A 112431-nucleotide genomic window follows, 5' to 3' on the forward strand; every position below is an offset into this window, starting at 1 on the left:
GATTGCTTGAGCCCAGGAGTTTGAGACCAGCCTGGGCAACATAACAAGACGCAGTCTCTGCAAAAAATTGAAAAATTAGGTGGGTGTGGTGGCACATGCCTGTAGTCTCAGCTACTCAGGAGGCTCGGATGGGAGGATCACTTGAGCCTCAGGATCACTGAATGAAGGATGCAGTGAGCTATGATGGTGCCACTGCACTTCAGCCTGGATGATACAGCAAGATCTTGGCTCTAAAGATAAAAATAATTAATTAATTAATTAATTAAAAGCTTCCCAATGTTTGTGACATGCAAAATAGGGCCCATTCAAGGTTTCGCTGTGTCCTCCCCATATAGATGCCAGGGAGAAGGAGTAGGACCATTTGACCTTCCAGTCCACTGATTCTCAACCGTATCATTAAGGAAAATTTTAAAAATAGAGGTGCCCAGTCCAGGAAAATACTTATTTTTGTGAAATTTCAAGACACACTGCATGTTCCATTATCTAAGGTTTTTAATAGGGACTAGTAATATCGACACTCTAATAAAAAAATGAGTAGTCTTAAAATACCCCATTTTTATTTTGGGATGCATTTGAATTTTATTTGATTACGGGTATTGTATTCTGGGAATTCACACAGTACTTCAAACCAATAAAAGAACTATACTGTATAATAAATACGTGACTGAAATACTACATACTGAAATTTTACAAGCATTAATATTTTCTTTTTAAAAAAAGGAACCAGAACACTCCAAGCACTGTAAAAGCTCAATTGCTACACATTAGAATTCCATAAAATAATTGAATTAAGTCATTCTTTAGTTCCAGTTAAATGGAATCCTAGAGAGGCAGGAAAATATTACTGCATTATTTATTTATTTATTTTATTTTTTTTTTTTTTTTGAGACGGAGTCTCGCTGTGTCACCCAGGCTGGAGTGCAGTGGCGCGATCTCAGCTCGCTGCAAGCTCCGCCTCCCGGGTTTACGCCATTCTCCTGCCTCAGCCTTCTAGTAGCTGGGACTACAGGCGCCCGCCACCACGCCCGGCTAGTTTTTTTTTTTTTTTATTTTTAGTAGAGACGGGGTTTCACCATGTTAGCCAGGATGGTCTCGATCTCCTGACCTCGTGATCCACCCGCCTCGGCCTCCCAAAGTGCTGGGATTACAGGCTTGAGCCACCGCGCCCGGCCAATATTACTGCATTATTTAAAGAAGACTTCAGACGAATTTGGAAACAGCAAATTTCTCTTTTGCTTTATTTCTTCAAGAATTACCATTAAAGTCGGGCGTGGTGGCTCACGCCTGTAATCCCAGCACTTTGGGAGGCCGAGGTGGGTGGATCACTGAGGTCAGGGGTTCGAGACCAGCCTGACCAACATGGTGAAACCCCATCTCTACTAAAAATACAAAAATTAGCTGGGCGTGGTGGCGGGTGCCTGTAATCCCAGCTGCTCAGCAGGCTGAGGCAAGAGAATTGCTTGAACCCGGGAGGCGGAGTTTGCAGTGAGCTGAGATCGGGCCACTGCACTCCAGCCTGGGCAAAAGAGCAAGACTCCATCTAAAAAAAAAAAAAAAAAAAAAAGCTTTGAAAATAACTTAAAACACAACTTTTGGATAGAGTACCATCCTCATTCCCACCTTGAAGGTTATGTTTGCAATCCATTCAGGACAAGTATATCTCTTCAGTCTCCTACAAAAAAGAATTTCTTCCAATGACAAAATGGTACTTTCTTGCATTTTTTTTTTTTTTTTTTTTTTTTTTTTGAGACGGAGTCTCGCTCTGTCACCCAGGCTGGAGTGCAATGGCGTGATCTCAGCTCATACCTCCGCCTCCCAGGTTCAAGCGATTCTCCTGCCTCAGCCTCCAGAGTAGTTGGGATTATAGGCATGCGCCACCATACCCGGCTAATTTTTGTATTTTTAGTAGAGACAAGAGTTTCGCCATACTTGTCCGACTGGTCTCAAACTCCTGACCTCAGATGATCCGCCAGCCTTGGCCTCCCAAAGTGCTAGGATTACAGGCATGATCCACCACAACTGGCCCGTAATTTTTTGTCTTTTTATTTTCTTGCATAATTTTAAAAGGTTACATGCTGAGTCCAGGCGCGGTGGCTCACACCTGTAATTCCAGCACTATGGGAGGCCAAGGCAGGTGGATCACTTGAAGTCAGGAGTCCAAGACCAGCCTGACCAACATGGTGAAACCCCGTCTCTACCAAAAATATAAAAATTAGCTTGGCATGTTGGCACACACCTGTTATCCCAACTACTCGGGAGGTTGAGGCAGGAGAATTGCTTGAACCCAGGAGGTGGAGGTTGCAGTGAGCTGAGATTGCGCCACTGCACTCCAGCCTGGGCAACAGGAATGAAACTTCTCAAAAAGCAAAAGATACTGTGCCTTTTGTTGCCTATCTGAACTGATTTAAAACTTTTTCTGGCCGGGCGCGGTGGCTCACGCCTGTAATCCCAGCACTTTGGGAGGCCGAGACAGGCAGATCACGAGGTCAGGAGATCTAGACCATCCTGGCTAACACGGTGAAACCCCATCTCTACTAAAAATACAAAAATTAGCTGGGCTCGGTGGCGAGCGCCTGTAGTCCCAGCTACACGGGAGGCTGAGGCAGGAGAATGGCGGGAACCCGGGAGGCGGAGCTTGCAGTGAGTGGAGATCGGGCCACTGCACTCCAGCCTGGGCGACAGAGCGAGACTCCGTCTCAAAAATAAATAAATAAATAAATAAATAAACTTTTTCTATATACTGAGGAAAAAATCCACAAAAAACCCAGGAGTTGAAAACCCCACCTAAAAGTATTAGCACCACATGTTAAAAAATGAAGGCCTTGAGATATGGCCACATTGGCTCACTCCTGTAATTCCAGCACTTTGGGAGGATGAGGTGGGAGAATCACTTGAGGCCAGGAGTTCGAGGCCAGCCTGGGCATCAGTGACATCCTACCTCCACCAAAAAAACCCCAGAAAATTAAAATTTGGTGGGCATGGTGGCACAGGCCTGTAGTCCCAGCTATTCGGGAAGCGAAGCTGGGGTTGGAGGATCGCTTGAGCCCAGGAGTTCAAAACTGCAGTGAGCTATGACTGTGCCACTGCACTCCAGCCTGGGCCACATTATGAGACCCTGTCTATTTAAAAAGTAACAAATAAATGAAAAAGAAAGCCTGGATTTTCTCTCCCTAAACAATGAATATCATGTTCAAGCAAGTGACCCCTCTATAAACCCTGACGTTATGTATTATTTTCAGGGATGACTATGCCAGTGAGCGAGATTAAGGGGTAGAAACTTTTCCTTTTCAGTCCTGTTTTTCCTCACAACTACTTTTGCTGGAAAGTTATTCAGAGTCTAACAGCTAGACCCCCATTCCCCCACCGTCCCCACCGGAGAGGCCCGGGACTTACCAGACACCCCTAAAGCTAGATTAGCTAGACTCTAGGGGCGGTAGAGGGAAATAGACATTTTTCTGTCGTGTGTAGTGGACGCCTTATAAAAAGTCCACTTTTGGCCCCGGCGCGGTGGCTCACGCCTGTAATTCCAGCACTTTAGGAGGCCGAGGCCGGCGGATCACCTGAGGTCAGGTCAGTCTGGCCAACATGGTGAAACCCCGTCTCTACTAAAAATACAAAATTAGCCTAGCAGGGTGGTGGGCGCCTGTAATCCCAGCTACTCGGGAGGCTGAGGCAGAAGAATCACTTGAACCCGGGAGGCGGAGGTTGCAATGAGCCGAGATCATGCCATCGCACTCCAGCCTGGGTAAAAACAGCGAAACTCCATCTCAGAAAATAAATAAATTAATTAATTAAAAAATAAAAATAAAAAACCCACATTTGCCAGGCACCGACTAGATCCACACCATCATTTAAAATAGTTGGACTTGGCGGTTTGTGCTGTGGAATGACTAACCTGGAAGCCACGCCACGACTGAGGGGCGGCGGGGACTCCAATCCGCGCGATCAGATGCCGCGGCAGGTGCTTAAGACCTGCAGTCTAGAGAGCGAGCCTCTTATCCCCACTTTAGGAAAAGTTGTTTGGTGTTACTTAAGGTTATGACATTGTCCTCTGTGAAGTCACTTGCGTCCCTGACACCCCCCCAACTCAGCTGGGACTGGCCAGTGCCCTGCTCTGGGGCCTCGCCGCAGCGGCCAGTAGGAGGCGTCGGCGCCCCAGGAGTCTGCGGCCGAGCCAATGGGAGCCGCGAGAAGGCCCGGGACGGAGCCTGGACCTGCGATGCTAGGGAGCTACTCCCGTGGGATTTGGCCAGAGGTATCTCACTGACGTCCTGTCGCCCAGGCTGGGGTGCAGTGGCGCGATCTCAGCTCACTGTGACCTCTGCCTCCTGGGTTGAAGCGATTTTCCTGCCTCAGCCTCCCCAGTAGCTGAGATTACAGGCGTGCGCCACACGCCCGGCTAATTTTTTGTATTTTTGTTAGAGACGGGGTTTCACCATATTGGCCAGACTGGTCTTGAACTCCTGGGCTCATGTGATCCTCCCACCTCGGCCTCTCAAAGTGCTGGGATTACAAGCGTGAGCCACCGCGCCTGGCCTGAAGTGCTGGCTTTTGAATATAGATGCTCAACTAAGATATGGGAGAAAGAAAGCTAGATTAGCACAGGAAAAAGCCACAGTAGATAAGTAGGATAAAGGAAATAAGTCTGGAGAAGAGAAAGGAAAGGGAGAAGCAGAAACGAATGACTCAGCTTGCCCAGCTTAATAAACTAAGATTCTAGCTACCATGTCAGTTGTGCAGATGGCACAGGCTCCCAGGGTTGTCTCTAGAATGGTGACACCCCTTTACCAAGCACTGTGGCCCATTTTAGAATTAAAGAGGGGGCTGGGCACAGTGGCTGATGCCTGTAATACCAGCACTTTTGGAGGAGGAAGTGGGAGGATTGCTTGAGGCCAGGGGTTTGAGACTAGCCTGGGCAACATACTGCCTTTGCAAAATTATGACTCAGACAGTGGAAAGAGATCTAACCTGACTCCATCTTGGCTCTAACCTCCAAGCTGTCCTTCTTCATTCCTGGGCGGAGGTTAAACTAACTTCAGGAGAAACCTATAGTTTACAGTTTAAAACAAAGATGATAACAGCCCTTTCCCAACACAAACCTCCTTGCCTGGGGACTAGACTGTCTTTGTAGGACTAAGAAATTAGCCACAAGATTAGAAATTATGGTTTAGGATTCATGCAGCTGGAGGTTACAAAATCTTGACCTTCCCTAAACTGCCCTAAGATCAGTGCTTGAGATATTTTGCAGACCCTGCACTTGCTGGATCAGCTGGGACCACCCAGATCGATAAACTGGCTCATCTGATCTTGTGGCCCCGCACCCAGGAACTGACTCAGCACAAGAAGACAGCTTCCACTCTCTACGATTTCATCTCTGACCTGGCCAATTAGAACTCCCGGCTCACTGGTTTCCCCCAATCTACCAAGTTGTCCTTAAAAACTCTGATCCCCAAATACTGGGCAAACTTAATTAGTAATATAACTCTGGTCTCCCGCAGAGCCAGCTCTGCGTGAATTACTCTTTCCCTATTGCAATTCCCCTGTCTTCATAAATCAGCTCTGTCTAGAGAGCAGGTAAGGTGAACCCACTGGGTAGTTACACTGTGTCCCAAAAAAATAGCAGTCAGGCATGGTGACACATGCCTGTAGTCCCAGCCACTCAGGAGGCTGAGGCGGGATGATCACCTGAGCCCAGGAGTTTAAGGCTGCAGTGAGCTATGATCATGCCACTGTACTCTGAGCAACAGAGCCAGACTTTCTCTCTAAAAAGAAGGCTGGGCACGGTGGCTCACACCTGTAATCCCAGCACTATGGGAAGCCGAGGTAGGCAGATCACCTGAGGCCAGGAGTTCCAGACCAGCCTGGCCAACATGGCAAAACCCCCTCTCTACTAAAAATACAAAAATTACCCGGGTGCAGTGGCACATGCCTGTAGCCCCAGCTACTTGGGAGGGTGAGGTGGAAGAATCATTTAAACCTGGGAGGTGGAGGCTGCAGTGAGCCGAGTTCACACCACTGCACTCCAGCCTGGGTGACAGACTGAGACTCTGTCTCAACAACAACAACAACAACAAAATGTTATGCCAGAGTCAGATTGGAAAGTAAGTCACGATATATAGGGTTAAATAAAATTCATCTGATGAAAATGTATGGTTCGTAGGGCATGATTCCCCAGACCCCTTAGACAGGAATTTGGGCAAGATAAAAAAATCAGAGCTTAGTCCTCAGAGCCCATGACTATAATGTCTTTAGTGTTTATACTGGGAGGTAGTTTAGTTTAGTTTAGTTTACTTTACTTTATTTTAATTTTTGAGATGGAGTCTCGCTCTGTTGCCCAGGCTGGAGGGCAGTGGCACAATCTTGAATCACTGCAACCTCTCTCCTGGGTCCCAGCGATTTTCCTGCCTCAGTCTCCCGAGTAGCTGGGATTACAGGTGCGCACCACCATGCCTGTTTGGGAGGCCAAGGCATGTGGATCACGAGGTCAGGAGATTGAGACCATCCTGGCCAACATGGTGAAACCCCATCTCTACTAAAAATAGAAAAAATTAGCCAGGTATGGTGGTTCGTGCCTGTAGTCCTAGCTACTCGGGAGGCTGAGGCAGGGGAATCACTTAAACCCAGGAAGCAGAGGTTGCAATGAGCCAAGATCGCGCCACTGCACTCCAGCCTGGCAGCAGAGACTCTGTCTCAAAAAAAAAAAAAAAAGAAAGAAAGAATGTTGTGTAAATACATTGACTACAGTCTGCAGTCCCAAGTCTGCCTCTTATAGCCAGATAGTATTAGTTGTCACTAATTTCCTCATTAATAAAATGTAGAATAAATGTACTACATGTAAAATTGCTGTAGGACAAATGGGTAACATTTTCCAGTTGGAAGCACCTAGAAGAATGTTTTGTACAGTGGAGACCTGGATATGCATTTATGACAAAATAAATGTTGGTTCATTTTTTTTTTTTTTTGAGATGGAGTTTCACTCTTATTGCCCAGGCTGGAGTGCAGTGGCGCGATCTCAGCTCGCTGCAACCTCCGCCTCCCAGGTTCAAGCAATTCTCCTGCCTCGGCCTCCCTAGTAGCTGGGATTACAGATGCCCGCCACCACAACCGGCTAATTTTGTACTTTTAGTAGAGACGGGGTTTATCCATGTTGATCAGGCTGGTCTCGAACTCCCGACCTCAGGTGATCCGCCCACCTCAGCCTCCCAAAGTGCTGGGATTACAGGCATGAGCCACTGCGCCCGGCCATAATGTTGGTTCATTCTAAAAGCACACTCTTGCATGTTCAGAATTTAACATTAAGCAATTACTTATAGGTAATTTTTTTTTTTTTTTGAAACGGAGTTTCGTTCTTGTCGCCCAGGTAGGAGTGCAATGGTGCGATCTTGGCTCACTGCAACCTCCGCCTCCCAGGTTCAAGCGATTCTCCTGCCTCAGCCTCCAGAGTAGGTGGGATGACAGGCGCCTGCCACCATGGCCAGCTAATTTTTGCATTTTTAGTAGAGATGGGGTTTCACCACATTGGCCAGGCTTGTCTCGAACTCCTGACCTCAGGTGATCCACCTACCTCAGCCTCCCAAAGTGCTGTGATTACAGGCATGAGCTATCGTACCAGGCCACTTATAGGTAATTAAACAAAAAAAATGTACATTGTACATTAGGAAATCATACTGATAAAGTAATACAGTCACTAAATTCTAACAGTTTGCTCTGGAAGAGCTTTTGGAGGATATCTTTTCCAATATCCTCATTTCTGAAGTGAGGAAACTAAATTCTCAGTCTCATAGTTTCTCTGTGGCAAAGCTAGTATCGTTGAGATCATTCAGGGCTTCTTACTGGGCAGAATCTGGTAATCCCCAAGATTCTGCAGGTCAGATTGGGTGAGGGGTAGCCCCAGTAGTTCATGATGGCACTTCTATCTTGAGAAGGGTATGAGTGGTTCTCCTTGAACATTCTCTTCCAAACTGGAGAGAACTGGCAAAAGAGGCTGTGGATACAACCACTTAGCCATCTTAGATGGGGAGGTACCAGTCATAAGAGATCATCAACTGGGTGTGGTGGGCCACACCTGTTATCCTAGCACTTTAGGAGGCCATGGCAACAGGATCTCTTGATCCCAGGAGTTCAAGACCAGCCTGGGCAACATAGTAACATCCCATCTCTAAAATAAAAATAAAAATGTTTAAAAAGATCATCAGCCAGGCGCGGTAGCTCATGCCTGTAATCCCAGCACTTTGGGAGGCCAAGGCGGGCAGATCACAAGGTCAGGAGATCAAGACCATCCTGGCTAACATGGTGAAACCCCATCCCTACTAAAACTACACACACAAAAAAAATTAGCAGGGCGTGGTGGCGGGCACCTGTAGTCCCAGCTACTAGGGAGGCTGAGGCAGGAGAATGGCGTGAACCTAGGAGGTGGAGCTTGCAGTGAGCCAAGATCGCATCACTGTACTCCACGCTGGGCAACAGAGCGAGACTCCGTCTAAAAAAAAAAAAAATCATCATACCACTATTGTTACCCATAGTACATACATACACTGTTACCCATAACACATAGATAAGGAAGTACGTCCAAGGTCATCAATAGAGCAAGGATTAGGAATCAAGGCTTGTGAATTAAGATTCCTTTTTTTTTTTTTTTGGAGACAAGATCTCACTCTCACCTAGGCTGGAGTGCAGTGGTGTCATCATGGCTCACTGCAGTCTAGACTTCCTGGACTCAGGTGATTCTCCCACCTCAGCTGCCCAATTTGGGACTACAGGCCTGTGCCACCATCCCCGGCTATTTTCCTGTATTTTTGTAGAGGTGGGGTTTCAGCATGTTGCCCAGGCTAGTCTCAAACTCCTAGGCTCAAGCGATCCACCTGTGTTGGCCTCCCAAATTATTGGGATTACCGACATGAGCCATCGTACCCAGCCGGACTTGAGATTCTTAAGCTCTTGAGATTTGTTCAAGAAGTTGACCCGCAGTCTCTGCCTAAGAGTTTTAGGTAGCCCTAAAACACTTAATCCATTGATCATTAAGTAGTCAGTGACCATCTATCATGTGATCTGGGGGCTTGCTTTCTCTTCAGAGAGACAAAACTAGAAAACGTTCGACAATTATAAAATTGACTAAGCTGGCAAATCTTTAAAACTAACTAGACAGGCACAATTCAGAGAAGACCACTGATGGCTGAAATGGTTGGCAAGGTTTCTTGGTGACAGGCTTTGACATGAACTTTATTTATTTATTTATTTACTTTTTATTTTTGAGGTGGAGCCTCGCTCTGTCGCCCAGGCTGCAGTGCAGTGGCACAATCTTGGCTCACTGCAACCTCCACCTCCCAGGTTCAAGCAATTCTCTGCCTCAGCTTCCCGAGTAGCTGGAATTACAGGTGCCCAACACCATACCCAGCTAGTTTTTGTATTTTTAGTAGAGATGAGTTTCACCATCATCTCGCCAGGCTGGTCTTGAACTCCTGACCTTGTGACCCACCTGCCTCGGCCTCCCAAAGTTCTGGGATTACAGGCGTTAGCCACCACGCCAGGCCTGATGTGGACTTTAATGCAGAACTTGCAAGATGTTTGCCCCTCATTGTGATGACCATAGTAGTTCCCCCCTCCAAATATTGGGAGCTTTCACATAAAAATCCCAATTTTTGAGGTGTCATGAAAAACTACGACACTCAGCTTGTATTCCTACTACAGACAAGGATTGTCGCTGAGGCAGCTGACCTCTCAGACACTATAATCCCTGGGCTCAACACTTACAGCCAATTCCATTACCCACCTGGCTCCTTGGGCAGTGGGTTTGCTTCCCTTACTTTAGGAGGAAGGATAAAGGCAGCCCAAAAAGGAGAATTGGACAGAAAAGTGAAGATGAGTGGGTATGTCATGAGGTGAGAGATAATGTTGAGACACTTATAACTAGAACAGAGTTTTCATGTGAGGATAAGGTTCACTCCCCATTTAAACCAATTAGCTCTGCTGTGGGGGAGAATCTGCTCCCTAGACCAAAACACGTATTTGAAACTAGCAGAAGAATCTGGTGACAGCCAGTGCAACCATTTCAATAAATAAACCAAAATAAACTGTGCATTGCTGCTGCTGGACTAAAGATGCCAATTTTCTATATAATGGGTGACATACTCAATTTCCTTCTATTGATTACTTTCATTTTGGCATATTTAAAAACTAACATACATTTTTTTTTCTTTTTGGAGATGGAGTTTCGCTCTTGTTGCCCAGGCTGGAGTGCAATGGCACGATCTCGGCTCACTGCAACCTCTGTCTCCCAGGTTCAAGCGATTCTCCTGCCTCAGCCTCCCAAGTAGCTGGGACTACAGGCATGTGCCACTACGTGTGGCTAATTCTGTGTTTTTTAGTAGAGACAGAGTTTCTCCATGTTGGTCAGGCTGGTCTGGAACTCCCAACCACAAGTGATGCGCCCGCCTCAGCCTCCCAAAGTGCTGGGATTACAGGCATGAGGCACTGTGCCCGGCCAAAAACTCATATTAAAATTTGAAATTGACATTAAAATAAACAGATTATAAGTTTATCATACATTATAATTTGTATTGCATAATTACATCTCACTTGTTTTTACTTAACTCCATTATGTAGTACTGGTGGTAAGCAATATTGAGGCAGAATAGGGTCTGCAGGCAGGGAACCTAAGGCAGATGTGTGCTGACTTCCTAGAACTGAATCAAGAAGATCAGATGGTACTCCCTTTGGCTCCCCAGTCTTCAGTGGGAACTTTACTTCAGCCTCTGATTGGTCACCTCCTACAACCAATCACACTGGTCATGGGCCACTCCTTAATTTACATAGAATATAACCAAGTAAGAAATGGGAAACCTCTAGAGGGTATTTAAACCCCAGAAAATCCTGTAACCAGCGCTCTTGAGCCCTTGCTTGAGCCTGCTCACACTCTATGGAGTGTTCTTTTTGTTTCAATAAATTTGTGCTTTCATTGCTTCATTTTTTTGCTTTGTTTGTGCGTTTTGTCCAATTATTTGTTCAAAACGCCAAGAACCTGTCAACTCATAGTCAAGCAAGACCTTTCACGGGTAACAATATAGTTGTCTCACATGCTTTTTGTCCTGGGCAAGTCTGTGCCCCATGTAGTTTTTGTTTTGTTTGAGACAGGGTTTTATTTCTGTCGCCCAGGCTGGAGTGCAGTGGCACGATCTTGGCTCACTGCAACCTCTGCCTCCTGGGTTCAAAAGATTCTCCTGCCTCAGCCTCCCAAGTAGCTGGGACTACCGGTGCATGCCACCACACATGGCTAATTTTTGTATTTTAGTAGAGATGGGGTTTCACCATGTTGCCCAGGCTGGTCTCAAACTCCTGGGCTCAAGTGATCCACCCACGTCGGCCTCCCAAAGTGCTGGGATTACAGGCACGAGCCACCGTGCCCAGCTCTACTTGGTTTTAATATATTCCAGCTCTCACCCTCTTCTTATTCTGGATTTGGCCTTCATTGCCTTCCTGGTCTTCCATTGTTCATTTTCACGATCAAGCTCCAATTAGCCCACGATATGCAAAGGTTCTGTGAAAAAAAGAGCCCCATCTCAGCCTGGCAATCAATCCTAATAAAAGATAAAAGGGTTCTAGACCAAGCGCGGTGGCTCACTCCTGTAATCCCAGCACTCTGGGAGGCCGAGGCGGGTGGATCACAAGGTCAGGAGACTGAGACCATCCTGGCTAACACGGTGAAACCCCATCTCTACTAAAAATACATAAAATTTGGCCGGGCCCGGTGGCTCATGCCTGTAATCCCAGCACTTTGGGAGGCCGAGGCGGGCGGATCACGAGGTCAGGAGATCTAGACCATCCTGGCTAACACAGTGAAACCCCGTCTCTACTAAAAATATGAAAAAAATTAGCCGGGCATGGTGGTGGGTACCTGTAGTCCCAGCTACTCGGGAGGCTGAGGCAGGAGAATGGCGTGAACCCAGGAGGCAGAGCTTGCAGTGAGCCGAGACCGCGCCACTGCACTCCAGCCTGGGCGACAGAGCCAGACTCCGTCTCAAAAAAACAAAAGGGTTCTGAGGGATGTTTTTGGCTTGAAGAGTTACAATTCAAATCTGTAAAAGGTGCCTGAGTACAAAGAAGGTTAAAAAGCACTACCCAGTGTTCCTGCTATATATTCATTTGAAGAGCTGCTTTTCAAACCACAGGCTCTTGGCCTATTCTTCATTAACCCTATTTTCTTTTTCTGTTTTAAGATGGAGTCTCACCCTGTCACCTAAGCTGCAATTCAGTGGCACAATCTCAGCTCACTGCAACCTCCACCTCCTGGGTTCAAGCGATTCTCATTGCCTCAGGCTTTCAAGTAGCTGGCATAACAAGCGCCTGCCACCACACCAGGCTAATATTTTGTATTTTTAGTAGAGATAGGGTTTCGCCATGTTGGCCAGGCTGGGCTGAACTCCTGACCTCAGGTGATCCACCTGCCTCAGCCTCCCAAAGTGCTGGGATTACAGGTGTGAGCCACTGTGCCCGGCTTTCATTAACCCTATTTTCTGTTAAACACTCATAGAAAAATAGTTGCTAATCCGTTCCTTTTAGTTCAAGTTTGCCATACTGTGAGGATATTCAGCACCACCCAGTGGCAATTTTTTTATGTTCTTGTGAATAAATAGCAATTTTGCAAACTCTTGATCCCAAAAGATAATACCTGTATCAATAGAAACAAGAAAAAAGTTGTGAATCAAACTAAATTTCATTTATAAAAAGTCTTCTACTTTAAGAGTTCAGATCATTTTAAGGTTGTTTTCCTGGCCTCATGTCTCCTTAAAGACAAATAGTTAGGCCAGGTGCAGTGGCTCACACCTGTAATCCCAGCACTTTGGGAGGCCAAGGTAGATCACTTGAGCCCAGGAGTTCAAGACCAGTTCAAGACAACATAGTGAGACTGCATCTCTAAAAAAAAATTTTAAAACTTAGCCAGGTATGGTGGTGCATACTTGTAGTTCCAGCTATTTGGGAGGCTGAGTTGGAAGGACTGCTTGAGCCCAGCAGTTTGAGGTCACAGTAAGCTATGATTGCACCACTGCATTCCAGCCTGGGAGACAGAGCAAGATCCTGTCTCAAAAAAAAAAAAGGACGAATAACTTAGGTAGTTAAACAACAACAACAATAAATAAATTTTTCAAAAATTCTCCTTTTATTCTCTAGTTATACACATATACTCACTTTCAAATAAAATTCTACATTAGAAGAAAAAGTCTCTTTGTAAGGCATAGTATTGACGTTTTCTTATGAGAAAATAGGAAATATCATCAGTGCTTTTAAAAAAGTGAAAGCGTAAGAGAAAATCAGGGCTCTATCTAGAGAAGTCTAATTGTTTCTCTATAAAAACCAACTGGAATACAGGATACCTGTCCTATAGCAACCTAAAACACAACCTCCCTTGATGTACATATAGAAAATATATGTCTTGTAGCCAGGTGCGGTGGCTCATGCCTGTAATCTCAGCACTTTGGGAGGCCAAGGCGGGCAAATCATGAGGTCAGGAGATCGAGACCATCCTGGCTAACACGGTGAAACCGTCTCTACTAAAAATACAAAAATTAGCTGGGCATGGTGGCGGGCGCCTATAGTCCCAGCTACCTATAAGGCTGAGGCAGGAGAATGACGTGAACTCAGGAGGTGGAGCTTGAAGTGAGCCGAGATCATGCCACTGTGCTTCAGCCTGGGCTACAGAGCAAGACCAACTCAAAAACAAAAAAGAAAGAAAGAAAGAAAATATATGTCTTAACCAACTTGGAAGAAAAACAAAATTCTGTGTGTGCAAATATATTTTTTCAAGTTACTCTTTTTTCAACCTGGGTTTAGCCTCAGGCTGCTGCTGACATCCTCGCTGGGGTGAGGCTAGAGGGCTTGCATTGCACTAGAAGGGCATGAGGCACCTACTGCCACAGCAGAGAATCAAAGGACCATAACTGTCCCTTGGGGATTGAAGAATTCTTTAAAGTCTGATTATTTGGGGAACACAGACTAAGGCTGTACCCTGATTTTCCCTTTCTGAAAGTCACATTTTAACTAAAACATTTCTGTTCTACAAATTTCCACGTATCAAAAGATGCTGTAGAATTTAATTCATAGTGTCTTCTCAAAAGGAAAAAAAAAAGCAGTTATTCATAGGAGTCTTTTCTTTTTTGGTGTCTTAAATGTCAATGATCACAAAAACTTCTGGCTTCTCTTCGTCATACACCTGCATTGCTGAATATGTTATTGCTTTGACTTCTGTTCCCTAAAGTTGGGGTTAGAGAAAAAAAAATAGGAAAATAGGATATTGAAATCATAATCATTAACTCTAGCAACAATCGGCAGAAAGTAAAAATTTTGGTATTTTGAAAATGAAAAACTCACATGAAACAATTCGTTATGAAATTAGCATAGTATACAGGGATCCAAGAAAAATGAGAGGCAACACACGCACAACGGAGTTGGGACATGGAACTCTAATCCTGGCTTTGTTTCCAGCTGGGTATAGAAATTGTCTGGCCTGTCTGGACATCAGTTTTTCATTGATAAAATGGGTTAAATCACATAAAGACACATCCATAGGTATGTTCACTGCAGTACTATTCACAATAGCAAAGACATAGAATCAACCCACATGCCCATCAATGGTAGACTGGATAAAGAAAATGTGATACATATACACCATGGAATACCACACAGCCATAAAAAAGAATGAGATCATGTCCTTTGCAACAACATGGATGGAGCTGGAGGCCATAATCCTAAGTGAATTCGTGCAGGAACAGAAAACCAATACCACGTTTCCATATATTTAAGAGGGACACAAACATTGAGTACACATGAACACAAAGAGGGAAACGAGACACCTGGTCTGCTGATTGAAAAACTGCCTATCAGGTATTACGCTGATTACCTGGGTGAAAAATTATCTGTACACTAAACCTCCACAACATGCAATGTACCCATGTAACAAACTTGCATGTGCACCCCATGAACCTAAAAATAAAAGTTGGAAAGAAAAAAAGTAAAAAGCTTTTGAGGATGATTTAAAAAAAAAAATGGGTTGACTCAAACAACACAAGCTTTTCTACTATTTGGCTCAGGGCTCCTTCTGAAACCCAAACCACCTCCTTATACTCTGACCTAGGCCTTAGGAACTCAACCTATTCTCTTTTCCTCAGCTGCCAACACTCACTTCACCTCTTGGGACTCTTCTCTTTCCAAGTCTAGCTGAAGAGTAAGATACACTTTCCCAGGTCAAAAGCTCTCCACACGTCTCTGATACATGACACTGCCCAACCCTGCCCCAGTTTAAAACCACAGAATTAGATGTTCTCTTAGGTTCTTTCCAGCTCCAAAAGGAATCTACAATAATTCTGTGCACCAGAAAATGTATCCAGCAATACGTAAATGACATTTGCTAGCTGTACACCACACAAAAAAAGGAAGATTTCACAGAAGGATATAAGTGGCAGTGCCGCTGCTTTTTCTCCTCTGCCACAATCACCTGGCAAAACCACAACCTAATTCAAGTTCAACTGTCTGCTTATGGCAGCACACACCATGCTAACTGGTATCACCCTGAGTGTATGTCTACACATCTCAAACAGGAATTCAGCACTTGCAGTAAAATCTTACAATTACCAATAAATTCCCTTTTTCACTCTCTGAGACAATTCTTTCCCTTCTCCTCTAGTGATCATTCCTCCCTCATTCTCACTCTCAATCAACTGTGCTTCCTAGAGAAAGTAAGAGCAACTCAGTAAGAACTGACGCATCTTCCTACCACCAAATCTACCATCATGCTGTATCTGTACTCACCTTAGCCTCCCTGGCTGCAATGAATGGCTTATCCCTGCTCCCATCAGAAGGCCAACTTCTATACATGAGTATTCGATCCTATACCCGCCTTACCAAATTTTACCAAAGAGGCTGTGGCCCTATCTCTACAACTTTATCTGCTACTATTACACCTTCACTCTCAGCTCCAGCTTGCTGTTCCGTGAACACAACCTATCTCATTTCAGGGCCTTTACACCTGTTTCTTCACCTGGAAAGTTCTTCCATATTTATGCTCACTTATCTCTCTTGCCTCTGCTTAAATATCACTTTCTCAAACATACTGATATATTTTGGCTGTGTCCTCACTCAAATCTCGTCTTGAACTGTAGTACCCATAATCCCCACGCATTGTGGGAGGGAGCAGGTGGAGATCACTGAATCACGGGGGCGGTTTCCACCATGCTGTTCTAGTGATAGTGTGCGAGTTTTCAGGAGATCTGATGGTTTTCGAAGGGGCCTCCCCCTTCGCTCAGCACTCACTTCTCTTCCTGCCACCATGTGAAGAAGGAAGGAAGTGTTTGCTTCCCCTTCCGCCATGACTGTGAGTTTCCTGAGGCCTCCCCAGCCATGCTGAACTGTGAGTCAATTAAGCCTCTTTCCTTTATAAATTACCCAGTCTCGGGTATGTCTTCATCAGCAGCATGAGAATGGGTTAATAAACATATATTTTCTGACCCCCTCCCCTCCTCCAACCACTCTTACCTTATCCTGATGGCACTGGTCACTATCTGAAATTATGTGTTTACATGTTTGTCTGGCTCACTTATTCCACTACATTTTAAACTCAGTGAGGGCAGAGACTTCACTTATCCTATTACATTTCTACCTTGAGTGCGTAAAAAAATGTCTGAAACACTAGAGGCACTTGATTCAACATTTGCTGAATGCATGCATAAACTCATGGATGGATGGAATATGGATTCATGGAGAGAAGGTAAAGACAATATTAAAACCAGGAAGGTATTTTTAAACCAAGAAATATTCCAGGAACCAGATGTTTTAATAAGCTATTTGTAAAACATTCCTTTTTGCTTTGAAAAGTTGTTTGATTGGCTGGGCACAGTGGCTCATGCCTGTAATCCCAGCACTTTGGGAGGCCAAGGCAGGCGGATCACCTGAAGTCAGGTGTTTGAGACCAGCCTGACCAACATGGTGAAACCCCGCCTCTACTAAAACTACAAAAATTAGCAGGGCGTGGTGGCGTGCACCTGTAATCCCAGCTATTCAGGAGGCTAAGACAGGAGAATCACTTGAACCTGGGAGGCGGAGGTTGCAGTGAGCTGAGATTGCGCTACTGCACTCCAGCCTGGGCAACAGAATGAGATTCTATCTCAAAAAAAAAAGTTATTTGATTATTCATTCATTCAAAAAATAGGAAGTAGCTAGGTACGGTGGCTCACGCCTATAATCCCAGCACTTTGGGTGGCCGAGGTGGGTAGATCACCTGAGGTCAGGAGTTTGAAACCAGCCCGGCCAACATGGTGAAACCCCAGCTCTACTAAAATACAAAAATTAGCCGGGCATAGTTGCATGCGCCTGTAATCCCAGCTACTTGGGAGGCTGAGACACGAGAAGCCCTTGAACCCAGGAGGGGGAGGGTGAAGTGAGCAGAGATTGTGTCACTGCACTCCCTCCTGGGTGACAGGGTGAGACTGTCTCGAAAAAAAGAAATAATAAAAACTGTTGGCTGGGCGTGATGGCTCATGCCTCCTTTGGGAGGCTGAGGCAGGTGAATCACCCGAGGTCAGGAGTTCGAAACTAGCCTGGCCAACATGGTGAAACCCCATCTCTACTAAAAATACAAAAACTTATCCGGGTATGGTGGCATGTGCCTGTAATCCCAGCTACTCGGGAAGCTGAGGCAGGAGAATTGCTTGAACCTGGGAGGCAAAGGTTGCAGTGAGCCGAGATCGTGCCACTGCACTCCAGCTTGGGCAATAGCATGAGACTCCGTCTCAAAAAAAAAAAAAAAAATTGTTAGGAGTACCAAGCTGGAATTGGTGGTATGTACCTATAAGCTCAGCTATTCAGGAGACTGAAGTGGGGGGATTGCTTGAGCCTAGGAGTTTCAGATCAGCCTGGGCAACATAGCAAGGCACTGTCTCACATAAACAAAAACTCTTAGGAGTAAATGAAATTAATTTGCTCATGATTCATTCTGAATACTTCCAATGGCAAATATGAATTTAGAATACAGTTTTGTGCTGCATAACAACATTTTGGTTAATGATTAACTGCATATATGATGGTGGTCTGAGAAGATTATAATACCTTTTTTTTTTTTTTTGAGACGGTATTTCACTCTTGTTGCCCAGGCTGGAGTTCTAGGGCATGATCTCCACTCACTGCAACCTCCGCCTCCCAGGTTCAATCTCCTGCCTCAGCCTCCCACATAGCTGGGATTACAGGCACCCACCACCACACCCAGCTAATTTTTGTATTTTTAGTAGAGACAGGGTTTCACCAAGTTGGCCAGGCTAGTCTCCAACTCCTGACCTCAGGTGATTCACACCTCGGCCTCGCAAAGTGTTGGGATTACAGGCGTGAGCCACCACACCCAGCCTATAATACTGTATTTTTACTATACCTTTTTTTGGTATTTAGAAATATAAACACACAAATATTTACCAATGTGTAACAACTGCCCATAGTATTCAGTATAGTAACATGTTGTACAGGTTCGTAGCCTAGGAGCGATAGGCTATACCATATAGCATAGGTTATACCATCTAGGTTTGTGTAAGTACACTCTATGATGTTTGCACAATGACGTAATCGCCTAAAGATGCATTTCTCAGAATGTATCCCAGTAGTTAAGTGACCTATGACTGTATCTGGCCTAAACACAGGGGTCAGCAAAATATATATAGCCCACAGGCCAAATCGCCTCTTTTTCTACAGTCCCATAAAGTAAGAGTGATATTTATATCTTTATTTATTTATTTTTATTTTATTTTTTTGAGACCAGTCTTGCTCTGTCACCCAGGCTGGAGTGCAGTGGCATGATCTCAGCTCACTGCAACCTCTGCCACCCAGGTTCAAGTGATTCTCCTGCCTCAGCCTCCTGAGCAGCTAGGATTACAGGTGCGTGCCACCACGCCCAGCTAATTTTTGTATTTTTAGTAGAGGCTAGGTTTCACTATATTGGCCAGGCTGGTCTCAAACTCCTGACCACAAGCGATCTGCCTGCCTTGGCCTCCCAAAGTGCTGGGATTACAGGTCTGAGCCACCGTGCCTGGTCTGATTTTTACATTTTTAAATGGTTGGGGGGGAAAATCAAAACAATGACATTTTGTTACATTTGAAAATGGTAAGAAATTCAAATTTCAATGGGCATAAAAAAGTTTTACTAGAATACAAGTGAACTCATTCATTTAAGTATTATCTATGGCTGCTTTGGTTCTACAACAGAAGCACTGAGTAGCTGCTCTTCTGTCATTCTTGGCCCACAAATCTTAAAACATTCATTTCCTGTTCATTTTACAGAAAAAAAAACCTGCCAACTCCTATTCCAATAGATTTCCTATCATAGAGTGACGCCATACAGGTCGGCAAATACAGAATCTAGAGACACACAGAAAGTATAAGGTAAAATAGAGAACATCTAGTCCAACATCTTTATTATAGGAGAAGAAATCAAAGGTCAAAAAGGCAAAGGGAATTTCAAATCCCACAATAATCTGAACAAACCTGACCCTAGAACCCAATGCTGACTCCTCATCCACTAAATCAGGTGTGTATAATCACAGTATTTTAACAAAATACATCCAGACAGGTCAGAGAACTTTGAGAAAAACTTATCACTTTACACCAGTTAGAACTAACTGAAGTTGACTGCCACATACATTAACTTTATAGTAAGGAAATTTTTCATGTTCTTAATGACTGGATTTTAAAACATACCTGAGGGTGCTTGGACAATGAAAATTCTTCTCCCCACCTAGAGAATACAAATTAAAACATGATTAAGATTTGTTCTCTCTTTATATATTTTAAAATAAGCCTTGTAAATGTGGTTAACATGCTAGAAAGCCAAAAGAGACAGGTGGGGTCAGGGAGCTGTTGTTTCACTTTGATGTGTCAGAAGATACAGCTGTTGAGGGACGTGTGCCAGTGGTCATTATTTGCTCTCAAGGTTGATAGTTAAGGCTGGGCGTGGTGGCTCACACCTATAATCCTGGCACTTTGGGAGGCCAAAGGGAGGATCGCTTGAGCCCAGGAGTTTGAGAACAGCCTGAGCAACATAGGGAGACCTCATCTGTACATAAAATTAAAAAATAAAAAAAAAAATTGGTTGGGTGTGGTGACACATGCCTGTGGTCCTAGCCACTCAAGAGGAGGAGGCAGGAAGATTGCTTGAGCCCAGAAGTCAAGGCTGCAGTGAGCTGTGATTGCACCACTGCACTCTAGGCTGGGTGTCAGGGCAACACTCTGCCTCAAAAGAAATTTTTAATTACAGGCTGGGCATGGTGGCTTACGCCTGTAATCCCAGCACTTTGGGAGACTGAGGTGGGTGGATCACCTGAGGTCAGGAGATCGAGACCAGCCTGACCAACATGGAGAAACCCTGTCTCTACTAAAAATACAAAATTAGCCAGGTGTGGTGGCGCATGTCTGTAATCCCAGCTACTTGGGAGGCTGAGGCAGGTAATCGCTTCAACCCAAGAGGCAGAGGTTGCAGTGAGCTGAGATCACGCCACTGTACTCCAGCCTAGGCGACAGAGCAAAACGAAGAAGGTCATACACGGTGGCTCATACCTGTAATCCCAGTACTTTAGGTGGCGAAGGCGGGAAGATCACCTGAGGTCAGGAGTTCAAGACCAGCCTGGCCAACATGGTGAAACTCCGTCTCTACTAAAAATACAAAAATTAGGCCGGGCGCGGTGGCTCAAGCCTGTAATCCCAGCACTTTGGGAGGCCGAGACGGGCGGATCACAAGGTCAGGAGATCGAGACCATCCTGGCTAATGCAGTGAAACCCCGTCTCTACTAAAAATACAAAAAAAAAAAAAAAACTAGCCGGGCGAGGTGGCGGGCGCCTGTAGTCCCAGCTACTGGGGAGGCTGAGGCAGGAGAATGGCGTAAACCTGGGAGGTGGAGCTTGCAGTGAGCTGAGATCCGGCCAGTGCACTCCAGCCTGGGCAACAGAGCTAGACTCTGTCTCAAAAAAAAAAAAAATACAAAAATTAGCCAGGCGTGGTAGTGGGCACCTGTAATCTGAACTACTCAGGAAGCTGAGGCAAGAGAATCGCTTGAACCCAGGAGGCAGAGATTGCAGTGAGCTGAGATCATGCCACTGCACTCCAGCCTGGGCGACAGAGCGAGACTCTGTCTCAAAAAAAAAAAAAAATTTAATTATAGTGGCCAGGCATGGTGGCTCCCACCTGTAATCCCAGCACTTTGAAAGGCAGAGGTAGGTGAATCCAGGAGTTCTAAACCAGCCTGGCCAACATGGTGAGACCTCGTCTCTGCTAAAAATACAAAAATTAGGCAGGCATGGTGGTATGTGCCTGTGGTCCCACCTACTCGGGAGGCTGAGGCACAAGAATGGTTTCAATCTGGGAGGCGGACATTGCAGTGAACCAAGATCATGCCATTGCACTCCCAGCCTGGGCAACAGAGTGAGACTATCTAAAAAACAACAAAAAAATTAATTTAAAAAACTTTAAAAAAGGTTGATAGTTGATCTCAAAATAAATGTGCCCCAATATAGTGTACCTATGGTGGAATCTCAATAAACATTGTTTAATAAATATTGTTTCAAAACAGAGTAGTAACATATTCAAAATTTTTACTATCCTCAGAGTTATGAAACTAAAGTAGGCTGGGTGCAGTGGCTCACACCTGTAATTTCGGCACTTTGGGAGACTGAGGTAGGAAGATAGCTTGAGCTCAGGAGTTAGAGACCAGCCTGGGAAATGTAGTGAGACCCTGTCTCTACAAAAAATGTTTAAAAAAAAAAAAAAATTAGCCAGGCATGGTGGCATATGTCTGTAGTCCTAGCTACATGGGAGGTTGAGGTAGGAGGGCTGCTTGAGCCCAAAAGGTCACGGTTGTAGTGAGCCATGATCATGCCACTGCACTCCAGGCTGAGAGACAAAGCAAAACCCTCTCTCAAAACAAAAACAACAAAAACGAAACAAAAAAGAAAAAAAAAAAAACTAATTAAATAATACCTCCCATTGCAGAAAGCAAGTCTGAGTACCAAAGGCAAAATACTAGACTCTGTAATACGCTCCAAACTTGGTTTGCACTTTACAACTTTTCTAAAAGTATCCATGATCTGTATATAGAAGGCCCTAAAAAAGTAATCTAGAACTTGGGATCAGTCTCTTCTCTGCCTTTGACACTAATGTGACTGAAGATCACAACGTGGTGTAGTAGAAAGAGCAAAGTTTTAAAATTCTGTTCAAACACATATTAGCTAGTACTTTTGGACAAGCTTGTTTCTTTTTTTTTTTTTTTTGAGCCGGAGTCTCGCTCTGTTGCCAGGCTGGAGTGCAGAGGCACGATCTTGGCTCACTGCAACCTCCACCTCCTGGGTTCAAGCGATTCTCCTGCCTCAGCCTCTTGAGTAGTTCAGGTCACAGGTGCCCACCACCACGCCTGGCTAATTTTTGTATTTTTAGTAGGGATGGGGTTCCACCATGTTGACTAGGATGGCCTCAATCTCTTGACCTCGTGATCCGTCCGCCTTGGCCTCCCAAAGTGCTAGTATTATAGGCGTGAGCCACCGCACCCAGCAAGTCTGTTTCTTTACTCATTAAACAACAACAACAACACAGAGGTGAAGATAATAAAAGATCTCACTTTACAAAAAAGAAGTGAATGAAATTCAATATAAAATGGGGCCACAGGAGTTAGAGACCAGCCTAGCAACACAGCAAGACCCCATCTCTATAAAAAATAAAAAATTAGCTGAGATTAGCCAGGCATGGTGGCAGGCACCTGTAATCCCAGCTACTCAGGAGGCTGAGGCAGGAGAATCGCTTGAACTCTGGAGGCAGAGGTTGCATCAAGCCAAGATTGCAGCATCGCACTCCAGCCTGGGCAACAGAGCAAGACTCTGTCTCAACAACAACAACAAATTAGCTGGGCACGGTAGTGCGCACCTGTAATTTCAGGTACTTGGGAGGCTAAGGAAGGAGATCACTTGAGCCCAGGAGTTCAAAGCTGCAGTGAGCCATGATTACACTACTGCACTCCAGCCTGGGGGCCAGGGCAAGACCCTGTCTCAAATAAATCAATAAATTAAATTGAGCCAGGTGTGGTGGTGTGCACCTGTTGTCCCAGCTACTCAGGAAGCCAAGACAGGAGGATCACTTGAGCCCAGGAGTTGGAGGACGCCTGGGCAACATAGTGAATGAGAACCCATTTCTAAAAAAATAAATGAGGCCGGGCGCAGTGGCTCAGGCCTGTAATCTCAGCACTTCGGGAGGGTCGAGGTGGACAGATCACCTGAGGTCAAGAGTTTGAGACCAGTCTGGCCAACATGGTGAAACACCGTCTATACTAAAAATACAAAAAATTAGCTGGGCATGGTGGCAGGCGCCTATAATCTCAGCTACTCGGGAAGCTGAGGCAGAAGAATCACTTGAACCCAGGAGGTGGAGGTTGCAGTGAGCTGAGATCACGCCACTGCACTCTAGCCTGGGCAACAGAGCGAGCCTCTGTCTCAAAAAAACACCAAATAAATAAAAAATAAATGAAAATAAAATTTAAAAGTTGTATGTAAAAGTAACCTAGGAGGGCCAGGAACAGTGGCTCATGCCTGTTATCTCAGCACTTTGGGAGGCTGAGGCCAGGGGACAGTCTGAGCCCAGGAGTTTGAGACCAGCCTGGGCAACATGGGGAGACCCCATCTCTTCAGAAAACAAAAGAGTCAGCCAGGCGTAGTGGTGCACTTGGTGGTCCCAGCTATTCAGGAGGCTGAGGTGGGAGGATCCCTTGAGCCCAGGAGGCTGAAGCTGCAGTGAGCCGTGACCGCACCACTGTATTCCAGCCTGGGTGACAGAACAAGACCTTATCTAAAAAAAAAAAATTTAAAAACCTAAAAAATATAATTAAGTGACTAAAGAAACCTGAGAGACAAGTCCAGTCAAAGTGACCTAATTAAGTGTTTGCAAACTCTGGCAGGAAAAGAAAAGTACGATTTGTTAGTAGAAAGAACTGATTTAAATAGGTCTAAAAGTGAGAATGTATGAGAAAAAAATGTGTCAGTGTTTCCCATCCACTAAGCTGGGCTTTATGCTGTGCCATTTAGCAATTATTTGTATTCTCTCCCTAAAAATCAACAAATTGGGAATCAGATTTAACAATTAAAATCAACTTTATTTTGATAAGTTTCTGGTCCTTCCAAGTCCTTAGGCATCCCACAAAACTCAATCTGCAAGTGGCCCTCTGTTTCCTTGCCCATTGAATTCAATGAAGAATATAACTTTAACTTGGTACTTAAAAGATTTTCAAAACTTACCCAATTGATCGTAATTTGAAATTTCTTTGATCAATACTAAGTACTTTCACTTCCTAGAGAGGAAAAAAAAATTTTAATTAAAAAAGCTTATAATAGACCATCTACTAAAAATCTTTTTGTTTTGTTTTGTTTTTTTGGACCATCTACTAAAAACCTGTACAACTTTTTTTTTTTTTTTTTTTTTCTGAGACGGAGTCTTACTCTGTCGCCCAGGCTGGAGTGCAGTGGCGTGATCTCGGCTCACTGCAACATCCGCCTCCCGGTTTCAAGCAATTCTCCTGTCTCAGCCCGCCAAGTAGCTGGGACTACAGGTGCTTGCCACCACGCCCGGCCAATCCATTTTTTTTGTATTTTTAGTAGAGATGGGGTTTCACCTTATTGGTCAGACTGGTCTTGAACTCCTGACCTCAGGTGATCCACCCACCTCAGCTTCCCAAAGTGCTGGGATTACAGGCGTGAGCCACCACGCCTGGCCTTTACAACCTTTTCTAGAAAACAATAGCAAACAACTTCTGTGAAGCAAAGAAAATTAAAATATTAGCTTAAATAGGACAACAAATGAGATATATATGTATATGGGTTTTTTAGTTTTTGTTTTTTTTGAGACAAGGTTTTGCTCTGTTGCCCAGGCTGGAATGCCCTGGCATGATCTTGGCTCACTGCAACCTTCACCTCCCAAGCTCAAGCAATCCTCCCACCTCAGCTTCTGGAGTAGATGGGACCACAGGCATGTGCCACCAGATTATTATTGTTTGTTTGTTTGTTTTCAGAGAGGGAGTTTCGCCATGTTGCCCAAGCTGAGTATTAAATATATTTCAAGGAAATAAGTTTTTTCTTACATATTCAAGGGAGGCATTCTAGAAGGATGTAAGATCCAAAAATATGAATCAAAAGAATTTCTCTGCAAGATATATGTTAGAGGACTACTCTGGACACACTGCCTATAGGGTAGCCCTGCTCTGCAGGGGGCAGTACCTCCACTGCTGCTGTACACTGCCACTTCAATAAAAGCTGTTGTTTAACGCTGGGGGAAAATAGATATATGGTGGAGGAGGACATAGGATTTCAATCACTCTGAGCCTAATAAAATACTGGTAGGCACTTGAACTCTGTAGGGTGAGTGAGTCAGTTGTTAGAGTGAGTATAAGCAGTGAAGCTGGTAAAGCAGAGAATGGAGGAATTACAAAAGCAGAGAGTGCCATCTCTGTTAAATAACAATGACATTGCAGATGTGTTCCCTTCTAAAGGATGACAGCAGCAAGCAATCTCCATTTGGCTTTTCCTTTTTTCATGTTAAGGAAAACTAAAAGCTGCAATTGTTTAACTTAGGCCAATGTGACAGGGCTACTACATTTCAAATGGAACAAAAGGAACAATGGATGGACATAAATATAGCTCAAACTTGGGACATATAAAAAGTGTGGATGAGGCTGCGTGCAATGCTCACACCTGTAGTCCCAGCACTTTGCAAAATTGAGACAGGAGGATTGCTGGAGGCTAGGAGTTCAAGACCAGCCTCCGTAACATAGCAACACCCTGTCTCTATCAAAAACAAAAACAGAAAAAAACGTGGATGAAAACTGTAGGTACCTTTTTATCACACAATCCTGATTAGTGACAAATACGTGAGATCTAAATACAAAATGTTCACACATAGGCAAATGCAAGTTAACCAGGAAGTACCCGTGGTCATTATGATTTCTGCAAATTAGTATCGTCTTACTTGTATGGATTTGTTTTGTTTCACATGTCCTATTTTAAATCATCTGTTCTATTTTAAAATATGAACTAAGAATCCATTTGCTCAATAAAAAAGAAAAACCTTTGCTTACCCGGGGTATGAAGAATTCATCAGCACTGAACTTATAAAGCCATTCATCCAAAAAGTGAAACAGAAGAGACTGTAAGTCATCTCCTACACAGGATCAAAACAGCCATAATAGTATGTTTAATAATTCTGGTCTCTAAAAACATACTTGAATTTAAAAGTGCAATAAATGTCTAGGTCAGTTGAAAGAGAAAGAAAAGACTCATCATTAATTTTCTGGTTCTTTTTGTGAAAATAATACTCATATTATGTAAAATACTGCACTATTGTATACAATACTGTATAACAATTTCTTTCTTGTGAATAAATCATTTACCTTGGGTTTCTACTTCTACTGTTTGGAGGGGCTCCACTGTCCCAGTATCTGTCATGTAACCAAACATGGCCATTGCACATTGCTCGAATGCTTCCTCCAGAGTATCTCCCCATGCGTGTAACCTAAAGAAGCATATTCATGCTCGGTGTAATATAATCCACCGTGAGAAAGAAAACTTGATAGCAAGCAAAGTCAGAATAAATTCAGTATGATAAATACAAATTTTACGGCCTCAATCAATTTAATGGCACTGCAACTGGGTGCTTTTATTTTTATTATTTATTTATGTTTTTTAGACTGAGTCTCACTCTGTCGCCCAAGCTGGAGTGCAGTGGCACGATCTCGGGTCACTGCAACCCCCGCCTCCTCGGTTCAAGCGATTCTCCTGCCTCAGCCTCACAAGTAGCTGGGATTACAGGCACACACCACCACGCCTGGCTAATTTTTGTATTTTTAGTAGAGACGGGGTTTTACCATGTTGGTCAGGCTGGTCTCGAACTCCTGACCTCATGATCCATCTGCCTCAGCCTCCCAAAGTGCTGGGATTATAGGCGTGAGCCACTGTGCCCAGCCTTATTTTTATTTTTTGAGATGGGGTCTCTCTGTCACCCAGGCTGGAGTGCAGTGGTGTGATCTTGGCTCACTGAGCCACTGAACCCTGCAAAACTGGGTGCTTTTAAACCATGATTTTCATATTGTGTAGGAACCAAAATGAGAGGGGAAAAATTAAAGATAGGGATACCAAGATTAAAACATTCAGTCTTCCTATTGACATGGTTTCAAAGGAATGAACTCCCACTATACTCACTGGACATCCGCTGTATGATCCAAATCTGAGGGAGAGAGGGAAAAACACTTATAAGACACTAAACTTCACTCTCAAATCACACACACAAAATAACTCTAGTCCGTTATTATTAGGAATATCATCTTTAAAGAGCAAGAAAACGTAGGCCAGTCCATCCACACCTTTTGCTATCTACTCAACAAAGCTAATTGCTTTGCTTTGTTGGAATCTTTTTTTTTTTTTTTGAGACAGAGAGCTGAGATTGAGCCACTGCACTCTAGCCTGAGCAACAGAGCAAGACTCCATCTCAAATTAAAAAAATAAATAAACTAAAATTCCAGGTTTCTGTCTCACCTTTTCTTTTACAGTGAACCTAATCCTAGGTAAAATCAATTTAGAAAATAAACTCCACAATATACGAGCTTTTTCCGGATATTCCCACAGGAAAACCAGAAAGTAACAAACGGTACCATAGTACACTCCCATTGGATCTCTCCTCTCAACATTTTTAGAGTCTATTCTTAAGCCATATCTTTTTTTTTTTTTTTAGATGGAGTTTCACTCTGTCATCCAGGCTGGAGTGCAGTGGCACGATCTTGGCTCACTGCAGCCTCTGCCTTCAGGGTTCAAACGATTCTCCTGCCTCAGCCTCCTGAGTAGCTGGTATTACAGGCATATGCCACCACACCTGGTTAATTTTTGTATTTTTAGTAGAGGTGAGGTTTCACCATGTTGACCAGGCTGCCCTTGAACTCTTGACTTCAGGTGATCCACCCACCTCAGCCTCCCAAAGTGCTGGGATCACAGGCGTGAGCCACTGCGCCTAGCCCACATCATGGCTTTCATCAATTCTTCCCACTTAGGATCATAGAATATTACGGCTAGAAGGAATTCTTGGAGATCATTAATATGATTCCTTCACTTGGAACTGCCTTTGCAAAATTATAACTGAGGAAATTATGACAGTGAAAGAAATCAGACCTAACTGACTCCATCTTGCTTCTAACCTTTAAGCTGTCCTTGTTCATTTCTGGTGGGCCGAACTAACTTTGGGAAGAAATTCAGTTCATGGTTAGACTCTGAAACAATAACAGCCCTTTCCCAAAAAGACCCTCTTCTTGCCTGGGGACCAACCAGAATGCCTTTCAAGGACTAACAAATTAGCTACAAGATTAGAAATTGGAGTTTAAGGGTCATGAAGCCTCTAGTTCCAAGAGTCTGAACCTCCCCAAATTGCTCCTGTGGATGACATCACTATTGTAAAACCTAAGATCAATACTTGAGATATTTTGCAGACCCTGCCCTCCATGGATCAGCTGACACCACCCAAACTGGAAAGCTGGCTCAACCAGTTTTGCCGTCCCACATAGGAAGACAGCAAGAAAAACTCACTTCAATCCCCTGTGATTCCATCTCCAACCTGACCAATCAGTAGCATCCACTTCCCAAGCCCCTACCCGTCAAATTGTCTTTAAAAACTGATCCCCGAAAGCTCGGGAAGACTGATTTGAGTAATAAAACTCTGGTCTCATGCACAACCAGCTCTGCATAAATTACTCTTTCTCCATTGCAATTCTCCCATCTTGATGAATCGGCTCTGTCTTGGCAGCGGGCAAAGTGAACCCATTGGGCGGTTACACTTAAAAGAAAAAACCTGAGGCCAGGCGCAGTGGCTCATGCCTGTAATCCCAGCACTTCGGGAGGCCGAGGCGAGTGGATCACAAGGTCAGGAGATAGAGACCATCCTGGCCAACATGATGAAACCTCATCTCTACTAAAACACAAAAAATTAGCTGGGCTTGGTGGCGCGCACCTGTAAACCCATGTACTCAGGAGGCTGAGGCAGGAGAATCGCTTGAACCCGGGAGGTAGAGGTTGCAGTGAGCCAAGATCGTGCCACTGCATTCCAGCCTGGGCAACAAGAACAAAACTCAAAAAACGAAAAAAAAAAAAAGTGGGGAAGGAGAGGGTCGGGTCCCTAGGATGAACCTAACCCTCCGTGCTTCATTAAAATGCCTGCCTGAGAAAGAGCATCATGGCCAGGAGAATATGTTTGTTCTAGCAAACACCTTATGTAGGCCCCTAAATTTCCTTTCTTAGAGCAGGTACTAAGAAGGGCTTACAAATCTGAATATGTATCTCTTAACTACTTATAAATGTCTTCCTCAAAAACCCAAGGGCCATTCCTTTGAAATGTAATCAATGGGAAGGATGGGGCCTTTGTCTCCCAGCCTCTGTGGGAGGAAAGAATCCTAATATCCATAACTGTCAGCTATCAGACACAGCTAGACTAATCACATTTACATTGATTAACTCTTTGTACTTTTTCACTGCTCTGACTCTATTAAGCTCCCCTCTCTCCTCTCCCTTTAAAATGCGGGGTCATCCCCACACAAATCAGAATGGAGCTCAGCTCTTTTCCCTCAGTAGTTATTAAATAAAACCTGTTTTCACTGCTCTGAGTAATGTCCAGTTGTATTTACCTTCGACATGAGTGAAGAAGCCAGACATAAAAGAATCTGGCTGGGCGCAGTGGCTCACGCCTGTAATCCCAGCACTTGGGGAGGCCGAGGCGGGTGCATCACGAGGTCAGGGGTTCAAGACCAGCCTAGTCAACATGGTGAAACCTCATCTTTACTAATAATACAAAAAAAATAAAAATAAAAATAGCTGGGCGTGGTGGCGCACACCTGTAGTCCCAACTACTCAGGAAGCTGAGGAAGGAGAACTGCTTGAACCCGGGAGGCGGAGGTTGCAGTGAGCCGAGATTGCGCCACCGCACTCCAGCATGGGTGACAGAGCAAGACTCCGCCTCAAAAAAAAAAAAAAAAAAGAATCTAAACTATGTGGTTCTATCTATATGAAAACTAAAATGGGCAAAATTAAGCTATGGTGATAGAAAACACAAGTGTTTTTCTCAAGAAAAGGGAGTGGAGGATTGACTGGAAAACAGCAAAAGGGAACTTTCTCTGGTGACGGACACGTTCTATAGATTGGATGGAGTGTCGGTTACGTGTGTGTGTGTGTGTGTGTATATATACATATATATATATATATATATATATATATATATATATATATATATATATTTTTTTTTTTTTTTTTGAGACAGAGTCTCGCTCTGTAGCCCAGGCTGGAGTGCAATGGAGTGATCTTGGCTCACTGCAACCTCTGCCTCCCAGGTTCAAGTGATTCTCCCACCTCAACCTCCTGAGTATCTGGGATTACAGGAATCCACCACTATGCCTGGCTAATTTTTTGTATTTTTTAAGTATAAACGGGATTTTGCCATGTTGGCCAGGCAGGTAAAACTCCTAATCTCAAGTGAACCACCCACCTCGGCTTCCCAAAGTGCAGGGATTACAGGCCTGAGCCACCTCACCCAGACTAAATTATATTTCAATTAAAAAAAAATCAATTTAAAAGACAGTGATACAATGCTATAAGGCAGTGGTTCTCAAATTCTGGAGTCTCCAGAATTCTATTTTTTTTTTTTTTTTTGAGACAGATTCTCGCTGCAACTTCCACCTCCCAGGTTCAAGTGATTCTCCTGCCTTAGCCTCCCAAGTAGCTGGGACTACAGGCGTGCACCACCACACCCAGCTAATTTTTGTATTTTCAGTAGAGATGGGGTTTCACCATGTTGGCCAGGCTGGTCTCGATCTCTTGACCTTGTGATCCGCCCACCTCAGCCTCCCAAATGCTGGGATTACAGGCGTGAGCCACCACACCCAGCCCAGAATTCTTTATTCTCTTAAAAATTATTGAAGACCCCAAAGAGCTTTTGTTAATATGTGTTATATCGGTCATTAACCACACTGCAAATTCGAAGTGAAAATATTTTAAAATATGTATTAATTCATTTAAAAATAACAATAGGCTGGGTGTGATGGCTCCCGACTGTAATCTCAGCACTTTGGGAGGCCGAGGTGGGTGGTTCACCTGAAATTAGGAGTTAGAGAACAGCCTGGCCAACACGGTGAAACCCTATCTCTACTAAAAATACAAAAAATTAGCTGGGGATGGTGGCACAATGCTGTAATCCCTCCCAGCTACTTGGGAGGCTGAAGCATGAGAATCGCTTGAATCCAGGTGGCAAAGGTTGCAGTGAGTTGAGATCGCACTACTGCTCTCCAGCCTGGGTGACAGAGTGAGACTCCATCTAAATAACAATAATAATGATAATAATCCCATTTTATTGAACATAATTTGAGTATTTTTATTTTTTTGATTTTATTTATTTATCTTAAAGATGGAGTTTCCTGGCCAGGCGCATTGGCTTATGCCTGTAATCCCAGTACTTTGGGAGGCTGAGGTGGATGGATCACTTGAGGTCAGGAATTCGAGACCATCCTGGCCAACATGGTGAAACTCCGTCTCTACTACAAATACAAAAATTAGCCCGGCGTGGTAGTGTGTGCCTGTAGTCCCAGCTACTTGGAAGGCTGAGGCAGAAAAGTTGCTTGAACCTGGGAGGTAGAGATTGCAGTAAGCCAAGATCATGCCACTGCACTCCAGTCTGGGCAACAGAGAAAGACTCCATCTCAAAAAAAAAAAAAAAAAAAAAGATGGAGTTTCCCTATGTTGCCCAGGCTGGAGTGCACTGGCTAGTCATAGGCACAACCATAGTACAATATATCGTAGTACTCCTGGGCTCAAGTGCTTACCACCATCCTGGCCTTGCATATTTTTATGAAAAGTAACTACATGGTTAAAAAAATTTAGCTGGTCATGGTGGCTCATGCCTGTAACCCCAGCAACTGAAGAAGCTAAGGCAGGAGGACAGATGGAGGTCAGGCATTCAAGACTAGCCTGGACAACATAGTGTGACTCCATCTCTTAAAAAGTTTTTTGTTTTTTTTTGTTTTGTTTTGTTTTGTTTTGAGACGGAGTCTTTGCTCTGTAGCCCGGGCTGGAGTGCAGTGGCCGCATCTCAGCTCACTGCAAGCTCCGCCTCCCGGGTTTGTGCCATTCTCCTGCCTCAGCCTCCCGAGTAGCTGGGACTACAGGCGCCCGCCACCTCGCCCGGCTAGTTTTGGCATTTTTTAGTAGAGCCGGGGTTTCGTGTTAGCAGGTCATTCGATCTCACAAACCTCGTGATCCTTCCGTCTCGACCTCCCAAAGAGACGAGCCAGCCGACCTCTTAAAAAGTTTTAAAACCAGGTGTGAGTGCATGCCTGTAGTCCCAGCTACTTGGAAGGCTGAGATGGGAGGGATGCTGACCCGAGGAGCTTATGGGCTGCAGTGAGCTAAGAGTACAGTATGAGCTGCACACTCCAGTGTGAGCAACAAGTAGGTCCATCTCCTAAAAAAAATAAAGTTATTAATAAAAAATTAGCGAAGACTGACACTGTTTTGCATTTTTCAAATATTTTAAATGTCTTGCAATATATTCATTTTAGTCAGTGCATAAATAAAATCCAACCTCACAAATATGCAGAAGGAAAATAGAGGAGCATTGTAATATCTTCTTCAAATAATAATTGTGGATAGGCTGGTCCAAGTGCAGTGATGTTTACAATTAATTCATTATAACCAGTTATAGATTTCTTTGTTCCTTCTCCAAATCCCACTGCTACTTAACTAGCCTTTAAAAATTATGAATAGTCTCTTTTATATTATGCAAAACTCAAAACATGGTAGTTTTTTTTTTTTTTTTTTTTTGAGGCGGAGTCTTGTTCTGTCGCCCAGGCTGGAGTGCAGTGGCGCAATCTTGGCTCACTGCAACCTCCACCTCCCTGGTTCAAAGCAATTCCCCTGCCTCAGCCTCCTGAGTAGCTGGGATTACAGTGGCGATGCCACCACGCTGGCTAATTTTTTTGTATTTTTAGTAGAGACGGGGTTTCACCACATTGGCCAGACTGGTCTCAAACTCCTGACCTCAGGCAATCCACCCCTCTTGGCCTCCCAAATTGCTGGGATTACAGACATGAGCCACAAGCGCCCAGCCAAAACATGGTAGTTTTCAGCATTAGTTGAAATGTGGAATCCATAACCATAACAATGAACTTACTACTGTGAAATTAAAATCATTGATCTATTATGCACTTAGATGAATCTTTTTGTTTCTTTTTTGAGATGAGTCTCACTGTCATCAGGTTGAAGTGCAGTGGTACAATCACAGCTCACTGCAGCCTTGATCCCAGGCCCAAGTGATACTTCGCCTCAAGTCTCCCAAGTAGCAAGGACTACAGACCGCTTTTCCCACCACACCTGATTAATGTTTGTAGAGACAGGGGTTCTGCCCGTTGCCCAGGCTGGTCTCGAAGACTTATGGGCTCAAGCCATCTGTCCCCTTTGTTGAGGGAAGTCAGGGACCCTGAATAGAGGGACCAACTGAAGCGCTGACAGAAGAACATAAATTGTGAAGATTTCATGGACATTTATTAGTTCCCCAAATTAATACTTTTATTTCTTACACCTGTCTTTACTGTAATCTCTGAACATAAACTGTATGAGAAATTTCATGAACACTATCACTTCCCAATGAATACCCTTGTGATTTCCTATGCCTGTCTTTACTCTCTTAATCCTGTCATCTTCTTTGTAAACTGAGGAGGATGAATGTAAGCCTCAGGACCCTGTGATTGTATTAACTGGACAAATTGGTTGTAAGAGCATGTGTGTTTCAACAATATGAAATCCTGGACATCTTTAAAAAGAACAGGGTAACAATGATGTTCAGGAACAAGAGGCCAACTTTTGAGCAGCTGGTGAGTCGGAAGGAACACAGCTATATTCCTCCTCTTTCATAAGCAAATGAGATATCCCTGAATTATTTTTCTCAGCAAGAATCCCTGAGAAAGAGAATGCACCACAGTGAGCCTACAGGCGGCCCCTTTTAAAGCGTCCCGTTTTTTTTATAGGGTCCAAAGCCAAAGGGATGAAATAAACCCGGTCTCGATAGTGCTCCCAAGGTTATTAGGATGAGAAAATTCTCTCACCTAATAAATTGTGGTCAGACAGGTTATCTGCTCTCAAACTCTGTTTCCTGATAAGGCGTTATCAATGACAGTAATTGCCCAAAACTTCATTAGCAATTTAATTTCACCTCGCTCCCGGTGGTCCCTGTGATGCTGTGATCACCGCCCTGATCTCTGTGACCCACACCCTATTCATGCACTCCCTCCTTTTGAAAATCCTAATAAAAGCTGGCTGGTTTTCCTGCTTTCGGGGAACATCGGATCACCGTTACGTGATGTCTCTCCCGGACACCCAACTTTAGTTTCTCTCTCTTCTGCGCTCTTTCCCTTTATTTCTCAACCCAGCCGAGACACTTGGAAATGAAAAGAACCCGTTAAACATGGGGCGGGTTCTCCCGATACTTATGGCTTCCCAAAGTGCTGGGATTTAGCTCACCAGACTGAAAATTCTAGTGGACTTGAAACCTTGAATTTTATCATTACCAACAAATATTGTCAGCTATTTTCATGGCGTGACAGATCACTGTTCACTTTCAAGAAAATATCTGCCAGCGGGCCTTGGTGGCCCGCGCCTATAATCCCAGCACTTTGGGGCCCTTCCAGGTGGGCGGATCACCTGAGGTCAGGAGTTCAAAGCCAGCCTGGCCAACATGGTGAAACCCTGTCTCTACAAAAATACAAAAAAAAAAAAAAAAAATTGGCTGGGCGTGGAGGTGGGGCCTATAATCCCAGCTAATCCAGGAGCCAAGGCAGGAAAATCCCTTGAACCTAGAAGGCCAAGGTTGCAGTAAGCCGAGATCCTGCCACCCTCCAGCCTGGTGATAGAGCAAGCCAAATACTCAAGTCTGAATAACAATAGCATGTCTTTCATTCTTTCAGAAAGCATTCCACGAAAAATAAGACTAGTTCAGCTCACAACTCAATTACACAAGTTGTTTTTGAGACAGATTTTGCTCTTATTTGCCCAGGCTGGAGTGCAATGGGTGATCTCTCAGCTCACAAAACCTCTGCCTCCTGGGTTCAAGCAATTCTCCTGCCTCAGCCTACTGAATAGCTGGGATTACAGGGATCGCCTCCAGCGGGGCTAATTTTGTATTTTAGTAGAGATGGGGTTTCTCCATATTGGTCAGGCTGGCCTCAGACTCCCAACCTCAGGTGACCCAGCCGCCTCAGCCTCCCAAAGTGTTGGGATTACAGGTGTTAGCCACTGGGCCGACCAGTTACAGTTCTTTCCCGCAGGTAATCAACACTTAGCATGCTACAAAAATGCTTTATACATACTTCCAATTTTGTTACACAAGAATATTATGAGAGGACAAACTCTGATTTTTTTATCTTGCCCAAATTCTATCTAAGGGGTTGGGGAGTCATCTACAAATCATAATTCTCATCAGAAGGGTTTTATTTAACTGTATGAGTTGACTTATAACCTGACAGGCATAACATTACAAGATACAAGACAAAGGAAAGAAGGAGAAAATCAAAATATTTTACCCCAAAACATGTTTCTTTGCCATATTTTGAAATGGCCAGGGCTGGGCTTGATGGTTTACACCTGTAATCCCAGCACTTTGGGAGGCCAAAGGCCGGGCAGAACACCTGAATCAGGGTTCAAGACCAGCCTGGCCAACATAGTGAGAAACTCCGTCTTTAATAAAAATGCAAAATTAGCTGGGCATAGTGGCGGGCACCTGTAATCCCAGCTACTGGGAGCTGGTGGGAGAATTGCTTGAACCCAGGATACAGAGGTTTGCAGTGAGCGAGATATGGTGTCCTGCACTCCAGCCTGGGGCTGACATAATGAACTCTGTCTCAAAAAAGAAAGAAAGAAAGAAATGGCCAGCAAAGTTATTCTTTGTGGGAAATTTACATCATAAAGAATCTCTATTAACATAGCTAGATCTTTTTTTCTTGCAGACCCTCCCAATCTTAAGATATTAACTAACATCTGAATATCTGAATAGGAAACATTGTCATCTATTGTCTCTAAGGGCAGCCACTATAAGACTTAAAAAGAACTTTGTTCTCCACAATCTTTATCTTAACAGAACATTACCTTTCTATCAATTCTAGGTCTTTTTTTTTTTTTTTTTTTTTTGAGGCCAGTCTTACTCTGTCATCAGGCTGGAGGAGGAAACAATGTACGATCTACGGCTTTCACTGCAACTTCCGCCTCCCTGGGTTCAGCGATTCCCCTGCCTCAACCTCCTGAGGTTGCTGGGATTACAGGCATATGCCACCATGCCTGGCTAATTTTTTGTATTTTAGCAGGGCAGAGTTTCACCATGTTGTGGGATGGTCTCAATCTCCTGACCTCTGATCCGCCAGCCTCAGCCTCCCAAAGTGCTGAGGTATTATTACAGGCATGAGCCACAATCCCAGGTCTTTAGACAGAATTCAGCCCATTATCAGCCAGTGTTTAAATTTACTTATAGCATGGAGGCTCCCCCAGCGTCCACCCCTCACTTGCTTGGCTTTGGTTGTCCCACGTTTCTGGACCAAAGCAATGTATTTCTTAAACATATCTGATTAATGTCTCTGCCTCTCTGAAATGTATAAAACCAAGCTGGGCCCTGACTACATGGGCACACTGACACATGTTCTCAGGACCTCCAGAGGGGCTGTGTCAGGAGAGACCATGGTCATATATTTGGCTCAGAATAAAATCTCTTCAAGTATTTTTTAGATTTCCCACTATTTTTGTCAACAATTAAAAAGGCACCTATTCAGAATATTAAAATTGCGTTCATAGCATCAATAGTTCTTACTGATTCATTAAAGATATTCTTTATTTTTTTTTTTTTTTTTTTTTTTTTGGGGCGAGGTCTTGCTCTGGGCTGTGGGAGTGCAGTGGTAGCGATTCCGGCTCCTGCAGCCTCTGCACCTCCGGGTTCCAGCCATTCTCCTGCCTCAGCCTCCTGAGTAGCTGGGACTATAGGCACCCGCCGCAGCCCGGCTAATTTTTTTGTATTTTTAGTGAGACAGGGTTTCACTGTGTTAGCCAGGATGGTCTTGATCTTCTGACCTCATGATCAGCCCACCTGACCTCCCAAAGTGCTGGGATTACAGGCATGAGAGCTACCGCGCCCGGCCTAAGCAATTTTTTAAAGAATATCTTGGCGAGCGGGTGAGCTATGCCTGTAATCCAACATGGAAGAGCCAAAGCGGGGATCCGCAATCCAAGATCATCCCTGGCCAAAAACTCGATGAAACCGACTCTACTAAAAGAAATGCAAAAATTAACTGGGCGTCAGTGCAGAATGCCTGTAATCCCAGCTACTCTGTAGGCGGGCAGAGCCTGGCCTAACTCAGGAGGCAGAGCTTGCAGTGAGCCAAGATGTGCTATTGCACTCCAGCCCTAATTACTAATGATCTGTTTCAACAACGACAAAAAAATGTTTACAGATGTGAGCCACTGCACTTGGCCTTTAGTTTGTTGTTGTTTTTTTTTTTTAAGGGCGGTTCTCACTGTCTGCAAGGTGGAGTACAGTGGCACAATCATGGCTCACTGCAGCCTTAGCCTCCTGGGCTCAAGAAATCCCTCCTGCCTCTAAGGTAGCTGGGACTGAGGGCATGCACCACCATGCCCGGCTTTTTCTTTTTTTTTTTGAGACTGGAGTCTCACTCTATTTGCCCAGGCTGGAGTGCAGTGGTGTGATCTCAGCTCACCAAAACCCAGCCTCCCAGGTTCAAGCAATTCTCCTGCCTCAGCCTCCCAAGTAGCTGGAACTACAGGCACACGCCACCACACCCTGACTCATTTTTGTATTTTCAGTAGAGACAGGGTTTCACTATGTTGGCCGGGCTGGTCTCGAACTCCTGACCTCATGATCCGCCTGCCTCAGCCTCCCAAAGTGTTGGAATTACAGGCTGTAATGAGCCAACATGCCCGGCCCGGCTAATTTTTTTACTTTCTTTTTCTTTTCTATTAAAAGATGGGGTCTCACTAGGTTGCAGCGTTGCTCAAACTCCTAGCTTCAGTGATCCTTCCACCTTCACCTCCCAAAGTGTTGGGATTATGAGTGTGTGACCACTGCTCAGCCTAAGAATGTTCTTTCTTTTTTTCCTTTTTTTTTTTTATTTGGAGTCAGGGACTCTGTGTAGGTCCGAGGAATTATAGTGGCATGATAACAACCCATGCAACCTTGAACTTCTGAGCTCAAGCAATAATCCCTTCTGGCTCAGCAGCTTCCCCAGTAGGTGGGACTATGGGACTACACACACACTGCAGCCACCACACCCAAGCGTTTTTTGTTTTGTTTTGTTTTTTTTTTGTAGAGATGTGTTTCACTGTGTTCCCCAGACTAATCTGGAACTCCCAGGCTCAAGAAATCCTCTGGCTTAGGCCTCCCAAAGTGTTAGGATTATAGGCATGAGCCCTCACCCAGATGCAATTTACTACCATGTGCCAAAAAAAAAAAAAGAAGAGGCAGCTGGACATGGTGGCTCATGCCTATAATCCCAGCACTTGGGGAGGCTGGTGAACCCGAACTCCCAAAGGTCCAGAGATTGAGACCATCCACAGCCAACATGGTGAAACCCCGTCTCTACTAAAATATAAAAAGTGGCTGGGCATGGTGGCACATGCCTGTAGTCAGTACACAGGAGGCTGAGGCAGGAGAATTGCTTGCACCCAGAAGCAGAGGGAGGGTTGTGGGCGAGAGGCCCTGCACTCTAGCCTATCAACAGAGTGAGACCTCATCTCAAAAAAAAAAAAAAAAAAGTCATTTTCACTGAAGAATGTCATTGCCGGCTAGGTGCAGTGGCTCACACCTGTAATCCCAGCACTTTGGGAGGCCAAAGGCGGGGAGGATTGCTTAAGGCCAGGATTTCAAAGACCAGCCTAGGCAGCATGGCAGACCCCATCTCTAAAAAATAACATAATTAGCTAGGTGTGGTGGCCAGGCATAGATAGTAGTCCCAGCTACTCAGGAGGCTGAGGTGGGAGAACAGCTAGGAGTTCAAGTTTGCAGCAAGCCATGACAGCCACTATACTCCAGCTGGTAGACAGAGGCTTTCTAGCATGCAGTTTGGTGCTGCTGTCTCTATTTGTGCTAAGGGGCCAAAGAGATTTTGTTTTTGCTTTTTTTTTCACAGATGAGTTCCTGCTATGTAACTCAGGATGGAGTGCAGTGGGGAAGTAATTATAACTGCAAAGATAGGAAGCAACCTTGCTCTGTAGCAGCCCAGGATAGAGTGCAGTGGTGCAATTATAGCTCCAAGGCCGAGCCAGTCTCAAACTCCTGGATTCAGTTATCCTCCACACCTCAGCCTCTGGGTAGCTGGGATTACAGGCTGGGGCCAGTTTCAGCCATTGATTTACGACACCTGGTACAAATATCAACACAGTGAAAACAGTAACATGTCAGTATTATTATGAAAATAGTTTTGACATCCACAGCCCACTGGAGGGTACAGGAAACCCAGGAATACAAGATTACATTTGAACTGCTATTATACTTATACAAGTATGTCTCAGTTTCTGAATATTAACTTATGACCACGGGCACTCTTCTATAAGTACATCATACTTCAGTAAAGATATATTTTGGAGGCTGGGTGCAATGGCTCATGTCTGTACTCCTAGCACTTTGGGAGGCCAAGTCAGGCAGATCACCTGAGGTCAGTGAGACCAGGCTGGCCAACATGCACAAACTCCATCTCTACTAAAAATGAAAAAGTAGCTGGGTATGGTGGTGCACACCTGTAATCCCGGCTATTCGAGAGCTGAAGTGGGAGGATCATTTGAGTCAGGAGGCAGAGATTGTAGTGAGAGTCAAAATCAGCCACTGCACCCTCCAACTTAGGTGACAGAATGAGACTGTCTCAGGAAAAAAAAAAAAAAAAGAGTTTTTTTTTCCTTGGTATCTAATTCCAGGTGACTCAATTAAAGTTTTTAGATTTTTTTTTGTTTTTATTTTTTTTGAGGCGGGTCTCGGCTCTATCACAGGCTGGAGTACAGTGGTGCGATCTCGGCTCACTGCAGAGTTCCACCTCCCGAGGGTTCCACCATTCTCCTGCCTCAGTCTCGAGTAGCTGGGACTACGAAGCCCACCACCACAACCCGACTGGTACATATTTTTAGTAGAGACGGAGACTCAGTGTTAGCCAAGATGGTCTTAATCTCCCAAACCTCATGATCCCACCTGCCTCGGCCTCCCAAGGGCTGGTTAGTGAGCCACTGAAACCAACCTTCATTACTTTCTGAGACAGAGTCTCACTCTGTTACCCAGCTGAGACTGCAATGGTGCCATCTCGGGTCAAGCAAACTCCAATTCCTGGGTTAAAGCAATTCTCTTCTCAGCCTCCCTAGTAGCTGGGATTGCAGGCATGCACCACAACCATACCTATCTAATTTTATTTTATTTTATTTATTTATTTATTGAGACAACATCTCAATCTGTCCACCAGAGCTGCAGTGCAATGGCATTGATCTTGGCTCACTGCAGCCTCTGACTCCAGTTCAAACTGGGATTGGGTACATGCCACCAAGCCCAGTTAATTTTTTTTTTTTTTGGTAGGAGTCTCCTCTGTCGCCCAGGCTGGAGTGCAGTGGCTGGATCTCGAAGCTCACTGCAAGCTCCGCCTCCCAGGTGCAGCCATTCTCCTGCCTCAGCCTCCCGGTAGCTGGGACTACAGGCACCACGCCACCTGCGCGGCTAGATTTTTGTATTTTTAGTAGAGGCGGGTTTCACCGTGTTAGCCAGGATGGTCTTGATCTCCTGACAGTCTGCCCATCTCGGCCTCCCAAAGTGCTGGGATTACAGGCTTGACCACGGCGCCCGGCCTTTTTGTATTTTTAGTAGAGACAGGGTTTCACCATGTTGGCCAGGATGGTCTCCATCTCCTGACCTCCCAAAGTGCTGGGATTACAGGCATGAGCCATGGTGCCTGGCCTAATTTTTATATTTTTAGTAGAAATGGCATTTTGCCATGTTGGCCAGGCTGGTCTCCAACTCTTGGCCTCAAGAGATCCACCCACCTTGGCCTCCCAAAGTGCTAGGATTACAGGTGTGAGCCACCAGGCCTGGCCACAGGTTATTCAATAAAAGTTTTCTTTTCAAATGTATAGAAACAAAATAGGAAAATTATTTTAAAATCTCAGTGGACAAGGCCTTCCCTGAGTATGACATCTTATCTTAGAAGCCATAAAAGAAAGGGTTGACTGGGCGTGGTAGCTCATGCCTGTAATCCCAGCACTTTGGGAGGCTCAGGTGGGCGGATCACTTGAGGTCAGGATTTCAAGACCATCCTGGCCAACATGGTGAAATCCTGTCTCTACTAAAAAAACACAAAAATTAGCCAGGCATGGTGGTGGGCGCCCGTAATCCCAGTCATACAGAAGGTTGAGGCAAGAGAATCACTTGAGGCCAGGCACAGTGGCTCACACCTGTAATCCCAGCACTTTGGGAGGCCGAGGCGGGTGGATCACAAGGTCAGGAGTTCAAGACCATCCTGGCTAACACAGTGAAACCCCATCTCTACTAAAAATACCAAAACATTAACCGGGCGTGGTGGCGGGCGCCTGTAGTCCCAGCAACTCAAGAGGCTGAGGCAAGAAAATGGCGTGAACCTGGGAGGCGGAGCTTGCAGTAAGCAGAGATCGCTCCACTGCACTCTAGCCTGGGCGACAGAGTAAGACTCTGTCTCAAAAAAAAAAAAAAAAAAAGAGAATCACTTGAACCCAGGAGGCGGAGGTTGCTGTAAGCTGAGATGGTGCCACTACACTCCAGCCTGGGAGACAGAGCAAGACACTGTCTCAAAAAAAAAAGAAAAGAAAAAAAGAAAGGGTTGGCCAGACACAGTGGCTCACGCCTGTAATCCCAGCACTTTGGGAGGCCGAGGGGGGTGGATCACCTGAGGTCAGAAGTTCAAAACCAGCCTGGTCAACATGGTGAAACCTCCTCTCTACTAAATATACAAAAATTAGGCGGGCTTGGTGGCGGGTGCCTGTAATCCCAGGTACTTGGGATCTAAGGCAGAAGAATTGCTTGAACCCAGGAGGCAAAGGTTGCAGTGAGCTGAGATCGCACCATTGCACTCCAGCTTGGGCAACAAGAGCGAAACTTCATCTCAAAAAAAAAAAAAGAAAAAAAAATTAGCCCGGTGTGGTGATGCATGTCTGTAATCCCAACTACTCAGGAGGCTGAGGCAGGAGAATTACTTGAACCTGGGAGGCGGAGGTTGCAGTGACTGGAGATCGTGCCACTGCACTCCAGCCTGGATGACAAAGCGAGACTCCGTCTCAAAAAAAAAAAAAAAAAGAAAGGCTTAATGCAGGGGGTCCCCAACCCCCAGGCTGGTACCAGTTGGTGGCCTGTTAGGATCCAGGCAGCACAGCAGGACATGAGCTCACAAAGTTTCTTCTATATTTACAACCACTCCCCATTGCCTACATTACTGCCTGAGCTCCACCTTCTTTTGGATCAGGCGCAGCATTAGATTCTCATAGGAGCTTGAACACTATTGTGAACTGCACATTGGAGGGATCTAGGTTGTGTGCTCCCTATGAGAATCTAAAGCCTGATGATCTGTCACCCCCATATGGGACCACCTAGTTGCAAGAAAACAAGCTCAGGGCTCCCACTGATTCTGTATTACAGTGAGCTGTATAATTATTTCATTATATATTACAATGTAATAAAACTAAAATAAAATGCACAATAATGTAATGCACTTGAATCATCCTGAAACCATACTCCCCTACAACGCCCATTGGTGGAAAAACTGACTTCCGTGAAACCAGTCCCTGGTGCCAAAAAAGTTGGGGACCACAGGTTAATGAGCTGCACTGCATAACAATACTATCTGCCTAGCAAGAAAAACTAGTAACCTAAGAGAAAAAAAAATAACCCAAGAGAAAAAAGGGCTAAGAATATTAACATACACACCCCAGTATGGGAAATACAAATAGCTTCCAAAACACTATAATATGTTCAACTTCACTTACAATAAGAAAAATACAGGAAGTATACTTTACAAATTGGAAAAGGCCAAAAAGTATGGTAACGGTAAAAGTGGGAGGCAAGAGGCACATTCACATAATACTAGTGAAAGTATAAATTGGTACAACTTCTATAGAGAGCAATTTGGCAATAACTGTCTAAGTTAAAATATCCTTTTAAAAAACGTATGAGTCTTAGCAACGGAAACAAAAAAAAAGCACATATCCTTTGGCAAAGCAATTTAACTTGGAGAACTTGATTCTACAGATTCACTTGCACATGTACAAAACAATGGATGTACAAGTGTATTCACTGCTGCACTGTTTCTAATACCACAAGAGTAAAAATAGCCTAAACATCCATCAACTGAAAACTGGTTAAAGTAAATGCTAGAACATCTAGGTATGTACACGTAAGAAAAAGGTAACGATGACTGCCCTACAGAGGGGAACTAGGTGGTTGGGGATGGGGGCTGCCAGAGTTACTTTTCACTGCGTTACGTTACACTTTCTGAATTTCGAATCAATATATATGACTTATTAAAAATAATTGTTTTTTTTTGAGACAGAGTCAGGCTCTGTGGCCCAGATCTGTCACCGAGGCTGGAGTGCAATGGCGCAACCTCAGCTCACGGCAACCTCCGCCTCCCGGGTTCAAGCAATTCTCCTGCCTCAGCCTCCCAAGTAGCTGGGATTACAGGCGCCCACCAACATGCCCATCTAATTTTTGCATTTTTAGTACAGATGCGGTTTCACCATGTTGGCCAGGCCAGGCTGGTCTCAAACTCCTGACCTCAGGTGATCCACCCGCCTCAACCTCCCAAAGTGCTGGGATTACAGGCGTGAGCCACAGCATCCAATCTTTTTTTTGGGGGGGGGGGGGACAGTATTGCTCTGTTGCCCAGGCCGGAGTGCAGTGCTGTGATCTCAGCTCACTGCAACCTCCACCTCCTGGGTTCAAGCAATTCTTCTGCCTCAGCCTCCCGAGTAGCTGGGATTACAGGCGCCCACCATCATGCCCAGCTAATTTTTGCATTTTTAGTAGAGACGGGGTTTCACCACGTTGGCCAGACTGGTCTGGAACTCTGACCTCAGGGGATCCACTCATGTCGGTTTCCCAAAGTGCTGGGATTATAGGTGTGAGCCACTGCGCCCGGCCTATATTTTAAAATTGTTTTTAAGTGAGAGAAGGGGATATGCTAGGAAGTATGCCAGGTCCAGAAAGCACAGAGCCTAGAATACTATGGTAAATAAGTAGATTTTACAGAGAGGACAATGAGAAATTAATGAAAGTTTTTAAGCAGATAAATAAAAGTCAGATTTGTGCTCCCCAAACCACAGCTACCTTTAGGGAAGACAGCTTAACGTTTAATATAGAATTTAAGAGACAAAGATAGGTTATGTGATTTGCCCAAAGTCACTAAGCGAATAAATGGCAAAACCAGCTGGGCGCTGCAGCGCGGGCTATGATCGCTCCATTGCACTCCAGCCTGGACGACAGAGCGAGACCCCATCTCTAAAAACATATATATATATATATTTTTTTTTAGACAGTTTCGCTCGTTGCCCAGGCTGTAGTGCAATGGGACGATCTCGGCTCACCGCAACCTCCGCCTCCCAGGTTCAAGCGATTCTCCTGCCTCAGTCTCCCGAGTAGCTGGGATTACAGGCATGCGCCACCACGCCCAGCTAATTTTTTATTTTTAGTAGAGACGGGTTTTTTCCATGTTCGTCAGGCTGATCTTGAACTTCCAAACTCAGGTGATCCGCCCGCCTCGGCCTCCCAAAGTGCTGGGATTACAGGCGTGAGCCACCGCGCCCGACGTAAAAATAATCATTTTTAAAAATCGCAATCATAAATGGCAAAAACAGGTCTTTTTGCTAATATGATCGAGCTGAAACATCAAGTTAGAAATCCCCTAATTAGCTTTCCGCGTCCTCTAACCTGGCACACTCTATCTCACCGTTGGGAAATACATGGGAGTAACAACCCTGCAAACGCCTGAAAATATGGTTATCTTTAGAATTTACGAAGATAAATGTGATTAGGCACATGTGGAAGAAGTTCAAGAGACTGTAAATGAGAGAGGCCAGGTTTCGCGACTATTAAACCAGGTGGCTTTTCCCTTCAGCATCCCCAGGACAAGTACGAATGAGACTATAACACCCGGCACAAATGGGATCACGCTTGAAGTACCTATGGGGCAAAGGAGAAAGAGTAGCAGGAAGCTGCGGGTAAGGAGAGAGGATGCCTGTGTGCTCACATCTAAAGAGAGAAGTAAGCCACCTACTCACACTCGTACTTCCTATTGACTGGCGGATACTTGGCCTTGATCGCCTTCTGTTCCTCAGTCAAATTGTAATCTCTAACATCTTCCTCTTCCTGCGCCATCACTGCAGGATTAGACACTCTACTTCCGCCCTTCATCCGCCGGACTTCGGCCCGCAGTTACTACTTCCGCTCTAGACCCCGCCCCTGAGCACACACCCCTAAAGGACCACACTCCGTTCTCGGAGTTGGCCGCTAACCTGCTCTAGTCCCGACCCTGTTGCTTGGATCACATGTTTAATGGGCCAAAACCCCATCTTCTGCGCTCCCTGTATTACTAGTTCCTTCTAAAGACTAAGGGAAAACGTTGAAGGGCACCTTGAATGAAACCCCTCTGGCTCTGAGTGGCGAGGTTCTTTTCCCCGCTTCACCCCCAAAATTGATAATTAGACCCGAAGTAATTCTATATTTTTCATCTCAGTACTCTGAAAGGGTTGTAAGCTCAACAGCCTTCAAGAAAATGGCTGCCCTCGGGCCGCGGGAGTGTGTGGACTAAACCTCTCTCACGTGACCCTGGCCGGGCGCAGTCCCGTCAACGCTGTCGCGCGCAGTCGCTAGAAGTCGGCGGCGGGAGGTGTTGGGGGAGGGGCGGAGCGCGCGCCTCGGTCCCCGCGGAAAGCTACTCCGCGCGTCTGGATAGGTCGCAAGCGCGGCTTCCCCGCCCTTCCCGCCGTTAGGAGCGCTCCGATTGGCTGATGTTGGCGCGAAGGTGCGCGAGTCGGCCCTCGCGCTGGGGGCGCAGGAAACAATAGAGGCCGCGCGCGCAGAGCGAGCGCCTGCTGCCTCCCCGCCCCTCCCGCAACGCTCGACCCCAGGGTTCCCCCGGCTCGTCTGCCCGCCATGGCCGACAAGGAAGGTGAGGGTTCCGGGGCCGCCCCAGGAGGGCAGCGGGTGCCGGGGCTGAGCCGCGGCCTCGACACGGCCTAACAGTGAGGGCAGGCCCGAGTTTGCCGAGTGCAGTTCCCGGTACCGAAGGCGTGAAGAGGGAACTCCCTGCGGGGCGGGCTAACGGCTCGCGGGTTCCCTGGGACCGACGTCCGTCGCCGCTGGCGAAGCTGGCGGTGGGGCTCCCGGCGGTTGTTTGTTCCTCCTCCTGCCCTCGATATCGGTCTCTCGGCCTCTGTCCCGAGCCTCGGGACACCGCTTCCTACCCACAAGGCTCGGAGCTCGGGCCTTCTAGTCGGGCTTGTGAGTTTCAGCGCGCGCGAGCGTGCTCCGAAGGCCTGGCCCGGTGGCGTGGAACGGGTAACGGAGTGTTTGGCAGGGATGGCCCGAGGAGTTCTGGCGCCGCGAAGGTGGAGAGGAGTGTGGGTACCTCTGCCGTGGGGATTTAGACAAATCACCTCCATTTCAGAGTGAGGATGTAGGAGTCATGCTGGTAGCTTTGCAGAGGATTACCCAGTTTCCGTTTGTTTGCTAACTTAATTTGTTTTAAAATTTTTTAGCAGCGTTCGACGACGCAGTGGAAGAACGAGTGATCAACGAGGAATACAAAATATGGAAAAAGAACACCCCTTTTCTTTATGATTTGGTGATGACCCATGCTCTGGAGTGGCCCAGCCTAACTGCCCAGTGGCTTCCAGATGTAACAAGGTGACATGACTCTCCTGAACGTTATTTTGATGTGTCTTCAGTGTAGATTTCTCATACTGATTTTCTGTTTTCCGCTCTTCAGTCACCCGGAGAAGGCATGTGATCAAAACCTCTTGGTGACATTTTTTCTAGGCCACAAAGGCAAAATAACAAAATGATTTTGTAATTTACCTGACAAGAGAAAACATTGGCGTTTTCTTTCTCTGATACTGAATTGAATGGCTGTAGCTGATGATAATGCCTGTAATAATAATAGCTGTACCAAATAATAGTACAAAACTTGTTAACTTTCAAAAACTATTATGGCCAGGAGCAGTGGCTCACCCTTGCAATCCGAGCACCTTGGGAGGCCCAGGCAGGAGGCTCACTTGAGGCCAGGTGTTGGAGACCAGCCCTGGGAGCATAGACCCCCGTCTCTACCGCCCCCCACCCCATAAAAGAAAAAAGTATTACCGTGAGTCCAGTCCTTACAACAAAACTTTTTTTTTTTTCTTTTTGAGACGGAGTCTCACTCTGTTGCCCAGGCTGGAGTGCAGTGGCGCGAGCTCGGCTCACTGCAACCTCTGCCTCGCAGATTCCAGCGATTTTCCTGCCTCAGCCCTCCCAAATAGCTGGGATTACAGGCACCTGCCACCACGCCTGGCTAATTTTTTTGTATTTTAAGTAGAGACGCAATTTCACCATGTTGGACAGACTGGTTTCCAACCCCCTGACCTGTGGTGATCCACCCGCCTCTGCCTCCCAAAGTGCTGGGATTACAGGCATGAGCCACTGAATGTGGTCTCAACAAAACTTAGTTTGAATTCTCATAGTATGTCATGGTACCTGCCTTCAGGGAGCACATTGTCTAGTTGAAGTGGCAGATACAAACTAATAATTATAATTATATATGATGACAGCAGTTGTAGAGAGATAATTAGGGTACCTAGAAAACACCTGAAAGTGGAATGGTTTTCTTATAAGGGGTTTGGGCATAGTGAGCGCTATAAAGATTAATCCCATGTTTTTTACATGCAGCTTATCTCTGATAGAGGGGATAAAATATTTAGTTTGCATTTATTGGGCTGTATTAGGTGCCACATTTCAGGGGATCCAAATTAGTTATAATTAGCATAAAAGTGGCACAGAAAATTATCAGAGGAAGGAAAATTTGCCCAATTGGAGTATCAGGAAAGGCTTCTAGGAAGAAATGACAATGCAGAAAACAAAGAGGAAGAAATTTAGATGATATCTAACATAAAGTTTTAACAAGACCATTGCGCCATTTGAAATAATGGATTTTCTGTTACAAAACTACCTGAGTTTTCCGAATAACATTCAAAAGCGATTGTGGGCCGGGCGCGGTGGCTCAAGCCTGTAATCCCAGCACTTTGGGAGGAGGCCGAGGCGGTAGGATCACGAGTCAGGAGATGAGACCATCCTGGCTAACACGGTGAAACCCGTCTCTGTCATACAAAAAAGGCAGTAGCGGTGGCTCAAGCCTGTAATCCCAGCACTTTGGGAGGCCCGAGGCAGGCGGATCAGATCAGGAGATGGGAATATCCCACCAGCTAACGGTGAAACCCGTCTCTACTAAAATACAAAAAAACTAGCAGGCCGAGTGGCAGGCGCCTGTAGTCCCAGCTACTCGGAGAGCCAGAGAGGCAGGAGAATGGCGTGAACCAGGGGCCGGAGCTTGCAGTGAGCTGAGATCCGGCCACGCACTCCAGCACCTGACAGAGCCAGACTCAGTCTCAAAAAAAAAAAAATACAAAAAACTGGCGAGGTGGCGAGCGCCTGTAGTCCCAGCTTCTCGGGAGGCTGAGGCGAATGCGTGAGCAGGCTGAGCTACAGTGAGCTGAGATCCAGCCACTGCACTCCAGCCTGAAGCTGACAAGCGAGACTCGTCTCAAAAAAGCGGTGTGTGCTAAGTAACTAAATTCCTTCAAAACTCAGATCTTTAAAAGTCAAGATAATTGCAAAATGTTATTAGACTATGGTGCAGCTCAACAAATAATAGAAATTTGGCAGAAATTATACTAGTAATCTAAGAATGAGGCTGCTACCTTTACAGTGGCATAAGGAAAACTAGAGAAATCTGTCCTAGGGATGTTACACAAAACCATAGTAAAAGACTAGAAATTTGGAGTTAGAAGCTTTTGGGTTTCTTTTTTACAGTTAAATGTTTTTACCACTGCCCAACAATGCAAGAAACAGTTTTACTACATTTTTGCTCCAACAACAGTTGGAGTAAAACTCATTTGTTTTTTTGAGACAGTCTCACTCTGTTGCCCAGGCCGCGATCTCCGCTCACTGCAAGCTCCGCCTCCCAGGTTCACGCCATTCTCCTGCCTCAACCTCCCAAGTAGCTGGGACTACAGGCGCCTGCCACTATGCCCGGCTAATTTTTTGTATTTTTAGTAGAGATGGGGTTTCACTGTGTTAGCCAGGATGGTCTCGATCTCCTGACCTCGTGATCCACCCGCCTCGGCCTCCTAAAGTGCTGGGATTACAGGCGTGAGCGACTGTGCCCAGCCTAGAAGCTTCTTTATCATGACCAGGAGTTCCCACATTCAGTTGATCATCAGAATTGCTTGGGGAATTCAGGATAATTGGAATCATTTCTGTCAAGAGTTTTCAGTGGTAATTCAAACCATTTAAGAGCTTGTGAGCTGGGCATGGTGGCTCACACGTGTAATCCCAGCACTTTGGGAGGCTGAGGCAGGCAGATTGCTTTAGGCCAGTAGTTCAAGACTAGCCTGGGCAACATGGTGAAAATTCCGTCTCTACTAAAATTACACATATTATCCGGGCATGGTGGTGTGTACCTGTAGTCCCAGCTCCTCGGCGGGGGCTGAGGCAGGAGGATCACCTGAGCCTTGGGAGGTCAAGGCTGTATTGAGCTGTGATCCTACTACTGCACTCCAGCCTGAGCTACGGAGTGCCACCCTGTCTCAAAGACCTTGTGGCAGAGTACTTAATGAGAAATGTACTTGAATGGCGATTCCAGATTTACTATAGTCATATGCTAAATTGTGCTTATTGGACTAGTGGATCACAAATATTGGCCACCCCATACCTACTAAACATTCTAGAACCACTACTCTTCAGAAACTTCCCAAGTAATAGAATGACTAGCTAGGTTTCCTTTTTTTTTTTTTTGAGACGGAGTCTGCTCTGTCGCCCAGGCTGGAGTGCAGTGGCCGGATCTCAGCTCACTGCAAGCTCTGCCTCCCGGGTTTACGCCATTCTCCTGCCTCAGCCTCCCGAGTAGCTGGGACTGCAGGCGCCTGCCACCTCGCCCGGCTACTTTTTTGTATTTTTTTTAGTAGAGACGGGGTTTCACCGTGTTAGGCAGGATGGTCTCGATCTCCTGACCTCGTGATCCACCCGTCTCGGCCTCCCAAAGTGCTGGGATTACAGGCTTGAGCCACCGCACCCGGCCTGACTGACTAGGTTTCGAAAGCAAGAATTAAAGACTTAATTCCCCAAAGCTGAAATCTGTGCTGTCATCTTAGTAGTTTTCTGCATTAGCAAATCTATATAAATAATGTGAGAATTGGTTTTTTGTTGTTGTTTTGACACGAAGGACGGAGTTTCACTCTTGTTACCCATACTGTAGTGGAGTGGCACGATCTCAGATCACTGCAACCTCCGCCTCCCGGGTTCAAGCGATTCTCCTCCCCCGGTCTCCCAAGTAGCTGGGATTACAGGCACCCGCCACCATGCCCAGCTAATTTTTTGTATTTTTAGTAGAGGGGGTTTCACCATGTTGTCCAGGCTGGTCTCAAATTCCTGACCTCGGGTGATCCACCTGCCTCAGCCTCCCAGAGTGCTGTGATTACAGGCGTGAGCCACTGCACCTGGCCGAAAATTGTTTTGAGACAGGATCTTGCTCTGTTGCGCAGACTGGGTTACAGTGGCACAGTCAGAGTTCCCTGCAGGCTTGACCTTCTGGGCCAGGGGATTCTTCTGCCTCAGCCTCTGGAATAGTTGAGACTACATGCACACGCTACCACGCCTAGCTAATTTTTGAAAAATTTTTTGCTATGTTGCCCAGGCTGTTCTTTAACTTCTGGGCTCTAGTGATCCTCACACTTTGGCCTCCCAAAGTGCTGGGATTACAGGCATGAGCCACCTTGGCCTTGTTGTTTTTTAAGATAAGGATTGCTTACAAGCAAGCAGCCCTGATTCAGTGTTTACTTTTGTGTGTGTTCTTTTTCTGGTGTTTATTCATATCCATTTCCCCCTTTTAAGAAAAGAAAAACCACAATTGTAGTTCTGTAACACTGTCTTCTCCTTCATTCTTTTTCTGGTTCTTTGTCTAACCGTCTACATACAGGTAATTACAATTTTCTGTTCATATCCCTCTTTTCAGTGTAAGGTAGATGCTCTCAAAGCTTTGCCTGTGACATCTGTGCAGAAGAATTCCTATTGATATCTTTAGACCTAATTTCTCTGGAGCTTTTCCTGATTTTTCTTCTGCCTGCCAGTATCTTCCCTGGTATATCTTACTGGCTTCCTCAGTTTGACATGTTGTAAATGGAATTACTCCTTCTATGAAGGCCTTACCCCAACTTTCTCTCCTACTGTTCCTGTTTCTTTTCATCATAATTGGCTTTGGTTTGACATTTAACCTTTCTCCATTTTATAGGCAGTCAATTTATAAACCCCAATGAATTCTGCTTGTGTAGGATCTTTCCCATCTAGACCAGGGGTTCTCAAAATTTTATATGCATTGTAATCAGCTGGAGGTATTGTGAGATAGATAGTTGTGCCCCACCTTCTAGAGTTGCTGATTCAATGGGTCTGGAGTAGATGTGAGAATTTGCATTCTAACAAGTTCCCAGATGATGTGGATGCCCTTGACCCAGTATGGAGTCCAGAATGCCTTAAGACAGCATTCAGGACACTAAATAAAGTCCATTTTAATCGGCCTTCTCTCCCACTGTGCTCTCCCATATCAGAAGTCAGATTTGGACTTCAGCATACTTCTGTTACTTAGTAGCTGTGTGATCTTAGGCACGTTGTTTAATTTTCTTCCTTTCCTTTTCATTCTTTTCTTTCTTTCTTTCTTTGGTTTTTTGTTTTTGTTTTTGTTTTTTTGAGACAGGAGGCAGTCTTTCTGTGTCACCCAGGCTGGAGTGCAGTGGCACGATCTCTGCTCACTGCAGCCTCCACCTTTCAGGTTCAAGCAATTCTTGTGCCTCAGCCTCCCGAGTAGCTGGGATTAGCCAGCTGCCGATTGTTTGTTTTTTGTTTTGTTTTGTTTTTTGACACAGAATCTTGCTCTTTTGCCCAGGCTGGAGTGCAGTGGCGCCATCTTGGCTCGCTACAACCTCTAACTCCTAGGTTCAAGCAGTTCTCCTGTCCCACCCTCCCTAGTAGCTGGGACTATAGTCACCGCCACTACACACAGCTAATTTAGTAGTATTTTAGTAACGATTCTCTTGCCTCATCCTCCTGAGTAGCTGGGATTACAGGCACCTGCCACCATGCCTAGCTAAATTTTGTATTTAGTAGAGATGGGATTTCACCATATTGGTCAGGCTGGTCTGGAACTCCTGACCTCAGGTGATCCACCTTCTTCGGCCTCCCAAAGTGCTGGGATTACAGGCGTGAGCCGCCGTGCCTAGCCCAGCCGCAGGTTTTTTTGAGGTCAGGAATTGTGTTGTAATCTTCTTTGTACTTACATTACGTTTGGAGCCATGTGTCCATTGATTCAGCAGTTAGTAAATATTTGGTAAATTGGTTTACTTAATGTTATTTCCTCTTCTTTCCCTTTTTTCATTTTTTTCTTTTCAATTTCTTTGCACCCTTTCCCCTTTTTTTCAATGAAAAATTTTAGTGAGCAAAATTATTAGCATACCCAACAATGGTTTGCTTTCCCTCCAACCTGTTGGTAGTGAGTGAGTAGTTAATTCCCATTTTATTCCATTAAACGTTTTACTTTTTCTCCAGAGTAATTAAGTAGAAAATGTGGCTCTTGGCCAGGCACGGTGACTCTTGCCTGTAATTGCTGCACGTTGGGAGGCTGAGGTGGGTGGAAAATTTGAGGCCAGGAGTTCGAGACCAGCCTGGCCAACATGGTGAAATCCCATATCTACTAAAAATACAAAAATTAGCCAGGCATGGTGGCGGGTTCCTGTAGTCCCGGCTACTAGGAAGGCTGAGGTGTGAGAATCACTTGAACCCAAGAGCCAGAGGTTGAAGTGAGCCAAGATCGCACCACTCCATTCCAGCTTGGGCGAAGGAGTGAGACTATTTATTTATAAAAAAAAAAGAGAGAGAGAGAGAGAAGAAAAGACTCTTAATGACTTTTCCCCTCTCTTAAAACCTGATTGTGTAGTAGTGACTTTTACGTACACGTATATTGTTGACCTCGCGGTCTCCTGATGTTACTAATTTGAATAGTGACCATATGTTGCCGTTACAGACCGGAAGGGAAGGATTTCAGCATTCATCGACTTGTCCTGGGGACACACACATCGGATGAACAAAACCATCTTGTTATAGCCAGTGTGCAACTCCCTAATGATGATGCTCAGTTTGATGCGTCACACTACGACAGTGAGAAAGGAGGTAGGAATCTTAAACGTGAAAGAAGTAAAGATGTGTGGGTCATAATCTTTTTATGTTTTTGAATTATAAAAGTTATATCCAGTTTGATAAACTGTGACTTTAGAAACAATATTTAAGCTTGAGGAAAGCCTGAGTTTGCAATGGTAGATATTTATATTAGAGTTGTAGATATCAGAAGAAATATTTAACACATCCTTGGTTCTGTACCTTCACAATAAACTTTTCTCAGCTGGTGCTGGCGGGGAGGATTTCTGCAATTGAAAGAAGCAGAAATATACTATATATTATTGCTGTACATTCTTTTCTTTTTTTTTTTTTTTTTTTTTTTTTTGAGGCGGTCTTGCTCTGTCCCCTGGCTGGAGTGCAGTGGCTGATCTCGGCTCCACCTGCAAGCTCGCTCTCGGGTTCCTGCCATTCTCCTGCCTCAGCCTCCCAAGTAGCTGGGACTGCAGGCACCTGCCACCCAGCCCGGCTAATTTTTTGTATTTTTAGTAGAGGCAGGGGGTTTCACCATGGTCTGGATCTCCCCAGGCTTGATCCCAGCCCAGCCTAGGCCTCCCAAAGTGCTGGGATTACAGGCGTGAAAGAGCCACCAGCCCGGCCTGCTGTACATTCTTGATTTATTTTTTATTTTTTTGTTCAGAATCTCGCTCTGTTGCCTAGGTTGGAGTGTAGTGGCGTGATCCTCACTCACTGCAACCTCTGCCTCCCAGGTTCAAGCGATTCTCTTGCCTCATCCTCCTGAGTAGCTGGGATTACAGGCACCTGCCACCACGCCTAGCTAGTTTTTGTATTTTAGTAAGACAGGGTTCCTGGATTGGCCAGGCTGCTCTTGAACTCCTGACCTCATGTGATCCACCCACCTCAGCCTCCCAGAGTGCTGGAATTACAGGCTTGAGTCACCGCGCCCGTCCATATTGCTGTACATTCTTAAGATGGGAGATGCCGGGCACGGTGGCTCAAACCTATAATCAACACTTTGGGAAGGCTGAGCAGGGATCACGAGGAGTCAGAATCGAACCATCCTGGCCCCAGCACAGTGAAACCCTGTCTCTACTAAAAATACACAAAAAAAAATTAGCTTGAGGCGGTGGCTGATAGTCCCAGCTACTCAGAGCTGAGGCAGAGAATGAGACAGGAGGCCAGGCTTTCAGTGAGCTGAGATCCGGCCACTGCACTCCAGCCCGGAGGCTGACAGAAGCTGAGACTCCGTCTCAAAAAAAAAAAAAAAGATGGGAGATAACTACCCCTAAAGAGGTGAAAATTGGTTTGTGTGTGTGAGTAGGTGTAAATAATCTTACTGGTTGATTGTCTAAAGCACAGATATGCACAAAGTACATAGGATATCTATGGTATTAAAATTTCGTGGGACTGGTGGGGAAGGGGTAGTTCTTAAAAGATTTCTTAGAGGAGCAGTAATGAAAAAAAAGGTTGAGAAACACTAACTTAAATTACCCTTTCTAGGTTTAAAGTGGTAGAAATGACTTAACCATGGCACTCCCTATATGTATAGAAACTAAGTTCCAATGAGTTGTTTCATTATATCCTATTTTTAGGCCATAACCTAAGGGTTTAACTGATCATGACATGCTTACTCTTTCCCCTTTTTTTTGGAGATGGAGTCTTGCTCTGCCGCCCAGGCTGGAGTGCAGTGGTGCGATCTTGGCTCACTGCGACCTCCGCCTCCCAGGTTCAAGCGAGTCTCCTGCCTCAGCATCCTAAATAGCTGGGACTACAGGCATGCACCGCCATCCCTGGCTAATTTTTATATTTTTAGTAGAGACAAGGTTTCATCATGTTGGTCAGGCTGGTCTTGAACTCCTGACCTCAAATGATCCTCCTGCCTTTTGTTCTTGCTGTTACTTAGGCACAAATACTCTAATTGGTAGTGTGATAAATTGTAAAACTACATATATGTGTGTGTATATATATTGTGTTTGTGTGTAAAATTATATAATTATATAATTTGATAAAATATACATATGATTTATATATTTTATAATTTTGTAATATATATATAATTGTATATATAATTTTACACATAATGTTAAAAACACACCCCTTCTTCCATATAATAAACCTTTCCCCAGCCAGGTGCAGTGACTCACGCCTGTAATCCCAGCACTTTGGAAGGCTGAGACCAGTGGATCACTTGAGGTCAGAACTTCGAGACCAGCCTGGCCCAACATAGTGAAACCCTGTCTCTACTAAAAATAAAAAATTAGCCACGCGTGGTGGCATGCACCTGTAAGAACCCAGCTACTCAGGAGGCTGAGGCAAGATGGCATCACTTGAACTCAGGAGGCAGAGATAGCAGTGAGCCAAGATCTCACTATTGCACTCCAGCCTGGGCAAATAAAAAGGGGAAACTCCATCTCGAAAAACAAAACAAAAACTTTTCCCCTGGATATCACTTGATGTATTGTGATGTATTGTTTTCTAAAGGATTTATCCTGTGTATTGGATCACTCATTAAACAAATATGTTGAGTAGTTTTGTATGCCAAGTATAGAATATGCAATATAGGTTCAGAATTTGCTCTTGTGGCCTAATATAAGCAATTATATATAATATAAGGTCACCTACCTCCTTTCGATGGCTATATAGTAGACCATAATGATTCCTTATTGATTGACATTTAGATGGTTTCTAATTTTTTGACTTCAAAAGCATAGTTTTGCTATAGAAATACTCTCTAAGTAGAATGTTGTATCAAAGGGCAGGACCATTTTTTAATATAATTGATGCTGCTAAGTTGCACTCCAAAAAAAGATTTGAAGTCCCACAACAGCGTATGTATTTATGTCTGTTTCTCCATGCCCTTGCCAACACTGGACTCAATAGAACTGATTCTCAGTTTACATTGCTTTTTTTATTTGTGATGTTGAGCTTACTTCATATTTCCCTTGAGCTGCTTATTTATGTCTTTTGCCCATATTTCCTTTTGAGTATCTCTTCGTATAAGGTAAATTACACCCTCTCCACCCAATAAATAGGTGCAGATCATTTTCTAGTTTAACCTAAAATCTTTAGTCCTGTTATTGATTAGAAGCTGTAAGTTGCTTTTTTAATGGGGCCTTGCTCTGTCATCCAGGCTGGAGTGCGCTGGCATGATCTTAGCTGACTGCAGCCTCCTTATGGGCTCAAATGATCCTCCCACCTATGCCTCCCAAGTAGCTCTAGCTATAGACGTACACCACCATACCTGGATTTTTTATTTATTTTTATTTTATTTATTTTTTTTTTGAGTCGGAGTCTGGCTCTGCCGCCCAGGCTGTAGTACGGTGGCGCAATCTCTGCTCACTGTGACCACCGCCACCCGGGTTCAAGCTATTCTCCTGCCTCAGCCTCCCAAGTAGCTGGAATTACAGGCACCCGCCACTACATCCAGATAATTTAATTTTTTTTTTTAAGAAATGGCGTGTCACTATGTTGCTCAGGCTGATCTTCAACTCTGGCCTCAATCTTTCCACCTCAGACCTCCCCATTCAATGATTTCATAAAGTATGTATTCATCTATTGTTGTCTTCTGGGACTTTTATGTTTGGGCCATTAAAACTTATTGTTCTGGTATTTGGTATGGAATCAGAATCCAGCCTTTTTTTCCTAAATGATTGAGTTTTTGTTGTTATTTTGAGGCGGAGTCTTGCTTCGTCACCCAGGCTGGAGTGCAGTCGCACAGTCTCGGCTCACTGCAGCCTCTGCTTCCTGGGCTCAAGCAATCCTCCTGCCTCAGCATCCTGAGTAGCTGGGATTGCAGGCATGCGCCACCATGCCCAGCCGATTTCCATTGTATTTTTTGTGGAGGAGTGGGTCTCACCACATTGCCCAGGCTAGTCTGAAAACTCCTGGGCTCATGCAGTTCACCCACTTTGGCCTCCCGAAGTTCTGGGCTTATAGGCCTGAGCCAGTAAGCCAAAAAAATTTTTTGTATTCAGTCAACCATTGATGGACACTTGGGTTGATTCCGTATCTTTGCTATTGTGTATAATGCTACAGTGAACATAACAAGTGCATGTGTCTTTTTGGTAGAACGATTTCTTTTATTTTGGGTATATACCCAGTAATGGGATTGCTGGGTTGAATGGTAGTTCTATTTTTAGTTCTTTGTGGGTTTTTTGTGTTTTTTTTTGTTTTTGAGACGGAGTTTCACTCTTGTTGCTGGAGTAAAGTAAGTGGCGTGATCTCGGCTCACTGCAGTCTGCGCCTCCGAAGTTCAAGCAGTTCTTCTGCCTCAGCTCCCCGAGTATCTGGGATTACAGGCATGCCCCACCACACCCGGCTAATTTTGTATTTTTAGTAGAGACAGAGTTTCTCCATATTGGTCAGGCTGGTCTCAAACTCCCAACCTCAGGTGGTCCACCTGCGTCAGCCTCCCAAAGTGCTGGGATTATAGGCGTGAGCCACCATGCCTGGCCCTATTTTTAGTTCTTTGAGAAATCTCCACAGACTGCTTTTCACAGTTGCTGAACTAATTTGCATTCCCACCAGTAGTGTCTAAGTGTTCCCTTTTCTCTGCAGCCTCACCATGTTATTTTTTGACTTTTTAATAGCCATTCTGACTGGTGTGAGAGGCATCTATCTGTTTTGATTTGCATTTCTCTGATAAATGGTGATGTTGATCTTTTTTTCCACATTCATTGTCCACTTATATATCTTCTTTTGAGAAGTGTCTGTTCATGTCCTTTGCCCACTTTTTATCTTTCTTTTTTTTTTTTTTTTTGAGACAGTCTCGCTCTGTCGCCCAGGCTGGAGCGCAGTGTGGCGATCTTGGCTCACGGCAACCTCTGCCCCCTGGGTTCAAGTGATTCTCCTGCCTCATCCTCCTGAGTAGCTGGGATTACAGGCGTGCACCACCGTGCCCGGCTTATTTTGTATTTTTTGTAGGGATGGGGTTTCACTATATTGGCCAGGTTGGTGTCAAACTCCTGACCTCATGATCCACCCGCGTCAGCCTCCCAGAGTGCTGGGATTATAGGCGTGAGCCACCATGCCCAGCCTAGTTTTGTTTTTTAAGAAACTGGTATCTCGCCCAGGCGCAGTGGCTGGCATCTGTAATTCCAGCACTTTGGGAGGCTGAGGCATGTGGATCACGAGGTCAGGAGTTCAAGACAAGCCTGGCCAACATGGTAAAACCCCATCTCTACTAAAAATACAAAAAATTAGCTGGACGTGGTGGTACGTGCCTGTAGTCCCAGCTACTTGGAAGGCTGAGGCAGTAGAATGGCTTGAACCCGGGAGGCGGAGGTTGCAGTGAGCCGAGATTGCGCTACTACTGCACTCCAGCCTGGTTAATGAGCAAGACTCATTCTCAGAAAAAATAAAAATAAGTAAGTGATGTCTCTGGTCTTTAGTCCAAGTTTATAATAAATTATTATATATTTTACTGAAGCTGGTATTCTTAGTTGTAAGGTTCATGGGCTCAAAAAGTGGCTCAATGGTAAAATTCATATGGTAGTTACCTTGTTTGAGGACATAGTATTGACTGGGAAGACACCGTTCGTACCTTCTGGGATGGGAATGTTTTATATTTTGACCTGGTGCGTACATATGTAAAAATTCATCAAACTACAACAACTTGTGCACCTTTACTATATCATGTTATACCTCATGTTTGTTTTAATATTATTTATATGGAGAGAAGCCAGCAAAATAGGAAGGCAAGTTGATACCTCAGCCTTTCTTTTCTACTTCAGATTGGCCTTTTCACATACCAGTTTCAACACCTATTTATTTATATTACTATATGTGTATTTTTTCAGACAGAGGTCTCACTCTGTTGCCCAGGCTGGAATGCAGTGGTGTGATCACAGCTTACTGCATTCTCAGCCTCCCAAGCAGTTAGGATTATAGTCATGTGCCACCGCAGTCAGCCCCTGAAGTGTTTTTTAAATGCAGTTTACATTTATTTTTCTAATCCTGTCAATTTTTTATTTTTTATTTACCTTTTTTTTTTTTGGAAATGGAGTCTAGCTCTGTCGCTCAGGCTGGAGTACAGTGGCGCGATCTCGGCTTACTGCAACTCCACCTCCCGGGTTCACGCCATTCTGCCTCAACCTCCTGAGTAGCTGGGACTACAGGTGCCTGCCACCATGCCCAGCTAATTGTTTTTGTATTTTTAGTAGAGATGGGGTTTCACTGTGTTAGCCAGGATAGTCTTGATCTCCTGAACCCTGTCAAATTTAACATTGAGGGGTATGTGCAACTTTGGTAACACTGATGTAATAAGTTCTGATAACCCATAACATTGGGCCAGCCCAGTTTTCAATTTTGAATACACTAAGTTCTTACTACTGTAGTTTTGTTTATGGTGAAGGAGGCCTATGTTTAATATATGCCCGATACTGAAATAACCAACGTTATGTAGTGGTTATCCCTTGCTTCATGGGCTCTGTGCCAGCTGTGGCTTCTCCTTTGTTATTGGTGCCTCTTTTCTGGCAGCTATCGTTTTTTTTTGTTTGTTTGTTTGTTTTTTCTGAGACAGAGTTTCTCTCTGTCGCCCAAACTGTAGCGTAGTGGCGCAATCTTGGCTCAGTGCAACCTCTGCCTCCTGAGTTCAAGCGATTCTCCTGCCTCAGCCTCCAGAGCAGCTGGGACTATAGGCACGTGCCACTACGCCCAGCTAATTTTTGTATTTTTAGTAGAGAAGGGGTTTTGCCATATTGGCCATGCTGGTGTCGAACTCCTGACCTCGTGATCCACCCATCTCGGCCTCCCAAAGTGCTGGGATTACAGATGTGAGCCACTATGCCCAGCCACTTTTTTGGGGGGGGTGTCATTGGAGATATGATGAGGATTCAGTTCCAAATCACTGCAGTAAAGCAAATATATAAAGCAAACCACACAGATTTTTTGTATGTTTACATTTTACTGTAGTCTCCTAAGCGTGCAATAGCATTATGCCTAAAAAACAATGTACATACCTTAATTTGGAAATACTTCATTGCTAAAAAAAAAAATGCTGACCCAGAAGCACCAACTGAACACATGTTGGGAAAATGGCACTAATAGACTTACTCAATGCAGGGTTGCTGTAACCTTCAATTGGGGAAAAAACATATCTGTGATGCACAATAAAACGAGCTGTGCCTGTACTTAGACTGAAGTTTCTTGAGATACATACCATATATGCCTTGTTTTTTCATAGATTGTAGATGCTTGTGGGCTGGAGTTATGGGAAAAATTAGTTTAATGTGGGATTTTTTTCTCCTTTAGAATCTATCTTGAATTTTTATTTTTAGGTTTTTAGCCTGTGTGAAACGTTTGCTTTTCAAAAGTTATTTTGAAGTTGAAAGTTATCTAATATGCCAGCCATACCACCCATGTATGTCTTTGCCTTCTGAAAAGATGTTTGTCCTTCAAAGAATAACACTAGGCCCGGCCCAGTGGCTCTCTCATGTAATCCCAGCACTTTGGGAGAATGAAGCGGATAGATTATCTGAGGTCAAGAGTTTAAGACCAGTTTGGCTACCGTGATGAAACCCCATCTCTACTAAAAATATAAAAATTACCTGGGCGTGGTGGCACATGGCGGCAATCCCAGCTACTTGGGGGGCTGAAGCAGGAGAATCGCTTGAACCCAGGAGGCAGAGGTTGCAGTGAGCCGAGATTGCGCCACTGCACTCCAGTCTGGATGACAGAGCAAGACCCTGTCTAAAAAAAAAGAAAAAGAAAAAAAAGAATAGCACTGCATAGCAATGCGATTGACAGAATATTTTTATTTATTTTTAAGTTACTCTCACAACTTCTTTGCTTTGTGGATAAGGTATTTGAGGCTCAGAAACTGAAGGCCTTCCCTGGATCACCAAACTAAGTAAGTGACAGAGCCACTTAGGGACCTGAGTCTGACTCTTACTTTGGAACTTTTGCAACCATATCATGCTGCCTTCTATTACTCTTTGATCATTAACTACCTTTGTTTATATATTGCTTTGCCAAGATTTACATAATCACACATTATATTGTTATACATATTATAATGGTACTTGAGAGAACTCTCTAAGTGCATATAGTAGTCATGTGTGAATAAAAAATGTTTTCATCTAGTTGTTGCCTACCTGGTTTATTTCAACCAGGGACTTTGGTTGGCGTGTGTAAGTGGGTGTAGCAAAATGGAACTGGCTGCTGTGGCTCTGTTTTTCCTCACTGAAATAAAAGAAACACTGTAAGGAGAAGATAAACGGCATGATGGTATTTCAGAACATTCATCCCAAACTAGAGCTTCAGACAAGCGATGCAAGAAGAGCACTTCAGTGTTTAGCACATTGTATGCTTAATATTCATTATAGTAGTAGCATTGGTTTTATTTATTCGGCATACTTATTTGTACTTTGAAATTTGAAAACTTCATTAAGATCTGTTTTTGAAGTATGTGGGCAAAGGATAACCCAGGTGCCGAGACAAGTGACTGAAGGCACAAACTGTTTCAGTATAATAAAGAAAATAGTTAAAATAAAGAATAGTTATAATACAAAGTAGATATAGAGATGATCTTGGACATTATCAGTCATTGGTATAATCATTATTAATCATCAACTTTTAATATTACTCCTTGTTGTATTACTAATATAACCAAGGAATAACTGGTGGGTATAGGGTCAGGTGCTGAAGGGACATTTTGAGAAGTGAGCTAGAAGGCAAGAGGTGAGCCCTCTGTCAGGCCCACATAAGGGCCGCTTGAGGGCTCCTTGGTCAAATGGTAACGCCAGTGCCTAGGAAGGCACCCATTACTTAGCAGACCGTGAAAGGGAGCCTCCCTTTCCTTGGAGGAGTCAGGGAACACTCTGCTCCACCAGCTTCTTGTGGGAGGCTGGATATTATCCAGGCCTGCCTGCAGTCATCCAGAGGCCTAAACCCCTCCCTGTGGTGCTATGCTTCGGTGGTCACGCTCCTTGTCCACTTTCATGTTCCTCCCTTACTCCTGATTCCTCTTTGAGGTTCTTAGAAAATAGCAGTAGAAGAAATAGTGAAAGTCTTAAAGTCTGATCTTTCTGATAAGTGCATAGAAGGAAACGGTGAGGTATGCTGCCTTCCCTCAGATTCAGCTACCTAAAAGTGAAGGGTCCCCTGTCTCGTGATAACGTGACTTGCTTGACCTTATCAATCACTTGGACGACTCACCCTCCTTACCCTGCCCCCTTGTCTTGTATGCAATAAATTATCAGCGCATTTAGCCATTCGGGGCCACTACCGATCTCCAGGTCTTGGTGGTAGTGGTTCTCCAGGCCCAACTGTTTTCTCTTTATCTCTTTTGTCTTGTGTCTTTATTTCTTACAATCTCTCGTCTCCGCACACGGGGAGAATACCCGCTAAGCCCTGTAGGGCTGGACCCTACATCAGTAGAATTCTAGTTTTCCTTAACTTCAGACAGTAATATAATACAGCCATCTCTCAGAATCCGTGGGGAATTGTTTCCAAGACCACCTTCAGATACCAAAATTCACAGATGCTGAAGTTTCTGATACAGCATGGCATAATGTTTGCACATAACCTATGCAGATCTTCTCATATACTTTAAAATGTCTCTAGATTATCTATAATACCGAATACAATGTAAATGTTATATAAATAGGCTGTATTGTTCAGGGAATAATGATGAGGGGGAAATCTGTATGTGTTCAATACATGCATTGTTTTTCTGAATATTTTCACTTAATGATTAGTTGAATTCATGGATGAAGAACCCACTGATATGGAGGGCTGACTGTATTTCTTATTAGGTATTTAACTACCTGGAATCACAGGGGTAGGAAAGCACTTTATAGTGCTAGCAAATGTATAGATAATATCTAGTATTATGCCAGTTTGTTCCTAAGGAAAAAAAATCCTTGCCTGTGTTTTTATACTCTGGGTACCCTAGAGTAGCTCTTGTTTTGTCCTCATTTGCAATTAATTTATTTACAGAATTTGGAGGTTTTGGTTCAGTTAGTGGAAAAATTGAAATAGAAATCAAGATCAACCATGAAGGAGAAGTAAACAGGGCCCGTTATATGCCCCAGAACCCTTGTATCATCGCAACAAAGACTCCTTCCAGTGATGTTCTTGTCTTTGACTATACAAAACATCCTTCTAAACCAGGTATGTGCCCCTTTCTATTCAAATACAAATGAGTCACTATGGGAACACATGGTTCCACTCACTCTGAGTTTAATTGCATGTTACTCTGTGTAATTTTAACATCTTGTGACTTGTATTGATGTGTGTATGTTTTTCTTCATTTTGCCTACATGAAAAAATAATGCCTTTTTACATAGAACAAAATACTGGTGCTGTTTAAGCATTATCTGTTTGGTGATAATGGTTACTATATCATTGATAAATGTTAAGAGCTTTTAGACATCTTGATTAAAATTCCGTTATGCTCAGTAGGCCCAGAGAACCAGTGGACTGGGTAGTCTTGATGTGTCTGTCACTTTGCAGATCCTTCTGGAGAGTGCAACCCAGACTTGCGTCTCCGTGGACATCAAAAGGAAGGCTATGGGCTTTCTTGGAACCCAAATCTCAGTGGGCACTTACTTAGTGCTTCAGATGACCACGTGCGTATCCTTCCCATTTTGAAGCAAATCTGGGCTAGTTACCAGTTGGTTTCTTTTTTGGGGTGTGTGGGGAGGTGAGAATCTTCCATTTATATGATGGTTTAATTTTACATTTAAGACCATCTGCCTGTGGGACATCAGTGCCGTTCCAAAGGAGGGAAAAGTGGTGGATGCAAAGACCATCTTTACAGGGCATACGGCAGTAGTAGAAGATGTTTCCTGGCATCTGCTCCATGAGTCTCTGTTTGGGTCAGTTGCTGATGATCAGAAACTTATGATGTGAGTAGAATCCATTCAGGGTTTTTACTTAATATCTTGTCTAAGTTTTATGTTTAGTTACCATTTCAAGGGTTTTTTCCCTTTTTTTTTTTTTCCACTGAAGTTGGGATACTCGTTCAAACAATACTTCCAAACCAAGCCACTCAGTCGACGCTCACACTGCTGAAGTGAACTGCCTTTCTTTCAATCCTTATAGTGAGTTCATTCTTGCCACAGGATCAGCTGACAAGGTCAGTTTCATTTATTTTAATAGAAAACAATTTAATTTCTCTAGCTTTTTTTGAATTGCAGAAATTTTACTTACAGTATTTTTTTTTCTTATCTTAAAAAATGAATTACTCTTGTTTTTCTTTTTGTACCTAGACTGTTGCCTTGTGGGATCTGAGAAATCTGAAACTTAAGTTGCATTCCTTTGAGTCACATAAGGATGAAATATTCCAGGTAAGAGAAACCAGTGCTACTAATTTTGTTTTGTTATTTCTAAGAAAAACCTGGATGTGTGAGTGGGCACACATGTGCTTTATGCTGTTGCTAAAAATAGAAATCTATATTCCTATGCTACTTTCTGTGGGAATTGTTATTTCTTTGTTATCTCTATACTTTCTCAAACTGGTTATTGACCACCTACATTCATCAGATATTAAGAAAACTAGGCCAGGTGTGATGATTCATACCTGTAATCCCAGCACTTTAGGAGGCTGAGATGGGTGGGTTACTTGAGGCCAGGAGTTTGAGACCAGCCTAGCCAACATGGCAAAACCCTGTCTCTTTATTTTTTAATAAAAATTTACAAAGAAAGGAAAACTAGTGCCTGATTATTTTTTCAGCCTTCTTTCTGACACTTAGTTATCTCTTCCCTTCTTCCAATATATTCTTTATTCTTCATTGCATACCACATATGTTGATTTTTCAATCCAAGCCTAAACCTCTGGCTCCATATTTTCTGCCTCATCAGTTTAAAACCATTTATGCCTAGTGTTCCATTATTGGAACACTAAGCATGTGGGAGTTTATATCCTACTGCTCAAGGTCATCGCCAAGGTCTGATTGCAAAAATTAAAAAAAGAAATAATTGTTGCACTGTGTTCAAAGCTTGTTGCTAGGGCACTATGAGAGATTACATTATGTAGCCTTTGCTGTCAAGGAGCTCCCCTTTTCTGGGGGGACAGAGTTTTGCACTTATTGGCCAGGCTGGACTGTAGTGGTGCAATCTCGGCTCACTGCAACCTTCACCTCCCAGGTTCAAGTGATTCTCCTGCCTCAGCCTCCCGGGTAGCTGGAATTTCAGGCGCCCGCCACCATGCCCAACTAATTTTTTGTGTTTTTAGTAGAGATGGGGTTTCACCATGTTGGCCAGTCTGGTCTCCATGATCCACCTGCCTTGGCCTCCCAAAGTGCTGGGATTACAGGCATAAGCTACCACGCCCAACCGAGCCAAAATTTTATAGTGAGGGGGAGGGCTTGTTTAGAAATTACTATAATAAAAGATTTTGTCAAGTGTTATGAACCTGAGGGTGGTAAAGATTAATTCTGGTGTGTGAAGGTGGCATCTGAACTGGGCTTTAGGTGAACCATACTCCTACATACTTAGTCTCCTATTTTCTACTTTTCAGCCCGCCTTGGTGAACATTTTATCCTTACCCTATCTCTTTGCTTTGCTTGTGATGGTGTTCTGACTTATGTGTAACACTGAACTCATAGTAAATACTTAGGAACCTAGTTATTGTATATGTCATCTGTACTTTAGTTCTTAGGTCAGAATTGGATTGCATTTGGTTAGAGGCCAGAATTAGCCAATAAGAATAAACAATAGGTAGGCTGGGTGCAATGGCTCATGCCTGTAATCCCAGCACTTTGGGAGGCCTAGGCAGGTGGATCACGAGGTCAGGAGTTTGAGACCACCCTGACCAACATGGTGAAATCTCGTCTCTACTAAAAATACAAAAATTAGCCAGGTGTGGTACTGTGCGCCTGTAATCCCAGCTACTCGGGAGGCTGAGGCAGGAGAATTGCTTGAACGTGGGAGGCAAAGATTGCTGGGAGCTGAGATCACCCCACAAGAATAGACAAGATTTGATGTTTCCAAAGATAAGATCATGCTGGGCACATGGTGCACAACTCCAGCTACGAAGGAGGTTGAGGCAGCAAGTTCCTTGAGCCCAAGAGTTCAAGTACAGCCTAGAAGCAACATAGTGAGGCTTCATCTCTTTTTTTGATACCAACCTAACCCCATCTCTACACAGATACAAAAATTTGCCGGCTGTGGTGGCAGGCACCTGTAATCCCAGCTACCTGGGAGGCTGAGGTGGGAGAGTCACTTGAACCTGGGAGGTGGAGGTTGCATTGAACCAAGATCCTGCCATTGTACTCCAGCCTGGGTGACAGAGCTCTAAGACTTCATCTCAAAAAGTGTGCAAGGGGGTGGTGTGGGAATGGAACAAAAGCTTATATCCTAGGTCTAGTAATGTCTAGTAATGGGTTGTTATCGTACGAGAAATTTTTTTTTTTTTGAGACAGAGTCTCTGTCACCCAGGCTGGAGTGCAGTGGCACGATCTCGGCTCACTACAATCTCTGCCTCCTGGGTTCAAGCAATCCTCCTGCCTCAGCTTCCCAAGTAGCTGGGATTATAGGCGCCCGCCACCACACCTAGCTAATTTTTGTATTTTTAGTAGAGACAGGGTTTCACCATGTTGGTCAGGCTGGTCTCGAACTCCTCACCTCATGTGATCCACCCACCTCCCAAAGTGCTGGGATTACAGATATGAGCCACCACTCCTGCCTGTAAAAGAAATTCTTTAGCTCTTAATTTTACCTGTAGCATCTATAATACTTTGACTTCCTCTTCCCTTTTGTTTACAGAATTTTTAAATTGTTAAATATTTTATGAATTTTTTCCCTTTGTTTTCTAATTCATGGCTTTGCTGTTTTCTTCATTCCTATGTGTAGGTTCAGTGGTCACCTCACAATGAGACTATTTTGGCTTCCAGTGGTACTGATCGCAGACTGAATGTCTGGGATTTAAGGTAATTCTTGTGTTCATTCCTCTGTCTGCGTACTTATTTCCTTTATTTACACTTTGCAAAGGTAGTCACTAGGGGTAAATCTATTTTAACTTTTAAAATTATGCTTTTGTACTAGTAAAATTGGAGAAGAACAATCCCCGGAAGATGCAGAAGACGGGCCACCAGAGTTGTTGGTATGTTAAAAGCACTGGACAGTACTGAAGTAGTCTGTAATTTAATGTCCTCTATCTGCGTTTCACATCTTTGTTTTCTTCCCTCTTTCAGTTTATTCATGGTGGTCACACTGCCAAGATATCTGATTTCTCCTGGAATCCTAATGAACCTTGGGTGATTTGTTCTGTATCAGAAGACAATATCATGCAAGTGTGGCAAATGGTAAGGGTTTGGTCATTTATTTTGGGGAGGTGAGATAAATAAGACACAGAATCAATTTACATTTATATATTTTATGATTACGGCTACCATCTCTGTTCATTTTACTCCCAGGTGTGATTTTAAGACTTGTCTATACATTATCGTTTTCAGCTGCCTGTTCTTGACCATTTTGGTTATACTACTGGTATTTTAAACTCAGCTAAACAAAACAAAACTGACCCTCTCTCCCACTTCTCCTTTCTCCTTTCCTCCTCCTTTTTTTTTTTTTTGTATGGCTCCAACATTTTCCCAGCTAACCAGACTTGAAAACTCAAGAATTTTCCATGTCTGTTTACCTCTAGTTGTAGTTCACTTCCAGATTTCATACCATCTATCTGCGGTGTTTCTCCCGTCTTCGCCTCATCATCTTAGAAGTACAAATTTACATACCCAAAGGAGGTGTATCAGCTCACAACATCAAATACTGTTTCTCCATGAAACCTATCTAGATTTCAAAAATGTTCCCTGTCTCTACCTCAAAGAATGAAAGAATGTGAACACCCTCCTTAAATTTTATTTTCTTCTTCTTCTTTTTTTTTTTTTGAGATGTTCTTTCACTTTTCCACCCAGGCTGGAGTGCAGTGGTGCAGTCTCAGCTCACTGTAACTTCCATCTCCCAGTTTCAAGCGTTTCTCCTGCCTCAGCCTTCTGAGTAGCTGGGACTACAGATGTGCACCACCATGCCCAGCTAATTTTTTTATTTTCAGTAGAGACAGGGTTTCACTGTGGTGGCCAGGTTGGTCTCGAACTCTTGACCTTATGATCTGCCTGCCTCGGCCTCCCAAAGTGCTGGGATTACAGGCGTGAGCCACCATGCCCAGCCTCTTAAATTTTCAAAGCACTTCAATTTAATAAAAATAACTGTGGTGTCTCATACATTAATAGTTAAAAAATAGTTATATTCGGCCGGGCGCGGTGACTCATGCCTATAATCCCAGCACTTTGGGAGGCTGAGGCGGGTGGATCGTGATGTCAGGAGATCAAGACCATCCTGGCTAACATGGTAAAACCCTGTCTCTTCTAAAAATACAAAAAAAAAAAAAAACTAGCCAGGTGTGGTGGCAGGTGCCTGTAGTCCCAGCTACTCAGGAGGCTGAGGCAGGAGAATGGCATGAACCCAGGAGGCAGAGCTTGCAGTGAGCCGAGATCGCACCACTGCACTCCAGCCTGGGCAACAGAGCGGGACTCTATCTCAATTTAAAAAAAAAAGTTATATTCGGGAGATGGTGGTTATGGTTAATACAGTGTAAGTGTGCTTAATGCCGCTGAACTGTATACATAAAATGGCTAAGCTAATAAATTTTATGTTGTATGGAGTTTGCCAGAATTTGGAGGTGGAAGACAATTTCTTGCTCTGTTGTTCAGGCAGAGTGCAGTGGTGCGATTACAACTCACTGCAGCCTCCTATTCTCAGGCTCAAGATATCCTCCTACCTCAGCCTCCCTAGTAACTGGGACCACAGGTGTGCATTACCAGGCCTGGTTAATTTTTTAAATTTTTTTGTACAGATGGGGTTTGCCATGTTGGCCAGTCTGGTCATGAACTTGTGAGTTCAAGTGATTTGCCCACCTCCCAGAGTGCTGGGATTACAGGCTTGAGGCTGGCCCACTTTTTGTTTGTTTGTTTGTTTTTTAAGAATTAACGTAGCTTGATGGTCATCTGGGAAATGAAAAGAATTCAGAAGAAAGTTTTGCTGTCTCTCAGACTAGATCTAGTACCAGGGAATAGTTTTTGACTCGTCATGAGGAGAGGGAGGATGTTTTCAACAGTACTTTCTTAAACTGCAATAGCACTATTTTTTCTTATTTTTTATTTTTTAAATTTTTTTTCCCTAAGCGGAGTCTCACTCCCTCGCCCAGGCTGGGGTGAAGTGGAGCGATCTCAGCTCATTGCAACCTCTGCCTCCCGGGTTCAAGCAGTTCTCCTGCCTCAGCCTGCTGAGTAGCTGGGATTACAGGTGTGCACCACTATGCCTGACTAATTTTTTGTATTTAGTAGAAATGGGGTTTCACCATGTTGGTCAGGGTGGTCTTGAACTTCTGACCTCATGATCCACCCTTTTTGACCTCCCAAAGTACTCAATTACAGGCATGAGTCACTGTGTCCAACCTTTTTATTTTTGAGACAGTTTTGTTGTTGTTGTTGTTGTTGTTGTTGTTTTGAGACAGAGTCTCGCTCTGTCGCCCGGGCTAGAGTGCAGTGGCCGGATCTCAGCTCACTGCAAGCTCTGCCTCCCGGGTTTACGCCATTCTCCTGCCTCAGCCTCCCGAGTAGCTGGGACTACAGGCACCCGCCACCTCGCCCAGCTAGTTTTTTTTTTGGTTTTTTTTGTTTTTTGTTTTTTGTTTGTTTGTTTGTTTTTGTATTTTTAGAAGAGACAGGGTTTCACCGTGTTAGCCAGGATGGTCTCGATCTCCTGACCTTGTGATCCGCCCATCTCGGCCTCCCAAAGTGCTGGGATTACAGGCTTGAGCCAGCACGCCTGGCCAGTTTTGTTGTTATCCAGCCTGGAGTGCAATGGTGCGATCTTGGCTCACTGCAACCTCTGCTTCCTGGGTTCAAGCGATTCTCCTGCCTCAGCCTCCTGAGTAACTGGGATTACAGGCATGCGCTACCACTCCTGGCTAATTTTTTTTTTTTTTTTTTTAAGGAGAGATTGGGTTTCTCCATGTTGGTCAAACTGGACTTGAACTCCCGACCTCCGGTGATCCACCTGCCTCAGCCTCCCAAAGTGTTGGAAATACAGGCGTGAGCCACCACGCCTGACGAAATAGCACTATTGAAGACAGAAATAAAATAAGTTTGTGACCTGCCAGATTAACAGATTGTACTACATCCATACTTTTTCTTTTACCTCCAAATACCATCACAACATCCATACTTTGTAAAATATTACTTATCAAAAAGACGTATGATTAGGGGCTGTGCTCAGTGGCTCACACCTGTAATGCAAATACAGAGGATCACTTGAGCCCAGAAGTTCTAGACTAGCCTGGGCAATATAAAGTGAGACCCTGTCTCTACCGAAAAAAAAAATTTGCCAGGCTTGGTGGCATGTGCCTGTGATCCCAGCTACTTGGGAGGCCGAGGCAGGAGGATACCTTGAATCCAGGGGATGGAGGCTGCTATGAGACATGGTGGCATGTGCCTTTAGTCCCTGCTCTTTGGGAGGCTGTGATAGAAGGATCCCTTGAGCCCAGGAGTTTGAGGCTACAGTGAGCTGTGATCACACCACTGCACTCCAGCTTGGGTGACATAGTGAGACCCGGTCTCTAAGGGAAAAAAAGAAGTACAGTTAGGCTTATAAGATATTCATGACGTGCTGTTAAGTAGGGGAAGAGCAGACTGAAGAATAGCATAATGGTATTCTTCATATTAAAATTTTGTGTATCTAGTCTATATTTAGAAAGCTGATTGCTAGCAGGTGTGGTGGCTCATGCCTGTAATACCAACACTTTGGGAGGCCGAGGTGGGCAGATCACCTGAGGTCAGGAGTTCGAGACCAGCCTGGCCAACATAGTGAAACCCTGTCTCTACTAAAAAATAAATACAAAAATTAGCCAGGCATGGTGATGGGCGCCTGTAATCCCAGCTACTTGGGAGGCTGAGGCAGGAGACTTGCTTGAACCCAGGAGGCAGAGGTTTCAGTGAGCCAAGATGGCACCGTAGCACTCCAACTTGGGCAACAAGAGCAAAACTCCGTCTCAAAAAAAAAGGTGTTTGCTAAAATGTGGTTGGTACCTTGTTCTTGGTTTCTTTATACCTTTCTGTATTGTAATTCTTTTACGAAAAAGATATGTAACTTGAGAACAGAAAATTCACCTCACTCTTTTTAATAAATCCCTTCAATATTAATGCAAAAACTTAGTAAGTGGGCATGGTGACATGTACCTGTAGTCCCAGCTCCTTGGGAGGCTGAAGTGGGAGGCTGGCATGATCCCAGGAGGCAGAGATTGCTATGAGCTAAGATGCCACCGCTGCACTCCAGCCTGGGTGACAGAGCAAGACCCTGTCTCAAAAAAAAAAAAAAAAAACAAAAACTGAAGAGCTCAAGATTAAACTAGATCCCTGCGAGGCCATCACCTCCATTCCAGGTTGTTACTTTATTTGGTGATTTTAGTATTGTAATAGAGTAAGTAAGTGTTGGTCTTTGTGCCAGTTCTTGGCACAGAGCTCCCCAAAAACACTTGGAGTTTGCAGAGTGCTAGAAGTATCTTTGTCGTTCCTGGTGATCCACTTTGGACCACACCTGAGTTTGTTCTACTGTGAGGTGACTTTAGTGGGGCCACTAGATAGCCTCATAGTGACTTTAGTCAGAAAGGCCAGTTACTTGATTTGAGGGTTAAAACTTGTTAGCCCACTCACCAGCCTTGGGGTCACAGGGCTAGAGATTGAACTCTGTAAAAACTCTTAATTTGATGTGCTTCCTGGTTGATGAACAACTCATTGACAGACTGGGAGGGTAGCATGCCCAGAGACTTCATGGAAACTCTGCAACCCCTCCCCACCTTGCCCTATGCATCTCTTCCATGTGGTTCCTCAGCTGCATCCTTTATTTTAAAAAAAAAAAAAAAAAACAGTAATAGTAAAAAGCTTTCTTTGGTTCTGTGAGTCATTGCATCAAATTATCAGACCTGAGGAGGCAGTAGTGGGAACCCTAAAATTTGTAGTCAAGTGGGATAGAAGTGTGCAGGTAGCCTGGGACCAACGACTTGAAACTGGCTCCTGAAGTAAGGACGGTCTCCCAAAGCTAACTTCAGGTAGTGTCAGAATAGGATTGAGTCATACACCCAGTTGGTGTCATGAGAAAAGGCACCCCACATTTGCCATTAGAAGTGGCATCGGAAAGGATCGCACAATTGTATGTATTTTTTTTCACTGGGGTCAGATCACAAGTTCTTTGAAGGTAAGACTGTCCCATCCTCTGCAGTACCTATCATAGTGATTTGTGCATAGTAGGTGCTAAGAGTAAATTTTGCTCCTGTGAAAGTGGTTCCTGTATTTTAAGATTATGCCATTGGACACAGGTATTCTGTCATGCAGTAGAAGTAGAGTTTATTCTATACAAGAACAAGTTTTCTCTTAAATATATAAAGATTTGAGGCCGGACACGGTGGCTCAAGCCTGTAATCCCAGCACTTTGGGAGGCCGAGGCGGGTGGATCACGAGGTCAGGAGATCGAGACCATCCTGGCTAACATGGTGAAACCCCGTCTCTACTAAAAATACAAAAAACTAGCCGGGCGTGGTGGCGGGCGCCTGTAGTCCCAGCTACTCGGAGGCTGAGGCAGGAGAATGGCGTGAACCTGAGAGGCAGAGCTTGCAGTGAGCCGAGATCGCGCCACTGCACTCCAGCCTGGGTGACAGCGCGAGACTCTGTCTCAAAAAAAAAATATATATATATATATATATATAAAGATTTGAAACATGTTATTTTGGAAGTTTTAAGTGTGCAGTTCAGTCTTCAGTGTATTTACAGTTGTGCAACCATCAACCACAGTCAATTTGAGAACATTTTCCTCATCTGAAAAAGAAACCCTGTACCCATCATTTCCTATTTTTCTAATTGAAGGGGTGGCCTGCCCCTCCACACCTGTGGACGTTTCTCGTTAGGTGGAACCAAGAGACTTGAGAAAAGAAATGAGACACAGAGACAAAGTATAGAGAAAGAAAAAGTGGGCCCAGGGGACCGTTGCCCAGCATACAGAGGACCCACGCTGGCACCGGTCTGAGTTCCCTCAGTATTTATTGATCTTTACCATCTTAGAAAAAGGGAAGTGGCAGGATAATAGGATCATCGGAGGGAGAAGGTCAGCAGTAAGACATATGAATAAAGATCTCTGTGACATGAATAAGTTTAAGGAAAAGTGCTGTGCCTTGATATGCATCTGCAAACATCTCCATAAACCTTTTTAGTGCATAAAGAGCAGCATTGCCGCTTGCACATCCCACCTTCAGCCCCAAGGCGGTTTTCTCCTTTCTCAGTAAACAACATGCAATTGGGTTTACTAAGATGTTCCATTGCCCAGGGACCGGCAGGAGACAGATGCTTTTCTCTATCTGAACTGCCAAGAGGCCTTCTTTCCTCTTATACTAGTCCTCTTCAGCACAGACCCTTCACGGGTGTCAGGCTGGGGGAGGATCAGGTCTTTCCCTTCCCACGAGGCCATATTTCAGACTATCACATGGGGAAAAGCCTTGGACAATACCTAGCTTTCCTAGGCAAAGGTCCCTGCGACCTTTTGGCAGTGTACCTTTTGGCAGTGTACGTGTCCCTGGGTACTTGAGATTAAGAGAGTGGTGATGACTTTTCTCTAGCATGATGCCTTCAGGCACTTGTTTAACAAAGAACACCCTGCAAAGCCCAAAATCCGTTAAAACTTGAGTCTCCACAGCACATGTCTATTGCAAGGACAAGGTTGGGGGTAGAGTCACAGATCAACAGCATCTCAGATACATGGAGTCTCTTACGTCTACTTCTTTCTATATAGACACAGTAACAGTCTGATCTCTCTTTTCCCCACACTCCTAGTCCCCCAGCCCTAGGCAGCCAAGAAGCTATGGATTTGCCTGGTTTGGACACCTTTTTTTTAGACGAAGTCTCACTCCCAGGCTGCAGTGCAGTGATCTCGGCTCACTGCAACCTCCACCTCCTGTGTTCAAGCAATTCTCCTGCCTGATGCCTTAGCCTCCCAGATAGCTGGGATTACAGGCGCTTGTCACCACGCCCGGCTAATTTTTATATTTTTAGTGGAGACGGAGATTTCACCATGTTAACCAGGTTGGTCTTGAACTGACCTCAGATGATACGCCCGCCTTGACCTCCCAAAGTGCTGGGATTACAGGCGTGAGCCACCACACCTGGCCTGGACACCTTATATAAATAAAATCATAAAGTATGTGAATTTTTTTTTTTCTTTTGGCACACAGTCCCGCTTTGCCACCCAGGCTGGAGTGCAGTGGTGCAATCTTGGCTCACTACAACCACCACCTCCCAGGTTCAATCAATTCTCTCATGCCTCAGCCTCCCAAGTAGCTGGGACCACAGGTGTGCACCCCCACACCTGGCTGATTTTTGTATTTGTAGTAGAGATGCAGTTTCGCCATGTTGGTCAGGCTGATCTCGAACTCATGACCTCAAGTAATCCATCTGCCTCGGCTTCCCAAGTGCTGGGATTGCAGGCATAAGCCACTGCACCTGGCCTCACTGGCTTTTTTATTGCCAAATAATATTCCATCATATGGATTGGATATATCATGTATCCATGTTATTAGTTGATGAATATTTGGATTGCTTCCTTTTGGGCTATTAATAATGTCTGGTTAGGCCAGGCACAGTGGCTCACGCCTGTAATCCTAGAACTTTGGGAAGCCGAGGCAGGCAGATCACCTGAGATCAGGAATTCGAGACCAGTCTGGCCAACATGGTGAAACCCCATCTCTACTAAAAATACAAAAATTAGCCAGGCATAGTGGCATGCGCCTGTAATCCTAGCTACTCGGGAAACTGAGGCAAGAGAATTGCTTGAACCTGGGAGGCGGAGGTTGCAGTGAGCCGAGATGGTGCCACTGCACTCCAGCCTGGGAGACAGAGCAAGACTCCATCTCAAAAGGAAAGAAAAATAATAATGCCTGGTTAAAGAACTCAAGAATGTTGGCTATCAAGACAAATAGTATCCACACTTCAGTTTTGTGGGAATGTCCTAATCAGGGGCCTGTGGACCACCTGCCTGTTTTTACTGGAACATGGTCATGCTAATTAATACTTCATTACCCATTATAGGTTGTCTCCGGATGCTTTCATCCAACAGAGTTGAATAGTTATAACACAGACTGTGTGGCCCAAAACCTATAAAGTATTTACTGTCTGGTTTCCTGGCTTAATCTGTTGTTGAAACCTTGAGTTTTAGAAGAAGTCTTCATGTTTACTAAATTCTTTTTCTTGTTTTTGGGCAGGCAGAGAACATTTATAATGATGAAGACCCTGAAGGAAGCGTGGATCCAGAAGGACAAGGGTCCTAGATATGTCTTTACTTCTTGTGATTTTAGACTCCCCTTTTTTCTTCTCAACCCTGAGAGTGATTTAACACTGGTTTTGAGACAGACTTTGTTCAGCTATCCCTCTATATAATAGGTACCACCAATAATGCTATTAGCCCAAACAGTGGGTGTTTTCTAAACATTAATGGGGGGGCTTGATTCAGCAAAGCCACAAACTTAACGTTGAAATTTTCTTCAGGAATTTTCTAGTAACCCAGGTCTAAAGTAGCTACAGAAGGGGGAATATTATGTGTGATTATTTTTCTTCTTATGCTATATATCCCCAAGTTTTTCAGACTCATTTAAGTAAAAGCTAGAGTGAGTAAGGAATAGAGCCAAATGAGGTAGGTGTCTGAGCCATGAAGTATAAATACTGAAAGATGTCACTTTTATTCAGGAAATAGGGGAGATTCAAGTCATATAGATTCCTACTCGAAAATCTTGACACCTGACTTTCCAGGATGCACATTTTCATATGTAGACCAGTTTCCTCTTGGTTTCCTCAGTTAAGTCAAAACTACATGTTCCTCTTTCCCCATATATTCATATATTTTTGCTCGTTAGTGTATTTCTTCAGCTGTTTTCATGTTGTTTCTTTCCTGTCTGTGAAATGGTGTGTTTTTTGTTGTTGTTGTTTTTTTTAACTTGGGACCACCAAGTTGTAAAGATGTATGTTTTTACCTGACAGTTACACCACAGGCAGACTGTCAAGTTGAGAAGAGTGAATCAATAACTTGTATTTGTTTTAAAAATTAAATTAATCCTTGATAAGAGTTCCTTTTTTTTAGGAGTTAGTCCTTGACCACTAGTTTGATGCCATCTCCATTTTGGGTGACCTGTTTCACCAGCAGGCCTGTTACTCTCCATGACTAACTGTGTAAGTGCTTAAAATGGAATAAATTGCTTTTCTACATAACCCCATGCTGATGGGTTTTATTTAGTATAAAACATCCATCAAACACCAGTCTCTGGCTTCTAGAAGAGTCCTTCAGATGACAGTTGTTTTCCGTGGTCTTTGACTATCAAGAGCAGAATTAAATATAATAGTCCCAGAGCTGTAGAAAAGAGCTTTACTCCTTGACAGGGAAAGTGAAAGACATAAAACACTGAATCAGAGGTGGCACAGATTAGTCTTTGATAAGGTAACGTTTCTTTGAAGTCAATCTCTAGAGAACTACATGGACTTTCAAGAGTGTCAAAGGCAGTGTGGTAGAGAGAATTTAAGGCAAAATTTAAATTTGGAAAAGGTGCTTGAACCTTTTCTCAGAAAGAGGTTTTGTCTCCCCAGTATGTTTTTCACTGGGGCCTTTACTTAGAGGTTAGAAATAATAAGCTTTGAAAGCCTCTTATCACCAGATGCAATAACCAGATAAAATGCCTGTTTTTTTCCACTTAGTTTTTTGTTGTTGTTTTTTAACTGAGTAGATCATTCTGACCCAAAACCACTTTGATGAGGTAAGATCCTTGGGAAAATCTGAATAGCATTAACCATTGGATTCAAATCTCAATTGGTTTCTTTTCTTCAAGTCTAGTTGTTTTAGAGTATAATGAATATTAACTTGACACAATTTTAAGAGTAGACAATATGGGTCAGGATATCCTTTAGCAAAAAGTAAACTTTGTAAAAGTATTCATTTAAATTCTAACACTCATGGCACAAAAGAATGGAAATTGTAAATCCATGTAATGGAAATTGGCTATTTTTTTGACCCCACATGTGCCCCTCAAAAATGTTTTTGGTTTGGGTCAACACAAAGCAAGATACATTCTTTAAAATACTCCAAGATGCGTCCATACGTTCATCCTTTACTCAGTGCATGTGTGAGGGTTGCTGCTGGAAGATAGGAGGCTCATTTTTCCTTTCCGTGGTGTGTTAAGATCAGTATCAACAGCAGATGAAATAGAATCCAGCAAAGAGTTGACTGGTGTTCTGCCTCCAGCAAACTCTACAATCTTTTTAAGCAGGTCAGCCAGTATTTGCAACTTCCACAGGATGAAATGCTTGCCAAGTTCCTGGCACTCTTGTCTGTTTGGAAGAGAACGTCCAGAGGGTACTTAGTGATCCTTTGCTAAGAAGTTTTTTGCTGTTTCTGGGTTACAGATTTGGCCATATATTTCTAAACAGCCCCTGTAAGGTTGAAAGAAAAAGAAACAGTTTGTAACAATGAACTTCTGAGGTTTAGTTACTGCAGGCTTTGTTGAGGAGAGGTTACAGTGTGATTTATGGATGATCAGGGATGACTTTCCCCTAGCAAATATTTGGATGCCTCCTGTTTGTGAAATAGAGTGAATGGTAACCTATGTGATGGTGATGGGAGGGATACTTAAACGTTTTCTCTGGTACGTTAACTTCCACAGGTATAATTACAATGCCTGAAATTCTTTAGTTTCATTTCTTTGGATTAGTCATTGTCTTTTCCAGATTGTACTTTTAATCTGATCCACACAAAGATAGCTAACAGATCATTGACTTCAATTGCAAGGTTATAATTTCACAAACATTAGGCATATTATCAGTCATGTGGATTCAAACACAGTTTAAGAAAATCCTCAAGACTGGGTGTGGTGGCTCATGCCTGTAATCCCAGCTGCTTAGCAGGCTGAGGCAGGAGTATTGCTTGAACCCAAGAGACGGAGTTGCAGTGAGCCAAGATCGTGCCACTACTCCAGCCTGGGCAACATAGCAAGACCCACCATCTCTACTAAAAAGAAATTTTGAAAAATAATAATATCCTAGAAAATTAGAAAAAGCAACAGTAGTTACTTGTGGGCCAGGCACAGTGGTTCATGCCTGTCATCCCAGCACTTTGAGAGGCTGAGGCAGGTGGATCACAGGGTCAGGAGTTCAAGACCAGCCTGGCCAAGATGGTGAAACCCCATCTCTACTAAAAATACAAAAATTAGCCGGCCATGGTGGCACACACCTCTAGTCCCAGCTACTCAGGAGGCAGAGGTTATAGTGAGCCGAGACCGAGTCACTGCACTCCATCCAGCTTGGGTGGAGCGAGACTCTGTCTCAAAAAAAAAAGAAAGTTACTTGTGAATTTGATGTAAGTTTAGGAAATAAATAAAATATATAGGCATCTGTATAATATACAACTTGACACGGACTTTTATCCTTAGTTTCTTTAAGGGACTCTAGAACTTTTATGAGAATATACTAGTAAAACATTTGGGGAGGGATCCTGAATAGGTGATTGGTCAGAAAGATGCCTTCAGTTTTGTCAGTGTCTAAAAGTAAGTCTGTGTGGGCCAGGCACGGTGGCTTACACCTATAATCTAGCACTTTAGGAGGCCGAGGCGAGTGCATCACGAGGTCAGGAGATCGAGACCATCTTGGCCAACATGGTGAAACCCCGTCTCTACTAAAATACAAAAAATTAGCCAGGCATGGTGGTGCGTGCCTGTAATCCCAGCTACTTGGGAGGCTGAGGTAGGGGAATCACTTGAACTCGGGAGGCAGAGGTCACACCACTGAATCCAGCCTGGCAATAGAGCAAGACTCCATCTCGAAAAAAAGAAAAAAAAAGGTAAGTCTGTGTAATATGAACATCTCTGCTTCTACCCAAAACCACAGCCTTTGAATATTAAATAAGGAAATTAATGGATAGATATGTTTGTTATTTTTGATAGCACAACTGCCTTCCCTGCTATTGTAAGGAAAACTGAGAATAGCAGGTGGGTAGGGTAGGGTGAGGAAACAAGATGCCCAAAGCCTAGATGCCACAGAATTCGTGGTGATAATCAGGGCATATTTTGAGTCCTCCTAGAAACTGAAACATTCCAAATGAACTCTGAATGCCCGACCCAGGCATTTTGGAGGTTTTTGTTATCCCCTTGTCATTAGGCACACACTTAAGGGTTTTTTTGTTGTTGTTTTTTGGGTTTTTGTTTTGTTTTGTTTTTTGAGACAGAATCTCACTCTTGTCCAGGTTGGAGTGCAGTATTGTGATCTTGACTCACTGCAACCTCTGCCTCCCGGTTCAAACAATTCTCCTGCCTTGGCCTCCTGAGTAGCTGGGATTATGCCCACTATGCCCAGCTAAGTTTTGTATTTTAGTAGAGATGGGGTTTCACCATTTTGGCCAGGCTGGTCTTGAACTCCTGACCTCATGATCTGCCCACCTCGGCCTCCCAAAGTCCTAGGATTACAGGCATGAGCCACCCCGCCCGGCCTGTTGTTTTTAAGACATTAATTAGTATTGTTAGGAAAGCAGTAACAATGCAAACACCACTCTTCTCTCCACAAAGATCACCTTGAGACTGTGTTTCCATTCCACCTGCCTGAGAAGTGGGAGCATCAGCCTGTTCCAGGCTCTTGGGTAGCATAGCCCTTTAAAAGAAGAGAGCCGTTTTCCATGTGTTTGTGGATAAGCACAATTTGAAAATCATTTCCCAAATCCTTGTTTTTGACTCTAAAGTAAAATTTTCCCTAAGCCCTTCCACCATCCCCTCAGCCAGTGTTAGATGAGATTTGTGTAGCAGCAGAAACTGACTTATAAGTAGAGAGCTCTTCAGCAAGACTGAGCCTTAGCTGTTCCATCTCTTTGTTCTTCTGTTGCTGGACTTGCACCCCACTTCTTAACTGCCTTTGGCGTTCTTCCATTTCCTCCAGCTGTTCCTGCATGAGATGGCCAAGAACATTTCTAATGAGCCAAACAATAAAAACCTGACATTGTCCACTCTAAATAAAACACTTTTTTGTTCATTGTTTAATCTTCGTAGCAGTATTGAGCAGCATTTATATGATAGGTTACGAAACAGAGGTTCAGAGAGGTTGGTCTCGGAAAAAAAAGTGACAATGCTTTTGAAAATGGTGACCTAAAAGGAATCTTGTCTGTTAACCACAGCTTAATAGACTCCTGGGAGGGTGATGGGGACTTTTTAGTATTAAAACCTTAGTGTCATTGAGGAGGATTTTGGTCTAGTTAGTGAACTGAGAGTTTCATATACTTCTCCCTCCATGTGCAAGTTTAAGATAACTGGTAGTTTTTAATAATATACTACTTGGCCGGGCGCGGTGGCTCAAGCCTGTAATCCCAGCACTTTGGGAGGCAGAGACGGGCGGATCACAAGGTCAGGAGATCGAGACTATCCTGGCTAACACGGTGAAACCCCGTCTCTACTAAAAAAATACAAAAAACTAGCCGGGTGAGGTGGCAGGCGCCTGTAGTCCCAGCTACTCGGGAGGCTGAGGCAGGAGAATGGCGTGAACCCGGGAGGCGGAGCTTGCAGTGAGCTGAGATCCGGCCACTGCACTCCAAGCCTGGGCGACAGAGCGAGACTCCGTCTCAAAATAAATAAATAAATATATATTATATATATATATACTACTTAAAGTATGGCAACAATTATTAAATATTGGCTAGAATTCTAAGAGAGTTACACAACTAGTGGAAGTCCATGTTTAGAAAATAAATGGCTTGTTTAAGGAAAAGTTTTTGTGTCTAAAGCTCCTTAAAGTCAGAGATACTTCTACTTGGTACTTACCTTAACATCATGTGGAAATTGATGCTTTAGTGAGGGTGTTGGCTATCCTAGTTGTTAATTTCGTGCATCCTTTTTTCTTCTTATTTATTTTTTTTATAGAGACAGGGTCTCGCTATGTTGCCCAGGCTGGTCTTGTTCCTGGGCTCAAGCAATCCTCCCACCTTGGTCTCCCAAAGTGCTGGGATCACAGGTGTGAGCCACTGTGCCCAGCCCATCCTTTTTTCATTACACAAAAAGACTGAATTTCTTTAGTTGTTCTAAGTTGGAAGATGAAGATGGTATGCACAGGAGACCCTTGGGAGCCCTCAGATAATTTTCTTATTCTTACAAAACCAGGTTGGGATGCATTCTGTAAATTGTCCCTGCCTAGGATATATACCTGAGGAATAAGGTAAGGAAGATGTCAGCAAGTCAGTCTCTGGTTTACCTGCTAGCTGGCATGGATCCTTAAGGAGGCGGGAGGGAGTCGGGAAGAGAGGAATGGGTGAAGTTGGTATCTTTTAAAGGGAGAGTAACTTTACCTCATTTTAAAGAATACTAAGGGCCGGGCGCGGTGGCTCAAGCCTGTAATCCCAGCACTTTGGGAGGCCGAGGCGGGCGGATCACGAGGTCAGGAGATCGAGACCATCCTGGCTAACATGGTGAAACCCCGTCTCTACTAAAAATACAAAAAACTAGCCGGGCGTGGTGGCGGGCGCCTGTAGTCCCAGCTACTCGGAGGCAGAGGCAGGAGAATGGCCTGAACCTGGGAGGCGGAGCTTGCAGTGAGCCGAGATCGCGCCACTGCACTCCAGCCTGGGTGACACAGCGCGAGACTCCGTCTCAAAAAAAAAAAAGAATACTAAGGAGTCCAGTTGGGGTAAATGCTATTATGAAAAGGATCTAGATAATTTGTCCTCTGAGTCATACTTGACGTCGTACCTGTGGCACGTCAGCCTGCACTGTTTGATACTCCGGCTGAATCTCAGCTTTCACCAACATTGTCCAAGGACCTTTTTTAGTGCCCAGCCATGCCTAAGAGTGTGTCGTCTAAAGAGGGAAGCATCTGCATACTGCTATCCTGATTTCTCAGTCCTCACTACATACCAGACCTGTTGTTAAGGCACAAAAGTGCATGCTTGGAAAAGCAGTCTGCACCACCAGTGATAAGCTGTGACAGAGTGCAGCAGCCTCAATGAAATGAAGAAAGGATCGCTACAGTGGCATTAAGGATGGTCTCTCTTAATCCTGTGTTAACCACTAGATTAACTTTCCAGTCAATGCACAGTCCTTCAAAGGCTTTCCACTTTATTTAGTGGCATTCAGACCCCCTCTACTTTGACCCCTACCTCCAACTTGAACCTCTGTTACTCTTCCATATGAACATTTTCCTCTAGCCCTGGACTACTAGTACCGAAGCCACTAGTCACGTATGACTCATTTGAAATATGACTAGTCTCAATTGAGATGTGATGTAAGTGTAAAATACACAGCAGATTTCTAAGACAGCACACAAAAAGAATGTAAAATACGTCAATATTTGATACTGATTACATGTTGAAATATGTGTTGGGTTAAATAAAATGCATTGAAGTTAATTTCACCTGTTTCTTTTTTTTAATAGAGCTACCAGAACATTTAAAATGACATCTGTGGCTTGCAGTGATAGCACTACTCTACCCGGACCAACTCAGATCGATCTCTGCCTGTGTTCCTGCCACTTCTTTCACCTAGACAAACAGTCCCTTGTTTTTTGCCACCTTCTAACCTACATACTAACTTCTCAAGGGCCAGTACATGTCTGTCTACAGTTGCCCCAGCACTTGCATTGACAGCATTCCCAGTTTTAATTTTCTACATAGGCCAAAGACAGAAAGGATACATTCCCCAACTCAGAAGTGAAACTGCTACAGCAATAGTATGAAGTAACAGGTGCTGTGAAAACAGGAGGGTTACCTGTCGGGAAACCAGGAAGAAGGGAAACGGGTTTAAAGGATGAGTAAGAGTTAAAGGCGAAGAAGAGGTCTAGTCAATGTATAGTCATGGAATTGTGGGAAAGTGGCTTACTAGTTCATTCGTTGCAATCCTATGGATATGGGAGTATTATTAATCTCATGTTTCATGTGAGGGTGCTGAGCCACAGAGCTTAAGTAATTTGTCCAAAGTTTCCAACTTAGTGATAGAGCTAGGATTTGCTGTTGGCTTAGAGCTCATACTCAAGGTAATAGGCTTTTTAGTGGTTCTCAGACTTTTCTGTGCAACCCCAAAAGATGGCCAAATTGGAGGGCCCTTGGTACTTTCCAGTTAGAGAATAACTCACTTTTACCTGGTGTATATATTGGCATTCTACGTACAATTCTCTGGGGGAGAAGGTCCATAGCTTTAGAGAAAACTTTAGTTTTGGAAACCACTGGTCTAAAGAATACATAAAACTGGCCAGGCATGGTGGCTCGTTCCTGTAATCCCAGCATTTTGGGAGGCCGAGGCAGGCGGATCACCTGAGGTCAGGAGTTCGAGACCAGCCTGGCCAACATGGTGAAACCCAGTCTCTACTAAAAACACAAAAAATAAGCTAGGCATGGTGGCGGGTGCCTGTAATCCCAGCTATTAGGGAGGCTGAGGCAGGAGAATCACTTGAACCTGGGAGCCGGAGGTTGCAGTGAGCTGAGATCAGGCCCCCACACTCCAGCCCGGGCGACAGAGTGAGACTCCATCTCAAAAAAAAACAGTGCTTAGATTTTATGAAATACATTCATTTTATCTGTTATGCCTCATTCTGGAGTACAAACTTTTTTTTTTTTAAGACAGAGTCTCTGGCCCAGGCTAGAATGCAGTGGCACGATCTCAACCTCCACCTTGTGGGTTCAAGCGATTCTCCTGCCTCAGTCCCTGAGTAGCTGGAATTAGAGGCATGCACCACCACTCTTGGCTAATTTTTTTTGTATTTTTAGCTAGACAGGGTTTCACCGAGTTAGCCAGGTGGTCTCGATCTCCTGACCTCATGATCCACTCTCCTCTGCCTCCCAAAGTGCTGGGATAACAGGCATGGGCCACCGAGCCTGGCCTCTGGAGTACAAACTCTTTGAGGGCAGGAGCGTTACCCCCACCCCCCAACACACACACACACAATTTCTTTTTTCTTTTCTGAGACGGAGTCTTGCTCTTGCCCAGCTGGAGCACAGTGGCACAATCTCAGCTCACTACAACCTCTGCCTCCCAGGTTCATGTGATTCTCCTGCCTCATCCCGAGAAGCTGGGAATACAGGCACCTGCCACCACACCCAGCTAATTTTTGTATTTTTTAGTAGAGACGGGGTTTCACCATGTTGGCCAGGATGGTCTCCATCTCTTGACCTTGTGATCCGCCCGCCTTGGCCTCCCAAAGTGCTGAGATTACAGGCGCGTGAGCCACCGTGCCCAGCTTTTTTTTTTTTTTTTTTTTTTTTTTTTTTTTTGAGGTGAGTGACTATCACCCAGGCTAGAGTGCAGTGGCACAATCTCAGCTCACTGCAACCTCTGCCACCCAGGTTCAAGCTATTCTGCCTCAGCCTCCCGAGTAGCTGGTATTACAGGCGCCTACCACCACACCTGGCTAATTTTTTTTTGTAGTTCTAGCAGAGATGGGATTTCACCATCTTGGCCAGGCTGGTCTTGAACTCCTGACTTCGTGATCCACTGCGCCCGGCCACATACTATTTCTAATTGGTATTGCCAGCACTTAGCTCACTGCCTGGTCCAGAGTAGTTAGGCACTTAGAAACTTGAATGAATTGATGATGAAGGTGATGACAGAGGCAAACTTTGCCATCGTTAAGAGTGGAGTACAGCCTAAGGATTAAAGGGACACCCTTAAGTAAGCTGATGGTCTGGGCGCAGTGGCTCATGCCTGTAATCCCAGCACTTTGGGAGGCCGAGGCGGGTGGATCACGAGGTGAGGAGATCGTAAACCGTCCTGGCCAACATGGTGAAACCCATCTCTACTGAAAATACAAAAATTAGCTGGGTGTGGTGGCGTGAGCCTGCAGTCCCAACTACTCGGGAGGCTGAGGCAGGAGAATCTCTTGAACCCAGGAGGCAGAGGTTGCAGTGAGCCAAGATCATGCCACTGCACTCCAGCCTAGCAACAGAGCGAGACTCTGTCTCGAAAACAAAACAAAAAGTAAGTTGATGAAATAGAAATTTAGCAAACAGTTTAGGAAGCCATTTCAGAAAGAAAAATTAGGTCCTTCAGACCTTGATTCCTACTTTAATGATGGTATAGCAACAAGAGAAGCTATTATACTACCAAGAGTGTTTCAGGCCAGACAAGGTGGCTCACACCTGTAATCTCAGCAACTTGGGAGGCTGAGGCAGGAAGACCAAGACTTCCTATCAATAGAAAGATTGATTTGATAGAGATTAGATAGACAAACAGACTTCTGAATATTTTTTTAAAAACTTTGTGTCATAAGATTATCTTTGGAAAACGATCCTTGGAAAGATGCACAAATCATCAAATCTGAAACCATCTTAACCTCTTCCTTAGAGTAGCTTTCTAATAATTCTCCATTGCTCTGTATCTCTAGCCCACTTTACATCCTGCACCAGTACTTCTTGTAATCCCAGCACATTGGGAGGCCGAGGCGGGTGTATTTTGTAAAAATACAAAAATTAGCGGGACATGATGGCGGGCACCTGTAATCCCAGTTAGAAGGCTGAGGCGGAAGAATCGCTTGACCCGGGAGGCGGAGATTTCGGTGAGCCAAGATCATGCCACTGCACTCTAGCCTGGGAGACAGAGCAAGACTCCATCTCCAAAAAAAAAAAAGAGAGGCAGGCAGTGGCTCAAGCCTGTAATCCCAGCACTTTGGGAGGCCAAGCCAGGATGATCACCTGAGGTCAGGAGTTTGAGACCAGCTGGCTAACGTGGTAAAACCTCATCTCTACCAAAAATATAGAAATTAGGACCAGGCCCGGTAACTCATGCCTGTAATCCCAGCACTTTGGGAGGCTGAAGCGGGCAGACTACCTGAGCTCAGGAGTTCAAGACCAGCCTGGGCAACACGGTGAAACCCCGTCCCTACTAAAATACAAAAAATTGGCCGGGCTCAGTGGCTCACACCTATAATCCTAGTACTTTGGGGAGCTGAGGTGGGTGGATCATGAGGTCAGGAGATCAAGACCATCCTGGCTAACATGGTGAAACCCCATCTCTACTAAAAATACAAAAAATTAGCCAGCCATGGTGTTACGCACCTGTAGTCCCAGCTACTCAGGAGGCTGAGGCAGGAAAATCGCTTGAACCCAGGAGGCAGGGGTTGCAGTGAGCCCAGATCACGCCACTGCACTCCAGCCTGGGTGACAGAGCAAGACTCCTCAAAAAAAAAAAAACACAAAATTAGCTGGGCGTGGCAGTGTGCACCTATAGTCCCAGCTACTCGGGAGACTGAGGCAGGAGAATTGCTTGAACCCAGAAGGTGGAGGTTGCAGTGAGCCGAGATCGCATTATTGCACTCCAGCCTAGGTGATAGAGCAAGACACTGACTTAAAAAAAAAAAAAAAAAAAAAAAAAAAAAAAATTAGCCAGGTATGGTGGCAGGCGCCTGTAATCCCAGTTACTTGGGAGGCTGAGGCAGGAGAATCGCTTGAACCTGGGAAGCAGAGGTTGCAGCAAGCGGAGATCGTGCCACTGCACTCCAGTATGGGTGACAGAGGCAGACTCCATCTCAGGAAAGAAAAAAAAAAGTAGTAAGGCAATCATGTTACTTCCCTGATTAAATCCCTTTAATGATGCAGCAGTCTACTGAATAAAGTACAAAACTCAAGTTTTTTACCTGCAGCCAAGTTACTAATTATATTTCAGGTATGTTGATAAAATACATTATAATTTTTTTTACCTATGTATTTTCTCCCCTGCTCCCCTCGGGTTTAGCTCAGCTGAATCTTTGCGTATTTTAATGTGGCTATTAGAAAGTTTATGATTATTTATGTGACTTGCATTATATTTCTGTTGGGCAGCACTGGTCTAGATTGTCCCTATACTTTCATACCTAGCTCAAATTTCACCTCTTTTTTAATGAAGAGTTCTCTGATTTAGCCAGTGGCTAAAAATAATCTATCCCGGCTGGGTGCGGTGGCTCACGCCTGTAATCCCAGCACTTTGGGAGGCCGAGATGGGCGGATCACAAGGTCAGGAGATTGAGACCATCCTGGCTAACACGGTGCTAAAAATAAAAAAAATTAGCTGGGCGTGGTGTCAGGCACCTGCAATCCCATCTACTCGGGAAACTGAGGCAGGAGAATGGTGCGAACCCAGGAGGTGGAGGTTGCAGTGAGCCGAGATCGCGCCACTGCACTCCAGCCTGGGCAAGAGCGCAAGACACCGTCTCAGAAAACAATAATAATAATAATCATCATCATCATCATCATCTATCCCACAGCCATTTTACCTGCACCTCTCATAAATCGCCTGTTACTTTCTACCCTGAGATACAATTATTAATGTTGTATCTCATTAATACATTAATACTCTGAGTACTGGCTATTAAGGATAGTATTGATGCTAAATAAATGACTTTTCACTAGATTGTGAACAATTTTTTAAAAATGGGGTAAGGGGAGTATGAAGAGTTTAAAAACAGTATTACGGCCGGGCACAGTGGCTTACCCCTGTAATCCCAACACTTTGGGAGGCTAAGGCCAGTGGATCACTGGAGGTCAGGAGTTCGAGACCAGCTTGACCAACATGGTGAAACCCCATCTCTACTAAAATACACAAATTAGCTGGGCATGGTGGCACAGGCCTGTAATCCCAGCGACTTGGGAGGCTGAGGCAGGAGGATTGCTTGAACCCAGGAGGCAGAGGTTGCAGTGATCTGAGATCGTGCCACTGCACTCCAGCCTGTGTGACAGAGTAAGACTCTGTAAAAATAATTGGGAGGCCAAGGCGGGTGGACTGTCTAAGCTCAGGAGTTTGAGACCACCCTGGGTGACATGATGAAACCCCATCTCTACTAACATACAAAAAATTAGCTGGGCGCAATGGCAGGCACCTGTAGTCCCAGCAACTCAGGAGGCTGAAACAAGAGAATTACTTGAACCCAGAAGGCGGAGTTTGCAGTGAGCTGAGATTGCTCCAGTGCACTCCAGCCTAGGTGAAAGAGCAAACCTCCATCTCAAAAATAAATAAATGAATAAAATAAAAAACATTCAGTATTATGACCCCAAAAACCACAGTGTTTTCATTTTTCTTTTCTTTCTTTTTTTTTTTTTTTTTTTTTTTTTTTTTTTTTTTTTTTTTTTTTTTTGAGACAGAGTCTCACTTTGTTACCTAGGCTGGAATGCAGTGGCACAATCTCAACTCATTGCAACCTCCGTCTCCCGGGTTCAAGCGATTCTCCTGCCTCAGCCTCCCAAGTAGCTGGCACGTGCCACCATGCCCCCCTAATTTTTGTATTTTTAGTAGAGATGGGGTTTCACCATATTGGCTATGCTTGTCTCAAACTACTGACCTTGTGATCCACCCACCTCAGCCTCCCAACCAAAGTGCTGGGATTACAGGCGTGTGCTCCCACAATACAAACTACAGAAAGCTTGACAAAATCTTCAGTGAAGTGAATGCAGCCATTTCAACAGGGAAACTTGTTCCTTTAATGGCATATCAAAATCTGTGGGAGGACATAGATTTTTAAGTTTATCCAAAGGAATCAGTGTTCCAAAAGATTAAAACACTGCTTAGAGCACCACACTACAGTCTTCTCATTAGTGCCCCGCAGCACATGTGCTCTGAGCCTTGAGTAGCACAGAGTAATAGAACGACAACCTTCTGAAAGTCCACAGTCTAGGAGGGACTACGTAATTGTTTATTCACTTAGTATTTATATCCCACTCTGTTCTAAAAAGGGATTAGAACTGGCTCACACTTAATCAGAAATAACTTGAATGCAAGAGAGATGGGGACAAATGCACATAAAAGGAAAATGAAGATTAGAGGATTCTATTAAGGTTGGTGCAAAATTAATTGCAGCTTTTGCCATTAAAAGTACTTGAGCCCATAATTTCAAGACCAGCCTGGGCAACAGAGCAAAACCCTGTCTACAAAAAATACAAAAATTGGCCGGCCGCAGTGGCTCACACCTATAATCCTAGCTCTTTGGGAGGCCAAGGCAGGCGGATAGCTTGAGCTCAGGAGTTCAAACCCAGCCTGGGGCACATGGTGAAACCCTGTCTCTAGAAAAAATTAGCCAGGTGTGGTGGCACACACTTGTAGTCCCAGCTGCTTGGGGGCGCTAAGGCAGGAGGATTGCTTGAGCCCAGGAGGTTGAGGCTGCAGTGAGCCCCCAAGACTGCACCTGTCTCAAAAAAGAAAAAATTAGCTGGGCATGGTGGTGCATGACTGTAGTCCCAGCTACTCAAGAGGGTGAGGTGGGAGGATCGCTTGAACCTGAGAGGTCGAGGCTGCAGTGAGCTGTGATCATGCCACTGCATCAGCCTAAGTGACAGCAAGACCCTGTCACAAAAAAACACAGAGTGCTGGCCGGGCGCGGTGGCTCACGCCTGTAATCCCAGCACTTTGGGAGGCTGAGGCAGGTGGATCACGAGGTCAGGAGATCGAGACCATCTGGCTAACACGGTGAAACCCTGTCTCTACTAAAAATACAAAAAAATAGCCGGGCATGGTGGCGGGCGCCTGTAGTCCCAGCTACTCAGGAGGCTGAGGCAGGAGAATGGCATGAACCCGGGAGGCAGAACTTGTAGTGAGCTGAGAGATCATGCCACTGCACTCCAGCCTGGGAGACAGAGCAAGACTGAGACTCTCAAAAAAAAAAAAAAAGAAAGAAAGAAAAACCCAGAGCGCAGATAACGTTTAGTCCCTAGCATGGGCCCGAATGAATGAAGAATGGAGAAAAGAATTGCATGGCCCCAAAGAACAACATTTTTGCTCCTACATGTGACACTATCCTTCAGCCCCAAAGACCTTGGACTCTGGCCACTCTTTCCCCAGGTTAAAAGACATCAGTTCCTTTCATGTCCAATGGGCCTACCCTGTACTGCTGAACCTCTTCATCTCGTTTTTGCCTCACAAGTGCGATCTGGTCTTCCAGGTTCCTGTTTTGCAGGTGGAGCTGCCGGGCCTCTGCTTGCAGGGGTCTCAGAGCCTCCTTCATCTCCTGGATCTCAGCCTGGGTTTTCTGCAGAGCTTTGGTCCCAGCTTCTTTCCTCTCTAGGAGCCGCAGGAGCTGAGGCTCATACTCCTCCTCCAGGCCCTGGCGGCTCTCTGCCATGAGATTTTCAAACTGGGCAGAGAGTCGCCGGCTTTCCTGGAGAAAGCGCCCATCCCTCTGGCTTGGAGGGGCTTCTAGTTGTTGCCGCAACTGCTCCTTCTGCTTCTGATAGGCATCCCGGAGCTGGGCCAGATCCTCTGAGAGTTGGGTTGCCCTCGTAGTCAGCACTTCCCGGAAATCGGCAAACTGAGCCACGTCCTGCTGGCGGCACTCCAGTTGGTATTGGTAGGCCACACATTCCTTCGTCACCTTGAAAAGCTTCTGCTTGACCAGCCGGATCTCCTCCCTTAGGCCATCTCTCTCCAGCTCTGCTTGGGCATGGAGCTTGTAGGCAGCCAGGATGTCCTGATGGACCTGCTGTACCTCCTGCAGGGCTGGTTCCCGGAGCAATACAAGCTCATGGATGAGCTGATCCCTCTCCTCTTCCAGCTGGGCCACAGCTTGGACACACTGCTGGAAACGCCCTTCTAGCAATTCCAGGTCCTCTATGCTCAGGTTCTCCTCCATGCTGGGGCTCGGCTCGGCTCTGAGGCTCTCCTCAGGGTTAGATTTCTCCGCCCTTGTGACTGTGTCTCCCTCATGAACAACCTGCTCTGGGTTTGTGGGCTTTCCTGGCTCCACGGGCCCCTCCACAAACTGCATCCAATCTGGCTCCATGGTTTCCTCCACACTCACTGTCTCCTCTGGATTCCCAGGCTCCTCCCCATGCAGAGCCTCATCTGGCTGCATGGCCTCTTCAATATACAGGGCCTCCTCTGGCTTCTCCGTCTCTTGCACATAGAGTGTCTCATCAAGGTCCCCTGTGTCCTCCAGGTAGAGAATGTCTTCGAGGTTTAAGTACCCCTCTGAAGATAGAGTAACTTCTGGGTTCAAGGCTTCTGCCTCATTTAGGGAGTCAGAGTTCTCTGGAAGAGGATAATTGGCTTCTGCTCTTGTTTTCCTGCAAAAGAAATGATTGAAAGTGAAAGGGCAGCCACAATCCCAGGATGGTGCAATCCTGGAACCAGCAGCCACGGGCCTAGACTACCCCAGGTTCTTAGATGTCAGCAGCCACTCGTCTGCTCCCTCCAGTCTGTCAATCCACCCCTCCACACACCCAACCACTGTGTAGATCCCCTGCCAGCCTCCCAGCGACATCACCATATGGTCTCTGCTTATGCAGCTCCAAGGACTTCAGATACCCGAGGCACCACTGTTTGTTCCACAATTATAATAATTTTTTTTTTTCTTTGAGATGGAGTCCCACTCTGTTGCCAAGGCTGGAGGGCAGTGGTGCAATCTTGGCTCACTGCAACCTCTGCCCCCTGGTTCATGCGATTCTCTTGCCTCAGCCTCCCAAGTAGCACCACCACACCATTTTTTTTTTTTTTTTGGTGGGGGACGGAGTCTTGCTCTGTCTCCAGGCTGGAGTGCGGTGGTGCGATCTTGGCTCACTGCAACTTCTGCCTCCCAGGTTCAAGTGATTCTCCTGCCTCAGCCTCCTGAGTAGCTGGGATTACAGGTGCACACCACCATGCCCGGTTAATTTTTGTATTTTTAGTGCAGATGGGGTTTCACCATGTTAGTCAGGCTGATTTCAAACTCCTGACCTCGTGATCTGCCCGCCTTGGCCTCCTAAAGTGCTGAGATTATAGGCGTGAGCCACCGCGCCCAACCCAGTTTTAATAAAATTATAATGTTGAGATTAAAACCTTCGTTTTAACTTTTTTTTTGTTTCAGATGGAGACTTGCTCCGCCACCCAGGCTGGAGTGCAGTGGTGCCATTTCAGCCTCCGCCTCCCAAGTAGCTGGGACTACAGACATGTGCCACCACACTCAGCTAATTTTTGTATTTTTAGTAGAGATGGGGTTTTACCATGTTTTGGCCAGGCTGGTCTCAAACTCCTGACCTCAAGTGATCCGCCTTCTTCAGCCTCCCAAAGTGTTGGGATTACAGGCATTGAGCCACCACACTCAGCCCTTCCTTATAACTTTTAGCCGCTGGATTTACCTGATACTTCCTTCCCTTCTAGGATCAGATATTTCAACCTTCTTTTCTATGTAAGTTGTCTAAACACTTAAAGATAACCATGGTCAGCCAGGTGCGGTGGCTCACACCTGTAATCTCAGCACTCTGGGAGGCCAAAGCAGGTGGATCACCTGAGGTTGGGAGTTCAAGACCAGCCTGACCAACATGGAGAAATCCCATCTCTACTAAAAATACAAAATTAGCCAGGCGTGGTGGTGCATGTCTGTAATCCCAGATACTCGGGAGGCTGAGGCAGGAGAATCTCTTGAACCCGGGAGGCGGAGTTTGCAGTGAGACGAGATTATACCATTGCACTCCAGCCTGAGCAACAAGAGCGAAACTCCGTCTCAAAAAAAAAAAAAGGCCAGGCGAAGTGGCTTACAACTGTAATCCCAGCACTCTGGGAGGCCGAGGCGGGTGGATCACGAGGTCAGGAGATCAAGACCATCCTGGCTAACACAGTGAAACCCCGTCTCTACTAAAAAATACAAAAAATTAGCCAGGCGTAGTGGCGGGCGCCCGTAGTCCCAGCTACTCCGGAGGCTGAGGCAGGAGAATGGCGTGAACCCGGGAGGCGGAGCTTGCAGTGAGCCGAGATCGCACCACTGCACTCCAGCCTGGGCGACAGAGCAAGACTCCATCTCAAAAAATAAATAAATAAAATAAAAAATAACCATGGTCAAGTGCAGTGGCTCATGTCTATAATCCCAGCACTTTGGGAGGCCAAGACCTCTTGAGTCCAGGAGTTTGAGGCCAGCGTGGGCAACAAACATGGCAAAACCCCATCTCTACAAAAAAATACAAAAAATTAGCTGGGCATGATGGCGCACACCTGTAGTCCCAGATACTCGGGAGGCTGTGGTGGGAGAATCACCTGAGCTTGGGAGGTTGAGGCTGTGGTAAGCCGTGATTGCACTTCTCTGCACTCTAGTCTGGGCAACAGAGACCCTGTCTAAAAAAAAAAACAAAAAAAAACCAGCTTATCTTTGTTATTCCAAACATGTCCAGGTTTCCAGCACCCCCTTCATTTGTGTCATATCCTTGTGACACAAGTGACACCTTTCAGACTGTCACTCTCTTGAGGATTTTTTTTTTTTAATTTACCTTTATTCTTAAGTTCCCCAAGAGCTAGAAATTGGGATGGGTATCAAAAGCAGTGCTCCAGGGCCAGGCAAGGTGGCTCACACCTGTTATCCCAGCACTTTGGGAGGCCAAGACGGGTGGATCACCTGAGGTCGCGAGTTCGAGACCAGCCTGGCCAACATGGTGAAACCCTGTCTCTACTAAAAATATAAAACTTAACAGGGCATGGTGGTGCATGCCTGTAATCTCAGCTACTCAGGAGGCTGAGGCACAAGAATGGCTTGAACATGGGAGTTAGAGGTTGCAGTGAGCCGAGATCACACCACAGCCTGGGCGACAGGCAAGGACTCCATCTCAACGAAAAAAAGCAGGTCGGGCACAGTGGCTCACGCCGGTAATCCCAGCACTTTGGGAGGCTGAGGCAGGTGGATCACAAGGTCAGGAAATCGAGACCAGCTTGGCTAACACGGTGAAACCCTGTCTCTACTAAAAATACAAAAAAAAAAAAAAAAAAATTAGCTGGGCACGGTGGCAGGCGCCTGTAGTCCCAGCTACTGGGGAGGCTGAGGCAGAAGAATGGTATGAACCCAGGAGGCGGAGGAGCTTGCAGTGAGCCGAGATCGCACCAGTGCACTCCAGCCTAGGCGAAAGAGCGAGACTATGTCTCAAAAAAAAAAAGTTTTTTATACCAAGTGCTTGGAAGCAACATTTCTTGTTTCTGTAAAAGTTCATCTTGTTAGAACTGGCCCACCCTTCTAGCCTGTCAAAGGCTCTTGAAGTCAGATTCTATCATTCCGACATCTGAGCTCTTTGACCCAGCTGCCAGCTCAGTCAGTTCCCAGTGGGGAGTGCTCTCTTGCTGCTTTGCCGCACAAATGCAAATGGCTTTGGTCTTTCCTGTCTCTGGTATTTTGTTTGTTTGTTTGTTTTTTAGATGGAGTCTCCTTCTGTCGCCCAGGCCTGAGTACAGTGGCGTGATCATAGCTCACTGCAGCCTCAACCTCCCTGGCTCAAGCCATCCTCCTGTCTCCCTCCTGGGTAGCTAGGACTACAGGCATGTAGCACCACACCCACTAATTTTTTAACTTTTTGTAGAGATGAAGTCTCACTATATTGCTCAGGCTGGTCTCAAACTCCTGAGCTTAAGCGATCCTCCCACCTAGACCTCCCAAAGTGCTGGGATTATAGGCATGAGCCACCACATCCGGCCATAGGCAAGAAATCTTCAAACAGCTCTTTCCCTCCCCTGTATAGCCAGTTCACTAAGAAGTGTCCTTTCTTTTCTTTTTCTTTTTGAGATGGAGTCTCACTCTGTCGCCCAGGCTAGAGTGCAGTGGCGTGATCTCAGCTCACTGCAACCTCCGCCTCCTGGGTTCAAGTGATTCTCCTGCCTCAGCCTCCTGAGTAGCTGAGACTATAGGTGCACACCACTACGCCCGGATGATTTTTGTATATTTAGTAGAGACAGGGTTTCACCATGTTGGCCAGGATAGTCTCAATCTCCTGACCTCATGCACCTGCCTCGGCCTCCCAAAGTGCTGGGATTATAGGCATGAGTCACCACACCTGGCCAAAAAGTAACCTTTCTATCTTAGAAAGACTACAGTCTCCATCCCCCTCTTCTGCATCCCACTATCAGGGCCCCACTCCAAGTCATCATGTCTCACTGGCACTTCTGTCCTGGTCTTCTAAAAGGACTTCCTCCTCTCCTCACCCCAATCTATTCTCTACACCACCACAGTTAACTTGCTACAACACAGAGTTAACTATTGCTCCACTTCACCAATAAATACCCAAACTGCTAGGCATGGTTTCAAGGTCCTTAAAGATGTGGCCCAAACATACCGTTTTTTTTTTTTCTTTTTTTGAGACAGTCTTGCTCTGGTGCCCAGGCTGGAGTGCAGTGGCACAATCTCGGCTCACTGCAACCTCCGCCTCCCGGGTTCAAGAAATTCTCTGCCTCAGCCTCTCGAGTAGCTGGGATTACAGGTGCCCACCACCATGCCTGGCTAATTTTTTGTATTTTTATTTGTTTTTTTTTGTTTTTTTTTTTGTTTTTTTTTTTTTTTTTTGAGACAGAGTCTCGCTCTGTCGCCCAGGCTGGAGTCCAGTGGCCGGATCTCAGCTCACTGCAAGCTCCGCCTCCCGGATTTACGCCATTCTCCTGCCTCAGCCTCCCGAGTAGCTGGGACTGCAGGCGCCCGCCACCTTGCCCGGCTAGTTTTTTTTTTGTATTTTTTAGTAGAGACGGGGTTTCACCAGGTTAGCCAGGATGGTCTCGATCTCCTGACCTTTTGATCCGCCCGTCTCGGCCTCCCAAAGTGCTGGGATTACAGGCATGAGCCACCGCGCCTGGCCCCAACATACCTTTGTTAGCCGCCTCTCACATTATTTCTGCAACCCACCCAATGCTTGACATCCCAGAGCATGCATTAACTTTTTACACCTCCTACTCTTAGCCCACAGTGTCCAGCTGAGAAATGCAGCTTCTCAAAACCACCTAAAGAGAGAACAACTCTGTACTACCTGGGAAGGCAGAGCTCCTAGAGCCAGGGCCAGGAAGGATGCACCTGCTCAGTCAGCCAAACCCACTCTGATATTCAATAGTCCCTGCTTTCCCAGCAGACGGCCCTTTCATCATTCTCCTGCCGAGCCACCCACCTTGGAATGACTTCACTGTGTTCAAGATTATTCTAGGCATTTTACATGAACACTCATTTATAGAATCCTCATCATCTATTGGCTGGGAGTGGTGGCTCACGCCTGTAATCCCAGGACTTTGGGAGGCCAAGGCAGGTGGATCACCTGAGGTCAGAAGTTTGAGACCAGCCTGGCCAACATGGTGAAACTCCATCTCTACTAAAAATACAAAAAAATTAGCTGGGCATGGTGGCACGTGCCTGTAATCCCAGCTACTCGGGAGGCTGAAGCAGGAGGATCACTTGAACCCGGGAGGCAGAGGTTGCAGTGAACTGAGATTGCGCCATTGCCCTCCAGCCTGAGCAACAAGAGCAAGACTATCTCAAAAGAAAAAAGAAAAAAAGAATCCTCATCTATTATCCCCATTTAATAGATGAGGAAGCCAAAGCACAGAGTAAATAACTCACACGAGGTTCCACAACTGTTGTAAGTGGTGGAGGCTGGAGAAGGCCTGTGGTATTTACCACCCTCCTAGGATAGGTGTGAGGTTCAAAAGAGATAACTACAGCACATATAATAGAGCCTGGCACACAGCAGTCACGATATGTCCTCTGACTTCTGGGTTCAAGCAATTCTCCTGCCTCAGCTTCCCAAGTAGCTGGGATTACAGGCATATGCCACCACGCCTGGCTAATTTTTTGTATTTTTAGTAGAACCGGGGTTTCACTATGTTGGCCGGGCTGGTCTTGAACTCCTGATCTCAGGTGATCTGCCCACCTTGGCCTCCCAAAGTGCTGGGATTACAGGTGTGAACCACGGCACCCAGCCCACAATATACTTCTATCTACCTAACAAATTTGTACTCATCCTTCAAGCCCTGCTCAAACTTAATCTCTTCCATAAAGTATCTCCCAGACAACCCCATCTGTGTTCTCAGGATACTCTGTATGCAGCACATCTTCACACTTATTGCTCCAGTTACAGAAGTGCATGTGTCTGTCTCCCTGATAGTGAGTTTCCTAAGGACAAGCAGAGTTCTCATTCTGCTCTATATACTAGGGTGGGGCTCTGTAACGGCAGACAGGCAGAAACCAGATGAACTCCAAGGAGGAAATCTGCCCAAGGTCGAATGGCAAAGCTGGAAGTAGCACCCAGGCCTCCTGACCTCCAAGCTGTGCTGCTAGCACACGTCGTATTGCTTCCGCCACCCCACCCATGGTGCCAGGCCTCTGCTGGGTGCTGCCCTCATGCAGCTGCCTCTTTTAAACAGAGAGAGGAGGGAAAGAAGCAGATGACAGGAGGATCAGAGGAGAGGAAGCCAGCTTAGCTGGGGCCCCTGACCTCCAGCTTCCTTGGGCCCTGGGCAGCCTGCCTCTGCCACTCTGTCCCTGTCCCCAGAGGACGGCAGAGCTCTCCAACCCTGTTCAGGGATGTGGCTGGGAGTGCATGTGACACTGTGCAGGCAAGAGTCCTGTGTCTGACTGTGTAGCTGTAGGTGTGGACAGCAGTATGGGTGAGTGTGTGTGTGTAAGACCGCTCAGCTTTTTGCCCCTGTGTGACAGTGAAGGGGTGTCGGGAGGTGTGTATTTGCACCCTCACCTCTTGGTACACTGGGAAGTCTCAGAGCCACAGTATGACCTGGGACAGAAATACTCGCCTCTCACCCCAAACCCCTCAGCCACAGGTCCCTTTCCCCACTAATCAGCGGTGCCCTGCCAGCAGGGATAGTGGGGAGGGCCCCTGGACCCTTCCCCCATCTATCCCACGCCAGACCGGAGAGAACAAGTCCTGACAGACTCTTAACTTCAAGCTGCTGGCAGATGCCCAGCCTTGCACCAAGTGGCTTCCACACAGCCAATTCAGCAGGGGAGGCCTCCGTCTCCAGCTGACATTTGCAGGGAGGAATGAAGGCAAGCGAGAAGTGTCTTTGGCTGCTATTGGCCAAATGGCACTTGACCGGTGGATGCCCACTCGCCTGGAAGGGTTAACTCTCATGCAGCCCCGGGAAGGGGAGGGGTATTATAAAAAGCCACAGACAAATGGAGGTGCCAGGACCCCGGGCCGGCCCGACTCCCCGATGTCCCCTCACGAGGCGGCTCCAGTGCCCCACCCCAGCTGGACCACCACCCCTAGGCAGGCGAAAGACGCCCGCGGTCGGGGGGAAAGGGAACCCGTCCAGCAGCACTCCCTCCCCAGGGGGGCGGCGACGCGGGCCCGGCACGGTCCTACCTCGCGGCCTGGGCGGCGCCGTCCCCGCCGCGCCGGGGCTCCCGGCTGGCCATGGCTACGCGACCCCGGGCTGGCGGCCGCGTTATTAATAGCTGGGCCCGCAGGCCCCTCGCTCCGGCGCCCGTGCCCGCCGCACTGCCAGCTGCAGCCGACACCGGATCCCGGCCGGCCCCGGGCCGGGCGCGCCCACTTGGCCGGGGCTCCTGCCGGGGGAGGAGGGAGCGGCCGCGCGGACCTGGGGGCGGGGAGAGTCTGCCCCTCCCGGACCAGCCTGAGGCGGGAGTGGGAACTGGGGCCTGGAGTGGCCTTTCCAAACCTCCCAGCCCCCTGATCTTCCCGAACCTTCTCCCCACCCTTCCTTTCGTGGGGTCCCGTTGCAGGGGGAGGGAGAAGGGTCTGAAGCCCCAAGGAGCACCTCCACTGTCCAGCCTGGGAGGGTGGGGGCAGGGTTGGGCGGGCTGCTCAAAGGGACCCAGCACCCCTCTCCCGCGAGTGTTTGGGGGTGTCCGCCGCCGCTCAGCGCCCTCTGGTCCCCACCCAGGAGGGGAAGGACCGCAGCCACCCTCAGGGCACTCCGGGCTGTCCCCCGCAGCTGTCGTGAAGGGCGGGGCAGGGCGCGGCCGGGGAGGAGAGTTCACGGCCGCACCCCGCGCATTTGGGGACAGCCTGGAGCCTGGGGACGGGCTGGGTGGCTGGGGAGTTTAAAAAAAAAACTGCGGAGGAGTTTACGCCTATCACATTGAGTCCATATTTAACCCCCCTTTCTGCCCCACCCTTTGAGGCTTCCTGGGGTCTCTCCCCTGCTCCACCTGTCACCCCACTCAGCCCACTTCTGTCAACTTCAAGACATACCTCCCCCCACGTCCTCAGCCCACTAGTGTCAGGGTCAAACCAGCACTGACGTCTTTCTCCCCAAGAGAGAAGCTGCTGGGCCCCTTCCCAGACCTGAGCTTCAGGCGTTCTTCCTTGGATTCCTTTTTCCACTTAGCCACCCTGTCTGGGGAGGTCTTTGACTCAATCGCAGAAGAATGCCGGCACCACAACAAGCCCCAGGGGCTGGGGTGCCTGGGAGGCCGGTGGGGGAAGCATGCTGTGGTCTTGAATGTGTGTGGGCTTGTGTGCCCCTGTGTGACTCTGCGGTGATTGTGGGGTACATGTCTGTGTGTGAGCCTGTGGACGTGTGATCGTGTGATCTCAGGGTGAATGTGTGTGGTGATCGGGCCATGGTGGAGTGTCTTTGTGGGGCTGGCTGTTGTGACTGTGTGTGGGGGGCGTGCGTATGATCCCGCATGTAACTCTGATTGTGTGCTTGTGTGTGACTGGCGGTTGATGAATGTTCATTCATCCTCGCGTCTGAGTGTGCCGCCTGTGGCTGTATATTTATATTTCTCTGTCTAATGCAAGAGGGTGGAAGATTTAACACCCAGGGCAGCCAAATATACCCTTGTAAGGTATGCACGAGAAAAAGCCAGGTTTTGAGGCTGCTGGTCATTTTCTGACTTACCCCTGAACTATTCCAGGGGAGGAGGCTGGCGAAGCCTCAGCTGCTGGGCATTTGACATCTGCTGCCCGCCAGAGGAGAGCTAAGGCAGCAAGGGCAGGCCTGCCAGCGGCTCTGTTTGCTGTGGTACCAAGCAACAGGAGGCAAGGGTGGCATTCAGAGGAGCTGGCTCTGCCCCTCCAACCCCCAGCCCAGGACCTGGTCTTGGGCTCTCCCCAGGACTGAATTTCTGACCCCCTTCTACCCTCCTGCTCAGAGCTTCTTTAGGCTGAAACCCTGAATTCCCCAGGGTCCTAGAAACTTCCCCACCTCCAGGCCTTTGTTGTTGTTGTTGTTGTTGCTGTTGTTTCTTGCAGTCAGGGTCTCCCTCTGTCATCCAGGCAGGAGTGCGGTGGTGTGATCATGGCTCACTGCAGCCTCAACCTCCCAGGCTCGGGTGATCCTCCCATCTCAGCGTCCCGAGTAGCTGGAACTGCAGATGCACACCACCACACCTGGATAATTTTTGTATTTTTTGTAAAGATGAGGCCTCACTGTGTTACCTAGGCTCATCTCAAACTCCTAGGCTCAAGCAGTCCTCCTGCCTCAGCCTCCCAAAGTGCTGGGGTTACAGGAGTGAGCCACCACACCCAGCCAGGCCTTTTCTGCTACTCCCTCTGCCTAGAAAACCCTTTCCAGCTCTTCCCAGCCCACCTTTTACTCTCCTTCAGGTCTCAGCTCACATCTCACAGAGCCTTCTCGATGCCTCCCCACCCCCTGCCCATGATGTCCATCCATTTACTGTTTGTTGTGGGCTTTTTGTTGGTTTTGTTGGGTTTTGTAAAATTTTATTTAATAGAGATGGGGTCTCACTATGTTGTTCAGGCTGATCTCAAACTCCTGGCCTCTAGGGATCCTCCAGACTCAGCCTCCCAAAGTGCTAGGATTACAAGCATGAGCCACCATGCCTCATCTCATTTACTGTTTATCCCTGTCACCCTGTTTATCTTCTGTGTAGCACTTATCAATCTGCAACAATACTGTTCATTTTCAATTCTTTTCTTCTCTGCTTCCCCCACTAGAATGGAAGCCCCCTGAGGGCAGAGACTTTCCGTGTCTTGTTTACTGCTGTGTCCCCAGAGCCCAGCACAAGGCCTGGTGCATAGTAGGACCTTAAAAAAATTTGTTGTTTGTTTTTGTTTTTTATAACAATAACAATCATTTATTTTACCCACAGATCTGTGATTTGGGCATGGCTTGGTGGAGGCAGCTCATTTCTGCTTCACGTGGCATCAGTTGAGGGGCTTGCCCAGAGGCTGCAGAACTTGCATCCAGGACAGCTCACTTATGTGGCTGGCAAGTTGATGCGGTCTGTCAGCTGGGAGCTCAGCAGGGGATTTGCCTGGGGGTCTTGGTTCTCCTCCACATGGGCTTTTCCACGGGTTGCTTGTGCTTCCTATGGCCTGGTGCCTAAGTCCCAAGAGTAAATGTCCCAAAAGAACAAGGCAGAAGTGAAAGGCATTTTTTTGAGTTAGCCTTGGAAGCTACACACTGTCACTGCTGACCTATTCTGTTGCTCAAGGCAGTCACAAAGACCCGGGCCTCTAGCTCATGGGGAGGGGACATAGATGCCACCTTTTAATGGAAGGGTATGTCAAAGTCACAGTATGTAAGAAGAGCTTGTGGAATGGGATATAGTATTGCCTCTATCTTGGGAAAATACAATCTACCAAAGATGCAGACTCCCATCTTGGTCTTCCACCATCTCCAGATTGTGGCCCTAAATCCACACCCGTCCAAGACCAGTCCAAGCTCCCTTCTAATGCCTCATTCTATCCAATGAAAGTAAAAAGGAAGGGTCGCTCACCTCATACCACTTATGATTGTGTCCCATTGCCAGAGCTCAGTCACATGGCCATATCTAGCTTTAGTGGCTTATTATAAAGGATATTGAAAAGGATACAGATGAAGAGATAAATAGGGCAGAGTTATGGAGGAAGGAGCATGAAGCTTCCATGCCCTCCCTGGGCACACCATCCTCCAGGAACCTCCATATGCTCAGCTATCTGGAAGCTCCAAAAAAATAGTTGAATGAATGAAGGGAAGGAGGATGGTTTTACTTAGGCTAATTTAGGCAATATTTGATGCCTGCTGTGTGCTAGGCCTGGGTCACTCACCTCTCAGGAGCCCCAGTCTACTCAGGGAGACAGACACACATGTGCCCAGATTGCATATAGCAAGGCAGAATGAGGTATATTTGAGCCCATAAGATTCAGCTCACTTGGCAAACATTGGCACCTGGGCTGTGCTGGGCCCTGTATCAGAGCAAACAGCCTTATTTGGCCCAAGCCTGCAAGAAGCTTTCAGTGTAGAGGAAGCTAGAACCGTCTCCTGGGGAGAAAAACCTATGCAGAGAATACTGCCAAATCACTGGGCTGAGTGATGTGATAGACACTGAGAACCAGGGAAGCCAGGGATGGATGGGAGAAATTAACTCCAGGACTGGGGATGGCCTCTTTTTTTTTTTTTTTTTTGAGACAGAGTCTCGCTCTGTTGCCCAGGCTGGAGTGCAGTGGCCGGATCTCAGCTCACTGCAAGCTCCGCCTCCCGGGTTTACGCCATTCTCCTGCCTCAGCCTCCGGAGCAGCTGGGACCACAGGCGCCCGCCACCTCGCCCGGCTAGTTTTTTGTATTTTTTAGTAGAGACGGGGTTTCACCGTGTTAGCCAGGATAGTCTCGATCTCCTGACCTTGTAATCCGCCCGTCTCAGCCTCTCAAAGTGCTGGGATTACAGGCTTGAGCCACCGCGCCCGGCAGGGATGGCCTCTTGAACGAAGTACCTGGGCCTGGAAGGATGAGCAAAGCTGTTCTGGAATCAGGATTCAGGCACAGACTCTGCTTTGAAGGACAAGCGCAGCCACTCTTATCTCTCAACCCCTCCGCAAAGCCAAACACGGAGGAGGAGAGAGGCCCCTGGGCTGGCTACTCTTTGCCTCACCTTCCTTCTCAGAGCTGCATGTCCTGGAGCTGACTCCTACGGCCAGCCTCTCCTGGGCCCCCTTGCCTTCTGCTTTCAGGTGGGGTTTGGCCAAACTGGGGACCCTGGCAGGAGATTAGAGAGGGAGGAGAGTGAGATCAAGATATTTATTTATTTTTATTTTATTTTTTATTTTTGGTGGGACAGGGGTGCACCAGCTCTGTCACCCAGGCTGGAATGCAGTGCCATGATCTCAGCTCACTGCAACCTCCGCCTCCTGGGTTCAAGTGATTCTCATGCCTCAGCCTCCCAAGTAGCTGGGACTACAAGCATGTGCTACCATACCCAGCTAATTTTTTTTTTTTTTTTTTTTTTTTTTGAGGCGGAGTCTGCTCTGTCACCAGGCTGGAGTGCAGTGGCGGATCTCAGCTCACTGCAAGCTCCAGCCTCCCTGGGTTCACGCCATCCTCCTGCCTCCCAGCCTCGGGTAGCTGGGACTACAGGCTCCGCCACCTACGCCCGGCTAGTTTTTTTGTATTTTTTAGTAGAGACGGGGTTTCACCGTGTTAGCCAGGATGGTCTCGATCTCCTGACCTCGTGATCCGCCCGTCTCGGCCTCCCAAAGTGCTGGGATTACAGGCTTGAGCCACCGCGCCCGGCCTAATTTTTGTATTTTTAATAGAGGCAGGATTTTGCCATGTTGGCCAGGCTAGTCTCAAACTCCTGACCTCAGGTGATCCACCCACCTCAGCCTCCCAAAGTGCTGGGATTATAGGTGTGAGCCATCACACCTGGCCTAGATCAAGATATTTATTATGCTCTGTCCCTGCCTGTGACTTTGGCAGCAGTAACTATATTCCTCCGCCAAAAGCCATGGCTCCTGTTGGGTGGCTTGTACCCATGGGTACAGCTCGGCCCAGGTGCCTTAACAAGGCTCCCTCCCCTGCTCCTTCAGGCCCAGGGGTAATGATTCCATCCCACCATTGTGAGTCCCAGGTGCTCCGCCATTCCTGCCCACACCTCTGTGAATGGTCTCTTCATTAAATCTTCTTCTGGCAAACACTGAGTGTTTGAGTGTGCCCCTGTTTCCTGCTGAGACCCCTAAAATAAGAACTGAACCTTAGAAAGCTGGGCCTTGGACAGATAACTTAGGGAGACTGTCTTTCTGAATACCCCTCACAGCTGGGTGTAGTGGCTCACACCTCTAATCCCAGGTGTGAGGGAGGCCGAGGCAGGAATATTGTTTGGGTCCAGGAGTTCAAGGCTATAGTAAGCAATGATCACACCGCTGCATGATGCCCTACTGCCTGGGCAACAAAGTGAGACCCTGTCTCCAAAAACATACATAAATAAATCCCCACCGGCTGGGCTCCATGGCTCACGCCTGTAATCCCAGCACTTTGGGAGGCCAAGGCGGGTGGATCACCTGAGGTCAGGAGTTCAAGACCAGCCTGGCCAACATGGTGAAACCCCATCTTTACTAAAACTACAAAAACTAGGGCTAGGTGCAGTGGCTCATGCCTGTAATCCCAGCACTTTGGAAGGCTGAGGCAGGTGGATCACCTGAGGTCAGGAGTTCGAGACCAGCCTGGCCAACCTGCTAAAACCCCATCTCTACTAAAAATACAAAAATTGGCTGGGTGTGGTGGCTCATGCCTGTAATCCCAGCTACTTGGGGGGCTGAGGCAGGAGAATTGCTTGAACCTGGGAGGTAGAGGTTGCAGTGAGCTGAGATTGTGCCACTGCGCTCCAGCCTGGGCAACAAGAGCGAGGCTCTGTTTCAAAAAAAAAAAAAAAATCCCCACCAAAAACCAGAATCAGAAAAGTTGTGAACAAATTTCATCCCAAGTGAAGACTTCTGGGCGCCACTCCAGGCAGGGTCCCCACCCAAGGGGTCCCTCTGTCTTAGGACTGTAGTTATTGTGGCTTGTAGAATGGGACAGTCAGGGGGCTGTGAGTGAGTGGACATGTGTGTGGGAGGAATGGATGGATGAGCTGGGAAGTGGAGAGGCACCAGAGGGCAGCAGGGGAGGCGTGGCCTTGGCAGCTATCGCTATCAGACCCCAGAGCAGATCCTATAGGACCCTGGGAAGTCAACCTCCCTGAACCTCAGCTCCCTCTCAGCAAAATGGGCAATTAACACCCTCTTCACAGCATTGTTGTGAAATGCAATCAGATGTGAGGCTCAACACATGAGCCACTGGAAGTGAAGTTGCTCTCCAAGCTGAGAGAAGCACATTCCCCATTACTACTGATGCAGGTGGAGGCCATTCTGCTCACTGTTTTTGTTTTGTTTTGTTTTGTTTTGTTTTTTGAGACGGTATTCTTGCTCTTGCCACCGAGGCTGGAGTGCAATGGCATGATCTTGGCTCACTACAACCTCTGCCTCCTGGGTTCAAGAGATTCTCCTCCCTCAGCCTCCTGAGTAGCTGGGATTACAGACACCCGCCACCACACCTGGCTAATATTTGTATTTTTAGTAGAGAAGGGGTTTCTCCATATTGGCCAGGCTGGTCTCGAACTCTTGACCTTGTGATCTGCCCTCCTGGGCCTCCCAAAGTGCTGGGATTACAGGCATGAGCCACTGTGCCTGGCCTCTGCTCACTTTCTTTGTGCCAAGAGCTCCAGCAACCCATCTAGAGGTGGGAGGAGGGTGGTACAGAGATGCCCTGGCAGGGCCCTCAGACCCACCACTTCTGTTTTTTGTTTTGAGACAGAGTCTTGCTCTTGCCCAGGCTGGAGTGCAGTGGTATGATCAGTGGGACCACAAGTGTGTGCCACTCCACTCGGCTAAATTTTTTTTTTTTTTTTTTTTTTGAGACGGAGTCTCGCTCTGTCGCCCAGGCTGGAGTGCAGTGGCGCGATCTCGGCTCACAGCAAGCTCCGCCTCCCGGGCTTACGCCATTCTCCTGCCTCAGCCTCCCGAGTAGCTGGGACCACAGGCGCCCGCCACCTCGCCCGGCTAGTTTTTTGTATTTTTTTAGTAGAGACGGGGTTTCACCGTGTTCGCCAGGATGGTCTCGATCTCCTGACCTCGTGATCCGCCCGTCTCGGCCTCCCAAAGTGCTGGGATTACAGGCTTGAGCCACCGCGCCCGGCCTCGGCTAAATTTTTTAATTTCTTGTACAGATCAGAGCTGAATGGGGGAATATCGCACCATGTTGCCCAGGCTGGTCTTGAACTGCTGAACTCAAATGATCCTCCAGCCTCAGCCTTCCAAAGTGCTGGGATTACAGGCATGAGCCACCGTACCCGGCTTGACCTACTACTTCTAGAGAGCCAGGGTGTGAATCCAAGCTTTGGAGTGCTTACTTGCTGTGTGACCTTAGGAAAGTCACTCCACTTCATGGAAATTGTTTTCTTCTCTGTAAAATTAGATAACATGTCCAGGCGCGGTGGCTCACTCCTGTAATCCCAGCACTTTGGGAGGCCGGGGTGGGTGGATCACCTGAGGTCGGCAGTTCAAGACCAGCCTGAGCAACATGGAGAAACCCCATCTCTACTAAAAATACAAAATTAGCTGGGCATAGTGGCGCATGCCTGTAATCCCAGCTACTCGGGAGGCTGAGGCAGAAGAATCGCTTGAACCCGGGAGGCGGAGGTGCGGTGAGCCGAGATTGCACCAGTGCACTCTAGCCTGGGCAACAAGAGCGAAACTCCGTCTCAAGGAAAAAAAAAAAAAAAAAGAGAACACAAAGACAGTAAGTCGTTAAAGCAAGACCTCCCTAGGTTTTCAACAAATAGTGGCCAAATGATGTGTTCATAGTATATAGTAACGAACAAGACAAATAGAAGAGAATAAAGAATGAAAAGAAAAAACAAATAGTGGCCAAATTAGTAAATGATGTTAGCTATATTCTTGAGCCCCTACTGCATGCCAGATGCTAAACTGGTCTTTTTTTTTTTTTTTTTTTTTTGAGACAGAATCTCACTCTGTCACCCAGGCTGGAGTGCAGTGGCGTAATTTTGGCTCACTGCAGCTTCCACCTCCCAGGTTCAAGCAATTCTCCTGCCTCAGCCTCCCAATTAGCTGAGATTACAGGTGCCCACTACCATGGCTGGCTAATTTTTATATTTTTAATAGAGAGGAGATTTCACCATGTTGGCCAGGCTGGTCTCAGACTACTGACCTCAGGTGATCTGCCCGCCTGGGCCTCCCAAAGTGCGGGGATTACAGGCCGGAGCCACTGAACCTGGGCTAGAAGGCATTTTATCTGCTTTAATGCAATATATCTTCAGAACAGCCCTGTAACACAGGACCTGTAATAAAGCCCATTTACTAATGAGAAAACTGAGGCTTGGAGAGGTTATGCAACTTAGTTGACCAAAGTCACACAGAGAGGAAATGGTGGCACCCAAGATTCCATACACTGCCTCCACGAATAAATGATGTGTTATCCACATCATTGTCATTAACCTTGACTTCCAGAGACTTATAGTCTAGTGGGAATCTGGCAGCCTTTCCATCCTCAGACTTAGCCTGGAAGGGCCCAGGCATGGCCATAAACTTGTTTTGTGTCTCTGGGCAAATTAACCTCTCTGGTTCTGCTGCTTTTTTTTTTTTTTAAGATGGAGTCTCACTTGTTGCCCAGGCTGGAGTGCAGTGGCCACCCCAGCTCACTGCAAGCTCCACCTCCCAGGTTCACGCCATTCTCCTGCCTCAGCCTCCCAGGCTGGGACTACAGGCTCACACCACCCACGCCTACACTTTTTTTTTTTGAGACTGAGTCTGGCTCTGTTGCCCAGGCTGGAGGCAAGCGGTGGTCGATCTCTCAGCTCACTGCAAGCCCTCCGGGTTCACTTACTCCTGCCTCAGCCTCCCGAGTAGCTGGGACCACAGGCTCACCACTTCACCCAAGCAGGTTTTTGTATTTTTTAGTAGAGACGGGTTTCAATTTTGTTAGCCAGGATGGTCTCGATCTCCTTGACCTCGCGGATCCGGGCCTGCCTCGGCCTCCCAAAGTGCTGGGATTACAGGCTTGAGCCACCAAGGCCTCGCCTAATTCTTCTTTTTTTTGTGTATTTTTAGTAGAGACGGGTTTCACTGGGTAGCATTGTGATGGTCTCCCCATCTCGACTCGGGTGATCCCGCCCTCACGGGCCTCCCAAAGTGCTGGGATTACAGACGCGGGAGCCACCGAGCCCAACTGCTGCTGCTGCTTCTTCTTTTTTTTTGAGACAAAGTCTCACTCTGTCACCCAGGCTGGAGTGCAGAGGCTGGAGTGCAGTGGCTGGATCTCAGCCCACTGTAACCTCCGCCTCCCGGGTTCAAGCAATTCTCCTGCCTCAGCCTCCCGAGTAGCTAGCACTACAGGCACCCGCCACCACACTGGGCTAATTTTTGTATTTTTAGTAGAGACAGGGTTTCACCATGTTGGTCAGGTTGGTTCCCTGAACTCCTGTCCTCAGGTGATCTACCGCCTCAGTCTCCCAAAGTGCTGGGATTATAGGCGTGAGCCACCGCGCCCGGCCCCCTGATTCTGCTTCTAGGAAATTAGATTAGGTGAGCGTTAAATGAGAAAATGTGCAGGAAACGCCCAGACCTTTGCCCAGTATACAAGAGACACTTGATAAGTGTTCTCTTAATTTCCTCCTTTCTCCCTGCCTTCTGGGACCGCTGTCTGGGAGACATTGGGGCCTACCCGGTGCTGACCACCGGCCACCGCTTCAGAGGACGCTGCGTTCAGGGTCGTCCCTCCCCAGGTCGGGCAATGCCGAGCACTGCCTCCAGGGGGCGCCGCCACGCCGACCCCGCGCCCCGGGGGTTGTCTTTTCCGCCGCGGCCGCGCGGGGCCGCCCGGGCCCTGATTTTTCAGGACCGACGACGCGCAGACAGTGGGGAGGTCGGCGTCCTAGCTGAATCAAGGACGTCCTTTGGCACCGCAGTGATAATTAACACACAACAACAATAATAGCCGCAGATCCACCCACAGCGAGCTGCTGGAGTTCAAAGGACGCATGCGCGTGATGGGAGGCTGTAGAATTCAAGGGAAGGAGCCAGGCCTTAGACCCTGAGCTGGATTCGAATCCAGGGCAGTCTCTCACGTTTCCGCTCTGTACCCTTGGGCTTTTCTGAGCTTCTGCTTCCTTTGTTTTAAAATGGGAAATGTATTACAGTTCTTGAGAGGAATAAATGAGCTCCTGGAGAGCTCTTTGAAGAGCAACTTAGGAGAAGTGCATGTACCGTAATTCCCTCTATCCTGTGAGGGAGCTCTGATTGAATTCCTTTCTCGAATGAGAACGCTGGGGACCCTTTCCCAGGCTCACGGGCCTTCATGGGTCTCTCTCTCCCCTAGCACAGCCCAGAGGCCAGTCCAGGAGCTCTTTCCCTAAACCCCCTCTTCGGAGCTTCCCCACTCCTCTCTCGAGTTGCCGGCACCTTCAGCTCCTTGGGCTCCTTTGGGCACTGCCCCTCGGTCCCCAGGTGCAGGCCCAAGCCTGCAAGCTTCCTCTGGCCAATCCCACTACATCCCTCAAACTGAAGCACCGCCCCCTCGTTCTCCTTACCTCTTCCAAAACCCCATCCAGCCACCTTCTCCAGAAAAACCTTTCCCAGTGCCCTCTCCCAGGTCCACAGGCTTTGCACATGCTACTCCCTGTATCTGGAACATCCTTTCCCCAAGCCCTAAAGCTTGTTATTCAGAGCACAGCTTAAATATTACTTCTTCCAGGACGCCCCCTCCCTGTGGTCTTATGGTCGCCTGAGTTTCTTCTGCATTTCGTTTTTTTTGAGAGGGAGTCTCGCTCTGTTGCCCAGGCTGGAGTACAGTGGCGCGATCTCGGCTCACTGCAAGCTCCGCCTCCTGGGTTCACGCCGTTCTCCTGCCTCAGCCTCCCAAGTAGCTGGGACTACAGGCGCCCGCCACCACGCCCAGCTAATTTTTTTTTTTTTTTTTTTTGTATTTTTAGTAGAGACGGTGTTTCACCATGTTAGCCAGGATTGCCTCGATCTCCTGACCTTGTGATCCGCCCGCTTTGGCCTCCCAAAGTGCTGGGATTACAGGCGTGAGACTGTTTTGTTTTGTTTTTGAGACGGAATTTTGCTCTCGTTGCCCAGGCGGGAGTGCAATGGTGCGATCTTGGCTCACCGCAACCTCCGCCTCCTGGTTCAAGCGATTCTCCTGCGTCAGCCTCCCCAGTAGCTGGAATTACAGGCACGCGCCACCACGCCCAGCTAATTTTGTATTTTCACTAGAGACAGGATTTCTCCATGTTGGTCAGGCTGGTCTCCAACTCCCGACCTCAGGTGATCCACCTGCCTCAGCCTCCAAAAGTGCGGGGATTACAGATGTGAGCCACCGCGCCCGGCCTTGTTTTGTTTTTGTTTTTGTTTTGTTTTTTTGAGACGGAGTTTCGCTCTTGTTGCCTAGGCTGGCGTGCAATGGCGCGATCTCGGCTCACCGCAACCTCCGCCTGCCAGGTTCGAGAGATTCCTCTGCCTCAGCCTCCCGAGTAGCTGGGATTACAGGCATGCACCACCACGCCTGGCTAATTTTGTATATATATATTTTTTTCATAGAAATGGGGTTTCTCCATGTTGGTCAGGCTGGTCACCTCAAGTGATCCGCCTGCCTCGGCCTCCCAAAGTGCTGGGATTACAGGCGTGAGCTACCGCGCCCAGCCTTATTTTATTTTTTAAGATGGAGTCTCACTCTGTTGCCCAGGTTGGAGTGCAGAGGTGCGATCTCGGCTCACTGCAACCTCCACCTCCTGGGTTCAAGCAAATCTCTTGCCTCAGCCTTCTGAGTAGCTGGGAGGGACCACAGGTGTGTGCCACCATGCCTGGTTACTTTTTGTATTTTTACAAAACTACTATATTGGCCAGGCTGGTCACTATATTGGTTTCACTATATTGGCCAGGCTGGTCTTGAACTCCTGACCTCAGGTGATCCACCCGACTCAGCCTCCCAAAATGTTGGGATTATATGTGTGAGCCACGACGCCCAGCAGGATTTTTTGTTTAGTGCCTAATCTCCCCTCATTACAGAGTGAAGCCCTCAAAAACAAGAACCGCATCAGTCAAGGGCTCCATGTTATGTCCAGGGCCCTGCCCCGTGAATGTTCGCTAAATGTGTGTCTAATGAATAAGCAATTCCACCCAACTGGGTCCACACTCACTAAGCCTTCTCAACAGCCTGGGCTCACAGGCACATACACAGAGTCTACACAGCCACGCACACAGGCACACACATGCACAGAGTCACAAATGCTGCACAAATAAGCAACAGGCTCACACACAAAGCTAAATTCATTTGTGCTCACTACTCCTCTGTGTCCTAGGTCTCTTTTCTTTTGTGACTTAGGGTCCCTGAGAACAAGAGTTTTTTTTTTTTTTTTTTGCTCTTTTTAGATGGAATTTCGCTCTTTCTTTTCTTTTTGTTTTTGGAGACGGAGTCTCGCTCTGTCACCCAGGCTGGAGTGCAGTGGCGCGATCTCGGCTCACTGCAACCACTACCTTCCAGGTTCAAGCGATTCTCTCACCTGAGTCTCCCAAGTAGCTGGGATTATAGGTGCTTGCCACCACACCCGGCTGATTTTTGTATTTTTAGTAGAGACGGGGTTTTGCCATGTTGGCCAGGCTGGTCTCAAACTCCTGACCTCAGGTGATCCGCCTGCCTCAGACTCCCAAAGTGCTAGGATTACAGGCGTGAGCCACTGCGCCCGGCCGAGTTTCACTCTTTCACATAGGCTGGAGTGAAGTGGCATAATCTCAGCTCACTGCAACCTCTGCTTCCCAGGTTCAAGTGATTCTCCTGCCTCAGCCTCCTGAGTAGCTGGGATAACAGGTACCCACCACCACGCCCAGTTAATTTTTGTATTTTTAGTAGAGACAGGGTTTCCTCATGTTGGCCAGGCTAGTCTTGAACTCCTGACAGGTGATCCACCTGCCTCAGCCTCCCAAAGTGCTAGAATTACAGGCATGAGCCACTGCGCCTGGCAAGAGTTATGTTTTTTGTTTTTTTTCCAAGACAGAGTTTCACTCTTTTGCCCAAGCTGGAGTGCAGTGGCATAATCTCAGCTCACTGCAACCTGTCTTCCAGTTTCAAGCGATTCTTCTGCCTCAGCCTCCTGAGTAGCTGGAATTACAGGCGTCCACCACCATGCCTGGCTAACTTTTGTATTTTTAGTAGAGACAGGGTTTCACCATATTGGCCAGGCTGGTCTTGAACTTCTGACCTTGTGATCCACCCGCCTCAGCCTCCCAAAGTGCTGGGATTACAGGAATGAGCCACCACGCCCAGCCTTTTTATTTTTATTTTTTGAGACAGAGTTTCACTCTTGTTGCCCAGGCTGGGGTGCAATGGCACAATCTCAACTCACTGCAACCTCCACCTCCCAGGTTCAAGTGATTTTCCTGCCTTAGCCTCCTGAGTAGCTGGGATTACAGGCACAGGCCACCATGCCCGGCTAATTTTTAGT

The 112431-nt window shown here is 46.0% G+C and overlaps 3 protein-coding genes across 6 annotated transcripts; 1 reads left to right on the top strand and 2 right to left on the bottom strand.

Moving 5' to 3' along the window:
* Positions 1–13130: 13130 nt before the first annotated feature.
* ZBTB8OS (zinc finger and BTB domain containing 8 opposite strand) lies at positions 13131–45960 on the bottom strand. 2 transcript variants are annotated; one of them, XM_031666699.1, is made up of 7 exons: positions 45385–45960; positions 27244–27268; positions 26436–26557; positions 26124–26206; positions 24292–24344; positions 19723–19759; positions 13131–14242 (listed from the first exon to the last, which is right to left on the bottom strand). In XM_031666699.1, the coding sequence occupies exons 1-7, from the start codon at positions 45515–45517 to the stop codon at positions 14156–14158; spliced, it is 540 nt and encodes a 179-aa protein (XP_031522559.1). In that variant the 5' UTR covers positions 45518–45960; the 3' UTR covers positions 13131–14155. The 2 variants fall into 2 exon arrangements, with proteins under 2 accessions (XP_031522559.1, XP_031522561.1); XM_031666701.1 differs by having other exon boundaries at positions 45381–45879.
* A 144-nt stretch (positions 45961–46104) lies between these two features.
* On the top strand, positions 46105–76780 carry RBBP4 (RB binding protein 4, chromatin remodeling factor). Its single transcript, XM_031666696.1, has 12 exons — positions 46105–46274; positions 46864–47011; positions 53427–53572; positions 63476–63649; positions 63992–64107; positions 64226–64386; positions 64490–64616; positions 64750–64827; positions 67334–67410; positions 67526–67583; positions 67675–67785; positions 75780–76780. The coding sequence occupies exons 1-12, from the start codon at positions 46259–46261 to the stop codon at positions 75843–75845; spliced, it is 1278 nt and encodes a 425-aa protein (XP_031522556.1). The 5' UTR covers positions 46105–46258; the 3' UTR covers positions 75846–76780.
* Positions 76229–98713, bottom strand: SYNC (syncoilin, intermediate filament protein). 3 transcript variants are annotated; one of them, XM_003891521.4, is made up of 5 exons: positions 98555–98713; positions 90355–91534; positions 80360–80484; positions 80120–80196; positions 76229–77991 (listed from the first exon to the last, which is right to left on the bottom strand). In XM_003891521.4, exons 1-5 carry the CDS (start codon positions 98605–98607, stop codon positions 77981–77983), a joined length of 1446 nt encoding a protein of 481 aa, XP_003891570.1. In that variant the 5' UTR covers positions 98608–98713; the 3' UTR covers positions 76229–77980. The 3 variants fall into 3 exon arrangements, with proteins under 3 accessions (XP_003891570.1, XP_003891571.1, XP_021794724.1); XM_003891522.4 differs by lacking the exon at positions 80120–80196; XM_021939032.1 differs by lacking the exon at positions 76229–77991 and having other exon boundaries at positions 78840–80196.
* Between the last annotated feature and the right edge of the window lie 13718 nt (positions 98714–112431).

The sequence above is a fragment of the Papio anubis genome, chromosome 1 (assembly GCF_008728515.1).
Source record: "Papio anubis isolate 15944 chromosome 1, Panubis1.0, whole genome shotgun sequence".
Lineage (NCBI taxonomy): Eukaryota > Metazoa > Chordata > Mammalia > Primates > Cercopithecidae > Papio > Papio anubis.

Bases quoted from the DNA above. Each gene is read 5' to 3' on its own strand.
- ZBTB8OS (XM_031666699.1), bottom strand. From the start codon at position 45,517: ATGAAGGGCGGAAGTAGAGTGTCTAATCCTGCAGTGATGGCGCAGGAA. The intron at 24,345-26,123 runs GTAAGCAAAGGT...TTTCCTCTCTAG, and splicing joins ATGAATTCTTCATACCCCGG to GAAGTGAAAGTACTTAGTAT. The intron at 14,243-19,722 runs GTATGTTTTAAA...CCCCAACTTTAG, and splicing joins CATTGTCCAAGCACCCTCAG to GGAACAGAAGTCAAAGCAAT.
- SYNC (XM_021939032.1), bottom strand. From the start codon at position 98,607: ATGGCCAGCCGGGAGCCCCGGCGCGGCGGGGACGGCGCCGCCCAGGCC. The intron at 91,535-98,554 runs GTAGGACCGTGC...TTTCTTTTGCAG, and splicing joins GGCGCCGCCCAGGCCGCGAG to GAAAACAAGAGCAGAAGCCA. The intron at 80,197-80,359 runs GTCAGTTTCTGC...CTTCTTTTAAAG, and splicing joins GAAGAGCTCTCTACTTATAA to GGCTATGCTACCCAAGAGCC.
- RBBP4 (XM_031666696.1), top strand. The intron at 53,573-63,475 runs GTAGGAATCTTA...ATTTATTTACAG, and splicing joins CTACGACAGTGAGAAAGGAG to AATTTGGAGGTTTTGGTTCA. The intron at 67,411-67,525 runs GTAATTCTTGTG...CTTTTGTACTAG, and splicing joins CTGAATGTCTGGGATTTAAG to TAAAATTGGAGAAGAACAAT.